Below are 143,348 nucleotides of genomic sequence, written 5' to 3' on the forward strand. Positions count from 1 at the left end.
AGTTCTACCTGTTGGAAGGTGTATTCCATATAGAGATGCTAAACCAATGTGATGTATATCTAACGAAGTGAGTGAGGATGCTGTTTATCATCCCACATCATACTTCCAACACTTTCAGTTTGTTAATAATTTGGGGTAGTGTATTGGAGTGGAAATTTACAACTAACCAGAGCTCTTATTCTCGAAGCGTTAAGTAGCTCTAGAATTCTTAACTTTGATGCGTAGCCAGTCACGTTGGAGAATGGAGCTTTAAGAAGTTTGCGTAGAGGCTCGGGAAGCGTTTCGAGAATAGCTAGCCAACTTCAGTGGCTGAAAGAGTAGTGATGTCATTTCATTTCTGGCACATCCATGGTAAAGTGATGATGTCACAGAGTGGTCATAAAAAGCATTTCACAATGCTGGGTACATAAGCTAGCAAAATCTCGCTTGGAGATATCTGCTCATATGTCCGTATCAAAGGCCAGGTTTAGATGATAAAAGTTCACAGACATCAATGACTAACAAAGGAAAACCATTACTAATTATAACTGGAAGTGATTGGGGTAGCGCTTGTGGTGCAAAGCTTTTGCTCATGCAAAGATCTGGATTTCATTCCTACATGGGTAGAATGTTGCAGAACATTTCTGTTATTCCTGCCACAATATTGCTGGAATATTGCTAAAAAGTGGCAAAATCATACCATACACTACTTACAATAACATGGACTAAAGCTCACAGACATATTGGTTACAGTGTCAGTCTCACCAGCTCCACGTCACAGGCCAGCTGTAGGATGGAGGGGAACAGCTTCTTATTACAGTCGGTCCATGGGCATCTTCTTCTGCTTGTCCCGGGAGGCTGGCACCCTCGCCCCAGTGTACAGCACCAGGGAGTGGAGGAGGCTCACAAGCTGCCACCTTGGTCTGCGGTCCCCGGACTTGGTGGCCAGCTCAACCACGTGAGGCAGGAACTGGTCTGGGGCAGATAACTTTGGTAAGAGGAGAGCTTGAACCAGGGTTGCTAATGTTAGTGAGTAAATTGAGATTGACACAGCATAGCTTCATTCACCACATGTATGCTATATGTGAAAAAAATGACACATGGTTCAATCTTGCTTCTGTTATTTTAAGTTCGGTAACTGTCTCTTCATTGGGCCAATTCTTCATAACTGTCATAAACAAACCTAAACTTGTATGAATTTTCAATTAGGCCAGACCAATTTTATTTCTTGTTTTTTGGGATCTGCCTGTCATATTTTCAAGAATTAGAAAAAATATATATATATATTTCCCTGCTCAAAAATAAAAATTTGAATATATTTATTTGCCAAAAATGTAAAAATGTGCAAGAAAGTGCTTTTAGATTGTTTTTTGCCACATATACACTTCATAAATTGCCAAAAGTAAAAGTACTTTTAGTATTTAAAAGGAATATTACTTTGACTGGTGATTTTATATTTTATGTTTTTTCCTTCCTGCCTTAGGTTTCTGAGGACAAAACCACGTAAAACAAAAAATGAAATTAGTCTGGTCTTATCTTGCCATTTTATACATTATTCTTCATAATAACTTTGATCTCTGCTAAAACAAATGCTTGTAGCATTCATTGATAATAAGAACTACAGTGAAAATATAAGGCAGGAGGTAAAATGGAGTGTGACTGTGCATAACATGTCTTACATTATAACAACTCATTCACTGACTCTGGACATTTTGGAGAATGAAGAAAGCTTACAAAGAGTATATAGTTGGTTTCATGTCAATGAAGGGCATGTCAAACTTGAGGTGCTGCTTTGTGTGTCCCAGGCTATGGCCTGCTTGCTGATCTCTTAAGTCAGCCACCGAGACAGGAGGAGCATGGTTGATGCCACCGCCAAGGGATCCCAGGTAGAGCATGACCCTCTGTTTGATGACAACAAGCTGAGACTCATAGCCCTGTAATACTATGGGGACATATTCTTCATAGGATCAAGTTCATACTGCTGAGACCTCAGTCATGGCTGTCACATTGTTTTATGTTCATGTCCAAGGCAGGGTCAGTCACCCAGATGTCACAGCCAGAGTTCATCCCAATATTCCATGAAGCATGAATAATAGTGAATAATCTTAGGACAGTACAAAAACCTCTGAGAAACAAACCTTATCATTACGCCATTTCTTGTCCTTCACCTTCTTCCACGGTGACCTTCCGTCCTAAACTTGGATTTAGAGGATTTCACTGTTACTGTACTGTCCACATTTACCTCTTCAGCACCTAAAAGGTAAGACAAGCAAAATTATGAAACATAATACTTAGCATACATATCATTAAAATATGCGTGATACCAGCATAAATATGATGAAATTACTGTATATTAAAAACTTAGCTAAACCTGTAGAGGTTTCCAATTCTTTGAAGAGAAGAATCCTTAGCAGGGTACATATATATGCATTTTCTGCTGAAAATGTCAGGCTGGAGTAAGAGTAGGAAGTTCGATAGGAGCTGTCACATGGAAAGCATGATCGATCTTTGGACAGTAAAGTATCGGGAGGCGAATACTGACCACGATTTGGATGGAACACAGTCAGTGCGGGTCTGCACGACATAGCATGTAAATTAGCCAACCCCTAGCCAGAGATGTTACCGCCACCAGAAATCTGACCTTCCATGTTAACAGCTGAATGGAAATAGCTGTTAGGCGGCGAGAGCGATGGGACCGGACAGCCAATCTGACAAATCCCAAGGTGGGCTGAATTGCGCTGACAGCAGGTCAAACCCGATCCACGCCAGCTTCAAGAAGGGCTTCAAGACGGGTGCTAGAGCACCATCGACAGGGAATGGAAAGTGGAAATAGCGGTGGAGTAGCCCGAGATGGTGAAGCCTTCTTCCAAGCGAGCTTGCAGAAACTTAACCAAACCTGAAGAGGTTTTAAAATTCTTCGAGAGAGAGAGTCGCTTGGGGTACATATTATGCATTTTCCAAGCTGAAAATGTCCTGTGACAGTTGTATCAATGTTTTTGAATAAAAAGATTGTACAATAAATAAACTTTTTATTTATTATCACGGCCCCACCTCGTGGAGTTACCTCCCCGTTCGCATGCTTTCCAACTGGGTAAGCTCCTAGACCCGTATCATCATTCCTTCTGCTGAATAAATCAGTGAACAGAATTCGGGGGGAAGAGGGGAGGCCCTACCCAGGGGCGACTCTCTTGAAGAATTGAAAACCTCTTCAGGTTTGGTTAATTCTTCTTCAAGAATCGATCTGGGAGAATTATATTATGCATAAACACAGACTCTCAAAGACCCGGAGGCCAGGAGGAGGAGGGAATTCTGTCCAAGCACATACACAAATAGCTATCGTCAATTGAATAATGTAACAGGCATGCCATAACACTCACCTGTCACATGTCCCAGTTTTGGCTTCGCGAGAGGCATTGTGGGAGAGAACTGACAGGGGAGGATTGCAGACTTAAAGAGCGACCTCAGAGGTTAGCATAGCAAAGTAGCGCATGGTGCGAGAAATGTAAACAAAAGCCCCACCCACCTTGGTATTGATTAGTGAGCACCGTGGGGATGATAATAAGCTCACAACCGACCTAAATACTCCGTGAAAGGATCGAGAAATGAGTTATTTGCTCCCATTAAGCGGACATGTCAATAAAACTCAGTATTGACCAGCAGCGTCAGCAAAACCAATAAACCAAGACTCACTTTCGGTCAGGGTGGCAGGACACTGTCACTGGAAGGAACAAGAACAACCAAAGCTTCATACGATTACAGGAATGTGTAGTCGAGCTGATAATGCCAAATAAGCGTGCTAGGCGGAAACCGAAAAGTGACAGAGCAGATCTCTTCAATGGGAGTGCTGATGCAAAGCTTTTGTCACGGCTACTGCCCTGACGAGAAATGAGCCTTCAACCCTCCTCAGGAGGCTTGCCCTTAGCCTGATAAGCGTGGCACAAATACATGAAACTAGCCAGCGAGACAAAGTCACGCTTGCTGCGCCCGCACCAACCTTCTTCCACTTCCCGTAACAACAGAACAGCTGGGTACCCGATGCAGTTCCCTGCGTTAGTTTGATATAGACTTTGAGGGTCTTCACGGACATCCAGCGGGTGAGTGCTTTCGTTGCAGAGGTCCCCGATGTGAAGAGCTGGGTAGAGGTGGAAGTTCGATAGGAGCTGTCACATGGAAAGCGTGATCGGACGCCTTGGTGATGCGTATCCGAGGGCGAATACGAAACCACGATCAGTGTGAAACACAGTCAGCGGGTGGGGACGACATAGCATGTAAATCGCCCGACCCTCTCGCCCAGATGTTACCGCCACCAGAAAAACGGCCTTCAAGTTAACAACTGAATGGAAATAGCCCGATGGGTGTAGAAAGTGGGGACGGACAGCTATTGAGCACAATTGACAAATCCCTGGACAGCCTGAAAGCAGGTCGAACCGTTCAGCGCCAGCGAAAGCGCTATGCGAGAGGTGCTGCCCCAGAAAGAGCACCATCGACAGAGGTGTGAAAAGTGGAAATAGCGGTGGAGTAGCCCGCGAATGGTCGAAGCATGCCAGGCCTTCTTCAAGCGAGCTTGCAAAAGCTCAATACTCGGACTCAATCCGCCAGAAGGGATCTGCAATCCCTATCTGAAAACCAGGCGCATGAAAGCGGGACCACCTATCTCCTCATACTGAGCGTTAGTGAATCCGCCTCGAAGCCAGGGTGTGTCTGCAGCTGCTGCAGGAATTCCGTGTGCCTCGAGGCTAGACCTGACAGAGAGCCAAGCCACCCATTGAATCCTTGGATTGGGGTGGAAGTGAAACCGTTCTGAGTGAGAATATCGAGTCGTAAAGGTAATAGAACAGGAGGCTGAGGCCAGAAACCTGAGAATTACCGGAACCAGCTCTGTGGCGGCCGGTGCCAGTAGCACAAGCGGCCGAGCTGGCTGGAGTGGACAGCTAATGAAAGGACCGCGGGGAATGAGTGGTAGCGGCGAAGAGAGCATGCGAACGCTTGCCCGTCCAATCCAGCAGGAAGGCGTGGCAGCCAGCGCCCTCGAGTCCGGTATTGAGAGCAGAACTGCGGGTGTCTGATTGATCGCCCGGGCGCAAACAGATCCACCTGGAGCGACCACGTTACAACTGGGAGAATAACTCTGAATATCTGCCTGTCGAGCATCCCACTCGTCTGCGGGGCCAGGATCGGCGAGAGAAGGCGTCTGCTCGCCGCGTTCTCCAACCCGGAGATAAGCAGGGGAGTACCTGACAATGGCTGCTGGTGGCACCAGAGGAAAGGTGTCCATGTCTCCCGGAGCAGCGCTCGGGACACCGATGCCATGCCTGACTTCAGGATGTGCGACATAGCCGTCTGGTTGTCAACTGAAGGCGAACCACCTGGCCCTGGACAGCATGCTCTCCGGGCTTCGAAAACCAACCGCACAGCTCTCAGTTCCAACGCACGTTGATGTGAAGGTGGGCTTGACTTCCGGACCAGAGTCGGACACCGACAGACTGCCCAGAACACCCCAGCCCGTGAGGGCGCGCCGGTCTGAACTGTAAGAGCTGGCGTCGGGATTTCAGGGGATCCCCTGGTGAGATTCCCGACATTGGTCCACCACTGAAGGTGAAGGTGTCAACACACGAGGGGGACTGTGAGACTCCGCTCCAGAGTCCTCGAGTGAGCCCACAGACTTCGCCAAAAGCTTGCTGTATAGGGGCGCATCCTCAACAGCGCCCGCCACACTACAGAAGATAAAATTTAGCCATATGGCCCCAGTGAGGCCAGAGGCCAAGTCCGTGCTGGTGCCTGGGGCTGGAGAGAGAGCGAACAGCATCTCCCGTGCTCTGGTGACCTGGTTGGGCGACAAAGAGACAAGAACATGTTGAGTTGTAAAGCGCCGCGTCGCGAGAAAAACCAAGTCCTGGGTGGGTACCAGGTGGTTCATGAGGGTTTATGAGGTTTTATGTAGACAGCCACAGCTAGCATCCCCATGACTGCGCATGTCGCGCCGTGGTAGCGGCAGACTGTAAAGTCTCGCTTCAGGTGGGCCTGAACTTTGGATAGTTGGCTGAGGAGAAGAACAACATGCGGGGGAAAGCGTCACCAGTGCTCCCTTCCACCCACAGAGCCGAGGCATCTGACCGAAGCCAAAGGCAAAGGATCGACAGGCAAGCCTGGCCAAAGGGATCGAGCGAGCTTCAGGCGACTCAGTCCCCGATCCCCTCAACAGACGCTTCGTGAGCGAGGGACTTCACTGAGTCCATATGCTGTTGAAACAATTGTGTGATAGCGGACATATCAAAACCACTGGATTGAGAATGAAGTGTGACTTATCACGAGAAGTAGACTTAGATTTAGCCTTTTGGCCTTGGACAGGGGAACCTCCCTGGGTCAAGTCCCCTCCCGCCTCACGTAATTCCTTGTAAATAAGGAAGTCAGCCGTCCGTCTCTTCTGGGCCCAGGGAAAAGACCATACACAATTCACAGATGTCAGGGTTATGCCCTGCCTTCTCCAGACAGCATAAGCATTTATCATGCTTATCTGGCGAGGATATTTTGCCCATAGGAAGTACACCCAGTAAATGCCTGAAAAGCAAAGCAGCGCAAGCAAACGTAATGCTTGGCGTAACACAACAGCATAAATATACGTGCAAAACATTGAAAAGTCGCAATGAATCACGACCTTAGCGACATGAAATACTTGGTTAAAAGCGTAATATTTCAACCGCGTGGCATGCTAAACTTCCACGCCATGGAATAGCAACCGCGTCGCGTAAACCATGAGGAAAGCTAAGTAAAAAGTTAATTCAAAGTCACATAAATGAAATAACTGACTGCAAAGTCCAGAAAGCGTTTCTCAGAGCGAATAACAACCATACATACACAGTAGTTGAAGCTTCAGTCAAGCTGTATGATGAATTCGAATTCATGGGTCAAAAGCTACACATGACTCCGCGAACTGTCAAGTCAACTGCCCGTAAAGAATGTACCATTAAGACACATATGAAATGGGATGTAGAGTCTCCTTCTTATTGAACAACATGAACACAGTAGCAACTTTAAACCTGCCTTTGTCAAGCAGTTCTACGATGTAGTTGTCCAGGAAGGCAGGATGTCCTTATAGTGAGGGTGTAATATTCTCTCCGGAAGGTGAGAACTCCAGTACTCAAGTGCATCAAGACCAATAGCTGCAGGGGGAGATAACTCAGGCCCAAAGGTCAATGTCACCTGAAGATGAATAATAATACATGCATGGGGGATGGTATTTTTTAAGAACAAGACCTAAAACAAGTTTACTCTCTTTGGCTATCAGTAACAAAGGACATATCAAGATAAATTAACATTACTGGACATTGGGAGCAACACACAAGGTTTCAAAATGACATGTTAAAACAAATGGATCTTTGGTTGCATTTTGCTCCATTTGGTTCCAACAAAATATTTGGCACTAATTGTGATCCATACTTTAATATAGACTTATGACAGTGGAAGTTGCGCTGAATTGTTTCATACAATGGCACCCTGAATGAACTTTATGTGAACATATTTGGCTAAAAAAGCGACAAAAAATAGCGACTTCTATATATCATGAACACTGGACAAAAATTTTATCATTAAATTTGCTGCTACCTGAATGGCTGGAACAATCTCCAGTCATTTGTTCTGCTATAATCTCCTTGGGCAGAGCAAGGATTAGGGTGAGGCAGGCAGCCAGGAGGTCATCCGCTTGGTACTGCTTCATCCTCACCAACACCTCAACACAACAGCATCACTGCGACAATATAGTATCCACGTGAACCATATCAACACATAGCAGCTTCACACTGACAATATAGTATCCATGTGAACCACATCAACTCATCGCAGCTTCACATGACAATATAGTGGTCATATAAAAACCTCAACATAACAGGATATTGCTAAAAGTACATCAAGACAGACAATATATCTGAGTGTTACAACATTTAAATGTACCCGATTTACTGCACTGAATGGCTGTTTGGGTCTACAAAACTAAAGTAGAACAGATTTGAATCTAACAGGTGTACAATGAATAAAACAGATGAATATTCAGGTTTTTAGAGATGCTTCCAAATGCTTACATCTGAAATGGGATTGTTCTTGTGGTGTTAATGTTTACAAAAGGACCAGGAATATGTCAATATATCCAACCAATGATGACATCAACAAAAAGAATTAATTTAATGAACAGATATGGAGCCAAAATTCAAAATGAAATACAAATTGTGTAAAATGCATCCAGTAAGAGTTTCTAGCTGTATCCCTTCATATAAAGTCCCGAGGGTCTTCAAGATTTTTAAAGACCCATTTAAATGGTTAACATGACTGCTCTCTGTAACCATCAAGTTCTAGTTTCCATCCCGGTTTGTTACCTCCTTAGAGAACTTCATCATGAGCTGGTAGCTGACATCCTTCTGCTGGGGTCCTCCCCAGGTGACCATCGTCGACATCCATGGCATCAGCAGACTTCACGGAGACACTGGAGCCACATTCTGGAGGGAAACCACACACTATCAATGTTGGTACATATGTTATAGAGACAAATATAGAACCACTTTTCATAGAATACTATTGACTAATAAACACCATACAGGTCTTATTGAGGAAGCCATGACAAAATAACACCCATGTTTGTTTATCTTTCTATTCTATTTGTCAGTCCCCTTCCATTCTCCATCTGGAGTAACAAAGAGCACACATAGTTCCTTTTTCCCTTTCCACAACATCAAAAAACATCAAACACTAGCACTTCTTCCTTTATTATCTGTCCCACCTTGAAATAGTCTAGTTTGTTCCCAATCTTCATTGCAGCGGCCAGCATCTTGTAGAAGCCAGACACAGAGGATTCCTGGAATAAGGGGAGACATTATGTGGATTTATGTAAAACTATGAAAAAGGAAACAGCTTTGAAAAAAAATCTTATATGCTGACATGATGAATGCAACCAACAATTTACACCATTTACAACTGTTACTTACATGTCTTCAAATTATTTGTAAAGCACAAAAAATCAATGGTGGTGGGTGAAACACTTCTGGATTCAATTTGGTGATTCGTCTGCATACCCTATGGGAACTTCCTGGTAGCACTTCAATTTACTGCTGGGCTCTGCTGCTGCTGTAACCCTTTACTTCCAGCTTTCTCTGATGGGGACCACAATTATTTAACTTTTTGGTCCTTTAGCTTCTATTAACATTTTTATGTGAAAGTTTTAGCAATCCATCTCTTGATGCAAGAATCAAGTGGAGAAGCGACCCTTCTTATGTCTTGATGCGTCCTTACAAGTACTGGGTCTTATCACTTATGCTAGTCTGTCTTAGGCGTGCATATGGACTCCAAAGCTGTAACTCAGAGTGTTGGCTTTTACCAGAATCATGATAAGGGCGGAAGACTTCTGTCTCAAGCGCCTCTGTGGAACTGTCAATTGTTGTGCTACAACAAGTGGGTCGAAATAGTGAATGTAGAGAGCGTCTTCGATGGCGATGTCTCTCAGGTAGTGGTTGGCAAACACCATGTCCGATTTCCAAAAACAGCCCTCCATTATCCATTGATAAAGAGCAGTTTCCATAATAGGCAGTGTTGATGTCAGAGCTCTAATTTCATGTGGATTGGAGGCTCTTGGAGGGATCAAGTCCTGCTGCTTTGTAGGTCCGTGAAAGACTTGATTCTCATCCATATTATTGATAAGTAGTCGCGAGATCTCAGTCTGTGTCTCTGCGATGTAGGGGATGAAAAAAGATGCTTGAATTTTAGTCTCCTGGTCTAGACCTTTGTATGGGTAGACTTTTAATGCTCTTACTGGGCACAAGGATATGTGTCTGTATTTGGAAGGACTGATGATAGTGCTGGGATGTGGAATTGTCTGTCCGGTTGACCACAGCCCAGTTGATTCTTTGCTATAAGTCCATCTCAGTCCCATGCACAATGTTTACGATTTTCATCAAATGCGTGTCCTTTCAAAGTCTAGAGCATGTATTTCCGACATCCTTGCTGCTGTTGCTAAGGCAATCAGGAACAGAGTTTTCTGTGTCAGAACTCCAAAAGATGTCCTATCTAATGGTTCCATAAAAGCGTCACTGGTGAATGCCGTGAGAGAACTATGTTGAGGTCCCAAGCGGAGCTCTAAATCTCTGTTGTTGGTCCTCCAGTTTAAAAAGAGCATAGTAAGGCCAGTAACTCTGGTACCTTAGTCAGTTTACACTCGTCCTCGCCAAGTGATAGCTGAGCTCAATGCAGCTAGGTATGTTGATCATTGACCCTTTTAACCGTTTTGCCGTTTGTCTGTTGACAAAGATAGTCCGCCCACTTGAGGGTGTGTAAACTTTCATGGCTGAAGCCTGTTTCCTCAACGTGGTCCTCAAAGCCCATGCCTTGTGCATTACAAGTTGGCGTGTTGACTTCGCGTAAAGCTAAGCGTGACATTGCTTCGCCTGGTGGAATATCCTCTCTTATTCAAGCATATATCACGGTCCATGCGTGTAGGCGAACACACCTTCAAGAAGTTGCCCGTGTGCTTTGCTTTGTGGATGTACTAACAAGTTAAGTCCCTCTGGTAGTTGAGTTGGTAGGTCCTAGTTCTTGTATGAGAATGAGAACCATATTCTAGCTGGCCAATAAGGGCGATCAAAATCAGTTGGGTTCCTAAGTCTGCATGATTTTCTACCCAACACTTCATTATTAGAGGCGGTAGGCGGAGCGATAGCGTTTAGTCCTTCAAAGAGATGCTTAGAGGCATCTGTTGCTTTATGCTGTGGATCTGGTATTGGAGAAGACAAATGTTACCAGTTGATTGTTGAATCTTGTGACAGAATCTATTAGTGAAGCTCTATCTCTGTTTGAAGATTTCCAAATTCTGTTCCAAGGGATGGCTGAGTTGACTGCGAGATATTAGTCTGCTATCACATTCTTGGCTCCCTAGGAATAGGGCATGCTTTTATATGGATATTCAAATGGTCTGTTATGCTGAACAGATGGCCTGGACAGAGTTCAGAAAGGTTCAGCCAAGCATGATGACCCTTGACTGTTTAATAATAGAAACGCCACTGTGGAGGTGTCATCCGTGTGTACTGTTTAGATGAGCATTTCATAGAATGCTGGTCCAGTGGAGATATGGCGTTTATCACTGCTTTCATTTCTAGCATGTTGATATGTACCTGGGAATCTTGTAACTTCCATTTCCCAGCAGACGCTTAGATTTGTCGGGGTACGCTCCCATCACTTGGGAGAGATCGTCCACATATAGATGCGTTTTGCACACTCGGCTCTACTAAGTAGGTGCCTCCCATAAAATTCGATCTCTAATTCCTACATGGCCGTCGCCGTTTTAGTGCATCCGAGAAGTCGAGAGAGTCCGGATGCCGATCCCGGATGTGCAGTGGGCGAGGCCTGTGGTGGGCGTGGTTGTAATCTCCCTCCTCTTGGCGTCATATCCTGTGCTGGCGTGAGGGAGACCCAACAGACTCTGCCACTGTCCGGATTGGCCACAGAAGAGTAGGAAGCTTAGAGCTGCCGTCTGTTATATCTTTGGCCAAGGGGTCTGTATAAAGGTAGACTGGCTGCCGTGAAATCAAAAGTCCGTCAAGCGGTATGTTGCTTGCGTTGGCGCTGATGAATGCGTCTTCAATGATGACGGGGAAGGTCTCTAACCCGTGAACAGACAATGGAATCCGCGTAGTTCCGTCTAACTGGACTGTAATTGAAGGCCTTCACTCCCTGCGTTGAAGGTTGGTTGTCGCTTGTAAACGGATTCCCTGACATGTGAACTTCGTCAGGCTTCTGCATGGGCGTTGTCTCTCATGGACCAGTAAAGATGGTGCAGTTCGCTGGCTTTTGCTCCAGCGATGTGGCGTCACTGGTGTAGCAGAAAAAAGGTCCTTGTAGAATCTTATTGCAGTGCGTTGATATCTTATCAACACTTTCGGTCTTCAATCCGTAGAGCTTCGGAGTTACTCACAGTGACCACCATGTATAGAAGGTAGCATGGTAGCCGGCGAAAGATTTGGCAGCGTAATACCGATAATAGGTAGGCTGTTTTTCCTGGCTGCTGTGACTGTTGCACTTCAGACCTGAAAGACAAAGTACAGTCATCCCTTTTATACAGATGATCAAAGCTGAAGTCTACACCTCCTCGGCGCTGCTACTTATGGAGCTACATTCGCCGAGTCTCAATGGAGGCGTCGTAAATTACCCTCTTTGTGTTAGAAATACACAAGTCCTTATGGAATTTGATACTCAACTTTATTATAAGTTCTACCAAAGGGATTAGTTGATGATTTTGTAGTTTATCAATCAATCTGGAACCTTATACAGGAGTCCCATGTAGTATGGCGAGAATTCCAGCCTTGAACGTTGAGGAATATGTTGACTTTTATAACCTCCTGCGCCTTAACAAGGCTGCTGCTGAACCAGCGTATGTAGATACCTGAAGATCTGTATGCGCTGAAGTGGCCCGATCTCTGCTATGGACATGAGTCCCGTTGGCGTATTATCTGATGTAGATATATCTATACTAAAATTTCTCAACGATGTGAATCCGTCCTGGATTCTGATCACAGAAGATCTGCGCAGGTGATAGAATTGAGGACCCAAAGGAAGTACCCCTCTTGTTCCAGCTTCAGCCGCGTGTTATAATCTTTCCGCCGGCGAAGATCTCTTCCTCCATGCTGGCGAGTTCCGCGCCCATTATAGGCTCACAACGAAAGATCAAAGGTCTGAGGTTGAAGTGCGGTCGTCCAATGGCGTCTATATTGGTGGTCGAAACTGCCCAGAGCATGATTGTCAAGTCGCGTGATCGCTTCACACATTTCTTCACATGCCGATTACCTCCCGCGGCTTCGTCGCTTTATGGGCTTTTTGTGTTGAACTTTGTGGGATGTTTGGAGCTGGAACTTGGTTGCCTTTCACAAGGCTGCGTCAAGATCTCTGAGTACGGAGTGGGGCGAGGTCAATTGAAGGTAGAGTATTAGTGTCCACATCGTAGGTCGCTTCATTGGAATGCGTAAATGCTTCATTCTCTTCCGTAGATGGTGGCAGCTGGGTCCAGTCATCCGTTATGCAATATTTTATCTCTGGAGTCCCGAGAATTATGATGCAGCCATGGGTCATCTGTATCATGTCCACTGGTATATGATGGATTTGAATATCATGGGTGCATGTGGAGATCTGCGTGGCGATCTACGTGGCGATCTACGTGGCGATCTGTGTGGAGATGGGTAAGTTGAACTACGTGTAGTTCTAGAAGCGTCTGTATGGGGACCTGCGTGGAGGTGGCGTCTTCTGGGGAAGTGAGTTGCTGGCTTCCTGGCAGTATATTTCCTGAAGTGGTGAATCCCATGACGACCTGTGAGGGTGTTGTTGGCGCCCATGAAGATGAATTCAGAGCGACCTTAGCGGGTGAGAGGAGGAGGGGTTTGTTGAGGGTCTGAGTCGAGGCGATCTCTCTAAACCAGCTGGGAGGTGTGGGTTTCTTTCTCTGTGAAGTGGGTGTCGTCTGATGACGATCTATTTTTGTTCTGAAGAGCGTGCCCTCCTTCGCTGCGGGTTTGCTGACAGCGTCATGCAGTGTAGGTCTGCTCTTAGTCCTAGAGCTGAATCCTCTGGTAGGACTCTCAGATGTATCATCGGTGTGGGGTCCTTAGGTGCAGGGCTGGATCCTCTCTAGAGGTTGATGACTTAGGGATGAGAGCCGCCCTGGCTGTCCATCATCGCGATGTTCTTTCCTGCATGAAAGCACTTCTCCATCATTTCCATCATTTTGTTGAGAGAATTGCTGCATAGAAGGCCCGAGGGTTGGATGTCTGTGGCGACTGTAGAGATATGGCAGCATCTGAGAGGGTAGCGATATGGTCCAGGGATACCAGCTGTACCTGCTTCGGTCCCTACTGCCAGTGTAGAAGAGTAACTAAGAGCTGTGCTGGCAGCGTTGCAGTGCTGGAAACCTTCGTCTGCGCTTCTTATGCGGTATCTCTGGGATGAGGGATGGCGGTTCTTCATTTACAAGCCTGTTTCTTCCCATCGAGCGATCACCGGCAGAGAAGGTCCTTGTAGTCTGAAGAGCTCCCAGTGAGATCGTTGAAGCCTTAGGGGTGTAAAGGCTTCTTCTGCAGCTGAAGATGGCCTCTTTTCTTCATATGGGTTGAGGAGTTGTCCGGCGTAGAAAGATCTTGCTCCGCCCGGACTTCATCCACGCCAGCATCTTCTGAAAGCACGCCTCCGGCAGAGTCACTGGATGAGGAAATCGATGCATTCGACAACGACGGAGCAACTCTTAAAGGGACTCAACCCGGTTTAGCGCTGACTTGCCAACAACCGCCTGGATTTATCCTTAGCATGTTTTAAAGATACAGAGAAATAATAATTAACTAAATTCCAATTTTTTTGTTAGTTGCTGTAATTTACAAGCGAGAGCTGGAAGTACATATTAGCGTGCAACTGGGGCACAATAAATCTTGGGGTCTGCAGCAGGGAACCTAAACCTACAAGCGAAAACAGGTTTTTCATGAAATGTAAAGCAAAGCTGAACCAATCACTTGAGAACACGTGCATAAACGGTCAAAATTGCTAATAAATTTCAGAAGCCATATTGTAGAGAAGGATACTCCTGAAACCTTATAAGGTAGAATTGTAGGGTAATAACTAAGTTAGCAAAGGGATGTAGTGCGGTGTTGGAGACACAGGTGCTCTCCCACTTAGATCCACTAGAGGCGAAGAAGGAGAGAGTGAAGAGTGTGAAAGGCAGATTGGCCCGTTCCGCCAAAACAGAGAGGGGAGACAGCTTCGTGGTGAGTAAAGTGATTACAAATCTGCTTTTTAGAGGAGCTTCAAAAGGAGATACAAGTGTTCCACTAGCGTTAGGAGGAAGGAAGGGAGACGAAATCAATAATACATGAAAAGGTCAGGATAAGGAAAATAATGGACTTGAAAATATATTGATCATCATATTAGGATCTCTTGAAGTCTGTCTTACTGACTGACTGAGTTTGGTTTTACGCCGCTTTTAGCAATATTCCAGCAATATCACGGCGGGGGACACCAGAAATGTCTGACTGACTGACTGAGTTTGGTTTTACGCCGCTTTTAGCAATATTCCAGCAATATCACGGCAGGGGACACCAGAAATGGGCTTCACTCATTGTACCCATGTGGGGATTCGAACCCGGGTCTTCAGCATGACGAGACAACGCTTTAACCACTAGACTACCCCACCGGCCCTTCACACATTGTACCCATGTAGGGAATCGAACCTGTTTCTTCGGCGTGACGAGAGGACGCTTTCACCATTAGGCTACCCAACCGCCCCTTCTAATTTTGTATTAAATTCAGTCATCACTTGACAAAGACATTAATTCTTTATAAGGCAAACTGGTTAAATGAACTCACTGAGTGGAGAGAAGTATGACAGAGTGGCAGAAGGTGAACAGCCATCTTTCAAACAGCTCGTAGTGGCACACAGGCAGCAGGTCTCTGAAACACAACGGTATTTTGCATCACAAGGGAAACTGAAACACGACTTACTGTGGTCTCGTATGTAAGAAAATCATGGAAGTTTGTGGTTTTCCAACTCTCAGAAGCAGTTGGACTGATCCGTAACCATTTTGTGTCTACACATCTAAACTTAACCAAACCTGCAGAGGTTTTCAATTCTTTGAAGAGAGTCGTCCTTGGGGTACATATTATGCATTTTCCGGCTGAAAAATGTCCTGTGACAGTTGTATCAATGTTTTTTGAATAAAAAGATTGTACAATAAATAAACTCTTTTATTTATTATACGGACCCTACCTCACGGAGTTACCTCCCTTAGCGCATGCGCACCAACTGGGTAGGCTCCTAGACCCATTATCATCATTCCTTCTGCTGAATTCTTATCCAGTGAACAGAATTGCAGCGAGGAGGTGGGAGGCCCTACCTAGGGAGCGACTCTCTTCAAAGAATTGCTCTGCAGGTTTGAATGTAGTCTTTCAGAGAGATCGTCCTTGGAATTTTTATATTATGCATAAACACGGGACTCCCAAGGCCGGAGGCCAGGGAGGAGGAGTTCTGTCCAAGCACACTCAAAATATAGCGATGGTATCATGGAAAAAAAATTGAACAGGTGACTGCCATAACACTCACCTGTCACTTTCGACCCAGTTTAAGCTTCAGCGAAGGCATTATGGGGAGGGAACTGACAGGGAGGATTTGTGCTCAAAGGCGACCTCTAGCATAATGAGACATTACTTGCGCGTGGTCGCGAATATCAAAAGCAATCCGACCCACCACTAAGTGGCTTCTTTCATGAAAGGCACCGTGGGGGAAAACAAAAATACCACTCACTAACGATACAGTAACTCCGTGAAAGTCGAAGGGGTACAGGTTCTCTGAGTGAGCTCACATTAGCTGAACATGTCAATAATGGAATCTTATTGTACAGTAAGCGTCAAAACAAACCAATAAACCAAGACTCTCACTTTCGGTCAGGGTGGCAGGACACTGTCCACTGGAAGAACAGTGCTGGCCGGGTTTGCGATTAAGGGAGTCGTGTCGAGCTGATAATGGCGTATAAGCGTGCTTGGCGGCTCCAAATAGCGGGAGCAGATCTCTTCAATGGAGTGCCAATGCAAAAGCTTTGATAGCGGCTACTGCCCTGACCGAGTGAGCCTTCAACCCCCCTCGGGGAGGCTTGCCCTTAACCTGATAAGCGGCACAAATACCGCGATACTAGCCAGCGAGACAAAGTCTGCTTGCTTGGCTGGCGAACCAGCCTTCCGCCACCGTAACAACAGAACAGCTGGGTACCCGATGCGGATTCCCTGCGTTCGTTTGAAAGAATGAACTTTGAAATCTTACGGACATCCAGCGGGTGAGTGCTGCGTGGAGGTGGTCCCCGATGTGGAAGGCTGGGTAAAGAGTAGGAAGTTCGATAGGGCTGTCACATGGAAGCGTGATGACCTTCCGATTCGGTGTACAGTATCTGGGGGCCGAATACTGACCACGATCGAAGTGTGAAACACAGTCAGAAAGCGCCGAGTCCGGACGACATAACATGTAAATCGCCGACCCTTGCCGGCCAGATGTTACGCCACCGGAAACAACTTTCCAGGTCAACAACTGAATGGAAATAGCCGATAGGGTGTGAGAAAGTGGGACGGACAGCCATGTCGAAGCCGCGATCGATAAATCCCAAAGGTGGACTGGTTAAGCACACGAGGCAGCAGGTCGAATCCGTTCAGCCAGCCCGGCGGCTAATGCGAGAGGTGCTGCCCCAGAAGAGCACCATCGACAGGGGTGTGAAAAGAGTGGAAATACGATTGGTGGAGTAGCGAATGAATGGTGAAGCAGCCAGGCCTTCTTCAAAAGCGAGCTTGCAAAAAACTCCAATACTTTCGGGACTAAATCCGCAGAAAAGGGATCTGCAATCCCCTTATCTGAACACCAGCGTATGGCGGGACCACCTATCCTGCGTGCTGAGCGTTTGTCGAATCCGCCTCGAAGCCAGAATTGTGTCTGCAACTGCTGCAGGAATTCGGCGTGCCTGAGGTTAGACCTGACGGAAATTCCAAGCCACCCACTGAATCCGTGGATTTGGGTGGAGCGCTCCGTTCACGAGTGAGAATGTCCGTCGCATAAGGTAATGGGAACCGGAGAGGCTGAGCCAGAAACCTGAAATTACCGGAAACCAGCCCTGTGGCAGATTAAGCGATTGCCAGTAGCACCGAAGTAGCGAGCTGGCTGGGTGGACAACTAATGAAAGGACCGCGGGGAATGAGTGGTAATGGGCGGGGGCATGAACGCCAACTTGCCCGTCCAATCGCCAGCGAGAGAGGCGTGCGGCAGCCAGCGCCCTGGATCGGTATCGCAAGAGCAGAGTGCGAGGTGTACTGATGCCGTAACGTCCCGCGAGGCATAAACAGATCCACCTCGAGCGACCCGATACAACTTGGGGAGATTACTGCTGAATATCTGCCTGTCGAGCACTCCACTTTCGTCTTGAGGCCAGGATCCGGCGAAGAGCGCATCTGCTTCGCCGCGTTCTCCAGCCGGAGATCCAAACAGGAGTACCTGACAATCGTATAAAGGTAGCTTCCAGAGGAAAATCCACGCTTCCGGAGGCCGCTGAAGAGACACCGTGCCTCCCTGCTTCAGGATGTATGCGACATGGCCGTCTGGTTGTCTAACTGAAAGGCGGACTACCTGGCCGGACATACTCTCCTGAAGCATTTCGAATACCAACGCACAGCTCTCAGTTCCAACTACGTTAGTGGCGAGGTGAGGCTTGACTTGGGACCAGAAGTCGGGAAGCCGACGAACTACCAGAAACGCCCCCAGCCAGGTGAGCGCATCTCTGTCTGAACTGTGAGAGCTGGCCGTGTCGGGGATTTCCAAGGAACCCCCTGGTGAGATTCCCGACATTTGTCCACCACACTGAAGGTGAGGTGTGTCAACCACTGGGGACTGTGAGGACTGCGGCTCCCGATCCTCCGTGTGAGTCCACAACCGAGCCAAAAGCTTCCGCTTGTGTATGGGGCAGCATCTCAACCCACAGCGCCCGCCACACTACGAAGATAAATTCGCCCGCCATATGGCTTTGGTAGACAAGCCCAGGCCAGTCGTGCTAATTGCCTGGGGCTGGAGAGGAATGAAGAGACCATCTCGAACTCTGGTGACCATTCGGGCGACAAGGAGAAAGCGAGATCGCCTTGTTGCGTTTGGAATCGCGTATCAAGAAAAAACCAAGTCCTGGGTGGGTACCAGGTGAAGATTTCAAAGGATGATCCACGATCCTGATGAGTTAGAATGTCTATCACTGTGTGAGTAGCATCTTGTTCGCTGGCTGTGCCAGATGCTCCGAGCAACCAATGCGTCTAGGTAGGGAGATAACAAGCGTAGCCTTCCGCACCTAGCGGCGAGCTACAGGGTAACTGGGACTAACATGAAGCCTGAGTATTGAACACCCTTAAGGGCGGTCGATGATGCGAAGAGGGAGCACCCTGAATTGATATACGTCCCAATAGGTAAGAAGGAGCGAAGGGTACTGCTTGAGCGATGGATAACATAGACTGCCACATCTGAATCGCAGCATCCTTTGAGTCGGTGGCGTGTGAATAATCGCCAGGCTACGAACAGAATGAGATCACCCGGCGCAGTGTCTCCATCTTGAAGGATGGTACTTGAGCATCTTGATTCAACCCCTTGAGGTTGAGAATGGGGCCGGAACCGCCGTCTTTCAGCCGGGGCGAGGAAGTGGGTAAGATCCAAAATCCGCCTGTTCTACTCCCGGTGCGAATTAAAAACTCGATTGGGACTTAATCCAGCAGAGCCTGAACTTGTTCAGCGCAATATGTCCGCCCTGGCGACATGGCGGCACCCGGTCGCGGCGTATGCCGGTAGTCGGCCGGACCTACGCTTCCACAGTGGGGAATGGCCTAGGCTGACCGTGGCCAACACCGCGTTATTGGTAACCTTCTCCCGATCCGGCCCAGGAATAGAAAGCGACGCCCACTGGATATGGGGTAAGGGCTGGCGTGTGTAGACCGATGGCCGGGCTGACTGGAAGCGTGACACCGCGGCTTGGCTGACAGCCTGATGAGTTAACGGGGAGGTTGGGGCAGACCTCGGCAGCCAGCGAGCTGCGGAGCTGGTGGGACTGCTCGCGCCTTGGCCGGACGTTTCTCGCCTACCTATAGCGGGCTTGACCAACCCGGCGAACTTCACGGTGTAGAAGCTGCACGGCGGAGAAGGTGGCAGGGGCGAACACATGAGTGCTCAACAAGACGCCAGAGTCGCCCGAAGGAGGTAGCTGCATGACAGCCTCCGCATTATGACCTGCTGGGCCCTGGAAGAAGGTCGGCTCCCAGGCGGAGGGAGGGGCCAGCAAGGTCTGCTGTGTTGCTGCCGAGAGTACCTAGACGTCGACAGCCACAGCGGCGCATACCATGACTGCGCTATCACATCACCGTCGGCGCAGCAGAGCCGCAAAAAGACCGGTCGCCGAGGTGAGTTACTACGCTTCTAGCTGGCGGAGCAGCGCGACATGCGGCGATACGATCGTATGCATGCCCTCCGCCTCCAGGGCCGACCTCTGAACGAGGTAGAGGTAGGCCTCGGCCGGACCACCACCCGCACCTGCTGCATAGCGTTCCGGTGGAACCTCACCGTCAGTACCGATGCGTGCCGCGAAGCGCCAGGGCAAAGGTGGAGTAAGGCGCCCTTGCCGACAGCGAATGCCCTCCGGGAGAGCCGGAGCCTCCCCAGAGGCGGCGGAAGTGAAAACATTAGTCAGCAATTGGTGGTGCCGAACAGGGAATCCTCCCCAAGCTGGTAAGCGCCGCCGCGAGTTCAGGTAAGTCAAACCTTACTGGGGCGCAGACAGAAGGGGGATCGAGCCCGCGTCGAGAGACCAACGATGGCGGGAATCTTGAGCTTCTCGTCTATGAGGTTGCCTTCGAGGGCCAACGCCTTCAGGCAGAAAGCGGACTCCAGTCGAGTCCCGCGCCAACCAGCAGGCACCGCTGCAGCTGGGGTGAGCCCTCAAGCATTCTCGCCGGACCTCCCACATGAGCTGGCGAGGCGAAAGCGGAGGCTTGAAGTCCCGTCAGGCTCCTCGACCTCCAAGCTCCATTGCACCGGTGTCGAGCCCGAGTCGAGATGGGCTGGGTCTCCTCGATAAGGACCTAACCCCGACCGGTGGACTGCCGCTAACGCTAGGAACCACAGGAAGGAAGAACAGACGAACTGCTCCGCGTCAGCGCCAGATGCGTGGACCCGGTCCCGAAGGCGCTGGGAGGCAGGCCAGGCGAGAACTGGTGCCTCCCGGCTCTCGCAGAGGCGGGGTGCGCAGAGACGAGGAGTGCCAGGGAGTCACTCAAAAGCGGCCCCACCGGCCTGAGCGAGGGAGAGGACTGGGGTACCTCCCACCTCTCGGGCAACCCGGCGTCCCGGATCGAAAGCCAGGAGCAGCGGATCTACAGAGCGCCTCAAGGCGAGGATCGAGCGAGCCCGGCTGATCCCACCCGGACGCTCTCCGCCCCGTCCGGAGTGGGTGAGAACTCCTGCGGAGGGCATCCAGCGACTCGCGAACGAAGGACTTCTGTCCAGTCCATCTGCCTTTCGCACAACTATAGACTCCACATCAGTGACATGTCAAAACCCTACTCCAGTGGCAGGAGAGGGGAAGAGGCCGCGAGGATTTTCAGCCCTTTTTTGACACACGTTTGGACTTAGGGCGGAGAACCTCGTCAGGTCCCCCCTCACGCCCTCCGCGCGGCCAGCGATAGGAACAAGGTGGCCGACAGCCCGCCCTGCTTCTGGGCCGGGGAAAGGCCAGACAAATAGGACGAGGTCAGCCTCATGGCCGCAATCATCTCCAGACAAGAACGGGCGCCTTCTGCGATATGGCTGTGACCCGGGGATACTCCCTCACGGGCCGAACAGCATGAAAGACGCTGAAACAAACCTTAGCGTGTTGATTAGCGGCGGCCAGCAGCAGATCAAACGCGTGAAAACATTGAAAACTACGTGAAGGTTGCCGCGAGGAAAGTAATGGTTGGTTTTAATACGCCCAATATTACGACCACATGTACGTAACTTCCCGCCATGGCAGAGCAACACGTCGCGTGGCACCGCAGAGGGAAAGATGCGGTATTTAGTATGAATACAAAGTCCACAATTATGAAACAACCAACTGTAGCAAAGCTTTACTGTTCTTTGTTTGCAGACAAATAAAAGACCATACATACAGGTGGTGTCTCAGACATAGTCTCTTTTAACAGCGCCCGTGCAGTATGGAATGGGTTATCCAAACTGCATCTGTTCCGCGGCGTGACAGCAGAAAGGAATGATGATCTGCGGTGCAGGCCTACCCGGTTGAATAGCATGCGTAGGAGGTAACGCTGTACAAGTGGTCTAAAACACACAAGTGGTATCAAGAGTCCCCTCCCTTTGTCCATTAGGATGAACTGGTCAAATGCTTGGAATAACTTAATTTCATCATCATCATCATCATCATCATCATCATCATCATCAACATCAACAGACCTGTAATGGACATACTATCATCATCATCATCATCATCATTTCATCATCATCATCATCATCATCAACAGACCTGTAATGACCTGTAATGGGGACATACTACTACCGACCTGCAGAAGTCCACCAGGTTGATGAGGACCTGGAAGTCCCGGGGTCTGTTGGCCTGGACTCCAGATGTTGGATCTGCAGATGTCTCTACTGCGTCTTCTGGTAATGACCCTTCCACCTGAAGTAACAGATCCACATGGTCAGTCTCTGGCTGTCTAGTACATACATACATACATGCATACAAACATTTGTATAGTGCCGATATCCAGTACAACTGCTCAAAGGCGCTTTGTTTTCCCTTGATCATTGGATATCCATCACAACGGCACATCATATTTTTCAATCTCAACTCCCTGGGGATCATACAACTCTTGCTGCCTACTAGGCACAGCTGGGTGGACTGGGATGCATAGTCACAGTACTTTGTCCAAGTTTACTGCACGTTGCTGTACCCGCAACTAGGTGTTTGCACATATACACATAAATTCAGTACTGCACTGCCATTCATTATGGACACATGTCTGAGGTTTTCTTTAAGATTGAGCTTCATATATGTGTGTGCATTTTTAAGAGTGAGTGAGAACTACTATATATTAATCTTTGTGGTAAATCACTTTCACTTGTCATGTCGAATGCCTACTCACTGTAGAAGATAAAACACGACAACAGATCTCCTATGTATATAATTGACTGATCTGAATTGAATTGAATCAGGATATTGTTCCCGAAAACATAACAGTGAGCTTGGTCATGAAAAGACAACTCATGAGACTGAAACATTTAGTTGGAGGTAATGCTACCTTCTCGGCAGCTGATGACAGGTCGAGTTTGTTGAGGATCTTTATTGTGGAGGTCATCAGTTCATCATACATGGCCTCAGTCAGCCGGTGACGGTCAGCAATGCTGATGTCCTCACTTGCAAAGGCCTTAGAGAGAAGAAACAAAAGACTACCAAGCATCTGACTTTTAAGACACAGGCAATAAAAACAATTAAACTATGACTTGTTTAACTGGTCTGCAGAATTCAATTTAACCTAAACATACAAAAATCCTAAAAGTGAACATTAGTGATTTGCCTTTAATTCCTCTTTGAAAAGCATTTACTACACAGGTGAAGGCCAAGCCACATGGCAGGTGGGTTCAGCAAGGCTCCCCCTTTAGGAAATAATACATGGATTCATATCCACTGGATATGGATCGTTATCAGGGCATCATCAAACCCTGGATTGGATCCCATGATTTTATTTATAGTCCACTACATTGATAAGGGAAACAACTCTGCAAACCATAAACCACTAGACACGAGTTGACTTACTACTTTGACAGGAATGGGATATTTATGATAACAATGACCATTCATCATACTGCATGAATCCACAGGGAAGCTGTGAACAAGTTGGAAACAGACCTCTTGGAAATGTGTTTTTATTTCAAATGACACAGCCTGGCTTTATAAATAGTTTTGCAATGTCACTGCCCCATGCACTGTATGACTTTGATTGCCCTGTGGACTTGAATCCATCATTCATCAACACTTGGGTGATTTCTGGCCTTCAAAACTATGACTGACTGACTGAGTTTGGTTTTATGCCGCTTTTAGCAATATTCCAGCAACATCACGGCCGGGGACACCAGAAATGGGTTTAACACAGTGTACCCATGTGGGGATTCGAACCCGGGTCTTCGGCGTGACGAGCCAACGCTTTGACCACTAGGCTACGCCACTGCCCCTCAAAACTATGAGCTGGCCTGTGCATTCATGTAGAGTTGATGCAAGAGAAAAGAAAGAGTTATACTCATATACACTGACAAGTTGCATTAGTACCAACACTATTTTCTATTTTAACGTTTGCTGTTTACCTCTGAACAGACATGAATATAGACCAAAGTGTTACCAACCTTGATTCTGGCACTGTTCAGCAGAGTCTGCCACAGCTCAATGTAGTCCTTGTATGACACTTTCTTCTCCGCTACATCTGGCGTTTGCTCCTCCGTCTGCTCAGTGTCCAAACTGACTGGATGGGAGCAGGTACGGATGAGGCCTTGATATACTGGAACATGGGAGAGAAACACCCATTATAGCAATGCTCCTCTGGAACTTTGAAGCCAGAGAACATCTCTCAGGAGCCTTGACTAATTATATACAGTTTTGTGTCCTCCTAAAGGGTGACATGGATGCCCCTACCACTTACATGAATGAACTGGTTCCTCCAACTTCAGCATGTTGCAAGACTCTATGGACTGACTGCACCCTATTGGTACAATCTGTCAGATGAAAAGGTTTGGTTTTAGTCATGAATCGAATCTTTATGACAAACTCCATTCACTCCACTTCCAAAAATATCCAATAACGACATTTTGACATGCGACGGTTTTCCCTATACACAGTCTATTCCATGTCTCAACTTGTATTAATGCTGAATGCCTGCAGTACTCACCCATGCCTGAAAGAACCTTCTGGAAAGTTGTTCCTTTCGCCATGAGAGCCAGTAAAACCTGCAGCATGGACTTCTGGCAGATGAAGCGAAGCTTAGGATGCACTTGTGGGAAGTTCTCCAGCAGTAGGACCAGCAGGTGTTCTAGGGTGGCAGCATAGGTGTCCGACACCTACAATATATACAGATTACAAACAGATGAAATGAAGCATTTGTGGACTTGTGAAATGTTCTCCAGCAGAAAATGAGTGAGCGAGTATGGTTTTATGCAGTTTTTAAGCAATATTCCAGCAATATCACTGACTGAGTTTGGTTTTATGCTGCTTTTAGCAATATTCCAGCAATATCACAGCAGGGTACACCAGAAATGGGCTTCACACATAATATTCATGAGGGAATCGAACCCGGGTCTTGGGCGTGACGAGCGAATGCTTAAACCACAAGGCTACCCCACCGCCCCTCCAGCAGAAAGACCAGCTGGTGTTTTAAGATGGCAGCACAGGTGCCCGACACCTACAGTATACACAGATACACAATATACAAACAGATGAAGATGATGAAATACAGAAAGTGTAATGGATGTCATCCTCCACAACCACTCACCTGGTCCACCTCCTTCACTATGTAAGCCAGGGCCTCCAGGTAGCTGGGAAGGGAGACAATCCTGTCCTCCAGATCCTCCACTTGTCTGTAACACACACACACACACCAAGGTTGTACTTTTTTAGCTCCATGCTCATACATTCTACATACTTTCCTCACAATGAGCCTGTGAGATGTATGGAAGACGATATGTCACTACTGTGGTTTCTTGTTGCATGTAACTGAATATAACAGTTGCTTCTTGTTTCAACACACCTATCATAAATGCCATTTAAAGTAACTAGGATTTACCCAAGGAACTGCTGTTCACACTTGCTGATCATCTCGCTGAACATGAACTGAACATCAGACGGAGACAGGAAGGAACGACATGGCTGAAGACACAAACAACTTAATTGCATATTATGAAACATTTGCATATTTAGTTTGTACAATGTTTAGCTCTGCACTCATCAGTGATCTTTCAATATGATGGTGGCCCTGTAATAACTCTATGAACAAGTCAGTGCATTGGTAGGTATTCTGATTAACGATCCACCCCATCAAAGTGTGTTAATGTGCTATCAACAAAGTCACTGAGCCTGACCACCTGATCCACCTTATGGCCAGCTTATGTTGCTACAGGCCAGTTCTAACCCAGAAGGTCACTCACATACTGAATCTCCTGAATAGAAAGAATTATTTAAGGCCACAAAGAGGGACACTACAGAGCATTAAAGTCTTCATTGAGCATTTATATTAAACTAGAATCATGTCTTTTTTCAGATCTTGTTAGGACAAGCTGTTTGTTTGTTTTCTTATATAAACTCCAGCTACATTAAAATGCCTTACTGCAACAAAGAAAACAACAAATCAACATAATGAGGCTTCAAAAGCAAGACAAGTGTCACTCACTGCAGCCAACAAGCCGTATCCCCTGATAGCCAGGGACACTTGCTTGGAGCTTGACTTGTTATCATTCATGATGTTACGGAACTGCTGGATGAAAAACTGAAAGTAAACAGGGTTATGTGATAACTCCTTCACAACATAAATTCCTTACACACACATTGAGACAAAGTTAGAATAGCTGTTTTGCTCCAGGTCCCCATTGCACAAAGTGATCTCAGGTCTTAAATCTATGTTAAGTACAGGATTTACAATCACCTAGCATAATATCACTCTGTGGAATGGGATCCTGGATATGCTGGAAGGGAGGCAACCACGATATAACAGAATCTGACAACACTCAAATAGATTGTTCATCATGTTCTGTGACATGAGCTACTGTGACCATGGTTCCATTGAGAATTCCTAAATACATTGTGACAACAAGAAATAGGATGAGAGACAAAGGAAGCTCCATGTGTTTAAGATTTGATGCCTTTTTCAAACAGATGAATTTTCACAAAACAAAGTAAAATAAAAGTAATATAATTAGACTGACTGACTGACTGAGTTTGGTTTCACGGCGCTTTTAGCAATATTCCAGCAACATCAATGCATGGGGACACCAGAAATGGGCTTCACACATTGTACCCGGTATGTGGGATTGAACCCGGTCTTCGGTGTGACGAGGATAATTACAACTTACCTTGAACACAGCTCCCTCTTTCTTCCCTTCCTGGGCACGGACAACTAACATCTCCCAAGAACCTGAACCAGTCAGTACACACAATCAGCTACAAAATCTTACAGTGTGACCCAAAACATGTTATTATAAGTTATGCCAATGACAATGTATTACACATAAAACTCTCAACGGAAAGACTGACTGACTGACGGTGTTTGGTTTTATGCCGCTTTTAGCAATATTCCAGCAACATCATGGCGGAGGACACCAGAAATGGGCTTCACACATTGTACCCATGTGGGGATTCGAACCCGGGTCTTCGGCGTGACGAGACAACGCTTTAACCACTAGGCTACCCCACCGCCCCTGCTACGGAAAGATCTGTAGGTGGTGACAATTATGTCAAAAGAGCTGAATGTTAATGTATACTGTGTTTCTGATGTTCTTGTCATGTTTTACTGGACAGACTGTACAGTATTCAGATAGAGACCTGTTTGAGGAAAGACTCCATGGCCATCATGCCGAGATGTGCCAGTTCTCGATTGTGGTGCCGGTTCCAGCTGAGAAACTTCTCATACATCCCCTGAAATATCAACATGACAGACATTAGATATTCAGCACTCAGTAAGTGGTTGGGTTAGAGTGCGTGAGGGTTTGAGTGAGTGAGAGAGTGGTTGAGTGAGTGAGTCAATTTTTATGCAGCGTTTTGGTAAAATTCATGGACCCCAGAATAATGATAAACCAAGAATCATGATCAGGGCGAATGGAACATGATTTCCTCACACCTAAACGACACAACATTTTGACAAATGTGTCAAATTCGTCTAAACTAATGGAATCAAAACTAAATAGAACCAGGTATATCACTGTCCCTCTGATCACTGACCCATGTTCCTAGCCTTACCTGGTAGTCGTCCATGATGAACTGGTTGAACTGCCCACAGTGTTTACCAAACAGTCGGAGACCACCTCGAGGTACATCATATCTGGAGAAACTGATCCCAGGGTCAATAGCCATCACGGGCATATTTGAAGATTGCATAGCTGTGTTTTGATCCTGCAAAGAGAGTATGATCATTAAAAATGTCAGGATGTGTTTATTTATTGAAAGAAAATCATTGCATGCGTAGTTTTGGGTGGTTGTAACAGTGTAAATGGCTACAGTAGCTGTTTGTAATGATCATATTTAAAATGGAATCTGGGATTCCTTCTAAGTCTTAATACCTTCCCTCTGCTGACTGTGTGAAGTTAACAAGATAGGCTGTCAGTCCTTCCAAACACCCAGCTATAACTGGTAATTCTGGTTTGCGGGTCTTTGACTCCATCTGCAATAAACACAATTAATTACTACTTGTGGAGGCAGTGGTGGTGGTGGTGGTAGTAGTAGTCTCAGTAGTAGTGGTGGTGGTGGTAGTAGAAGTAGTAGTCGTCTCAGAAGTAGGGGCTGCTGTTGTAGAAGTACATGGAGTAGCCACAGCACAATGCTAGCTGTGGTAGTAGAGGAAAGAGTGGGTGAGTGAGTGAGTGAGTGAGTGAGTGAGTTTAGTTTTATGCCACTTTTAGCAATATTCCAGCAATATCACAAAGGAGACACCAGAAATTAGTGCTGTAACGACACATCGAACTATCGATGGATTGCAATTGTTGAGTCTCTGATAACAATTAATCGATGGTAGAAACGAAAAACTATCGATGCATCGAGAATATGTGTGACTATCGATAGTTTAGCAATTGACTTCCGTTGATAAATGCGCAGCGCAAAATACAGGAAGTACTAGATTCGTTCACTTTGATTTAGAGTTATCCGCCCCTGTTAAACAAACATGGAGGCAAACACGGCATGCAACTCGAAGTTTGAAATTGTGAATAACAATACGTTATGTTTTAACTGTTTACTTGATCTGGGTTTCAAGTTTCTTGTCAGTTATTAAAAGATACTGAAACTACTTCAACATTGTTTTTATTTCATATAAACTATACATTCATTTGGGAAATGACTTCAAATGAGTCAATTCGAGGAAAAAAACCTGTTGCAATAGAATTACAATAGTATTGCAATAGTTGGTCGCAATACATTATCACTATCGCAATAGTATGTTGCAATAGACTATCGCTATCACAATAGTTGTTTACCCCTCAATAGACACCCCTACCAGAAATGAGCTTCACATATCATGACCACGCGGAGTGGTTGTGGTGGGTGTAGAAGCATTCACATATAGTCTGACTGACTGACTGAGTTTGGTTTTTATGCCGCTTTTAGCAATATTCTAGCAACATCATGGAGGGGGACACCAGAAATGGGCTTCACACATTGTACCCATGTGGGGATTTGAACCCGGGTCTTCGGCGTGACGAGCTAACGCTTTAACCATTAGGCTACCCCTTCACCCCTCACATATAGTCTAGATTGCCACAACGGACGAGGTACACACCTCAGCTTTTACGGCATCCACATACAGTCTGTCACTATCCACAATTTACATACCTCAGCTTTCAGGGCATTCACATACAGCCCGACCAGCCTCTCCGAGTAGTCTGCCATCAGTTCCGGATACACCTCAGATATTACTCCCAGCAGCTGGTAGACATTTGCCTTCACTGAAAATGTCACGAAAGGATTAGCAGCTAAAACAGTCATTTATTTGTGTACTTGCAGTTTAATGCCACATGAAACAATTTTCCAGCTATATGACGTAGTGGTGGTCCGATTAATTGAAAAAAATCGACGATTGGTCGCAGTGACTAAATGACCAAGCAATCCATCATGTTTTCTCATAATCGAACACAAACAATTCTGGAACACTTTTTGCATTAACAATATTTTTCACACTGTTGGTTTTGTCTGTGACATTTCATGAGCACTACATGCTCGTTCTAAGTCACAATTGAATTTATTTTATAGACGACAAGAAATTTATGTTCCTAACATACTAGTCATCATTTAAAGATGTGCAATGTGTGAAAAAACAACCCAGGAACAGCATGTTTTTTCTTTATTTTTTGTGCATTAACAAAAATAACCAGGAACATTTCATAAATGACGCTAACCAATTATTTTCGATGATTGATCAGTTGTAATGAACCAATCATCAATTATGAGATTTGAACCAATTCCCACCAGTAATATGACGGCAGTCTGTGAATATGACAATCCTGTGACTGACATCACGCATTGATCTACGCATCTGGGGGGACACAGTGACAGGCATCAGCCAAGTCAGCAGGCCTAACTGGCGAATCATGTGAGTCGCCTCTCAAGATAATCTTTGCCTCATGATCTTTGATATCAGCTGTTTGTGCCATATTCCCCATTTGATTATCATTATTCCTCATCATGTAGATTCATACAGTTATACAGCTTCTGCTTTTTGTCTTTTAACTGGAAAACTATTCAAAGCTTAAGTTTTGTGAATTATAGTATACTTCAGGCCCCATGTCACAAAGCCCCTGTAAGGCTAAGATCTCATAACCTTTCTCGTAGCACTCATACCTCCTATGCTGTAACAGAGGAAGTACAAATGCTACGAGAAAAGTTACGAAATATTAGGCTTATGAGAGCTTTGTGAAACAGGGCCCAGGTAGATTAATTCTAAAGCTCTTCCCTTACCTGATGCCTGTAGTTTACTGGCGCTCTTGGTTAGCTCCATGAAGAGCTTCTCAGTGAGCTTGTTGACCTTCAGCTGGTCCCCCATGGCTGACCCTGCACTAACCTCCAGGAGCTGGCAGGAAGGTCAAGGTCAAACTTTGCATTATCAAAAACCAACTTCTTAAACTAAAATTGGAAATTTTAAATATAAATTGTATATTTATATACTTATCCTATCTCACGGTATGCACTTCTCTCTCTTGATTCGACACTGAGTGGAACGATGTAAACTTTTTTCCCTTGGCCTCTCTTGTCCATCCATCCGCCCAAGCACTCCATGCTACCCTCATTATAAGACAGCTTCCTAGTTGTCATGCAAAGCATGCGGCAAGCTACCCACATGACTATCTCCGAATCATCATTCTCATTCTTGGAGCCACTGGAATATTAATCTTAGAGAATCTGCAGAGCGGGGAGGATGGCTGGGAATCCGTCGTGTGAGATAGGATAAGTATATAAATATACAATTTATATTTAAAATTTCCAAATTTTTAAAGTTATCCTATCTCACTGTATGCACTTATCCAACGGTTGGACAGCGGGACGCAGATACCCTGTGTTTTGTCAGTGCGAACAGTAGAACTGTGTAGACTGGAAACAACCGTAGATAGCCATGCACAAGGGAGGCCTGTTATGGCTAGCGCAACTCCTATGCTTGTGACGAGTTCCTCTGAACTCCTTGGCTTACTAAGCACAAAATCTCCCAGGGAGATGGGTGCTCCCGAGCAATGTGGTGTTCGGCCGCATCCTCCGAAGAAGGACGCAGCTCAGCGAGAAAGGATGTCACTTCGCCACGATTTTCAAGGTACCCCCGTAAATTAAAGTCATAGACAATAATCAGGCCAGCCCTGCTTCGAGAAGACCCCCACAGACACCGACCAGGGGCGGGTGAAAGAGAAGCACAACTCACGAAAACTCGCAGTTTTAATGTTAAGTTCCAGTCAACATCAAATTGACCCTCACTCCTAGTCAAAGGATGAGCCTAGCAATTTCGGAGTCGGAACACTGAATGAAATCCACTGGAATTCGGGAGTGACACACTTCACTGACGTAATTGCTTCGAAAAGTAGAGGTCAGGAAACGTGAAATGTCGAACCCTTCCACATCGTGATACAGAATCAGTGCTCCAGATTCGTCCAACCACCTAGGTGGTAGTATCTCCGTGTCTTAGTATAAAACTAAGTGAAGTAGTTCTAACCCATAGGCAATCAAAACTTAAGGCAGACATCAAGTTCAGACTTATATTCAGGAAAGTGCAGGGAAGCAGCAACCGCGTGGGACCGTACCCTATCTGCGTTGTTGGGCCGTAGACAGCTGTTGTGCGAGAACAAGGGGTCCAAACTGGTACAGGCCTTGGACATCCTTGACTGAGAGGTCCTGAAGGTAGTGGTAGGAGAAGATCGAGTCAGATCGCCAGAAGCATCCTTCCATAATGGCGTGGAGAGAGCAGTTACTATGCAGAGACGTAGACGCTAACGCCCGTGTCTCATGTGGATTGGAAGCTGTCGGGGCCGGTAACCCAGTGAAGGTGTAAGCCCATAGGATGGTGGCTCTCATCCAGAAGGATAATGTGGTGCGAGACACTTCCGCCCTGGATGTTGAGGACAACAGAATGAAGAGGGGCTTGTGGAGATGGCGGCGATCTTTAGAAGCAGCAAGAAAAATCTTCAAAGCCATAACAGGGCAAAGCTGCAGGTCTTCATTGTCATGTGGCCCAAGGATCGTAGACAACGGTGGGATGGTAAATGTACGATCAGGTTGTCCCGGCAACTGATTCTTCGCTACGAAATCCCAACGGAGACCGAGGAAGACTCCTTCCGTTCAAACTGGACTCTGTTAACGTCCAAAGCGTGGAGTTCAGAAATTCGAGCAGCTGTAGCCAAGGCCACAAGTAAGAAGGTCTTGAAGGAAATCTGAGCTAGGGGTTCATAGTCTGCCGAGGCCAAATGACGCAGCACCACAGATAAATCCCATGCAGGAGGTCTAAACTTCTTAGACTGATCGGCCAACTTGAAGGACGAGAGCAAATACTGAAGCTCAGGAACCGTCGAGACCTTAGAACCTGTGGTGGTAGCCAGGACTGAGTTGATCGCAGCAACGTAAGTGGCCAAAGTGGAACCCTTGAGCTTCCTAGACGACCACAAATGCTGAAGAAACTCAGCGACGATTTGAGGTGAAGTAGAAATGGGAAATGTAATTCCTATGGACGTGCAATATCCCTCAAAACACTTCCGCTTCTCATCATAAAGTGAGCGGGTGGAAGTCCGATGAGCAGAAGTGATGGCCATAGCCACTCTCTGAGAATACCTCTTGGGGATTAAGGACTTCTGCAGATGCGCCAAACGTGCAGAGACAGGGTGTGAAGGGATAAGTGGCGTTGATCAGAGTGAGGGGGTAACAGTAGGTCGTCCCGAACGGGAAGAGGAACTGGGTTTAGGACTGCGAGCTGTGCGAGGTCGACAAACCAACTCCTGACTGGCCAGTAAGCATGACCAAAAGCAGTAGAATCTGTCTGGTCACCCTGAGTTTCTGGATGACTCTGGGTAGAAGAGACGGAGGGGGGAAGGCGTAAGCGTTGAGCCCCTCCAACGAAATCGCCAGAGCATCGAGATCCCATGCTAGTTGGTCTGGTATCGGCGAGACAAACTTCGGGAGCTGATGGTTGAACCGTGTGGCGAATAGGTCGACTTAGGGCCTTGATAACGGAAAGACCAGTTCCCGAAAGATCTGTGGTTTCCACTGCCACTCCGTGGGAGACGGCCGATCGGGGCCGGACAGCGCATCTGCGATGACATTCCTGACTCCGGGAATGTGTCTGGCTCTAGCATCGATGGCGAGGGAGTCAATTAGATGGAAGAAACGAAACTCCAGCCGAAGAAGGTTTGCCGAACCTGTCGACCCGAGATGGTCAATGTACCAGACGACCGTGGAGTTGTCTGTCTGAATCAGCAGGGAGGACTCCCGAAGTTCCGCCGCCCAATGTCGAATGCCAAGAAGAACCGCCAAGAACTCGAGTCCGTTGATGTCCCCGTCCCATTCTGCGGACGCACCACAGCCTGGTCGTCTGATGATGAAGAAAGTGACCCCCAAACCTTTGAGCGGCGCGTCGACGAACAATGGTGCGTTGGAATGAACGGCATCAAACAGACTCCAGCGCAAACATTCTGTTCTACAAGCCACCATTTAAGAAAAGAATGTAAAGGTTCGGGAAGATGAATCAACTCCTTGAGATTCTCTGAGACGAGATACGGACGCAGGAAACGCTGCAACGGACGCAGTTGCAATTGTCCCCGCCGTGTCAATGCCTGTGCCGATGTCAAGAGGCCCAAAAGTTCTTGCCCCTGGCGTAAAGTCCTGGGCTGGGAGAGCGCCAACGGAACTAGCCGTTGAATTTTCAGCCAACTGTCTTGGGGAACGAAAATCAGGCCCTGGTGCATGTCGAAAGTTGCCCCGATGAATTGAAGGGTCTGGGTCGGTGTTAGTTTCGACTTCGAAGCGCTTAACAGCTAACCCAGTGGCAGGAGAAGCTTCATACTGAACTCCAGCTGACGTAGAAGAAGACTGGGTCTCTCTGTGCCTGAATGCAGTCGTCTATGTAACTTTCGAACACGACCCCATGGAGATGAAGAAACCTGGTGATCGGCTTGGTGATCCTGGTAAATAGCCACGGGGCCATGGAAATTCCAAAAGGCAGGACGGTCCATTGAAAATGGATCCCTTGGAACATGAATCGGAGGAATTTCAGCAAATCCGGATGCTTAGGCACATGAAGATATGCAACATCTTGAAGGTCTAGGCTGACAAGAAAATCGCCTTTCTTCAGGATTGTGCGAAGAAGGACGATCGATACCATCCGGAAGTGAGGTGGGCGCTGAAGATAGGGGGCACTGAAAAGATTCACGTTGAAAATGAGTCTTATTTTTGTGGAATTTTTCTTGAAGAAACTGGACCTGGTCCGCCGGGTAGCTGCGATGTACCGGATGCACTGTCAGCGGCAGGCGTCCGATGACTGGAAGTTGATAGCCTTTGGCGAGGAGGTTGGTCACGAAAGGATCGTCTAGTATGGTCCAGTTGGGAGAGTCGTAAATGGGGACGGCTGGAGGCGGGAGTTCCCAGTCATGCCCTTGTTTCGACAAGTCACTGCTTGGGGGCCCCACTCGTGAAGAAGTGCCACGGGAGGACTGCTACCTCTACCTCGGGACGAATGGCCACGAAAACCCTGACACAGTTCTGGATGAGATGGCACAAACCGTGGAGGCTTTCTCTGTATCATGGAAACTTGCAGATGGGATTTCTGGAGTTGCAATAAAAAATAATTCCACCGAAACTTGAAATTGAGTGTCCCGATCCACCTTCGCTGAAACTTCCCCAATCATGCCATTAAACAAGGACTCTGCAGACCACTGTTGACAGAAGAGTTCATCCTTGAACCTGTCATCACATGAAGACAAATTGAGCGTGCTGTGACGTCGAACTGCCAGGAGATAACCAAGGAAATGAGACAGCTGGTCAAGTACGATCTAATAATTGGTCCAGTATAAGGGACATACAGCCTCTGATGTAAGCATCCTGATCGGTGAAAGAGTGCTCCACCGATGCCGCAACCGCGCCCACCACCGAGATGATGCAATTGATTGAGGGTAAGAAGCGACAAATAGCTGTGTCCATGTGAGACAGTTCTCTGTCCTCAAATAGAAAGGCTGAACAAGTCCTCTTCCCACAAAGTGTTTGGACATCTTCATCCACCGAAGGGGCAGTAGACAACGACTGGAACCAATGGGAATGAGCCGCCGGTAGGGAGAATCTAGGCGAAGACAGGCCATCCTTAATCCTTTTAAGGCTTTTAAAGGCATGATCCAAGGATGTAGTTATATGAGCAATACAAGGCCGTGGTGGGAAGGTAATAGATGCCAAGTCTCGTCTCATGGAGAAGGAATGTATAAGTCCTCTGGGCTCTGTGACATAGGGAGGTGGAGTTTCTCCACTATCCAAGCTAAGATTTGAGGTTCGTCGACAAAGTCCAAACTTCCCTCTGGGGAATCTACAACCAAATGTGCCGGGGATGTAGGATCCTGTGGAACACCAGGACTAGGCACCGCAACAGTTGGTCTTAGGGGAGGAGCACTCCCTGTTGAATGAACAGCCTGTTGTTGATTCCAAGCAGTAGTAAGAGCACTCAACATCGCAGCCAGATCTGGGGGAGGAGTAGTATCCTGCGCAGGAGTCCTGGAATCTGGTACAATCCAAGTACAGAGACGCGAGGAGGCAGGACTCCCGTCAGAAATCGTAGCACGCTCAGATCGAAGATCGGAGCCCTGTTGAGTACATCGTCTATTCGTAGAACCATATCTATGTCTGGAGGGGGACGAACCGGGAGAAGATGCACAAATAGAGACCCGCTGAGGAGAACGGGAGTAAGGAGGGGAGATATCGCAACGAGAACGACGATCCCTGGATCTTGAACGATAGGCAGCAGTCGACCGTGTAGGAGATCTAGGTTGACGGGTCGAGTGCGCAGAACCGGAAGTCCCATGATGACAAGATGACAAAATCCGAGGGGGTGACTTGGAATGAAAAACTGATCTCAACGAAACAGAGGGAGGCGTGTGCTTTGTTGAATGTGAACGAGTCGAAGAGTGGTATCTCGGCGGTGAAGTAGACCTACCAGGTCTATCCGGTGAACAAATCCGAATAAAATAGGAGACCTATCCAGACGACTCGGTGACAGCCGCATCCGTGCTGAGGAGGCGTGACTGTAGGATCCAACAGAGTTCGGAGAAGTACTCAGATGATCCGTAGAAAGGCATTCCAATGAATACTGCTTGGAAGCAGGCCGTTTCGGCGAAAGTTGATTCACTCCATGCCGTTTTGATGAAATCTTCTGTTTCGATGAACGTTATTTCGACGAAGTTCGATTAGGTGAAATCTGTTTAGTAGACGATCAAACCGGAGAATGCTGAAGAGTAGACTGCTGTTTCAATGAAGACAGGTTCGGTGAGAGCTGTTTCGTAGAGAGCCGGTCTAAGTTTGGGGAAGGTGGACAGTCCGGCTAAAGTAGAGGTGGAGGGGAGCGGACAGGCGAAGCATGATCCGGCAAACTGTGATTCGAACTGGCAGGCTTCGGGAAAGCAGAAGAAAGAGGTAGCTGGCGCAAGAAACAGCATTTCTTTTCGCCGAATGGGAAGGAGACGGCGATGTAACAGCTGACAGGCATTGAGGTGAGGTAGACTGGTTCCTCTCACTACTGGACAAACGACGAGAGCGAGAACGGCTTCTGCGCAGTCAGGCGTAGAGATCAGCTGATTCTTGTCAGAAGCAGATAAGCAAGGTTGCCGAGATAACTGGTCTGGAGAACGAGAGACAGAGAGCGTAGTTCGAGGGTCCTGCTGTGTAGAGGTATCCTGAGGGGTGGTAGTAGTCTCGACAACCACTACCCCGGGACGTGGTCGAAGACGAAGGACTCGGGCTGGAATGTTGAGAGCCCAACAAATTCCGAAGGTCTTCCGATAACTAAGAGTCTGCCGATGCTCTCATGAAATCCTCTTCATTCCAGGGAGGGGACTGTGACCGCCGAGCAGACAAAGTAGGACGCTTAAACTTTCCTTTCTTGGTGGGACTGGGTCCGTCAAGTGAAGCGGCATAACGAGCTCTGTCAGCAACACGATGAGCTCAAGCCCGAGTGTAGTCACCAAACGCCTCGAAGGTAAGATCCTTACATTTATCGCAACGAGAGTCCCAGTTACACTGTCGCACACAATACGCATTTGGATCACTCGCGGAGAACACTTTATTACACCGGGAGCATTTCTTCTTCTTTTTTGGCTGGTCAATTTCCCGATGTTGTAGACTAACTTGAAAACATTTAGCAAATCAAAACACGTTCACACTCAAGTGCGACAAGAAAGAGAATGATGATTCGGAGATAGTCACATGGGTAGGTAGTGGTGCATGCCGCATGCTTTCATGACAACTAGGAAGCTGTCTTATAATGAGGGTAGCATGGAGTGCTTGGGCGGATGGACAAGAGAGGCCAAGGGAAAAGAGTTTACATCGTTCCACTCAGTGTCGAATCAAGAGAGAGAAGCACATACCGTGAGATAGGATAAGATTACAAATATGTCTTTAAAGAGATAAATAACAGTAGCATGCAACATTAACATGTTTGAAATCTAATATTACATCCAGCATTGGAAATATTCTCCAGCACATGACTTGTCACAACCCTCAGGTACATGAATGTAAAAGGTGCCTTCTTGAGGGCAAGATCAACAGCACTGAAACCAAATATACTTTTTGACTGAAATACATCTCCTAATAATTTAAGTATTTTGAATATGATTAGTCCCATAATTAGGTATGGAAGGCTTTGCTTACCTTGATAAGAACAGGTATTGCTGCATTCTTTAACTTTTATAAACCTGTCTCTCGCGATAAACAGCTTAGAAACTGATTTCCTGCAGAGAACCATATTACAAATCATAACGATATCAGAATGTGTAAAATCTACTGTGTTATAAATGTCAAGGTGTATTTGATACTTAATTGTTCAGTTACTAAAGTAAATAACAACATCAAAACAACACATCTTTCAACAGGTCAGATCCAGAAAGTAAGGACTGATTGGGATCATCTGTGTTCTTCACCTACAGTATTCATATCAACTGTAACTTTAATCTTTATTTCAAATTTGATTATTAATGATAATCATCAGTAAATTCATATTATTCACAAATGTGTCAATAATAATCGAAGTGATATATCTATGTATTCTTTAAATACATCTCAACATAATAAAACTAAAATTTTCATATATACTACCCATCAAAAGTTTAGACTCACTAGTGTAAATGTAGCCACTTACTTGTCCACTGTTCTAAACTAGCTTTTTGCAAAATATTCCATACTGTTTAAAGGTACTGTTTAGTTATGAACTGGTGTATTGTAAAACATATTCGTAACATTGAAAAGATTATTGTCATGAGTTCAGTAAATGATTAAAATCTGTGAAAATTGGCGAATTCTTAACAAAACTTTACACCAAAACGAATCTATTCACATGCACGACATTTGCTCATGCCTTTCGCAATTTGAAGCATCATCCTTGTGCAATTCATCTGCATAAGGTTTTCAGTTGGTTCCCCCAAGTTGGTGGAGAAATTCATCTTCGATGTAACCACATACATATACATAACATATAGTGAGTGCTTTCAGTGAGTCTAAACTTTTGATGGGTAGTATATCAGCATTTGCAAGATTGCATTGATCACAGAACCTCTTTGACGCCAGGGTGATTTACTAACCTTGATATCCACAGCATAATAAAGGATCTTCTTCCCTACTTTCTCTGTAAAGCCTGCCAGCAAGTCTAGTAGCTGTGCCTTGCATCCCTGAACTGAACACAAAGGTAGAACTTAATGACAAACAAGTGTAGAAGTGAGCACAGCTCACATACCCCCGCTTCCCACTTTGGGACATGGAAATGACTGATATTGATATATATATTGTGACAAGGATCAGCAGCTCACAAGACTTTCTCCTTGACTCTACTAAACTTTATATAAGTTAGATAATAGTTTTGCCATGTACTGATTACAGTAATAATTTATGGAAACATTATTTTTTTGTGTTTTCCGCGGAAACCTTTGACATACAACTGAACTTGTCTGTCTCATGTTGCACATACAATGAAGTGGACGTAGATGAAGAATGTTACTGACTCATGTTGCACACAATGAAGTGGACGTGAGATGAAGAATGTCACTGACTCATGTTGCACACAATGAAGTGGACGTAGATGAAGAATGTCACTGACTCATGTTGCACACAATGAAGTGGACGTAGATGAAGAATGTTACTGACTCATGTTGCACACAATGAAGTGGACGATGAAGAAGGTCACTGACTCATGTTGCACACAATGAAGTGGACGTGAGATGAAGAATGTTACTGACTCATGTTGCACACAATGAAGCGGACGGTAGATGAAGAAGGTCACTGACTCATGTTGCACACAATGAAGTGGGTGATGATGAAAATGTTACTGACTCATGTTGCACACAATGAAGTGGACGATGAAGAATGTTACTGACTCATGTTGCACACAATGAAGTGGGTGTCGATGAAGAATGTTACTGACATGTTGCACACCAAATGAAGTGGACGATGAAGAATGTTACTGACCCATGTTGCACACAATGAAGTGGACGTAGATGAAGAATGTCACTGACTCATGCTGTACACAATGAAGTGGGATCGATGAAGAATGTCACTGACTCATGTTGCACACAATGAAGTGGACGTAGATGAAGAATGTTACTGACTCATGTTGCACACAATGAAGTGGACGTAGATGAAGAATGTTACTGACTCATGTTGCACACAATGAAGTGGACGTAGATGAAGAATGTTACTGACTCATGTTGCACACAATGAAGTGGACGTAGATGAAGAATGTTACTGACTCATGTTGCACACAATGAAGTGGATGTTGGTGACTTTAATGTTACTGACTCATGTGCACACAATAAAGTGGACACAGATGAAGAAGGTCACTGACTCATGTTGCAACACAATGAAGTGGACATAGATGAAGAATGTTACTGACTCATGTGCACACAATTAAGTGGACACAGATGAAGAAGGTCACTGACTCATGCTGCAACACAATGAAGTGGACACAGATGAAGAATGTTACTGACCTCATGTGCACACAATAAAGTGGACACAGATGAAGAAGGTCACTGACTCATGTTGCACACAAATGAAGTGGACATAGATGAAGAATGTTACTGACTCCGCACACAATAAAGTGGACGCTTTTGGTGAAGAATGTTACTCACCTCATGTTGCACACATTTAAAATTTAAAATAGCAAAAGGCACATCAATGGGTAATGATTAACATGTGTGTGAAGTTTGGTGAACCTAGCATGTAAACTTTAAGAGATATGCTCTAACAAAACCATCAAATACATTTATACTAAGTTAAGTGGTTTCCATGGAAACAGCTTAAAAAAATTCTGAAAAACTTTAAAATAAAGCAAAGGCACATCAATGGGTAATGATTTACATGTGTGTGAAGTTTGGTGAACCTAGCATGTAAACTTTAAGAGATATGTCTGACAAAACCATCAAATACATTTGGCACTAAGTCGCGGTTTCCATGAAAACAGCAAAACACAAAATTCGAAAAACTTTAAAATAGCAAAAGGCACATCAATGGGTTATGATTAAACATGTGTGAAGTTTGGTGAACCTAGCATGTAAACTTTAAGAGATATGTCTCGACAAACCTTAAAAACACATTTGGCACTAAGTCGGTGTTTCCATGAAAACAGCAAAACACAAAAGTCGGAAAAAAATTAAAATAGCAAAAGGCACATCAATGGGTAATGATTAACATGTGTGTGAAGTTTTGGTGAACCTAGCATGTAAACTTTAAGAGATATAATTCGACAAAAGCCATCAAATACATTTGGCACTAAGTCGAGTGTTTCCATGGAAACAGCAAAAACAAACTTTATGAAAAAACTTTTAAAATAGCAAAGGCACATCAATGGGTTATGATTAACATGTGTGTGAAGTTTGGTGAACCTAGCATGTAAACTTTAAGAGATATGTCTCGGACAAAACCATCAAAACACATTTGGCACTAAGTCGCGGTTTCCATGAAAACAGCAAAACACAAAAGTCGAAAAAAAATTAAAATAGCAAAAGGCACATCAATGGGTAATGATTAACATGTGTGTGAAGTTTGGTGAACCTAGCATGTAAACTTTAAGAGATATGCTTCGGACAAAGTATCGGGACGGAAGGACGCACGGACGGACGGACAGAATGAACGCTATATACCCCCGTTACTTCGTAGCGGGGGTATAATAACAAATATGCAGAGTGAACTCAGGTTAGGTGAGGATAGGTGAGGGTTAGGTGGGGGGGAGATGAGGTGAGTTGTGGTAGGGGGGAGGTGAGATGAAATGGGGTTTAATGTCAAATTCAAGATAAAGTCACTTATATAGTGGCATGATGTAAGTGTGTGTGTGTGTAGGTGCATGCTCGCATTAGCCCAGGCTACTGATGGTTTCATAATGCTATCTGAGAGATACCACGATGCAGCTGGATAACCCGCTAAGACACAGTAAACTGACTGTTGTTGACCAGGCCTTGTTTTACCCTGTAATTCCAAGAGCCAGACAGGGTAACAACAAATATCATCTTTCTAACACCTTCAAGTATGATGTCATTTTTTAAACACCATTGCTAAGTCAAAAACAAACTTCATGTTAAAAGATAAACCAAAATTTTAAGGAGGAGAGGTTAAACAGACATGCCTTATCCAAAAGTCGAATAAACCAAAGAATGCATCTTATGTTTTTGCACATTCAAAAGGGCAAAGATGCAAACTTAGAATCTGAACAGAGTTCAATTAGCAATTTCATTATTTACCAGTGTTGAAATCATCCATTCAAAGCTTTCTGGTTTTCAAGATGTCAAAATGTAAATATTCAGATCAGCAAAACAGAAATTACAAACGAGGTTATTTACATAGGTCTATGTTGTGTTCTGATTCAACCAATGAGTGCCTCATACAGGTGTGTTATAAGAATTGTTCAAAGTAGTCAAATATACAGCCTACCTCTTCAGCAGTGATGACTTTCTGCAAAAACTTGACCACTCCAATTTCCTTGTCAAACAGCACAGAGCAGCAATAGTCTGAGGAGTGAAGATAAATGTATTAATAAACTTAAAGTTAAACTGTGAACTGACATTTTGAAAAGAATTTTTTTAACAGTTTATGATTTCACGACTCCGAAAATGGCACATCATCTGGACACAACCTGAAGTGCACCCCAACGAGACGAAAAAAGCACCTGATATTCCTGTGACTAGATTGATTCAAGGCTGTAAATGAACAATCAAAGCGACACACAATCATTTTAAGAAATAGAGATATTGCACATGAATGAAACGGCAAATCCCCAGTTGATGGTTACAGATGTTATTACCAAAATGACAACACAATCACGATTAAAGAGAACCTGTTGACGATCGAAAACAGGACAGTCTACACCGGCGACACTGAGAACCGTTCAAACATTGCTTGCATTTCCAACTGACACACATCTTACCGACATCCTTTTCAGATAATTCGTTTAAGCATATCTGTACGATGTCGCCAACAACAGTGTCAATTTGTTCTTTGGCACGGCCACCCGCGTCTTGATGAAGATTGTGAAGCGATCGCAAACTGTCTTCCAACAAATTCGCCGCCATTTTCCTAGTAACATGTCATGTGACCATTCAAAGGGACATAAGCAAAGTTGCGTTTTTCAATCGAAAAACAAATATAGCTTGGAGAAATATCCAACATAATATCTGTGTGTGATTTTTGTGTGTTTAATCGATTTTCAAACTGTAGTATACCAGTTTCAAATAACAGCTAGTTCTTTAATACACGATAAACACAAGATCAGAGCAGAGACTATATAATAGATTATTATATGGTCTCTGATCAGAGGGATGTCGGGTAGTAACAGAGGTTTCCTGGACTACAGAACAACAATACATTGAGTTACAATTAAAACATTTGTTGGTTTCAGCTGAATGTAACTGGTAGAAATGTGGACACGAGACCAGAGTGTATGAAAGAAAACTAATCTCTCAGCTGCGTGCCATCGGGCAAACTCCAGATGCGAAATCGGCATACCCTGAAGCGCTCGTACAATCTACAGTAGCGTCACATTTTTTAACTTGGCGTTAAAATGTATGACAAGTGTCAAGGGTCAATTTTTCTATTTTAAAAACCGATTATATATGTTCAGATAGCAGCCAACCGACGTATAGCAAACCAACGCCCAGCACTTTGCAGTCAATACGCTTGGAGGTAGTGTCGCGGTTTGGGGTGGAAAAAAGGACCCAAAATATGTTAGCAATAATGTTTACAATGCAGGACTGAGTGTTATGGGTATACAGGCACTTCTACACGAATAAACAGGCTGTGGGAAGAAAGCCCGTGGTCATGTGGTTGCAAGACGTATCCACTTAGATGCTGATATCCTATACAGATCCAATATCCGGATTGTAGACCCCTGAAACTAACGCAAATACAGATTAAAATGTACGAATGACCGGATTTGCGAATGTGTCCAGATACGAATGAACTTCCCATATTAAGCTTCACCTTTGAAACATACGACCATCGGTACCATTGTCATGCCCCCTATGGATTTTCAGAAATTTCCATGTATGAATTTCGATGTTGATAGCTTTTTGGTTGTACTTGGGTAAATTAAAGCTAAAAAAGCGACACTATACGATTGAGAGTACATTTGCCGATTATTTCCTAAATATTGTATAGGTTTGAAGTATTTCCTAGGGCGAAAAATCAACTGTAATTTGGGTCAGTTTCAGATGTTGGTATGTATTACAAAGCTATGTATAAATCAGCAGTTTAAAGGCATGCATCTGAATAGCTGTTATGCACAACCATATATTGTCTGTACTAAAGCATATACTTGTGAAGACCTGGGTTAGAATTGGTCTTCAGCAACCCATGCATGTCGTCAGATACGACGAACGGGATCGGGTGGTCAGGCCCGCTGGCTTGGTTGACACATGTCATCGGTTCCCAAATGCTTACCTGATGTATTCATGGCATTATGTATCACTGATGTACGAAGCTCATGATGTCAATTACTGCACTATGTTTACACATCTTTGTGCTTTAACACATTCCATTCGCCACTTCAGCGGTAGTCACATATATATCGATTTATACAACTATAAATAGCTATTATTTTCAAAGCAATGTGCATGCAAAACAAAAGGACGTAGTGTGTGCCATGCAGCTGGTTCTAACGCCATTGTGAACGGTATTTCAGACACTAACGTTACTCAGTTGTCTTCAAAATGAGGAATACCCAGGAACACGGAGCGAGTGAGTATCGTTTTACGCCACTTTTAACAATAGGCCGCAATATCACGACAGGGGACACGAGATATGGGCTTCATACACTGTACTCATATTTTGGGAATCGAACCCGTGTCTTCAGCGTGCCGTGCGGACGCTTTAACCATTCACCTACCCCCACCGCCCCACGAGCACGGATATGGTACTGACGATGAAAATGGCATAACCAGTGAACATATGAGGTTCAGCGCATCATCTTCAGTTGAGGTTTCATGCACATTGAATAGACTAATGCTTATATATAATTTTGATAACAACAAACAAACCCATTTAAATAGAAAAGGAGCCCCAGGGAGAACAGAGATTTAGAACCCGAGGAAATCTAGACTTGCTTCAATTAGGGCTTTATAATTAGCATTGCAGAAGTTCTAGCCAGTAGGGAAAATAATGTGGTTCAGGGACTGTGAGACAGACTAGTATATTGAAGTACGTATAATTCTGTTTGCTGTTCCAGTATACGTGATATGTACTCCCGCGAAATAACCCTAAAACAGTTCTGCGCAGTGCCACGTCAAAACGTGAAGTAATGTTTGTATTGATGACACGTGGAAAGAAAAACAATTTAACTGAAAAATAATCATATGAAGAATTAGTAAACTCAAGAATTTGAGATCAAATAACGAATCAGACTGGCCCAAACACACATCGGACCCGTGAAGATGCCGGTTAGAATTGGTCTTCAGTAACCCATGCTTGTTGTACAAGAATGACTAACTGGATCGGGTGGCCAGGCTCGCTGACTGGGTTGACACATGTCATCGTATCCCAATTGCGTATAGATCGATGTTGATCACTGGATTGTCTGGTCCAGACTTGATTATTTACATACCACAATCACATAGCTAGGGAATACTGCTGAGTGCGGGGTTTACACATGTCATCATCATCCCAAAAACAAACAACCAAATCATTGTTTTAAGGGGTTTTGATTTACATATGTATATAGGGTATATAAAAATATAATATAAAATATAATATGATATAAAATATATATCGTATTGTAATACATGTACATGAGAAGGCTGTTAGGAGGATTTTAATGAACATAATATACTCATACCAATAATGGTTGTCACCCCTACCCCAACCCCCACACACACACACACCTCACCCCCCCCCTCTCCATTTAAAAAAATTGAAGGGGATGACAACCATTATTGGCATGAGTATATATGCCAGAAGAACAACTCCATTACACATTCCGGTGGTATATGTATAAGGGAGACCATTTACGTGTGGCAGCTGCATGGCGAAGGCACAACAATTCTGAACACATTCGTAAATAGTAAAATAACATCAAAGTAATGAGATACTTATATTATACAAATGCATTAATCAATCTGCATCCATCTAGAATAAACATGCTTAACATGAAGTATTTATTCCGCTCATTTCAGGTATAATATGTAACAGACAACAAGTTACATTATATAGTTATAAGTTACATTTACAGTCTCTTTAAAAGCTTGGGATGAACACTGCTGTGCAGAAATAAATGCAGCATTGACAGTTTTGGAATATGTCGAGTTTCGCCCATATGAGGTGTCGTCAAAAGTACAATCATGATTGAAAATATTCACTATTTAACATTAATTTTTCAGAACAATCAGTTCCAATTTGTGAGAAATAAATGTGACATGCTAATGCATAATGCATAATTTGTATTGTTTAAAACGTATCAGAATATTGTATATAACATCAGAATATTGTATAATCTTCATCCAAAATGTAATATGCCTATCACAAGCCATGAAACGTGTACAATACAGTATGACAACAGGGTATTATAGAATGACAATAATTACACGAAAGATAAATGACTGTCCAGGAATCGGATATGTGACACGACACGAGAAATATACTGTCGTTGCACAAACGCATACATAATTGTGCAGATGTTTCAGATGGTTTCCCGGTGATGCTTTCTGGGATATGTCTAGTGTTTTCCCTTTCCCTTAGTGTCATGCCTTCCTGAGAGGGTACGTAAGTCCGAAAACTTTCCAAGTTAAATTTAAGCTTACCGGATTTTTAAACGTAGTATTTTTGTTCTTTTAAAATTCGGCTAAACTTTTCCTACAATCGCCTGCGGCTGAAGGGATGGCGTAAATCCAACTAGGGTCCATGCAGGTAGCAAAGGCACTGTAAGTCCCCATTATCCCAGGTATGGTGATCTACCTTCAGTTGTTGGCGATCTGTAGCCTGTTTTATATTGTATCGTCCTCTATGGTTAAAGTATTTTAGATTTAATTACTAGTTTTAAATATATCGATCTGTGATAGTCTAGATGGTATTAGTGTCCTTTGTTGGAAGTTATTTTAAAATGATTACCTTTTTTTCATCGCTATATGGCTGTAATATTGCCGATGCGATGTAAAATTTTAACTCACTCACTCACACAGTGTCATGCTCTTTTGTTGCTTGTAATAAATCTACCGATTAGTGCCAATGTCAGGTTGCTTTTTTATGAGCATTATTTTACGTGACAGTTGCATTGTTTCTTCTTACATACAGCAAATTTCCAGTAGACCTTGCTTCTCCTTTCTTTGAGTTTATTGAAGTCTTATCCTTCATTTAGTGACGTCGCTTTGTCGCTTCAAATTTCAAATGGGTGCAATGTGGGAAACCCATTTCTGGTGACCCCTGCGTTGATATCGCTGGAATATTGCTAAAAGCTGGGTAAAACCATACTGGCACTCGCATTCGCTTCAAAATTGTCGATAGAGTCTACCCGTGAAGTTCAGGGTTAGAATATTGATCTTCAGTAACCCATGCTTGTCGTAAGAGGCGACTAACGGGACACATGTCACCGGTTCCCAATTGCGTAGATCGATGCTCATGCTGTTGAACACTGGATTGTCTGGTCCAGACTCGATTATTTACAGACCGCGGCCATATAGCTGGAATATTGCTGAGTGTGGCGTAAAACTAAACTCACTCACTCAAAATTGTCGGTGCGACGTATAATATTAACTCACTCATACAGTGAAGGCTAAATTGTAGTGACACAAGAGCGTCAATAACGTTTAGTTTTCAACTTGGAGTGCGAAATAGCTGTGGTGTAAGCTTCAACGACCTACTTTAGATGGACAACATTACCCAGTGTCAACAGACAAACGAGGTCAGTTTTGCGTTGCTCAATGGAAACGGGGCTCTTTTAACCCATATCGCATAAGCTGACAACACTCGTGAGACAGGCGAGACGAGACGCTCAAAAGTAGAACACATTTCGGTTGCGGAATTCATCCTGTCTTACACGGCCAAGTAATGTTACATGTGATGTGTGTCGTATATTTATTTGTTCCTATTTTGTTCACATTCAGTCGAACAATACTTGGATGAAATGCCAACAGAAACTGTTTCCGTTTGCGCAGCAGGGCCGCTGTGCTCCCGTTTCGGTTCCAGCATAGGAGGTCAAACATTGGACCCGGTAGGAAAGAGACGATACTGTTACTTGGATGCTTAACTGTGGATTAATTAAGCAGTTATCCTTCGTGTTGTTGCTGTTCTAGTGACACAGATTTACTTAGGCAGAGGATGAGTAGATGTCAGATCCTGACGGGTTCGTTACGACCCGGAGAGCTGTCACATGGACTCATGAGCTGTGTAGAGCTGAACAGTGAATCGAACTCATTCAACTTTACCCCTTCGTGAATTCAATTCGCTATATCGATTATTTGGATCGAACATTCATGATTATATTCATGTGTTATTAATGAAAATAAGACAGATCCATGCAAATTGCATGACTTATGTTCAATTCAAGTCAGGCACATCAGTGAGTGAGTTTAGTTTTACGCCGAACTTGGCAATATTCCAGGTACAGCATATGGCGGCGCTTCACGCATATGAATTATTGAATATATATAATTTGTATATTTGATTCGGCAGTAATGTGATCACTGGTCTTAGAAGTAGATGGCAAAACATAGGCAAATAATACTGTGTTAATAACTTAACGTTTCACTGAATGTAATGAATAATATATCAAATGATGGCTTGATGTATTTGTGACTAAATATTCATAGCCCTATATTCGTGACATGTATTCTCTTCGCCTCATAGTGGATTCAGTGCAGCGCTAGCCTCTACACATGATCAGCTGATTATGGTGCCATCTGTCATGATTCCACCATGTGTTCACCACCATTATACAACATGGTGAAGTTTCTGACACACTGACATACCGTATTTCCTCTAATAAGCACCCCTGGCTACATTTTTCAACAGACCTCAAGACCAGGCGCTTATTAGAGGCCCGGCGCTTATTAAAATACCCTGTATTTTTAAAAGCGGGGATGAGTACATGAATTTATGATTTAAGGAACCATTCCTTAATATATTCATTTTTAGACCAAGGGAGAATACATTTGCGAAAAAATGCAAACGTCTATACCCGGTAATGCAAACGTCTATACCCGGCGCTAATAGAGGCCCACCGCTTATTTCTTAAAGCACTGCTTTATCCCTGGCGGTTATTAGAGGCCCGGCGCTTAATAGAGGAAATACGGTACTTCAGTTACTGACTTCAGTGTATGTTATTGTTTCAAATTAGCAGATAATCCAGTGTCTATGGAAGTTGTTGTTCTACCCTACTAAATCAAAATGATAATGTGTAGTAGTAGTAGTGGCAACAACCTCAGCAACAATATTATAATAATGGCAGAAAACAGTGAGTTAGGGCTCCAAGTGATACTTCTTTGTACTGGACAGGGTTTTACATGACTCATAATTCTTGTGTATTTGATTCAACAATATTGTAAAATTCCCCAAAATATTTTCATACGAGTCATAGCTGGGGCATTTTGTTTCAAATAAGTGTACATTGAATCCAATAACTCCACTAAATGCTATGAGCAGTTTCAGTTGTTTGACTGTAAACAACACAACATTATTGGTATAATGGCAGTGAATAATGCTTCTTTCAATATATTTACTCAGCATCTTGCATGCTGTATAACAAGACCTGAAAATTAATTATGGCTGCCAATGAAGTTACTTTTCTTTGAGAAATCAGTGCATGGAGTTATCCCTGGTTCAGATATAGATGGGCGCGGTGGGGTAGCCTAGTGGTTAAAGCGTTCGCTCGTCATGCCGAAGACCTGGGTTCGATTCCCCACATGGGTACAATGTGTGAAGCCCATTCCTGGTGTCCCCTGCCGTGATATTGCTGGAATATTGCTAAAAGCGGTGTAAAACGTAACTCACTCACTCACTCAGATATAGATGTGATGAGTGAGTATGGTTTTACGCCGCTTTTTTAGCAATATTCCGGCAATATCACGGCTGGGGACACCAGAAATGGGCTTCATACGTTGTACCTATGTAGGGAATCGAACCTGGGTCTTGGGCGTGACTAGCGAACGCTTTAACCAGTAGGCTACCCCACCGCCCCATAGATGTGATGATGATGATAGGGTTGTTAGCCATTCCGGCTTGTTGCCCTTATAATAACACCCCAAAAATGAGAAATGTTTAAATTATTGAATTATTTATTTGTCCAAGCATTGATTTTTCCTGGAAACAAATGATATAAGAGCATTATAATAATTTTATTAGTTTTCAACTTATACAAAAATATCTTTTGACATTTTTTGTGTCAAAGTCTTTGAACAGATGTGATACTGTGCCAAGCTATATATATATTATCACTAAACCTCTGTCATGTTTGAGAGATGAAAAGTAAATTAAATCCTTCTCTTATTGTATTAAGGAACACAATCACTTTCATAGTCGATTGTTCTTTTGTATATGGAACTAAGAACTCCAATGTGATTATGTTAAAATTATAATACTCCAGACATGGCAAGTCGACTAGTGCGACCAGCCCTTCAGCAATCGAGGCTTCAAGTGCGTTCTTACAATGGCTCCACTTCCTCCAAGCCAGCTAAAGATGGCTGCCACATTGTTGACATGCGTAGTGACACCGTTACAAAACCAACAGCAGCCATGCGACAAGCCATGGCCTCTGCCGAAGTTGGTGATGATGTCATGGGCGAAGACCCTACAGTAAATGGTAGGTTGAGGATGGAGTGATTGAGATTTAAGTCACATCATCAGAATCTGCTTCCCATGAAGCTCCAGGTTAGAATTGGTCTTAAGCAACCCATACTTGTCGTAAGAGACGACTAACAGGATCAGGTGGTCATTCTCGTTAACATGGTTGACACGTCATCGTATCCCAATTTGCGTCGATCGATGCTTATGATGTCAATCACTGGACTGTCTGGTCCAGACTTGATTATTTACAATTCGCCATATAGCTGCAGGGGTGGAAATAACCCATTGCCCGATGCCTGAGTCAAGTGTTTTTTTCTGTCGGGCAAGCAAATTTGTATATCACACTGTACCGGTGTCCAGTTGATATTCCAATGTTAATTATGTTGTTTATTTAAAAAATCAACAAGAAAACGGCCGGTATAGTGGAAAAATTATCAGGGCAAGTGATTTTACATGTGCCACTGTACCGGAGTAAACTAGCAATTTTCAAGTTATTTCCACCCCTGTAGCTGGAAAATTGCTCTAACAACAACCAAACATCAGAATCTGCTGAATGTGTCCTGCTGGTACATTATTACAATTCTTATCAATACTTTAAGAGTGTTTAAACTAAATATTTACAAATTTCACCTTAACAATTCTGACCTTCTGAAATGATGTTCATAGAATACTGTGAAAGTGTCTCTTAACTGATCTAATGGAGAGAGACTGTCTGGAAAGAGCAAGGTGCAAGAACATTGAATGTGATGTCAAAACCTATTTCACCTCATCAGTTCTGACCCTCTGAAATGATGTTCACGGAATACTGTGAAAGTGTCTCTAAACTGATCTAATGGAGAGAGACTGTCTGGAAAGAGCAAGGTGCAAGAACATTGAATGTGATGTCAAAACCTATTTCACCTCATCAATTCTGACCCTCTGAAATGATGTTGTTCACAAAACTGTTTGATATTCTGTTGCCAGAACTTCAAAGACGATGTTCAGCCTTGTTTGGAACGGAAGATTCTCTCCTTGTACCATCGGGTACTATGGGCAATCTAATTTCAGGTAATTTTTAGGTGGCCCTAATATTAATATGGTTTTCACAGTACAGTAATAATATATTCAAATTCTGTAAATTGAAACTTATCCACATTAGTTGGCTTCACGGTAAATAGTCTGGGCCCCGTTTCACAAAGCTCGTGGCTTCGACTATCGTGAAGTCAATGTTACAGTATAGGAATGCGATTGATCTGAGAAAAGTTACGAGATCTTAGGCTTACAAGACTTGAAGCGGGGCCCTGGACAAGTAGTATCTGATTTATTCATTTACAAGTGTTTACTGGAATACAAGGTCAAAGAATATTGTGAGTTGTTGTCTTTTGAGAATATCAAAAGACATTTTCTCTTTTTTTGATCCGGGTTAGAATTGGTCTTCAGTAACCCATGCTTGTCGTAAGAGATGATTAACGGAATTGTGGTCAGGCTCGCTGACTTGGTTGACATATGTCATCGCATCCCAATTGTGAGATCAATGCTCATGCTGTTGATCACTGGACTGTCTTGTCCAGATTTGATTATTTTCAGACTGCTGCTATAGCTGGAATATTTCTGACTGGCGTAAAACAAAACTCACTCAAACTTTTTGTTCCTCCTTGCAGTGATCAGCCATTGTCAGGGGAGATTCCAGGAAGCCATATTGGGTGATGTGTCACACATGTTTCTGTATGAAGTGGGCAGTATAGGACAGGTTCGTGTAATACATACTGACAGCTTGCACATTCAAAGATATCTGTGTAATTGTGATGTTATGGTAATCTGGAATGTTATACAGTCCTTGAAAAGGAAGACCATCCTAGGTGATTTTAATATACCGTAAACTACGTTAATAATAACTGATGGATAATATGAACTGCCATCTTGGTCCTGGACACGTTGCTATATAATATACTACATCTGAATTTGATGTCAAATGTTACAAAAATGTCATTTTTGGACTCTTCAAAACAGCAGTGACCAGATGTGTTATTGAATCATAACACCAAAGGTTAACATCACGTGTTTGGTTTCCATCCTTGTGAAATTCACGATGTGAGGAAATCTAGACTTGCTTTAGCATTGCAGGGAGGGCTAGGCAGTAGGGAAAATAATGTGTTTCAAGGACAGTGAGACACACTATCAGTTTGACTACCGACTGCTCTAGCCAGTGTGTACAGTATGTCCTAGAGCATCTCTCCGAGACATCATTACCAAAAGCTTGGTGTGTCATGTGATGAACATGGTCAGACTGACTATGGTTTACATCAGCTACCAAGGGTCCCCTTCCACACAGTGAAAATATTGTTACAGTTGTTGTAAGTGGCTCTTACAGAATGTGAGTTATGATGGCCTTAGTGCTTATATCGCATTGTGGAGCAGGTCCTGAACCGTTTCATTTGCCTTCATGTGACAGGCTGTCAGAGGTGTTTGTTTTGGAACAACATCATGAACTTCAGCATCAGTGATGTCAGAGATACAGTGTTGCAGTGAGGGAACATTAATGCAGTGTTGTTGAGCTGATTGGAGAGTCACGGACATTATCATAATTTTGCCACCCACTGAACGTGGAAGATCAACAGATTTGGGGTGGCTATGTGATGGCAGAACCTCCTATGTTGGTTGAACAAATCTGATGAAAGTGCACACAAGTTTTTGACTTGGGTACTTTCTGTGTTATGTCTTTATACTGGATGGGTGTAAATTATGTGTGGTGTCCAAACTGACGAGGTGCTCACATCTGCTGATTTCAGTTTTGGGATTCCAAAGTGTGTTCATAATGATGATTATGTATTCATGATGATAATTATGGTGAGTGAATGATGACAGATGTGTTTACAATGTGCAGATGTCTGTAGGATTGTACTTATTGATAAGAATACAGAACTACTTCTTGCAATATATATGTTATTTGCAGTGTTTGACACCGACTTTTAAAAATGGGAGTCATGGTGACTCACAATATAAATTTTTTGGGGAGTCATTTTAAATATTTGGGAGTCATGAAAATTTTAATATTTCTTTATGTTAATCATTCTCAGTATGTAACTGTGTATGTCACACCACCAAATGAACCTACAGCATTGTTCAATTCAAACAGCCAGGATTACTGTCTCCTCTGAGTTCTCTGGATTAATCTGACAGCTCTGTAAAAGTCAAAACTATCATCGAACAATATCATTTTTTGCTTATCAAATCAATTTTATTGATCTGAATTGTGAGGGCCACCCATAAAACTTGTATCAAGCTTGACTCGTATGATAATATTTTGAGAGTCGTTTACAAAATTGTTGTGTCAAATACGCAGGAATCACGCGTCATGTAAAACCCTGTATTTGTAATCAGTTTGCAGGGGTACAGTGTTCCCTGGCACCCAACCAGCCGGATGGTACGATCCTTGTAGAGGATATCCGCAAGCGTGTCCGGCCCACGGACGATGATCATCAGCCATGGACCAAGCTTATTTGTCTGGAAAATACCCACAACAAGTGTGGGGGCAAAGTATTGCCACTGAATTATATGGCAGAGGTAAGAAAATACAACAAATATGGGGCAAAGTAGCACCTCTGAATTACCGCTGAATTACCGGTAAGAACATACAACAGTTGGGTGGGGGGTGTCAAAGTATTACCACTGAATTACCTGGCAGATGTAAAAAATACAACCGGTATGGGGACCAAAGTATTACCATTGAATTACCCATTAGAGTTGAGGAAATACAACAGGTATGGGGGGCAAAGTATTACCTACTGAATTACCTGGCAGAGATCAGATAATACAACAGGTGTGGGGGCAAAGTATTACCACTGAATTACCTGGCAGAGATCAGATAATACAACCGGTATGGGGACCAAAGTATTACCATTGAATTACCCATTAGAGTTGAGGAAATACAACAGGTATGGGGGCAAAGTATTACCTCTGAATTACCTGGCAGAGATCAGATAATACAACAGGTGTGGGGGCAAAGTATTACCACTGAATTACCTGGCAGAGATCAGATAATACAACCGGTATGGGGGCAAAGTATTACCACTGAATTACCTGGCAGAGATCAGATAATACAACAGGTATGGGGGCAAAGTATTACCACTGAATTACCTGGCAGAGATCAGATAATACAACCGGTATGGGGACCAAAGTATTACCATTGAATTACCTGGCAGAGATCAGATAATACAACAGGTGTGGGGCAAAGTATTACCACTGAATTACCTGGCAGAGATCAGATAATACAACCGGTATGGGGACCAAAGTATTACCACTGAATTACCTGGCAGAGATCAGATAATACAACAGGTGTGGGGGCAAAGTATTACCACTGAATTACCTGGCAGAGATCAGATAATACAACCGGTATGGGGACCAAAGTATTACCATTGAATTACCCATTAGAGTTGAGGAAATACAACAGGTATGGGGGCAAAGTATTACCACTGAATTACCTGGCAGAGATCAGATAATACAACAGGTGTGGGGGGCAAAGCATTACCACTGAATTACGTGGGAGGGGTAAGATGATTCAACGAGTGTGAGAGCAAAGTGTTATCCCTGAATCACCAAACAAGGGTAAGAAAATACAAGTGTGGGGAACAAAGTGTTATTGACTCGATCACTGATTAATGGAGGGTGCGGTCAATGTAAACTTTGGTTGGAACTCCATGGTACTGAAGTGTCTCCTTATTGCAGGTGAAGAAGCTAGCGATGGAGTTTAACGTGAAGGTACACCTTGACGGAGCCAGGCTGTTCAATGCAGCCTCAGCGCTGGAGGTTCCCGTCTCTAACATTGTACAACATGTGGACTCAGTCAGTGTTTGTTTCTCAAAGGTAAGTAACAGATTGTTCTATCAAGCACCTGTTTACTGTTCCACTAGCAGAGATTCTAAATCTCATTTAAATCATATCGAAGTGCTTGCTGCTGTATACATAAATCTTGAAAAGAACTCATTACATGTCATGTAGGAGCGACCTCTCTTCTAAGCAGCCAGACAATTTCTTATGAGATGGCAAAAGTGAAGATCCCAATGTGCTTTTTCATCCTGCATGCTTGGAACAGTTGACATGGGTAATTTTGTATGACAGTTATGGTCTGAATTTCTGAATCAACCATGATGATGATCTGTCTCTTGATTTAATGGGATTAGCATCTGACATCCATTTGACCTTCATGGTAAGTACTGCCATACAATCTTGGCCATCTGTTAGATATTTCTTTGATCAGTTTTCAGATTTGTGATTGGCAGGAGTTTATTTGAGCCTTATTTAAAAGTAGCTTCCAAAAAAAGCTTAACTTTTCCTTATCCTGACTCATGATCTTTTGCTTATCTCCCTTTCCCCTTGCGAATGGTAGTGGAACACTTGAATCCCTTGTAGTTCCCGAAGTGGATGTAAAAATACACTCACCCACGAGTTACCTCCCTTTTCCTGTGCAAACAGTCATGTCTTACTTGTCACTCTCTTCCTTTTCGCCTAAGCGGATGGTTCGGCGAGCACTGGAGTCCCGTATACGGCAGATATCCTTTATATTTAGATCCTATTTATCAAAATTACGCTGTGTATGGTATTTGGCTATAACTATCATGTATTAGTTGTATAAATTTTGAAGAAATTTTTGTAATTTGTTACACTTTTTCATCGTAATGTAACTTGTTTACATTTCATGAAATCTTGCATTGCTTGCAGGCACCGGCTATCAGTGGCTGATCCTCACCCCCCAATGCCCATCGTGCATTAAACCATGTTCTTCCACCTCACGTTGTATTTAATCAATATTTGTCTTATATCTATAGACGTGCCATGGATCGGGTGAGGAAGTCATCACAAGTCACGGTTGATAAACCTGGAGATCAAGCCGGTAACCGTAGGTTGTTTGCTACTGCAGAAATACATAATTCTGGTGCTATGTTGAGTACGTTGCAGGGGCAGTCATCCGTTACGGGGTTGTAAAAGAGGTCTGCAACGACAGAGTTGACGCCCTCTCAGAACAAGAAAAAGACTACTGTTTCATCCACAATGCAGAAAAGGGCATCCATAACTAGGTCTACATCGAAATCAACACGACCTAGCAAGTCAACTCATCAGAGGTTGTTTAATGAGGAGATTATCCTACTGCTCGAGGCAGACGTGTTTGATGAACCACCGTTACTTCTGCCTGAAGTACCTACTAGATCGTTGATCCACGACTACTAGATTGTCTCCTGCAACTACAACAGCGGCCTAGCTGTTTGACGACCAACCACCAACTTCTCAACGCAGTGAAGTTGAAGCACACAACACATCAGCGTTAGCGAGCAGCTTCATCAACGCCAAATCAGTTCCAGTCAACACAGAACCCGACTTTATGAGGCAATTTACTACTCAAATGATGGCCATGATGGAACGACGTTTTGATGAGGAAGCGAAGGCACGACAGGAATGCTCATCAACTGACAATGTTCGCAAACCCTCAGACCCTCGCTTGAACCCAATACGCCTCACAGATCTACATCTGCAGACAATGTTAGCGAGCGTGAGCGTTGAGAAGGTCATCACAATCATCATAGAACAAGATGGAAGGTCGCGAAAGGCTACTAACTCGAGAGAACTTCGTCTGTAGACCCTCAACGTTCGAGAACACCTAGGAATCCATCTCCAAGAGCCAGCGTTCCAGATCTACATCCCACAGCTCTCACCGCGAAGAGAAGGTTAGCGAAGGCAAGGAGTTCGCAAAGGGCGTTCGCGAGAGACTAGTTAGCGAAGGGATTGATCAAGAGACAGAGGTTTGCGAAGGGAGGAATCCGCGAGACAGGCGTTAAGTGAAAGGATGACTCCACGACATTTCGCGAAAGGAAGGTTAGCACCGCGGAGGATTAGCGAAGGCATAGTTCTATGGAACAAGAACTATCTGATGAACATACCGACTTCGTCTTCTCAGATCACTGGAAGTTACAGCTTGGATAGCTAATGGATTGAACTTAGAGTCTCCCTCAAGGAATTGGATGAAGTTTACACATGTGCAAGGGCGACTTCGACTCAGTCACCATTCCGCCTATTGAGCCTATATCCAAGGTGCCTTCGGAGCTACGCACATCTTTTGACAAAGCTACTAGATTTCAGAATCAACATCTGCCAGCATTTAATGCGAGGAAATTCCCCTTACATCACATGGACCCCTTCATGAGAGCGCCGGACTTAGATGAAAATATAAAACTGGTCACGACTCTCGGAACAAGGTCTACAAGGTGGAGCATAAAAAGTTGGCTCAACTTGATACAGCAGCGAGGAGGTCCTTCGCCGGATTAAGCGAGGTCCAGAGCAATCAATGAGGCATTGATTAACAAGTTCCAGATCCCCAGTTAAGGAAGAAGATAGAATGATATTATCTGCTCTGCTCACACAGAAAAGGACCAATACTTCATATTGGATCATTTGGCCTCAAAGTCGGTGTGGTCTCACCTTATTACGAAGACAGGGTCTACTGGCATCGTGTTCCTGGAGTGACAGATTTACCCAACGCTACTCAGAGGCGCTGAAAGTGGGGTTGAACGACTGGATGCTTCCACCCCAGCCGTTCCTGTACAACCATTGACAGTGGGTGGGCGTCTACAAGGTACTGGGAAAATTGGGGAATACTGGAGGACTACTACGTCTCACAAGTACTCGCGAGAAGGGTACAGAGTGCAGCTCAAGGCCACACCACCGTTAACCCTCGGACCGATGGTCTTCAACTATGCAGGCGAGCAAGCAGACAAGCTACAAGAAGCCATCAACTCACTTCTAACCAAGAATGCGGTAGAAAAAAATAGATCAACATCATCTCACGCCAGGCTTCTACTCCTAATTTTCCTAGTACCCAAGAAGAATTCCAAAGAAATTCAGGTTGATTTACAACATCGCGGAAATTCAACCAAGACGATCTACTCAAACCGGAAGGTTCAGAATGATCCACCTACCTCAACTCAGACTACTAATTCGTCCAGCAGACTTTATGGCCAGCATAGACCTACAGGATGCATATCTACACATCCCATACATCCAGAATCAAGGAAATATCTATGATTCCTATTCAGAGAGTCAGCACTTCCAATGGAGCGTCCTACCGTTTGGAATATATGTCGGCTCTGTGATTATTCACACGAATAACCAAGCCCATAGTCACCTACCTACATCGCCGAGGGGGTCACGCGGTGCCTTTTACCTGGGCGGCGGCATACAGGTTCATCAAAGTGCCAATCAACTCAGACAGCAGCTGAACTTCACAATCAAGTTGCTCACGCGACTAGGATGGCTAGTGAACCTGATGAAGTCGGAGTTGGAACCAAAACAAGATCTACAATTCCTGGGGATAAGATTCATCACAACAGAGAATTGAATTGTGACCCCAGAAGATCGTTGGGTCAAGATACAAGCCATGATTCCTCAAACAGTCATCTCTCCGTTAACACTACAAACATGGCAATGTCTACTCGGTCTACTAACCTCAGCACAAGACTTGACTCGCACAGGAAAGTTACAACTACGGCCATTGCAACGATTGCTGGCAAAACATCTGGACAGCAGCAACCCTATCTCGGTACCAGAATATCTCAAAGTGTACCTACTTTGGTGGACTCACAGGTCGAATGTCTGCGGAGGGACCTATTTACGAGAGCCGGTCTTTGACACTCTACGCAGATGCATCGCTACAGGGATGGGGTGCACATTTCAACAACCAAGTTGCATCAGGGAAGTGGTCAAATGCAGAACAGCATCTTAACATCAGTCTGCTGGAAATGAAAGCTGTGATCAGCGCCCGTACAACCATGGTTGAGTTAAGCTGAGCAACAGAATGCTGATGATCCACACGGACAACTCTACAGTGGCATTCTCCATAAATTGGCAAGGATCAACAAGATCGCCAAGCTATTGCAGCTCACATTCCAGTTGTTCAACATCACAGAGAAGGCAAACATCTGGATAAAGTGTCACATACCGGAGCCAAGAGCGTACTAGCAGGCGCTCTTTCCTGACCACTTCATCCGTCACCCACAGAGCGGATGCTCCATCAAGCGTTCTGGCTCATTATAAGGGAAATAGGATCCCCATGCATAGACCTGTTTGCCACGAGGTTCAACAAACAACTACAGACGTTTGTTTCACCAGTACCAGACCCCCAAGCCTGGGCAACAGATGCACTGAGCATATCATGGGAAGGACTAAACGCTTACGCGTTTCCACTCCGATCTTACTACCGTAAGTACTGTTGAAGATCAAACAGACACAAAGCGCTACAACTGACTTTGAGTGGCCTATTGGCCAGCAAGAGTCTGGTTCCTAGACCCTAATAGAAGATTGAAAGGATGACTCATGAAGTCCAACCCTCAAACTACCAGAATGGCCAAACCTACTCAGACATCGCAGACACCAAGCAAGTTCACAGGAACCCAACACTGTTCCAGCTACACGTGTGGACCATATCAAAACCTGTCTGATGAAAAGAGATACTCCGCCAGAGCAGCGAAAGCAGTAACCCTAGTGTTAGGCAGATCTACTCGCAATTTGTATGACGACAAATGGCAGAAATTTTAGCAATATGCAAGGCGGAAGGGCTTTACAGCTATGAAAGCGTCTCATCCTCAAGTGGCGGAATATCTGTGTCACCTTAGATATACAAGACATCTGAAAGGTTCCACATCATCCACATATCTGGCAGCCATTAGTACAGTCATCACTATGAAGTCAGGCATCAAATTGACGAAAGTACCAGAATTACTAGATCTGCTGCGATATTTTAAACTGGAGGACCAGCAAAAGAAATTCAGAGCATCAGCCTGGGATCTGAATGTAATTCTTCTTCATCTCATGAGTGATGTCTACGAACCTCTAGAGCAGACTACCGCCGATCTACTCGCATGAAAACTCTGTTCCTGCTTGCCCTAGCCACGGCAGCTTGTATGTCTGAGATACATGCGCTGGACCTTGGGCCGAACTAGATTCGACCACGGGGCTCTGTGCTGCACTACATCTAGGACTTAGATGGGACTTTATTGCAAAGAATCAACTACCTGGTCAACCAGATAGACAGTTCCATGTGCCAAGCGCTATCTACGATCCTCGGACCAGAGGACACCCAGGACTTATCCTTGTGTCCTGTCAGAGCCTTGAAGATATATTTTCAAAGACTAAAACAAGGAGAAGAAAATTCAAGTGCCTATTCATCCCTTGTCGGTGAGGAGACAGCAGTGGAAGTCTCAAGAGCGACAATATCGTTTTGGATGAGAGCCGTTATACTAAGAGCCTACAAAGCAGCAGGATTAGAACCTCCAAGAGCTTCCAACCCACACAAAGTCAGAGCACTGCGTCAACACTGGCTCTGCATGGAAATTGCTCTATATCATCGATCATGGAGGGCTGCTTCTGGAAGTCAACCACGGTGTTTGCCAACCACTACCGAGACATAGCCATCTAACGTCTCCGGCATTTACCAGTTTGGGCCTCTTGTTGTAGCACAACAACTAACGGTTCCTCAAAGGCGCTGAGTTGAAATCTCACCCTTTATCACGTTGACTTGTTGATAACTTTTACTATGGAAAAGTTCTAGTCACAGAAGTCCATGCGCACAGTCTAGACTAGGCTAGCATGAGTGATTAAGACTCTGTACGGGTAAAGATCTTATCTGTACGTAAAGGGGTCGCAACTCATTTATGATAAAGATCTTATCATAATCTATGGGTTGTTATAGATAACTAGTAAAAGAAGATACTAGAATATCTTAAGCCACATGAATCTACAAGATTCACTTGTCTGAGAGAGAAGTAAGACAAGATGGTGGTCCCCCGAGTTACAACGGAAGTTGGAAGAATAGGATCTAGGAAATGCCGTTATGCAGTTCCCATGGGGGATACAGGACGTATCTATGGACAGCTGTTGAATCCAGGAAGTGGCTTGACCCACCACCAATCCGTAGGATTCTATAAGCAAAAGATCATGAGTCAGGATAAGGAAAAATATGTAATTTTTTAAGTAAAATTGATATTTTATACTTATCCTGACTCATGAAAGCCTTCCCAACCTCCCGCTGGAAACACTTCCAGGTTTCACAGTTAACTCAGGTGAATGGGCTAATTTCAGGAGGAGTGGCATGTATGGCGGGTCACATGACTGTTTCTTGTGGAAAAAGGGAGGCAACTCGTGGGTGAGTGAACTTTCACGTCAGCTTAAAGGGAACTACAAGGGATTCAAGTGTTCCACTACCGTTAAGCATAGAAGAAGGAGATAAGCAAAATATCATGAGTCAGGATAAGTATAAAATAACAATTTTACTCAAGAAATTACATTCTTATTGCCTGCTCAAAGTAAAAAACCCCTCAAAGTCATTTTATATGGTATTTTTACATTTGTAAAATGTTGTTCTAATGTGACCTAAGAACTCTATAACCTCTTTAATGAGATTTGCAGGGATCCTAAGAAGCTGTTCGAGTTATCTGAAAAAGGTGTCGATTGGTGAAGGTACAAATTTTGCATTACAGAGTGTGCAAAAGGTGATCGGGTTACAAAGGGGTGAGTGAGTATGGTTTTATGCCCTGTTAGCAATATTCCAGCAATATCCGGTGGGGGCACCGAAATGGGCTTCACACATTGTACCCATGCCGCCGAAGACCCAAGTTCAATTCCCCAAATCGAACCTTGGTCTTAGGCGTAGCGAGCGAACGTTTAACCACTAGGCTACCCCAACGCCCCGGTTAACAAAGGGGTGGAACGTGGAAGATGGTCACCATTGCATAACATGTGCTTGAGTGTGTACCCCCATGGCCCTGTTGTCGAAGTGTGAGTCATGTAGCAACTTGCTCTGCTTTGTACTCACTGTATGTGTCCTGTGATGGTTGTCCTGTGACTGCTGTAGCTTCCATCCTTTGCAGGGTCTTGCATGTCCAGTTGGATCAATCCTTGCAGGAACCAAAGACTTTATATACATGTAAGTATACAGCTTACAGTTTCTTGATACACAATACTGGTACGAACTGGTATTCCTGGTGCCAGGATCGAGCCCACCTGTGACCGGGTGTAAAAACCTTGGAGTCAACTTTGTGTGCAGACTCTTTCAGTGTTGTCACAACCCCTTGTGTACAGTACACAACCCTGTGCACTTAACCCACGAAACCGTTGGTATATGACCAGATGGTGGCCACAAACACCTAGTTGTGGGTACAGCAACGTGCAGTAAATTTGGACAAAGTACTGTTACTATGTGTCCCAGTCAACCTGTGAATGAGTACCTCGTAAGGATGGGAAAGCCAAAATAACTCAGTGCCTTGTGGCAGCACGAGTTGTATCCTTCCCAGGGGAGCTGAGATTGATAATATGATGTGCCATTGAGATTAACATCCAATGATCGAGGGAAAAATACCAGCGCCTTGAGCGTGATAACCTCTCAAGACAGATTTGCTTCATTATCCAAACCAATCCACTTGAAGCGTCATAAAATCCCCCTTGTTGATTAGAGTCAGGTGAATGTGTGTTCAGAGATTCCCTGTTTGCTGTTCTACCCAGCAGACCGCCTCCGTGGTGTAGTGGTTAGAGCGTCCGCCCGGAGAGCGGAGGGTTGCGGGTTCAATCCCTGACCGCGTCATACCAAAAGACGTTAAGATATGGTACTTGTTGGTCCCTGCCTGGCGCTCGGCATTAATGGGTACAACAAGGACTGGTCGGCTCGGAGTCAGTATAATGTGTCTGAGTGGGGAATTCATGCTTCACTGCGGCATGGTATCTCAGTGGGCTAGCACTATAAAACCAGCTTAAGTCTGGGCTAGTACAAGCAGCCGCACATACACATACACACGCATGCATGTCGTCATATGAGCGAAATATTCTCAAGCACGACGTTAAACCCAATTTCACCTCACCTCTACCCAGCAGTCTATCTATACGACAGCACCATGTAAATAGCATGGGCCACACAGGCCTGTGGTTGATGTTATAAACTACTATGAGAAAGCAAGCATAAGGTACCCGGGTCCCCGCAAGGAGATTCTCTGATAATACCTCACAATGGAATTTCCTTTCAGAGCAAGTCAGCATAATGACATCTTGATTAAATATATCTTTCAAAACAAACAATGATCTATAATAAAATTGACTGTGCCCTTTATACAGTTAGAAAAGACCTACACTATGGCCACTTTTAATATATAATTATGAATATACTAATCAAAGATATTTTCACATGGTATGACAGATTGTCTACAGCCTTGAAAAACTTAAGTTTTCTTTTACCTTTTTAACTGCCAGTAACATTTTATAGGTAACTAAGTCATGTATGTTAAAGTCTTCCAGCCTTTTAGTGTGACTTGATTATGTTTAATCATGGTCATTTTGGCATACTTCTCAGGGGCACGGAGAGCGAGAAAAGCTCTGGGAGGTGGTATGAGACAAGCAGGTATTCTCGCTGCAGCCATGCTAGCGTCCCTTGACACAATAGTGCCTGCGCCTCCATGAAGACCGCCAGGGGCAAAGAGGCTAGCTGCAGGTACAGTACAATGAAAACACAATGTCCTGTCAGGAATATGGTTAAACATGTGTAGGATTTGAACCCTCACTCTCAGCAGGAGGCACCAAATAGCCAGTACACTATGTCAGCTATCTAACCCACTCAGCCACCGAGGGTTTGAGAGTTAAACAACTGGTAATCATATCACATACTTTGTGTACCCCTCTCATGAATGTAAGCAGGCATTGCTGCTACTTCTGAAAGCTATGAATACACATGGCCTTTCAGAGACTGGTAAAGTGCACAGTGAGTGTAATAAATATCTAATATTCTCAGATTGGCATTCTGGTTTTACAATACTGATTTTGCCATGGCAAGTATGGGTTCCGGTAAGATGGTTTTTTTTGTTTAATGACATAGTTTAAAATAGGCTAAATGCATAGTCTAATTTCCGAAATATACATGAGGATTCAGAAATTGAAAATGGAATCTCTGGAACAAGGAAGGCATTTCTCAGTTATAATTGCATTTTTCTTTGGATGATGATGAAATGACATTAAACAAGTTAAGGATGGTTCAAAAGTATTTTTCATATTTTTCCTTATCCTGACTCATGCTTATTGCTTGTCTCCCTTTCCTTCCAAATGCTAGTGGAACACTTGAATCCCATTTTGAAGCTCCCTTAAAAAAAAAGGACGTAAAATCACTTACCAGGAGTCACCTCCCTTGCTAGGTTTTGGCTGGAAACGGTGCCACCTGTCTCCCATGCTCTTCTCTCTCTCATGATTTGCCCAAGTGGGCGGTTGTGAGAGTACCTGGTCCCCTATACGGCATTATATCCTTTTATTATTTAGGCTTTTCTTCTAAATTAGCTGTATAAGGCTTTAGTTAACATTTACCTACAATATTCTACGGAATTAATTCTCAAATTTCGGAGATTGCCGACATAGACAACGCTGGCTCGAGGAAGAGGTCATCTACATCTGAGACACCCTCTTCGCAGTCAAAGAAGACTAGGGCATCATCTTCCCAGAGGAAGAAGTCAGCTACAACTAGACTTCGTCGGAAGTCTCCACATGGGGCAACGCAGAAAACGAGGTCCTTTTCAGCTGAGATCGTCTGGAAGAAGTAGATCTCTACGATGAGCCGCCCATCCTCATCCCTGAGATCACATCTAAGAAGAAGATGAAGACATCTTCTACAGTGACCACGCAGGACAACCTTTCAACGCAGACGTTCGGCACGAAGGATCAACCCCCTTCGGAAGAAGCCTCATCCGTCTCAGATGCGTCGTCAGTACAACACACAACGCAGACCTTCAACCCAGGCACCTTTATGCAGCAGATGTTGGACCTGATGGAACAACGGTTCGCATGCGAGAGAGCTGCGACGAAGACGACGTCTGCGACGAACCCGAGTGAAGGTCAACTGAGCAGCACACCACGTCCGTTGGGAACCAACGTCCTGCAGAGCATACAGGAAGATTCCAGCTCGACTACAGCATCCGCACTAATACCTGGCAGCCATACCAATGTGGAATCCGCACCAACTACGTTCAGCGGAAGGACCAGACGTTCGCCGAACCCACACAGATCATCATCGACGTCAGATACGGACGTTCGTCACGAACCTGCATGCAACGGTTCGTTACCAAGGAGAAGAGAATCAACGTCCGCACGAAGGCATAGAGATTCGTCACAAGACTCCAACCCTCGACAAAGCCGTTCACCAACACGCAGGTTCGTGCGAAGGCATGCAAGGTCATCTCTATCTCCCACATTCACGAGCGTATGGTTCGCCACAAAGGTCACCATGCAGGTCACCCTACAGATCGCCATGCAGGTCACCACACAGATCGTCTCACAGATCACCTTACAGATCTCCTCGTTCAGACGACAAAAGAAGACATCCATCCTCAGAGCAGGAAGATGACGGCTGAATTATATTCTCCGACTCGGAAATCAAGTCATGGATGGCCAACGGTTTGGAACTTGCATCACCCTCTAAGGAGACCAACGAAGCACTATCATACTTGATGGTGAATGATGATATAGACTCACTCAAGATGCCACCTATCGACCCAGTCTTAGACGTTCCAGACAACCTCAGCACAGCCTTCAAGAAAGCAACTAAATACCAGACTCAGAGTATTCCGTCGTTCAACGCTAAGAAGTTCTCTCTACACCACATGGAACCCTTCATGAAGGCCCCAGAGATAGATGAGAATTATAAGATCATCAATGACACTCGGACTAAAGCTTACAAGATAGAAGATAAAAAGCTGGCACAGTTAGACACAGTAACCAGACGAACCTTCTTCGGCCTAGCCAGGTCAAGAGCTATCAACGAGACTCTTATCTCGAAGTTTAAGAATTCAACTTCAGAGGAAGATAGAATGGTTTATTCAGCTCTACTTACACAGAAAAAGGATCATCAGTTCATGTCTGAACACCTATCATCCATTTCTGCAGGCCTAACGTTATCAAGAAGGCAAGGACTGTTATCTTCATGAACTTGGAGCGAGAAGTTTACCAAGACACTCTACAGAGCCCCTTTGTCAGCACCATCCACTTTTGGAGGAGAAATTGATGAAGTAAGCCAAGGAAGTTAAGCTAAAGATTCGAAGTAATGATGATCAAGTCTATCGATACACTGGCCAGTGTAATCGTCAAACCTCCCAGCGTTATTCTGGCAAATCGAAGTTTGCAGGCATCCAGAGAGCAAGGGATAAGAAATGAGGCAACACTAAAGGAAATAAGGATTCTTTTAAATTAAGCCCATCCGCAGCTCGAAGAGGTGGCTTCGGAGGAAGAGGTCGGCCCTTCGGGCCAGAAGTTCCAGACGATGAAATACAGGTTCGGAGCGACTGGAGTCTTCCACCCCCAGCCGTTCCAGTACAACCCTCACAAGTGGGTGAACGTCTGCAACTCTACTGGAAGAATTGGGGAATTCTTCAAGACGACTTCGTATCTCAGATTCTACGCACAGGTTACAGGATACAACTACAAGCAGTTCCACCAGTAACAATCAACCCACTGGTTCACAACTACGCTGCAGACCAGAAGGGAAATCTACTAGAAGCCATCACATCTCTACTAGAGAAAGAGGCAATAGAAGAGATAAAACACTGCGTCACACCAGGTTTCTACTCCCCAATTTTTCTTGTACCAAAGAAAAATTCAAAAGAAAAGTTCCGACGTACGCCAAGGAATAGAGCTTATAGTCCATGTACACGTCTAGAACAGACTAGCATGAATATTGGACCCTGTACTTGTAAGGAATTACTGGTACATGGATAGGGTCACTACTCCACTTGATATGACCATCAAGAGTTGGAGTTATTTAAATCCCAATGTACGGTTACAGAAGAGTTTGATATATTGTGGTCCCCCCAAATTACCAAATTATTTCGACATATGGATCAACAGCAGCAGTGCCATTTAAAGTTCCCATGGGGGTATATAGGACGTAAATTCATCACTAAGGAATCCAGAGGTGGCTTGACCGACCACCTATACCGTCGGATTCTACAAGCAATAAGCATGAGTCAGGATAACGAAAAATATGTAATTTTCTGACTAAAATTGATATTTTATACTTATCCTGACTCATGAGGTAAGCCCTCCCAACCTCCCCTCAAGGCACTCTGGATTTCCCAGTAAATCAGTGTGTCGGGCTATAAAATACGGAGAGAGTGAAGAGCATGGGAGACAGATGGCGCGTTTCCCGTCAAAACCTAGCAAGGGAGGTGTCTCCTGGTAAGTGATTTTACGTCCGCTTTTTTTTAAGGGAGCTTCAAAGGGGATTCAAGTGTTCCACTAGCATTTGGAAGGAAAGGGAGACAAGCAATAAGCATGAGTCAGGATAAGTATAAAATATCAATTTTATTCAGAAAATTACATATTGGCACATTTTATGCCAAAAGGTCATGTAATTATCTGTGTCCAACATATGTTTCTGTCCCTGTTGTTTGCAGAAATGCATGTTAAACAATATACATGTATATCTTAAAAGGCACAATATCACACATTTTCTACAATATTTTGACCTATATTTTATATATTGGGGGCATATGCACTCTATATGCATAGGATGTCTATAAAGAGCACTCCAAGGGACATTACACGATGGGGTTCGCATGAAATAATGTTCGGTCTGTAGAGGGCGCAAGAGTCGTTTTAATGCAATGTTGTATTAATTCATTTGAATTTTTAAATTTAATATTGTAATCTAAATACAAAATTGTTTTTGGGAATAAATTATGTGGTAGCTTCCCTGAGGGCTGATAGTTAGTATTATTGAGAGAAATGCTTTATGTACTTTAAGAGATGTGTGGTGTGACACTGTGCCTTTAATGTAAAATCTGTAGCATGTCATGTGGTTTGTTTGCCTCATACATGCTTGACAGTTTGAATTCCCACATTCATATTGTATGTAAAGGTAGGAATGAGGAGGCTTCAATAATTAACAGGAAAATTAATGTATTGAATGACCTGGAAGATTTGTTACTTTCATACTTTTTAACTCCAGGTATCATGGCGTCCCCATCAAACAAAGTGGTTGTTGTTGACGTTCCTGGGGTACAGACCAACTTGTTTATGATGGAGATTACCAAGTCAGGACTAACTCCAGACGAACTGTGTCAGAGGATGAGTGAGGTAATTCATTGGAAAACATTATCTGCCCTCTGTGTGAAGGCCACTAAAGAGTGCATTTCTTAATTAATTCAGTATCAGTTTCATCAAGCAATCTGGTGCTGTGTCTATTATAAGGCCATGTAATTGTATGGGAGTTAACATTACATACTGTAGCGCTGTGTTTGTTCTGTGGAACAGGGCTCATGATCCAAGAGATGCTTCCCAAGGCCACAGGGTTCTGTTCATGCACACTGATGCTGTACCTGTCAGGTCATGAGGCAAACTAGTATGACTAGAACTGTCAGAGGTCATGAGGCATCCTAGTATGACTAGAACTGTCTGAGGTCATGAGGCACCCTAGTATGACTAGAACTGTCAGAGGTCATGAGGCACCCTAGTATGACTAGAACTGTCAGAGGTCAAGAGGCACACTAGTATGACTAGAACTGTCAGAGGTCATGAGGCATCCTAGTATGACTAGAACTGTCAGAGGTCATGAGGCACACTAGTATGACTAGAACTGTCAGAGGTCATGAGGCACACTAGTATGACTAGAACTGTCAGAGGTCATGAGGCACCCTAGTATGACTAGAACTATCAGAGATCACGAGGCACATTAGTATGACTAGAACTGTCAGAGGTCATGAGGCATCCTAGTATGACTAGAACTGTCAGAGGTCATGAGGCACACTAGTATGACTAGAACTGTCAGAGGTCATGAGGCACACTAGTATGACTAGAACTGTCAGAGGTCATGAGGCATCCTAGTATGACTAGAACTGTCACTCAGAGGTCATGAGGCATCCTAGTATGACTAGAACTGTCAGAGGTCACGAGGCACACTAGTATGACTAGAACTGTCAGAGGTCACGAGGCACACTAGTATGACTAGAACTATCAGAGGTCACGAGGCATCCTAGTATGACTAGAACTGTCAGAGGTCACGAGGCACACTAGTATGACTAGAACTGTCGCAGGTCAGAGGTCACTGAGGCACACTAGTATGACTAGAACTGTCGGAGGTCATGAGGCACACTAGTATGACTAGAACTGTCAGAGGTCATGAGGCATCCTAGTATGACTAGAACTGTCAGAGGTCAAGAGGCATCCTAGTATGACTAGAACTGTCAGAGGTCATGAGGCACACTAGTATGACTAGAACTGTCAGAGGTCATGAGGCACACTAGTATGACTAGAACTGTCAGAGGTCATGAGGCACCCTAGTATGACTAGAACTATCAGAGATCACGAGGCACATTAGTATGACTAGAACTGTCAGAGGTCATGAGGCATCCTAGTATGACTAGAACTGTCAGAGGTCACGAGGCACACTAGTATGACTAGAACTGTCAGAGGTCACTGAGGCACACTAGTATGACTAGAACTGTCAGAGGTCATGAGGCACCCTAGTATGACTAGAACTGTCAGAGGTCATGAGGCACCCTAGTATGACTAGAACTATCAGAGATCACGAGGCACATTAGTATGACTAGAACTGTCAGAGGTCATGAGGCATCCCTAGTATGACTACAGAACTGTCAGAGGTCACGAGGCACACTAGTATGACTAGAACTATCAGAGGTCATGAGGTCACACTAGTATGACTAGAACTATCAGAGATCACGAGGCACATTAGTATGACTAGAACTGTCAGAGGTCATGAGGCATCCTAGTATGACTAGAACTGTCAGAGGTCATGAGGCATCCTAGTATGACTAGAACTGTCAGAGGTCATGAGGCATCCTAGTATGACTAGAACTGTCAGAGGTCAAGAGGCACACTAGTATGACTAGAACTGTCAGAGGTCATGAGGCACACTAGTATGACTAGAACTGTCAGAGGTCATGAGGCACCCTAGTATGACTAGAACTATCAGAGATCACGAGGCACATTAGTATGACTAGAACTGTCAGAGGTCATGAGGCATCCTAGTATGACTAGAACTGTCAGAGGTCACGAGAGGCACACTAGTATGACTAGAACTGTCAGAGGTCACTGAGGCATCCCTAGTATGACTAGAACTGTCAGAGGTCAAGAGGCACACTAGTATGACTAGAACTGTCAGAGGTCATGAGGCACACTAGTATGACTAGAACTGTCAGAGGTCATGAGGCATCCTAGTATGACTAGAACTGTCAGAGGTCATGAGGCATCCTAGTATGACTAGAACTGTCAGAGGTCAAGAGGCACACTAGTATGACTAGAACTGTCAGAGGTCATGAGGCACCCTAGTATGACTAGAACTATCAGAGATCACGAGGCACATTAGTATGACTAGAACTGTCAGAGGTCATGAGGCATCCCTAGTATGACTAGAACTGTCAGAGGTCATGAGGCATCCTAGTATGACTAGAACTGTCAGAGGTCATGAGGCATCCTAGTATGACTAGAACTGTCAGAGGTCAAGAGGCACATTAGTATGACAAGAACTGTCAGAGGTCATGAGGCATCCTAGTATGACTAGAACTGTCAGAGGTCATGAGGCACACTAGTATGGTGTATGGTTTACCACATGTGCACATGTCAGTTAACGGGATGGTGTGATGAAGCTGATGGGACTCATACTCACAGCCCAGCAAGAACAGTTGTGATTTGGCCTCAGCTTTTTTGTTTGTTCACACGAAGCGATACGATGCCGTTTTCTTTCCTTTGAAAAGAAGTTTGACAAAAGTGTAACCCATAGATAAGCAGACCCCCTTCTACAGCAGACTGCTTTTTTTGGTCCTCAAAATTCGGCTTATCTACGGTAATATACAGTCATCAGTACATCACAATGTGGCTGAAATCCTGCCGACATGACGTAAATCAAACTCATTTTCACAGTGGTACTCAGGCTGTTGGGATGCCACATGGTGCTAGTGAACGCACATCATTGTCCAATCAGAAATCAGAGAGGGGAGTTGGAGGAAGGGGAGAAGTTGTTCACTCAAATCTCAAGGTCGGAACAGGATGGGGTGAAAATAGTTGTCCTGGTGGCTTAACAGAATTAAGTGAGTTGAAATAATGAGATCATTATCCTGTCTCTTTCCCCTTCACTTGGTGTGTATAGCCTCCCTAGTGACCTGGGCATCCTTTCACAAAGCACCAAGGTGATGTGAAGTCACTAAGGTAACCTTAGTGCAATGTTAAAGAATGGGAGTTCAGGTTAACCTTAGTAAATGTTGCTTCGTGAAAGGGCCCCTGATCCCAAACTTTGTTGATTTCTTCTAACTCTGATGGTGTAGATGATGGCATTATATCAATCACTGGATTGTCTTGTCCAGACTTCATCAGGCTGCTGCCTAAGTTAATCAACAAACAAAATATGAATATGGTGCTTCCAGATGAACAACATTTTCTTTATAATTGTCTTCATTCATTCACAATGAACCTAACCCATCAGTTTCAGATAGTGTATCCTTTCAATTGTACTTGTGATATTTTCTGCATGGAAGTTTGAAGTGTTATTCTGGGTGCATTTCCATTTGAATTTCATCTTCCAGGTTACTGATGCTGAGAGGGACAAACTGGGATACAGCGTATCAGCTCTAATGCTGCCATTTTCAGAAATGGGTATCCGTCTGGTCACCCACAATGACATCACTGACGAGGATGTGGACCGCACCATCAGCAAGTTTCAATACGTCCTTGCAGAACTGTCGCAGTGATAATGAAACATGATAGTTCAGAAACAGCAGTGCCGTATTTTATTTGAGGTATACAGTCAGAGATTCACCATGTAATACCTTCTTCATTCTTGTACATTTGTTTTGTTGACAGTATTCCACCTTATCACTCAGGGTTTTATTGTTTGTTGTTTAATGCTACACATAGTCCAGCTGAAGAGGGTCGTTGTGGGCGGTACTTCACGGATCATTACCCCAGGTGCGTTCTGTATACACATATGTACCTTAAACAAAGTCAAAATACAGAAAGCGTACCCGTTTACCCTAAAAGTGAGGGACGAAGTCCATATTCCGCAATTCAAAACCGGAAACCAGAAGTAGTTGTTCGGTTCAACTGTTTTCCGAGTGGTATCCATATGTATCACGAAATATCCGTTACTGTTCTCATTACTTACTTACATAGCATAAAATGTATCTAATACAACAGCATGGCGGTTCCGATCAAGAATTGACACAATGGGAATGGAATGGTCCTAAGTGCGTTTATATATTAGCATTATGGCCTGGGTACATATCTGTATAAATTACCTGGGGTACACATATCTGTAGTACCTGTGCCGACAACGTCCCCTTCAGCCATAGTCCTGGGATGTTACAAGGACTGTCAATACTCAATCTGGACCAGATAATACTGTTATTGCTATTATAATCAAAATCCGTCCTATAAAGCCAAAAAATAATAGAGTCCGTTTCTGGTTACCCAACTGATCCTATCCTAACCCCGACCCTAAATCTTTTTTAACCAAGTCAAAATCAGGAGTGCATTTCAACTCATCATTTTCATCCAAATCCGCATTATAATATTTTCATGTTTATCTGTGTGCACGTAGGGCTAAAATGGATTGCACTGAATTGGTATAATGGGTCCTCGCTGACAAAACCTGCAAATACATAATATGAATAATGATTTGATGTAGAAATCTTTCCATGTTTCATCACAAGGCATTGTAACAACATGATATGGTATCCTTGAAGACATTTTCAGGTGCCCACCTGGTGCTACTAAAAAGTTTTAAAAAAGTTTAAAAAGATAAAATCGACCCACCCACCCTATTTTTAAAAAGCATGTAATAGGAAATGGATATATATTTGGGGGTTGCTTAGGTTGTAATGAGGACATTTAGTTACCAAGCGTGACCACTTGATCAGTAAAGTTGAGTCATACAGCCAGCAGTTGCTAGTGGCCGGTTGCTTACCCTGATTTCACATTACATCTTGAGTAGCATTTAGTAGCTGGTATGATGAACAGGAGCGATTTTTATGGATAGACAACTCCTTTATTGCAATGAATGCGATGTTTGATTGAAGAAGATGCTAACATCCCTACGACTTACCATCCTCTAATCAGTGACAATCAAGATTAAGGGTCACTTACTCTTTGTCCATCAGGCTTCATAGCCAATAGGGGTGAGTGGGGGTAGCCTAGTGGTTAAAAGCGTTGGCTCGTGCACGCCCGATGACCGAGTTTGAATCCCACATGGGAGCAATCATTGAAGCCCATTTCTGGTGTCCCCTGCCGTGATGTTGCTGGAATATTGCTAAAGCGTAAAACCAAACTCAGATCAGTCAGTCAGTCATAGCCATTAGCTATGATCACAGCAACTATCAGTGATGTCATCACACTGTACATCAACCTTGTTGACTGGGCTCCAGATAAGGGCCGTATCGCGTATGTATGGATAAAAATTTACCGCGATACGGTAGGAAATAATTTATAAAGCGTAGCAGAATCGCACGGCAATGGTGAAAACGGTCTTTAGAATCATTTACAGGCGTATTTATCTGAAAAGTATTATTTTATTGTATATTGACCTGTTTACACAAGACTAGCAATGTTTTGTTCATATATGAAACAAAACACAAGATTACTGATACTCTATTAAATTCCATTCAGTACTCTAAATATAGGCTTAAGGTTTTCGAGTACTCCTTTATTGAAAATATAAGGAGTATTACTCTGGTGTTCAAAAAATTATCTGGAGCCCTGATGTTGTGTATCACTTGCTTGATAATGGCGTTAGCATCTACACTGACATGTTGCATCCATTGCAATAAAAGAGTTGTCCATCCATAAAAAATGTTCCTTCTGATTTAACATCGTATTATCCAGTAAGATGATGGTTTCTGTTAGTACTCACGGTTGAAAAGACCTGTGGTGTGACCCCAATACATATGAATGGCAAGGACCAAATGTCTGCAGGGTAGTGTGAGTGAGTGAGTATGGTTTTACACTGTTTTTAGCAATATTCCTGCAATATGGCGTGGGACACCAGAATGGGTTTCACAGATTGTACCCGTGTGGGGATTGAACCTGGTTTTAGAGTGATGAAACTAGGCTACCCCGACAGGGTAGAGAGGGGACCCATCACTTGTATGTATCTGTAACACATGTTATATTTGGGATTACACTTTCTTAGTAAAGTACACATTCTAGTACTTTTGTTGGGTTGAGTCCTATCCGGGATTTAAACCCACACCCTCAGAGTCAGGCAACTAATCGCCAGCACACAAAGTCGCCTCACCACTTTCTAAATGGCATTGTGTATTAATTGCATCTGTGTCTTGCGTGCAAAGGGAAAGTGCTGGTAAAACATATTTGGATATCTCCCCATCATCAACACGAAGAGTCTGGGTGAAGTAGACTTGCTTGTTTGAGGACCCACCGGGGCTGGGAGATATAGTCAAGTTTGAATTCTGATGTGCTATACTTGATTGGCTTAGCTAATTTTTATCTTTCACCACTACAACTCTGTAATCTTAATGCACTCACTCATTTTATGTTGAGCTCTAGTTCTGGGCCTGTTCTCCAGATTTATGATTGTTGTAAAATTATTATAAAGTAACAAAGGTTAGGAAAGTTATAGAGCTTAGGCTAATTTGTTAAACCAGGACTTGGGGCCTGATCCACTAAGTATTTGTAGCACTTCACTATCGTTAGTTCATGAAAAACTACATAGTTACGTTAGGTCGTAACATAATTGTATACACACTGTGATCATTTTCAGTTGACATCAAAAGAGAAATCTCAAATGAACAATATTTGAAGCTGTATGTTTTCAGGGTACCACCCTACCCCGAGTAGTTCCAACCCACAGGAAGCTCTGGTGTAGGGAATCATGGCAACAAAATGGACCAAGATCCTGACCCACAAAATGGTTATTTTATCAATGATACAGTTCATTGAAGCAGCATATTCACAAGGGTCATTTCCCCAGACAAGTTAGGTTTGTGAATGAGTTGTTGAAGATTTTAAGCATTATTATAATTTATATATGTTTTTGCCTCATGTCTTTAAAACACTTTTAAGTACAATCCTGTATAAAATGGAAACTACACATAATGTACTTGGCACAAAATCAGAAAACATTTTGTGTTTGTGATAATAAAACACCACTTTTAATACGGATAGTGTTTGTCATATCATATAGTGATAGGACATGGTTTATATATGTCAAGCAGATGTTTAAATATATCTGGCATATATGAATATCACTATCAAAATGAAAAATATGTCCAAGGACTTTGAGAGAGTCATCTAAAAATACGGCAAGCATTTTGGGAGTGTAATAATGTTTAGTTAATTAGTGCATCTCAAACCTCCTACCTACCCAGCCCTGAAATAAATAACTGGTCATTATATATACAGAGGATACTAAACGACCTTCCGTGTAATACTAATTTTATTAAACGAGTTAATGATTTGGTATCAAACAAGCTCGTTTGATACTAAATCTTTCAGGAGTTTAATAAATATGGTATTTCACGAAAGTGAGTTTAGTATTCTATTTATTACTCTCCAACATAAATTGATAGAAATTGCCTACAGTGTGATGACTCTCATATAAATTTTCTGGGAGTCAAGCAAGGGCTAATACCATTGCGACAGAGGCATTAGCATTGTGACGTCATAACTGTAACCATTATGACGTCATATGTCTAGCGGTATTACACTAGTGCAATATTGCCGTAAAAATATTACACTGCAGTATCTTCCACGGGGTAATAAATAGAGGAAACTAAAGCGACCTGTGTAATACCATTTTTATTAAGCGAGTTAATGATTTGGTATCAAACGAAGCGAAAGCGAGTTAGATACTATTCTTTCACGAGTTTAATAAAAATGCTATTTCAAGGAAGCTAGTTTAGTATTCTGTTTATTACTCTCAATATAAATTGATAGAAACTGCCTACAGTGTGATGACTCTCAGCTTTCCATGAGTCAAGCAAGGTATAATACCATTGTGACAGAGGCATTAGCATTGTGAGGTCATAACTGTAACCATTATGAAGTCATACGTCTAGCGGTATTACACTAGTGCAATATTGCCGTAAAATATTACACTGCAGTATCTTCCACCGGCGAGTAGAAATAGAGATTATTACACGAGCAAGTGTGTCATCTGACATAATAACATGTTTAACAATATCAGAAGCTACTATTCCACATATACACTCTCTGGATTCAATCTTTTTACAGCCAATGTGAATAATATGAGAGAGTTTGTAAAATTTAGGCTTTTTAATCAAGGCTAGTTCCACAGTCTACTTGGATTAAAAGGCTCTCGGATAAGGCAATATCTGGAGAGATCCTCTCTCACTGCTATCTGATGACACAACAGACTCCTCGTAAGCATCACAGATTCTGGATTTAACAATATCATTCCATTTTGCTTTAGTATATATAACCCCTGTTGTGATGTATGTATTAACAGCGTCAAACAAGCCATACTTGTTTACGAGCTTAACCATGTACAGGATAGGTGATGGGATTTACCAATGGTAGTCATACATCTGGATTCAAATAGACGATGAAGAAATAATTGTTTAACAACATAGGCATCATTTAGACGGCAGATTCTACCAAACATAAGCAAACAAGATTTTCTGTATACCCTTGAATTGGCAGTAGTCCCAGGGTATCTAGAACCACAGGAGAAGCAGTGCGTTTAGGCAGACCTTGTACCTTTCTACAGAAATACCTTTGTGTTAACTCCAACATGTCCAATTCTTTTGACGTTAAGCTGCTCCAGACAGTACAACCATACATGTCCAACTTTTTGTGCCATGGCCCAGTTGGCGCTTCATGCACACTCATGTGCAACCAACCGTGCAAACAAGGGCATGCTACTCGTCATGCCATAGGACTTGCGATTCCATCTTCTGAATATTTTAATGCCCTTCAATATAGATAACAACACATGTGGTTCGCCTTTGGACCAAAAGCCCTTGCTTGGCATCCCGCAGAGTCTCACCACAGGCGCTCATAGTTAGATTTAGTTCTTGACAACGCGTGCTTAATGGTGAAAGTAAGAATGTATCAGTTCTGAATATATCTCGTGTTGGCCATACATATGTAGTGTGTCATAGAAAATTAAAACATGTTCCATTACTCAACTAAAACAAATTACAACAGTGTCTACACACATACACACATATATATATATATATGAATTCTCTCTCTCTACATATATATATATATATATATATATATATATATATATATATATATACATGTATATATATATATATACATGTATATCATGCTATGATCTTTATATGCCATATGTCAATAATTAACACATTTACTTATGGCAACGGCGGTTTATGAGTTTCATTGTCTGTGGCATTCCGAGAGTAATTTAGCGGACATGTATGCAAAGTTTCATAACGATCAATTTCCACAGCTGGTAAGGGAACACATTGTAAACACAGAACAATGCTGTTTTCTCAACACAGTTAAGTTAATCAGGAAATGTTGATAATCGTCGAATCTGTCTCTACCCAGTTATGTGTGCCTATACTGATCCTTGATTGATATGAAAACATCACTAAGTCTATTAGATTTACACCTGTCTGATTCTAATTTCTATAACAACATTAGTTGTCCTGTACAGACATGTGAACCTCGTTATGACAGGTGGGACAATGAGAGCAATGAAAGGCCGTTTGTGTTGTGTTTTCACTGGATTGAAAGCATAAGCTCTAAAAGCTCACAGAATGCCATTGGTGTAATCAGTTCGACAAATGTTAAAAATGGAACTTCGGCCGCGAACAGTCACAAACTACAGACAACTCCACGAAGGACAATCCTTTGCCCTGAACAAATCTGTAAGCAACCGTGTCACAGTTGGAATCTATCCAGTACAGAGAGTCATTTGGAAGCGCAAGTCTCCTCAGGTATGTTCATATTGTTATATCTTGATAACACAAGAGACCATAGAAACATGTTTAAGGTGCTTTTCATGATGCATTTCCTTTCTTTTACATTCAACAAGTTCCGTGATATTTCTGTTTGACAAGACGCGAAACATCTCCGTGTAGGAAACTGACAGTCCACAATGAACAACCTAACAATTGATTGTGGACAATATAATCCATATATACTTTACGTAAAAAGTTTGTCTATCTAAAACCTTGTTTTAAAGGGTTTTTTCATCTGAAATGGTTGTGTCCATTTCGAATATGATGAAGACAAAAAGAAATGTCAAACGCTATATTTAGACATACTGCAGTATGTGTTAATGTATTGTATTTAGTTAATTATCTTCAAAATTATCATACGTACATACATTCTACTGACTTCCCTATGCCGGGTAGAGGTTTACCGTTTCGCTTCGAATATGTGTCTCAACCACTCATAAACATTATTCAGTTATATATAACAACATTCACATGTATCAAATGTAACTGAAACAACCAACAAGCCGACAGGGCTGGTAAGATATAGATATACCCACACGAGAGTCATTTAATAAAACAATTCATATTATAATGGGGGTTACATGAATGTTTTAATGCTTGTCATATGTTTGAGGGGGTATGTTAATCTTAATTACATTTTTTAATTAAAGGGCCTGCTTTACCTAGTGGAGTGGGCGGACTACCCTCTAGAAGAGGCTACCTGGGAACCCACATGCCACATTCCTGCCCATCTGCTAGAAGACTACAGTTGCCCTCCCGTGTCTAGTGAGCGCCTCAGACTTGCTTCAGCTACTGTTGAGAGGTCACTGAAGACAACAAGTAAAGTCACCGGGCGGTCTACATTCAGCGCACATGCAGCTGGACATATACAGATACGCATTTGGTCATCTACCGGGCCACGACAAGGAGCTTTTCTTACATAAGAACGATTTCAGTAGACTGTGTCTGTCTCAACACTGGTGGTATTCTCTGAATCATCATGGCGAAGGTCAGGAGATTAACTTTCCTGTGAGAGTTTCACCACGGCTTACCATGAAGAAGGTATGGATGACGACGGGGGGAGTCCTGACGTTGCGGACTGTGCCGGTGGAGAAGATCGTCATGTTTGTCACCAGTAAAGTGTGCACCTTGAGAACACTGAACTCTCAGTAATAGACTGTTAGTATGGTCTATATTTGGGTAATATACTTAGCTCTGGGTTTGTGGTTAGCAAATAATATAGACATGGCAAAAAACAGTGAAGTTTGTGGAAGTTCTAGTGGCGGTAGGATTGACATATCATTTGTCAGTGCACCACAAAGTTCACAATCAGCTGAAAAATCTCTAGGTTTAGAAATATCCCATGCATGTCTGAGAGAAATAGACCGTTATTCAACTACGCATAGGGATTTTACATTTTCAATGGACATTCTGAACGAAAATTTAAATGTTGTACAATTGCAACAATCTGCTAGAATAGATGAACGCGTACGCGTTACCATATCAAAAAAGTTAATTCAAAGTACAAAAGCTGACTGGGGTGAAAAGCAGGCCTATTTGAAGCAGACCTACAGATTGGGTTTATTGGAAAATGAACTTGTAAATACAAGGCAAATGAGCAGGACTGTTCGCGAGCCTGCTGAAACCCCGCCTCAAACATCACTCACTCACAGCAGACCAATTGAAAAGATGAGCAAACGCCAGACGTACAGAACCCTGAACAACGTTCAGGCATCAACGTTAAAAGCTTTAGACTTTGTACGCAATCTTGGACTTACACCATCTAGCCTCAAACTAAAGTCATCAAATGGTGATGAATTCACTTAATTGTTAGATATGACCAGACTAAATCAGAAGATGAGGAAAATTTGTCACAAATCCTGTTTGTACTTGATAAGTTTGGCGTAAGTGACTCAACTTATCATGAAATTGCCCAGGTCAACAAGGACCTGCCCAGAGTCGGCGCAGTTGCCGAACTCCGTGCTAAACTGTCACGTGAGTTCAAAATACACAGAGTACCTGGCAGTGTTCCTGGAGCAGTGATGAGCTTTAAGAACGAGCTTGAATCTAGCGTTGGGCAGTATTTAGAATCTCGGCCATATGTAGAAAACGTTAAGATTAAGTTCGGTGGGGACGGGACTCGGGTTAGCAGCCTCTCAAATTTTGTAGTTTTCTCATTTAACATCGTAGATGACACAGTCAAGCAAGCATCAAGAAACCAATGTACTTTAGCAATTGTCAGCTGCAAAGAGAACTACTACCACCTCAAAATGTCTCTGGTTCCATTATTTGAAGAAGTCAATTCTGTTGCAAAGGCCAAGTTTATTCAGATTGGGGACAAACGTATAGGGATCGAGATTTTCTTTGGGGCTGACATGAAAATGATTCAGTTAGTTCTAGGCTTAGGGGGTTCTACTGGAAACTATGCGTGTCCACTGTGTAAAGTGCACAAGGACGACCGACACAACATGACGCATGACTGGTTGTACTATTCCACGGAGCCCATGTGCAGGACAATTGACGAGATAAGATCTCACGCAGATAAGCTCCAGTTTGGTGTTCAACACACTCCACTGGTTGAAATAGGTATCGACAATTTTGTCCTGGACGAGCTACATCTCTTGATGAGAATCACGGACGTTCTGGAAAGAATGATTATTCAGGATGGGGAAACAGGGATAAAGAATTAACAAAATTAAGGCAAGGGAAACCTAGATATTTAGATGGAATAGTGGAAAGCATCAGAAGCTGTGGGGTGTCGTTCAATGTGTGGGAAGATAGGGACGGCAAGGGACTAAAATGGACAAGTCTTTCAGGGGACAGCAAGAAGAAAATTCTGAATCAACTGCCAGACAAACTTTACGATCGACTGACACCAGACACAGAGACGGACTTCATCAACATTTGGACAGGATTTAGGGACATCTATAAGTTGGTAGTTAGCGGGGAGAGCAACGATGCACGGCAATTGTACTACATGGCCAGGGAGTGGATACAGCTGATTCTGAGAGTAGGAGAGAAAAGGAAGGGGTGCTTGTCTAAGAACATCACGCCCTACATGCACTGTTTAGTGTACCATGTTCCTGTGTTCATTGGCACGGGAACATTGGTAGGTTTAGTGGACAGGCCCTGGAAAAATGAATGATGACATCAAAAGGATTCATCAGCAGAAAACCCAAAAGTGGGATGGTCCCATTGAGGCTATGACTGTCCGAAAGCGTGTGGAAAGTCAATCACATCTGGCTCGACCAAAACGACCCTACACTAAACGTAAGCTTGAGTACTGGGAATCTGAGATACATGAGGCTAGAAGCATAAAAGGGCTAGTATCCAAAATGACATCAGAAATGTCGCCCCTAGTACTCAACCACTTTTAGATGACCTGAGTGTGGCTGATTTGAGAGACAAACTTGTCTCACTTGGAGTACACACTAAAGTGTCCTCTCGGGAGAAACTGATGGACATGATCAGTTCAGTTACACATGATTAGTGTAATGCCATGATATGGATAGAATGCTTACCCAAACCTGTACATTGAGTTCAAAGTTCATTATTTAGTTACAACTTTTTTCTGAAATGTATTGTGTATAATGCAATGTCATGTGATTCTAATTTGTGAGTGCTTATGTTGTAAATACATCTCTTGGAATACAATGTTTATTTTTGTTCAAATTGTGACTCGCAATGAAATAACATACGGTGTTATTATAGAGGACGGATGCACACACTGTCCGGCTTAATTGCCTTCCCTGCTGAGAGACCTAGCCAGGATCTCTAGACCTGTACGTGCATCTGTGCCCTGAGTAAAGGGATATAACTCCTCACAACACATACGTCTTGTATCTACGGTTAATAAACATTAAAATTAACTATGAAGGTGTTTTATCACTACTGAAAATTTGCATATGCATTGAAAATATTTTGATTGTTGGGATATTGGTGAAACAGTTTTCCTGTCTACATTAATAAACGACTCGTCGATCACTGAAGTTCGGTGTTTTCACTGAAGATGGGGAATTACGTTTGTATCTAGAAACAATCGTGGGACACATTTTAAAAGTATTTGTGACTATCTTCCAAAACCTATTAACAGTTCCAACTTACATAACCATAAAGACATAATTTCCAAAAATATGAATCCAGGGGGACATATTCTGAATACTTGAACCTAACTGACTTAGACAAGTTTTAAACTTCATTTCCTCTTTATCTATCACCATTTCACGGTTGGGTGATTTCAATCTTGGCGTGATCCCCTTGGCACAGATTCTTGGGTATGTTTGCATTTTGACGATTTGTTTCCGGTAAGTCCATACCGAAAGGTATCAGAATCTGCAAAGTTGTGTTTTACGTTGCATGTGACCTTTAAGAGTAACAAGGGCTATACGATAAGTCATATAAAGATATAGAGTGGTGAAATATCTCATTCAACTGTCATACCTCTTGATTTATAGGTGAGTTAGATCAAAGACTGTTAACAGTTTTTAGAATATATACTAGCCACATAAAGAAACTGTGCTTTGTAAAAATATTATCCCAGTTGATAAGTACGATAACAAAGGTACACATAAACGTTAATGGAGGGATCATGAGACCATAACAAATCGGGAGAATTTCAATTGAAAAGTCAATCACAATGACGTCACGAGTCCACAAGCGGGACAGGGGTCAAACGACCATGCCACAAGCTCAATAACGGGTATGTCCACCATTGGCATTGAGAACAGAACATCGACGACGCGAAGAGCTTATCAAACGTGGAAGGCTTGTGAGATGTCACGCCAGATTCTCTCAACCTCTGTTGCAAGGTCAAGGACGTTATCTGGCGGATGAGGAAGACGGCGTGAGCGTCGATCCATCTCGTCCCAAAGATGCTCTATCGGGAATTATCCGGTGAATTTGCAGGCCAAGACAGTAACTCAACGTTGTGGTGTTGCAAGAAATCCATAGCAACCCTTGCCGTATGAGGGCGGGCATTGTCCTGCTGGAATGTTAACCCAGGGCCATGACGTTGCAGAAAAGGAATTGCCACAGGTCGAAGAATCTCATCCCTGTAGCCCACACCAGTTAAGTTGCCCTGAACAATCACCAAAAGAGTTCTTTGGCATGCTCCTATTCCACCCCAAATCATCACGGAACTACCACCAAAGCGATTCCTCTCAAGACACAGGCCTGTGCATAAGGTTCTTCCTTACGTCTGTAGGCAGGCGCGTTGGCGTCCATCACTATGGGAAATGTTGAACCTGGACTCATCTGTAAAAACAACATTTCTCCACCAAAACAAGGGTCTGCGGACATGATTTCGGCACCACATTCGGCGAGCTTGTCCCTGACGTTGTGTCAGGATAGGCCGTAGGGCGGGACGTCGTGGTCTGATCCCGTGATGACGTAAACGTTGTCGAACTGTGTTTGGGTGGATACGGCGAAGTCCTGGATTGTGGCGAAGATGGGTCACCCTTATCCATATGTCCTGTCTTGGCGTTGTTACACGTGGACGTCCAGAACGTGACCGATCGATGACGTCATTTGTGTTCTTGTAGCGTCTCACCAGTGCAGAAATGGCGTTCGGTGGCAGTGGAAAGCGTGCAGCCACTTGTCGTTGAGACATTCCCCACGGACCATCCGAGATGGCCTCATGACGTTGTGCAGACGTGAGCCTTGGCATGCTATGCGTTTCAATAGCTGTTTAATTTTTTGAACAATCGCAAGGGCAGGGGTTGAGCTTTCCAAAGTGACAGTATTGTGTGGCATTCATTTCCTGTTTCTCTTTCCGGAATGCACGTGCAACAATGTAGTGCACGTCTCAAGGACGAACCCACTGACGTCACGGAACGTGGACGTGCATGCATGTTGGATACATGTCACTTATTTCTGAGTTTGAATCCTTATGTGTCTACACAGGTTTGATAAGTTTAGATTTTAAATTTTTGTATGCACAGTTTCTTTATGTGCCTAGTATATTTGAATGAGTAATATTACAAACAGCTTGAAGAAAAGGCGGCTGCCCCTCATTAACGGTGTGGTAATATATACTGTATATATACACAGAGGGCCGACAGTGGCCAAATTTAAGGGCATGTGTACGTGTGCGTGTGAGTGTGCATGTGCATGAATGTGTTTTACAGACATTGATTTCAGTTCAAACTGCTTACACTGGTGCAGAAACAGATCAATATTGCCAATAATTTCGGTATTCCCTTAACTGTATTCATTTCTTGAATGGTATATGTTGTCTTTATTTTGCTTCTTCTAGGCATGGACGGTGTAATACAAACGTGAGTATTATAATCTACAGTAGTGATATGATTATGATATCACTGTGTAATTTCAGTAGTGTTACGATATTTCCTAAAGGCTTGTCCCATACAAATATTATCATACGATTCTAAGTTAATGGATGGTAACATGCGCATTTTCTTATATGAACACATAAACGCAAAAAGGCGACATTAACGTCACCGAGAATGCTTTACAGTCTCCTTGTTACAATGTTGATGTCAAACCTTCTATATTGCTCTACAGAATGAAAACATATGGCACACAAAGATCTGAAGACATGTGTGAGTTTATTGGTGAATGTTGACAGGAAGCTACCGATGTAAACTCTGTCGGAATCAAGCTCACGGCGTCACAATGTCAGGGAAGGTCATATACACAGGCATACACGAAATGCTGTCAAAATTGGTGGTATGTACAAGTTAATATTGTTGGGTTGTTTAAACTAGTAATGGTATCTCAGTATTCATTCGGTTCTAAAGGTATCTATAACATAACCTCAAAGCCACAATGCTGATATGTTTTTGACATAACTGTTGATACTCTAGTAATTTGTGTCTTTGCAGATGTTTGGGTGTTAAACTGTTTTTTGGAATGCATTCCAAAACAAGACAGGGGACATTACCACTGCCCATGTGGTAAAGTTTTCCGAAGAAAGTTCTCTCTTGTTCGACATAGGAACACCGTTTGCCCAATTGCTCAGGCAAAATCTGCAAATGTTCAAGAGAAAATGACTTCTTCCCAATCACAGAGCATCCAAAAAGTACAGCGAGACCAAGATCCGAAAGAGACATGTTTCATCTGTAATGCCCTGATCTCGAAAAAGAATATCAAAAGACATGCAAAGAAACACAATGCGCGGGATGACTTGATACACCATCGTGGGATTTGCGTTGATAAACAGCGCGGTCTGTTCATGATAAGCAAGTCAAGAACTGGTCCAGACTACCCACCGCATGTGCAAATGAACACTGTAACTCAACAGATGCAATGTGAACATGAACACTGCAATTTAGCTTTGGGTGTTGCAGCAAGAGGCAATGTAGGTACTTATCAGTGCCCCATTTGCAATCAGTTATGTTTGCAAGTGCATGTCCTTAAAGAAGTGCGTCTTCAGTCAGACTATGCAGAAAATCTTTGTCAACAGAAGGTAATAAATTCAGCGAGCATGGAAATTGCCAAGAAGCTCGTTAATACGGCCGAGAAACACAAAGCCCTGTTGTCGTTTTATGGGAGCAGAAACACTCTGTAAACTGCCTTTATTTCTCTGTTTATGATGAAACGAAGGAATATTAGGCAAAACTCGGTCGCGCTGTAGTAACATTCACAAAGGAAAGAGGACAGCTAAATTGTGTTTGTTGCAAAACCACCAGATCTTGCGTACACAAGAATCTTGTCAAATGGTATTTGGCACAAGAACACCCAGAGTTGCTGAGCAGTACTGCTGAGAACAACACGGATATGTGCAGCGTAGATGAAGAGGTATCAGTTGACCCTAACTCAAGCGAGGAACCAATACCATCATTAACCATGGAAACCCGACCCTTACGAGAATCGGGAAGCAGGTTGTGCGAGGCATATCCACCGTCTGGACATGGTGCACGCTTAATGGTAAATTACCTAACGTCTCAGAAGAAAATACCACCAGAATTCAAACTTCCGGAAAATACACAGTTAGGACCTGTAGAAAACTTGGCACCAATCGAAACACAATGTGCAATGTGTGGAAATGAAGACCTTGACCAGTATCTGGTAACCAGAAAAGGGAAAATATATGATAAAGATCATGTGTACACAGGTATGTATGCTGAGGGGTAATACTGAATTATGCAAACTATTAATATTACCTCCAAACCACAAATAACAATACAATTATAAGAAGCCAGTAATATTTCGACTGACGGTGTGGGTTGGGTGATGTGAGGCGATTTCACATTGTTTCAATTAAATTGTATAACGTTGCTTTCAAAACCTAATGTGTGTAACATAATTCTTTTTACATATTAATTATATAATTTGTTTACAACCTTTCATTGTCAGATGTAGCTGTGTACGTTAAGAAGTGTCAAACGTGCGGTCACTTCTACAGGTACCAAGAGCACAGGGATGGCATACATAATTTTGACGACCACATATTCCTTTCAATTCGCCTGTGTCACTGGTTCAGAGTTAACTTGAAGGTACAATATACCCTTACTATATTCCGTTTTTGGACAAATCTATCGAACAGAAAATGAAAGGTAGCCACCTTCCACGTTGTCCCTTTCGTACAATGTATACTTCTTAACTTTAAATTTGTTTCGACATAACTAACTGTCACGAATTTATGGTTTCAGAGAACCACACGGCAATTGGAAGGGCTGCCGATACATTAACCGAAGACACAGGATTACATTTTCCCCGGAGACAAAAAATGTTACAGGGTATCTGCATTTTGAGGCCATGTGCGATCCACAAGTACAGTTTCACCTGTGACATCTGCGGCCGATTTCCATGTTGCCTGGTGACAGATGCTAACAGAAATGTGCATTTCCATTAGCATGTAAGTCGTTCATTCTTTTCCCTAAGATGTCAACTGTTTCCGGTATCTTTCATTTAGTGAACCGTCCAACATTCATGTTTCATGATCTCTGCTTTATGCGTTTCTCACAGTAGACATTTGTTGACGTCAGTGTCACAGGTACCAGGGGCAGAAACAGCTTCAGATGAAATCAACATGGATGTGTTTTGGAACCAAACAGTGGAGGCGTCTTTGTTATACAGAGGTTTTGGAAAAGGTACACTTTATCGTCTTGAATTAGTAATGACCAATAGTTTGTTTGTGTGAGTGTCTAATATGCCAAGGCTAAATGAGGTGTTACTGTCTAATTTCAGTCTGATGTATGTTTGTAATGTCTGATGTATGTTTGTTAATATTCTTTAGAATGTTTTAAATGGTATTAGAAGCGACCAACGATGGGCGTGTTTCACCTTCATGCACGACAACTGGGCTCCTTTCGTTGGCTTAGCGAGGAAAGATGCAAAGGCATTCAACACTGAAGCTGAAAAATTAAGATCACTGACAAAGCATCTTCAGGATGGAGACTTTGATGCAGGGGATAGGGACCCTAACGGAAGATGTCCTGATGCAAATGCTGTGTGAAAAGAAGGTACATGTGACATATATGACATTACACTATTATCAGTTAGACAGACTCAGTGAATTGTGCAAACTGTGGTATGGTATGGCGTAGTGTGGCTGGGCGTGACGTATTACAAACAAGCTCTTTCAAATCCTACAACAATCCGGTTTAAAGGCGAACACAGATGTTTCCGGGATAGCTGACACTATTCCGTTAGAAAATGGGTTGAATTCCTTTGATTTAATCTGTAGAGGAACTAAATCCACAAATGAGATAATGGGTTCTTGAATCTGTACAGCATTAAGCAAGTATGTATCTTTGTAAGTGTATTGCCTAGATGCTCAAGTATTACATATCCTTGGTAAAAGAAATTATATCAGTGTCGCTTTGAAGTGTATCCGCGTATTAAGGCGCCACAACTGAAGTGGAAAGCTTGGTCACTCATGGTTTTTCATAGTTTCTATACTGAATCCTGCAGGTTCCTGAGGTACGGCATTGGTGTACAAAGATGGAAGTAGACGCCAAAGGGACAAAACTGGAAATGATAAACAGACTGAAGGAAAAACTGAAAAGCAAATCAACCTTCAACAAGTTATTCTCAGGCATATGGGGCCATTCTGGTAATTACTCAAGCTCGATGACATTGTAAAATGACCAGTGTGAGTTCTTATAATCTCCAACTGTTGGGGAGAGGATTTAAAAGTATAAATCTCGATCAGTGGTTTCAAAATGCCCTTCGATCTCAAATTGCAAGCTTTCTTATGACACTTCTTCTAAATACAATCCACACAATGAAAGAATAAATGTAACTTCACATCACTTGACAGTGGCTAGGCAATGGCTGGACAGGTTGAAAAACCGTATGTCTTCTAAGCCAACAACACACAATCCTATAACAGTCTCTTCTCTTGGAAACTTAAAAAACATTTCTTACTTCTTAAGTATCTTAAAGCTCTCTTACTCTTTCTCACGCTCTTTCCTTTCACATGTGTATCTTAAATTCGTTGTCGCACACTTATTGTTGTCGATCAGGTAAGAACCCACAAGTCCCCACAAAAGACAATTAGTCTATAAGTCTTAGTTACAGTGGTATATCACAGCTGTTACCAATCCTGGGAAAGTAGCCTCGGACATCTGCTGGCAGCAGGGGCTGGCAGATTCTTATGTCTCAACTAATATATATAAATAGTATAAGCACATGTAGGCTCTCTCTTTCACACACACACACACAAACCGTAACAAAGTTACAAATATGATATATTGTATGTACAACAAATGCCTAAAATTAGACTCCTGACAACCCGTATGACCTTCTATGAATAACGAACAAACAGTATAGAGTCTCCTTGGAAGTGTTCACCACGAGTGAGTCGTGAAAATCAGGCGGCAGGTAAAGTGATTGAACTTGCAATTTCTTGTGACCAACAAACAACAATCAGAATCAGTGTTAAACATTTACTGCCGCGAATGTTCTGTTATTACACTGAAAGACAAATGCTTCAAGTTATGGTAAAATACAAATCCATACAACATGGGGAGGGGCTGCATAGCACGTATGTTTAGTGGTGACAAATGGGGATCTCCTTTGCCAGAGTAACATTGTTCTAATTAAGATACTGATGTGCAAATCTAGCATATTGAGTTGAAGAAAAAACCCGGTAAAGCGTTCATCTGAATAAAACCGAGTCCCTGTACCTCACAGCATTTCAGTTCTGCTGTTGATGTCATCCTAATCTAGATCATACTGTCCTCACCTCCAAAACCAATCCCCTTCCAGAACACATGGTGTGGTGCTGGATATTTTTCTGGAATCGTGGTTATAGGATATTTTGTGTAAACTACAACCATTTTGGTTGCTTGTCTCTGACTTTTTAACACACTTTTATCATGTTCAGATGAAACAATCACTCATGAGGTTACCTTGAAAGATGACATGTAACAATAACGTTTGCCCCTGGGTATAGTTTCTGATAAAAGTCAGGCTAATTTTCCTCTATGAGTAATTATTTTTCATGTTCGTTCAAGGTGGATGGGTGTCAGCCTCCTGCCCCCACAGAATCGTGTATGCGTTTAAATCCATCCTGAGACCTGAAAGTGTGAGGGACCATGTGGATTTATTACTATCCTTGTCAAGACAACCGCCAGTAGTCATCAGTGATGTAGCTCCGATGATGTCACGTCATGGAAACAGGAGGCGGAAGAACATGTTCTATCAAATGAAGGACGTTTGGCTGAAGCAGCTGCTGAGAACATACAAAAGGCGAAGGACGGAAACTTTTCTAAGAGCATACCTTACATGAAGGAATGGCTGACAGTAGCTCCACTAAATGCTCTGGACTCCGATGCGCATTTCCTGCCATCAAATTGAAACATTCTGTTTGCTTGATCGATTTCATGAAAGGAACACGAAATCGGAACAAGAACTGCTCAGACGTATTTCGCTTGTTCCCGAAATGAAAGGCAGAATTAATTCTCAAGTAGAAGAGCAAATGCACAGGAAGATGAACCGGAATAACTACTTTCTCGATGTCATGTCGCCTGGGAATTATATGTTTGTCCTTCGACTGCTGTTGCATTTTACAATCAACAAACAAACAAAGAAAATGACAGCCGCAGTCGAAGGACAACTGAAGAATGACATTCTGTGTGGTGAAATTCGACCACGACACGTTTGGCCGCCTGCACCTTTCAGGTAAATGACCTGATTTGAGCTGACTATAGAAAATGTTTATTGAACTGAAATTCAGTGTCTGATCTATTGATATTGTAATAATCAGTGTTTCTTGTCGGACAATGCAACAGAAGGTAAATTGATACAGTTCTATTCTACCGTGTGTGTTCATATACTTAACATGCAGCGTAATTTAGCATGCATTGTAAGAAACTAGTATTTTCATTGTCATTGTTATCACCGAAGTAATATGCTAAGTCTAATAATCGAGGCTGATTGTCGATGTTTTTGTACAGGGGAAGCAGACCGTTCCGTGCATGAAGACAAACAAGAGCGCAGAAAGGCATCGCTCAAATGTAAGTAACATGGTTGTGTCTGTTATGTACATTGATAGATCGGGATACCCTCGCTATGACCCATTTTACTGCACCAGTTCAGACATGGACATAGAATGGATACCCCCCCTTCCACTGAGAGATATATTTCCTTGTTTTGACTGTACTTTGTACGACACAGATCACAAAGGTTACCTTGGAACAGCTCCGGGTAGCTCTGCAAGAAGCCAGTCAATTAAACGCATAGACGACATCGCCCAGGGGACGTCAGAGCGCTTACAGGCCTCGGTATTGCAACACGGACTGTGTTTCCGACGGAAGACTCCGGAGATGGCAACTGCTTCTTTCATGCAGTTGTAAGATCAGCTACTAGCGCTTGGATGGCAGATCAGCATTTGATCACCTCGAATTAAGAACTGCAGTTGCTAACAGCTTACGGAGGTATCCTTATGTAAGTGCTTGCAGTGATATATATCCGCACAAATATCTACTTCTGAACGTAACTTAGGTTTCAAATACGCGCGCGCACTCTCACTCGCTCACACACACACACACAGAGAGTATTTTTGTGTTATACTAGTTTTCTTATATATTGATTTATTTACCACAGGAAGGGGCACACACCTATCCCATTTTGTCGATGTACAACGGCACAAAACCTGGAACGTTTACTTGGAGTCGATTGCTAAATCGGGTGAATACGCTGATCACCTTGTGGTACAGAGAGACGTCGCAGCTTCTGAAAAAGACATTGCTGTTTTCACAAGTTCTGAAGATGGAACCGCGTCAGACAATAATGTTGTCATGATAAGCGGTGGACCAGGAGCAGCTATCATGTTAGGTCACTATCATGAAGCGCATTACCAGAGTCTCGATCTCCAGCGTGATGGAAAGTATTCCGTATTCAATATTGTCATTGATATAGATTTCTTATTCCAGAAAGTGATGTATTCAATACCAAATACTTGCTCAGATATGTAACACATTTTCTTTCTCGCACTGGGTGACAAATACCCATTACAGACCCGGTGGCCTGTAGTTGAAATCAGGGTGTTGATATCATAACAAAGTCCACATCATAGGCATTGCATTCGTGTCGATACGACAAACTGCGCTAATACTTTTCATACAATGTGGAATATTTTCTTGAACCAGCACCACTTGTTCGTCTTTAACACCTAATGGCACTGTGTTCTCGGATAGCCGTGGTCAGTTGTTGTCCGTTTATGCAGGAATTGCGGTGAAATACGCTGAATACGCTTTAAAGAGATATTGCAAATGTAAACAATTCACAGATTGCTCACTAACTCATACAGTGGTACTCAGCAGTTTGAAATAAGTAACATCGTTTTCAGCAATAATGCAGGTCGCGGAACATTACCCAGAACTCATACAATTGCCGTTAGTGTCCTGAATTGTGTTCGGTTCATGTTTCATACCAAAGGGGGCGTGGTGCACCAATTGCATCCCACGGAATGGATATACCTGTGTAAAATATACAAACGTTTGACGTATATGTCATTTTAGTAAGCAAGTACTCTAACAATTCGTCATATTGTCATTTTAGGGCAACTGGAGTGTATCCAAGAACAAGCAAATTCAGCAGAATCAACATCAACTAAACTTGATGTGGTGAGGGTGATTCAATGTATCGCATCGTAGACATGGTGTAATGTTTAATGTTTACAGTGTTGAACACTTGTGACTTAAAAATACATAATGTGAAGTACAGAATATATGTGGGACCCTAACACAGCCTGATGCAGCTATACCGTTGTTTTCATAAAAGCTTTGATGTAATTATTTTCAGTTTCAAGATATCTGCAATGATAACAGACAACTGGACGACATAGTGGTGTCCATAGGTCCCTATAGAGTTTCAAAACTGGATATCCTGACGATAGCACCAAGGCTTCCGAAAGAAACCGAAGACCAAATGAGAGACAAAATAGAGAAAGAGATGAGATGGACGGTTGGTTGGGTGAATGATCAGGTATGTGTAAATGACAGTATAAGCAGTTTGTTACACGCTGATAAAAGAAAAACCCAAGTAACAATAATAGTAAATACGTTTCTTTTTGCAGATAATAAATGCCTTCCTGTATGTGCTGTGTCAAGGACGCGAGGTGGGTGAAAGGATTTTTTAACCTACAAGACAATTTAGAAATAACAACAATACAAGATGTCGACTCGTTTGTTCAAAGAATATACAATATGACTGAATGTTGTAGTTATGTATACAATTACAGTAACCAATATTCGTCCTTGAATATATAACATGTTCTTTTTTCGTGTTATTTGCTTCAGTGTAAGGAAAGAAATGTAGCTTTATCTACTCAGGTTATTGAGGGATGGCGAAATTTCAAGTCGGGAAGGAGTCACAGAGTGGCGCTTCTACGAAAGGTGATGAATTGATATTGAGTACAGTACAGTACATACCTGTGAGGATAATATACACTGCAACAGTTGATAAACGTCGGCAATGACTAATTATGGAATTGAATTATTTCCTACTAAATATAACAAATTCATTGTTGATCGCATTATAATTTGTTTGTTCGTTTGTTGTGCAATGCCACAATATGGCAATTCGTTCACTGTGTACCTGCTATGTTGCAAATACTACTGCATTATGAAGATGCCACCTCAGAACGAATATTGTTCCAAATGTAACAGACAATATTCGTTATATTTCAGGAAAAACTCTCAGACCATGAGAAAAGTGTTTATACCGATTCATAGACAGGGCAGCCATTGGACATTGTTGGTAATTGGTATTTCCTGGGTATATAAGACAGTAAGAGTGGTGACTTATGAGCTATATGTGTCTGGGACGCTGCGTGTTGAATTTCAGCAGTGTATAGAAACTTTTTGTGATTTCCTGTCACCGAATCTGATCCAGATGTCATGACTAAATGTAACTTGTCGTAATCTGTGGTTATCGCCAATAGTGATGTGTTTCTGGCGTTTCAGCAGCCTTATATTGTATTTTTGGAGCAAATGTATTATTCAGTGGGAAAGGGACATGCCAGGTGTATTGACATATAATAGTATGACACTTATTCTTCAGGTTTTGGATGTACAAACCAAACAAATGCGTTTCTATGACCCCATGAACCGGACATTTGATGAAGAGGTGGTCAACATCACAAGGTATGATTGTTGACTTAGTACATGCCCTGTTCTGACACTCCACGAGGACATTATACTTGCACGCACGCACACATACAGAGGGTAACTACCTTCACGCCTCCTAGTCTATGTCTATTCATTGTTGAGTTATCTGTCGGGTTCTTACTCTCATTGCTTTGGTATGTTTCTATGAAGGGAGTACATGGAATACAGACTTCAGAATGTACCGGATGATGCCATTGACCCAACACACTTCAACGTAGAAGTCGGTCATGGGTACACAACACAGAAGGACACTATTAGCTGTGGGGTTTACGTGTGCATAGTGAGTACAGTGATGTGTTGAAAGGGTTTTGTAAACGTTTTACTGAATTAATGGCTGCATATTTCACTTTTACTTATTCAACAACTATTCAGAAAATATTAAATTTTTACATAAATGAAAGTATACTTACTAATGTAAGGGTCACACTGAGAATCGTTTACTTGTTTCAGTATGCTTGGAACGAATGTAGGAAGGACAAAAGGTATGACCTTTTTGACGCTTTGTGTTCTGTCTCTAATGGTGTGAACAAAAGAACAAACTTCACATGTGTTACTATATGTCCCAAACATACCCTAACAGAACAAAGTGTGATGTTAACGGATACATGTGGCTATTTTACGGACGTAATGAGCGCATTAATTTAAACAGGATTAGGCATTAAGGTGCGCCTGGGGCACAACAGGAAGGCAACATTGTGTCATCGACTGCCTAACACCCATGAACCTAGCTGTACCAACATGGCACCCAGCTGCTGAACATTCTGGGGTTGACTTCTCAAGACACGAAGATTTCTTTCAAGAGCTGATGGGACTAAGGTCAGCTGGTGTCGATGCATTATGCAGGACATTTCGTGGTCAGAACAGCTCTGTGTAGTGTTACATTGTGACATTGGAATTCAGTAGCTTCATCCGTGAACAGCCAACGCACACGAACAGGGTCACGTGTTCATAAAAGAGTACCGCAGTAAAAATTGGTGGATGCATCAGGTGTAGACGTGACAATTATGGTATTCGCCCATATCAACTACTAGTACTTTGTATTGCCCATTTCCATAGTTCAGTTATCTGTTTCTGTTCAATATACAGTGTATTTTACTTTTGACGGACAGACAGCAAACTGACATATATGTATGTCTAAAAAAAGCAATCATGACATTTTGCAGGTTGACCCGGCAGTTGCCGCTCTTTCATTGCTGAAGAAATTTTGAATGCAGGGAAGGATATGCAACCGGTTGCACGTCTATTTGGGTGTTCAGTAAGATTGTGACGTTGATAGAACATAGATAGATACACGCTCTGATAGAACAGGCATTTATTTACACATGCTTGCACGAAAAACGCTTTCCATTTCAGAAGACCACACATGACGTACCAAGAAGATAATGGACTCATGAGAGCAAGTTCCGCGGTAAGACATAATATGTGTCCTAGATTGAAATACATAGTTTTCCATTTCATGAAGGGTGGAAATACGTTTAGCAGAGTTGCATGTATTATATTCAGAATGAGAAACGTGGCTCTAATAACAAAGTGCTATATCGAAAGATTGACGATCCAGATTGATACAGGTGTATGTAACAGCGGAACTAAATATGGCCATTGAAAAAAACTGAAACGGTAACTAAACAGATACAGATATACCCAGTTATTAATATAGGCTCATTGACTATATGAATCAATGTCACACATCTACATGGTTCCACATGGCATGGTCTTTACACTAGAGCCAATATACCAACATGAGAAATATCTAGCTATTTCGAAGTCAATAGGCCACTTTATCTCCACAACTTTGCGATGATGATATTCCCAGGGGCGCAGCTACCACTAAAAAAACTCACTTACACATGATTTTTGGTAAAGATCCCCTTGAAAGTTGGGCAAGCCCTGAAAACTATCTACCTATAAAGCTGCGCGACCTATCGGGTTTACACGAAAAGAATTGACTTGATAATACTGATTCCGATGACTGTGTATGTTGTATTCATGTGCACATTTTCGGCTTCATAAGTGAATGTGAAACTGACGTAATTTAATTCCCTACCATAATGAGTTGTAAGTAATAATTGTGGTAATGATATACAGCCACACAAATATGTATGTTATGTTTCTATATCAGAAAAGATTTTCCGATTCATGGTGTGCAGACCAACCGCTGCCATTGAAACGGACAAGACGACCTGGATGGATATCGCCGCCAGCGAAGATCCATTCACGGGTACATGAATCTAATCAATGACATATCGGTAACTGTAAGAGGTTAGAGCATGGATGAGCATATAAAAAATATGGAATGTTTTGTAAAGAATACAGTGTTCTTTTGTTTGTGCATGAATAAAACACGTTTCTGTTTCATTTAGAAGCAGTCTCCTGAGGTTCAGCTGCAACGGTATGCTACCTTTCACTTGTGACAATTATAAACGAAAGCTGCCAAAGCATTTTCAAAGTGCCTGTTACTAACACTTAACCATTACGACTGTGTTTTAGGCATAATTTATAACCAATGAACTGTTATACCTCTGTGAGCTTGTGCAGCATTGGATGTAATGAGAAACTAATTTTAATTCACTACTATTTCAGCCAAGGATGTGTGGAAAAGGCTTACAGCGAGAAGAACAGCTTTAAGTGGGTATATCATTTCCCAGAAAAGGGTAAATTGAGGGAGAGAGGGAAGTGTGTGTGTGTGTGTGTTTTGAGAGAGCGAGAGAGTAATGGTGTGTCTATGTGTGTGGGGGTGGGGGTTAAGGTTTGAGAGATTCCATGGAGTTAGCATACTGTTTTAATGAATATGTTTCTTTAATACAATTAGCGGCCCCGTAGTGGACATGGCTGAGTTCGGGTGATCAGCAGGTGACTATACTTGCTGATGATCTGGAGGAGCTGAAGACTGTGGAGCGATCACAATTCGAACGTGGTATGAATATTGAAATATATTCACCTACTTCATCAGCTTAAATATATACTGGCATAACTGTAAGTTACTAATTAGGGGATGTACATAAATGGAATGATTGGATGTTGAATCTGATGTTGATCACCTTTTCTTCTTTATTATTGTACTAGTACTAGTATTTATGCACACTGGATAACCTTTGCAACAAGATTTTCTTTTCGAACCTTCAGGTGGAAAAGTAATTGAAGAAGATGTTCCACGGTTGTACAATTATCCGACAGAAACAACATCAGAAGTACCGAATGAGTATGAGCGGCATATACTCTTCTTTAAAGGAAAGAAACTTTGAGAGGAGCAGAGCAATGTCCCACCTCAACGCCGTTGTAAGTATAACTGTACTGTGACTTCATAACTTCTTGTCAGAAATGACTATGACTACTTTGCAACTCCCACAAATTACAGCCAGACCACAGGACTGGTGAGATGTAAAACTTGGCAGCCCTGACCAAAACTTACCTTCCCGCAAATAATACAAGCTGACGTAGTTTATCATCAATTTATTTTTACTGAGTGAATTAATACTGATATATGACGATTATCTTCATATACATGTCCAAATTTTAACCGACCGTGGGGCAGGTGAATTTGAGAATGTGAAGGTCCGTGTTCAAAATATCCGTCCGGGCGGTAGGGCAGGCAGGTATTTCGAACGCTGCTATTTGTGGGGCATTGTGTCGATATACATGTATCAAACACAGTTGTTACATTGTATGCCTCTACGCCTGTTCCAAAGTACAATTTGTCTCAGCCTAACTAATGCCGATATGTTCATATTGTTCAATATTGTGCGCGAATTTGTAAAGAGAACATGTAACAATGGTAGAATGATTTTCATTTCAGGGGTATGCCATACTTATGCAGGCGATGGAATCGAAATTAGTAATCAGGACAAGAGGTCCAAGGTAATGATAGGATACAGTGAAATTTAAAAACGAGTTGTTCATGATGATGGTTGGTGTCAGTAATAAGAAACAAGTGATTCTAAAGAATGAATGTTTCGTACATAATTACCAGCTAGAGATCCAGCATGCACTACCATGAAATATACACACTTCATGCATGGTCATACTATTTTCAGACTGTATGATATAACCAAAAGAAATTTGGTACTTCGGATGCTGTACTACAGAGTGGACGCCCAAGGTATGTGACTGAAGGTTATAAGGTAAATGTATTTAGAATAAAATTGTTCTATTGTTTGTACGTGGCTTGAGCTCTGATAAAGGTGCTATCTTTTTTTTTATTCATGTATATTTCAGGAACGACTATTTTGTGAAGGTGGTGGAAGACTACATTTTCTTTCATGTCAGGAAGCATTTCGAGCGATATAATTCTTGACTGGATGAGTGTGTACTACCGTGGGTATGTGTATGTTCGTTAGAGTGAATGAGTGAGTTTAAATTTACGCCGCGACTCAGCAATATGCCAGCTATATGGCGTGATTGTGTAAATAATCGAGTCTGTACCAGGCAATCCAGTGATCAACAGCATGAACATCGATCAACGCAATTGAGATACGATAATAACATGAATAAGTAAGCCGGAAGTCTGACCAACCGATCCAGTTAGTTGGCAAGCATGGGTTACTGAAGATCAACCCGAATATTCACGGGTTATCTGGGTTAGAAAAAGGAAAGGGAGAGCAAATGCCAGTTTGACTAAGCTCGACACCCTTAAACACACAGACACTTCATTAAGATACTATAAGCCTTGTGAATTTGTGGCTTATGTTGAAATCCAGATAATAAATTATATAGGGCATCCTTGAACCTTGGACTCAATTTTACTTGGATATACTATGTTCTGCCTTTTATGTCAAAGTAACATGGCTGAAAAGAAAGAATGCAAACTGAAGCAAATGTTGTACTCATCACGTCGCACTATCGCAATTCCTGAATGTTTCAGTATATGTTATTCTGTTTCAGATTCCAGACGGATAGTCAAATGCTCATTGTAATAAAAGCCAGTGTAGGAACTGAATAAACCACTCTCTCATACAACGCACTGTATAAGATCAATTTAACAAGGAATTCATTAACAGCCCCGTATTTTGCCTTAGTGCAAAATGGGTTTTTTATTTTAAGCAAATCTCTTGGAAAATGTTCTGAGTAGACTTTTCATTATGTCAAAACCAAATTGAAAGCATCCATTGATATAATGCCCTTTTCCCCGCTTAACGCCAAATGTGTTACTCCTGTTGTTACTTCTAATGATGGAGTCATCAACAGTCCAAGGTACCGATAGGTTAGCATTTAACTTCCATGTTCAACAGTAGATATGTAGAATATTAAGTTGCTTTGTAACCCACTTACTGGATCACACATAAAAGTAACATCATCAGAAGAAACAGTTGATGTAAATCAAGGGAGTAATGGTACTCCTCTACAACAAATATCAAAATCATCGGCAGCCAACTCATTGATGAAGTAGTAAATAGAATGAGGCTTAATACACATTCCTGTTTTAGTCCAATCGACAACCAAAAACGCCGTGACGCTAGTATGTCTGACAGTGTCTGAACCACATTATTGCCCCAACTGCTCAGCCCTCCCTGCAATGTTAAAGATGTACACCTATTAGACTAGTATATTTTAGTCTCTTTCATCTTATAATCCCCTATTTATGGTATAGTATGACCAGAAAATATTGAGAATTTTAGGAATATGTTTAATTGGATTTCTAGTATAAACAACCTTGACAGCTATCAAGCGCTTGGTTCATTCAAGAGAGACAACTCCGTTAATCCTTCTTCATTAGTTTGTGAAGAGTTATCACCCTGACCTCCACTTTCCATGGATAGAGCGAGTTGCACGCGATGCAAATCGCTGACATTAAGTAGCAGGTGGATTTCCATATTGACAATTTGAATAAAGATTGTGCCATGTGTAGCAGAATGTAGCGGACGTTAAAGAATGTAATAATGACATTTCAACGGCCTGATCTGTTTTTTCATACTGTTAAGACAGTTTGTAAAGCATTCAGTTGTATATATTTCAAAGAAATACGAAGCTTTTACAACTTTTGAGAAATAGCTTCACCAATAGCTTGACCCTTCATTAATGACGCTGAGTATATATTCAGAGACTAAGCCTTAGTCTAGATGTACGCTAGGTTACAGACTAAAAAATAAATCATATTCAACATTTTAACAGGTACAGGGATATGAGATAAAATATTTATTGTGCAAACGTTCCACACAGAAACAGTAACAATATTCTAAAACTACATAAAGAAGATCTATCATGAATCTATCTATCTATCTATCTATCTATCTATATATATATATATATATATATATATATATATATATATATATATATATATATATATATATATATATATATATATATATATGATGAGTAGCAAAACATATAATAATAGCACATTGTTTAGAACACGTATAAGTTCATTTCAACACATAGTCTACCTCTGGTTTGTTCTTATCTTGTTATTATTTTCTTATCCCTGTAGTTATAAGGATCATGTAGAGGATCATGTCTTGTGCATTATTATACTTTCACTCCAAGTGTGCAAGTACTCCCAAATATCCTTTTTACTTATGATATGTATCATAAACTTACATTTATGTATGCATAAATGTTTCTTTGTGTTATGAAATAAATGGTTTCGTTTGTTATACTGTACCTCATAGTTGTGTTCTCTGTGTGCACCGTGATGCGTTTGAATGGTTTTGTAGCTTTAAGTACTTCTGTGGCATGTATCATGTGGGGCGGGCAATAATACCTGAATGGGTTCCATAATGGCACTGACCCAATGTCACGCAGGAATAGAAGTGAGTGAATTTGGTTTTACGCTACAAGCAATATTCCAGCAATTTCCACGGTGGGCGAATGTTTCCAAAAAAAGAGTGATGAAAACATGACATGGAGATTCGATTACGCGACGATGCATACTGCATTAATCATGATACGGCGCTCCAGTGTACACGACGTCATGTAATAGTTCACTTATGATCAAACATACTGTAACACATCACCCAAGTGGGCGTTGATGCTCTCTGTATTCTGTAATGTATATAGTACATATAGCAGGTTGCTCTCACGCTACTACACGATGTATAGTTAAAGCCGTGACCAGGGTGAATTTGTGAAAAAAGGTATAATGGGTCTAATATGTAAGTTAAAAAAGGAATAAGTAATAATGACATTGTTTAATTATTTCGCAAACGTTCCTGCGCTTGATTAGACCACACAGTATGACCGAAGTTTTGTTGGGAGTGTCCCCATGTATAAACAGCACATTCTGGACTAAATAGAAATGATGTGGAGGGATATCAAGGTTCTCAGATTACATAAAATGTGGTTATATACGTGTTATCAACCTTAACCAAATAATACATTTCCCGCTTTGGAATACAATGACGGAGACTTGCCGCCAGTCCACGTAACCCAACCCTGCCCAGGTTTCGGTGACTGGTTTCTTCACAGTGACTCGGCACACGCACATGGGAGCCAACCCCTACTCCTGCTTTTAGCAATATTCCAGCAATTATCATGGTGGGGACACCAGAAATTGTTGTTTTGACATGTACATAAACGGCTATCTCCTTCCTAGGTTCCATTGACCTGATGAAGAAGTGAGTGAGTTTAGTTTTTACTCTTCTTTTAGCAATATTCCAGCAATTATCATGGTGGGAGACACCAGAAGTTGTTGTTTTGACATGTACATAAACGGCTATCTGCTTCCTAACTTTCATTCACCTGATGAGTAGTAAGATGTCGATAGCAGAATAGCATAATGACTTCCCCAAATAGAACTTGCAGTAACAATCCAGTGATCAACAGCATGAGCATCCATCTACGCAATTGGGATACAATGACATGTGTCAACCAAGTCAGCGAGTCTGACCACCCGATTCCGTAAGTCACCTCTTACAGCAAGCATGGGTTACTGAAGATCAATTCTAACCCAGATCTTCACGGGTATATCGACACAAAGGTGAATTTATGGATTTTTATCAGGTGAATATCTTTGGTACAAAACATTCACCTAATGAACGAGTAACAATATACTCCCAAACGTAGTATTCCTCATATTGCAGAAGTTGACATCAATAAATTTTCACCTTTAACAAGTGTCTTTATAGCATCTATCTAGTTTCAGTGGCAGATTAATGATGTCATACAATTGTGACATCATGGTAACCGATTATGTCACAATGGTCTACATTGCATTGTGAATATCTCAACCAGTATATCACCCTTGGAATCTGTAAGTTCCGTATGATAAGAATATTTGTCTTCCTCTAAGACAAAGCTGGAATATTGGGCCAGGGTGTTCAGTATTTAATCAGGTCTAGCCAACATGGTATTCATGGCATGAGCAAGATCTCACATTTTCACCATCGGATCCTCAAATGTCAGCTCGCACTACCACTATGTTGTCTGGGAACCTGGTACCTGTTCTGTCTTGCAGTCCCCACACAGAGACGAGCATGGAATGCTGGGTACCGATTCTGCCCTGTAATGGCCAATACTGCATGGCCAATACTAGGTACTGATTCTGCCCTGGAATGGCCAATACTGGGTACCGATTCTGCCCTGGAATGGCCAATACTGGGTACTAATTCTGCCCTGGAATGGCCAATAAGGGGGACCGATTCTGCCCTGTAATGGCCAATACTGCATGGCCAATACTAGGTACTGATTCTGCCCTGGAATGGCCAATACTGGGTACCGATTCTGCCCTGGAATGGCCAATACTGGGTACTAATTCTGCCCTGGAATGGCCAATACTGGGGACCAATTCTGTCCTGGAATGGCCAATACTGGGTACCAATTCTGTCCTGGAATGGCCAATACTGGGTACCAATTCTGTCCTGGAATGGCCAATACTTGGTACCCATTCTGTCCTGAAATGGCCAATACTTGGTACCCATTCTGTCCTGGAATGGCCAATACTTGGTACCGATTCTGTCCTGGAATGGCCAATACTTTGCCCTGAGGCAAATATGGGGCACTGGGCGACTGTTCTACAGTGAAATACCCAGAGTTTGTTTGTTGTTTAACGCCACACTCACCAATATTCCAGCTATATGGCGGCGGTCTGTATAATCGAGTCTGGAGTCACAATGTGAGAGTTTTTGTTTATTTGTTTGCTGTTTAACGCCGCACGTCAGGGGTCCATAAATACTTGAGTCTGGACCAGACAATCCAGTGATCAAAAGCATGAGCATCAATCACCCAATTGGGATCCGATGACATGTGTCCACCAAGTGGACAAAACTACTGATCCCATTAGTTGCCTCTTACAACAAGCATGGGTTGCTGAAGATCATTGTAACCCGGACCTTCACGGGTGTGAAATAACCAAAGATAAGCAAGGGTTACTCGGAACCTATCTGCAATGGAATCCCCACTGCGATACAAACATGGGGGTACTGGGGACTTATTCTGACCAAGAATCCCATGTTCGTCACACTAAAATGTACACAGTTTAAAGCTTACAACAAAGTCAACATCCAAATTCCACAGCCTGCTAACTCAGTTACCAGAGGATCTGCAAGAGCATCTCCCGCTGCTCAGACGAGGAGAATTCGGTGCAAACGGGTTCCAGCTTCGGAATAAACACATAAGCCAGTATCATCCCGATCTGGATGGGTCAGATGGCCTGCCACTTAAAACTCATTACAGTCTTTCAAACAGGATTGGCACCGGCTCACCATCAATCTGGAACTCTGTAGATAAACATGGTGAAAGCTACTGAGTAAATAACAATGACACAGAGCCACAGGCATAAAACAGAACTTTCTCACATCTCCTACCTCCCTGATGCAATATATTCAACATCCAGACTCAGATCTTTCTGTAAACATTAGTCTTTACTTCCTGGGGTATATGGCATCTTCTTTTTGTTACCATGGTTACATGATTATGTTTTGGTAATAGCCGCCAAAGTGTCAAGTTGTAGACTGTGTTTTTTCAAAATTGTGTTCAATTTGAGTGTGAATGATGATTAATTCTGCACTCAGCTCTCAGAACATTTCCATCAACCAAGGGCGGTGGGTTAGCCAATTGGTTAAAGCGTTCACTCCGGCCAAAGATCCGGGTTTGATTCCCCGCATGGGTACAATCCTTGAAGCCCATTTCTGATGTCCCCTGCCGTGATGTTGCTTGGATATTGTTAATATATCACTAACAATACTCACTCACTCACTTCACTTGGCCAGTCAAACCAGGGGTTGATAGCATGAGCAATGGGGAACAGAAATCACTGAATGTATCTTTTACTCCATTTTTCAATCTTGATCAAGGAAGTAAAATCTATTTTGTTTCTCATGAGGTAGCCATATGGGTAAAGTGTTCAATCCTTACCCAAAGGGCAGGGTTTGATTCCCTATCCTGGTACACTGTGTGAATCCCACTGCAGAAAGGTTGCCAAACTCACTCACTATTGTAACCACTGCATGTGAAAGCTGCTGTTTGACTGTTAACTCATTTACTGTACAATGACTTTAACATCTGCTACAGTTTAAAATATGTGAGCTTAATATACATAAGCTGTGAAAAAACACTCTTTTCAATAGTGTTCTAATTAAAATGGTTCTAACATCAGCATGATCGGCAGAGAGGACGTTCCACGGTGGTTGAACCAAAATGGTGCCAATATTACTTTACTACAGGTAGCGTCAAGTTGATAACACATTATTATTTCTTTATTATTTCTTTTTTTTTGTTGTTAAACAAACGCCACACTCAGCAATATTCCAGTCATATGATGGCAGTATGTAAACATTACAGTCTTGACCAGACAATCCAGTGATTGACATCATGAGCAACGATCCACACAATGTGGGACATGACGACAAGCATTAACCAGGCCCCGATTTCTCGAAACAAACTTAAGTCAGAGTTTTTACTCAAATTTGAGAAAACGCAGAAAATGCATTTTGCAGAATAAACTGAAATCATTATCAAACTCAAACTTAGTAGACAATTTGAGTTTGGTGGATAGATTACTTAAGTTGTTTGGGCTTTTTTTATTTAAAAGATGCAGTTGAGTTAAAAATTCAGCTGTTTCAAATAGTCAAACTCAGTTTGAAATTTGAGAAAAACTTACGTTTGTTTCGAGAAATCGGGGCCAGGTCAGTGACTCCACCTACCTAATCCCATTTTAGGTTTTGGTCATTTTTCTACCCCTGCTTGTATCCATCCCTGTTAGTTGGCTGTTAAGAACTGTTTCTAACCAGAATCTCATCATGTAGGATCACAGCATGACAAACATGAGAGACAGTTGTTTACTGTGACGGCTTCAGTTGCACCTATCACATCATCGCAATATAGCTGACTGTACATCATGCAAATTTCATTTTACAGTAACTCAAGTAAATTTGCTGCAGACACTAAATCCTCTTGTCAATTTCTGAATCGTTTTCCAACCATTTTGAAAATACTTATGTCAAATATATATCACTATTGTACCAGAAAATATGATCCTTTTAGGTGAGGTGAGGTGAAATTGGGTTTAACGTCGTACTTAAGAATATTTCGCTCATATGACGACGTGCATGCGTGTGTATGTGTATGTGTATGTGTGGCTGCTTGTACTAGCCCAGACTGAAGCTGGTTTTATAGTGCTAGCCCACTGAGATACCATGCCGCAGTGAAGCATGAATACCCCACTCAGACACATTATACTGACTCCAAGCCGACCAGTCCTTGTTGTACCCATTAATGCAGAGCGCCAGGCAGGGACCAACAAGTACCATATTTTAACATCTTTTGGTATGACGCGGTCGGGGATCGAACCCATGACCTTCTGCTCTCTGGGCGGACTCTCTAACCACTACACCACGGAGATGATCCTTTTAACCCATTATAAAACTGAAATTATTTTGGACACGTAGGACAGGTCATATATTTGGTACATGTATGATGTTCATATTAATCAAAATGTATCATGATCATTAGGGATGGGTACCGGAGGTTCAGAGTCACAATATATTGCAATACACATAAGGCCGCAAGATGATAACAAAATATATTATCCATTTTCTGTCAACTACACTTCATTTCGATGCCTGAGTAGACGCAATATGATTGTGAATTCTTTGAATAATGTGGACCAAAGTTATAATTATTGGTAACTGCCAGTTGTCTGTGGTCTGTGTTTGCCGCGATTTAAGGACCCCATCGCGGGGGATCGGCTTATGTACGAAATATATCATTTTAACACTGATTTAAGGGTCAAGTTTGGGGGTCGGCTTATCTATGGGGTCGGCTTATCTACGGTAATATATAGTACACATCACAATATTTGTATAATTCCAGAATGTTGAATTCAGAAGCAATCATATAAATCATTGCATGAATTGAAGTTCATAAATAGAACATAACAAGATGCTGGTGAGGTGAGGTGAGGTGAGGTGAGGTGAGGTGAGGTGAAATTGGGTTTAACGTCGTGCTTGAGAATATTTCGCTCATATGACGACGTGCATGCGTGTGTATGTGTATGTGCGGCTGCTTGTACTAGCCCAGACTTAAGCTGGTTTTAAAGTGCTAGCCCACTGAGATTCCATGCCGCAGTGAGGCACGAATACCCCACTCAGACACATTATACTGACTCCGAGCCGACCAGTCCTTGTTGTACCCATTAATGCCGAGCGCCAGGCAGGGACCAACAAGTACCATATTTTAACGTCTTTTGGTATGACGCGGTCGGGGATTGAACCCGTGACCTTCCGCTCTCCTGGCGGATGCTCAAACCACTACATCACGGAGGCGGTTGCTGGTGACAAAGACAGACCATGCCGCCATCTTTGAGACTCTAATGTTGTTGACAAAAGTGTGGGGATGCACATAAGGGAGGTAACTGAGAATATGTTCTTCATGGACTTGCATTTTGGAAAAATGGTAACATTTTGAAGATGTTAGGCAAATGCCTAACATGAAACACATAATAAAAGTCACTGTTTGAAATGTGCCAATATACCTAGCCTTCAAAATAATATTGTGACATGTATTGTGTGAAGAATGAACTTCAACAAACTGACTGACTGACTGACTGACTGAGTTTGGTTTTACGCCGCTTTTAGCAATATTCCAGCAACATCACGGCAGGGGACACCAGAAATGGGCTTCACACATTGTACCCATGTGGGGATTCGAACCCGGGTCTTCGGCGTGACGTTCAACAAACTGATGTCCAAATAAGACTGTGTACCTTTAATAAACACCTGTAAAAATGTTCCAATAATTGCATTTGTGCATATCAGCAATTCCCAATGCTGAAGTGAAAGAGCCACAGTGCTGCATTGTTGACAAAAATAGAACTGTGAGATAATTGTTCCATTCACTATTATGTAATGAGCTGATCATCAGCCATGCATATCTGTATAACAATCTTAAGCAGAATGGAGGTCATGGCCTTGCCAGGACCCCAATGATAGTGGTATACAGAGGACTCGCTGTATACAAAATAATCTACTCTTGACTCAGAATTAGAGATTTTCTGCCCTGTGAATGAATGCTGTGAGCAGAGGTAGGTCCCCATCAAAGACTCGGGAGTAATACTGTTCACTCACTCTGGGAGAGATAATCCATAATTCCTTGAAATGTGTAATTGGTCATCTCAAAAAACAAAACAGGTATTTCCACAACACAGCTAATAGAAAACATTAAAATCTAGAAATTGTTAAAATATCTGTACTAACTCAACATGTCCATACAGTTTCTGACAAAACTTTCTTTCTGTCTTCAAACTCAATTCCCATTAGGCATTCAAGGCAGAATACATCCCTCAGTACCAGCAGTCATAGAGGCTCAGTGAGGAGTGAGTGAGTGAGTGAGTGAGTGAGTGAGTGAGTGAGTGAGTGAGTGAGTGAGTGAGTGAGTGAGTGAGATGAGGTGAGGTGAGGTGAAATTGGGTTTAACGTCGTGCTTGAGAATATTTATCTCATGACGACGTGCATGCATGTGTATGTGTATGTGCGGCTGCTTGTACTAGCCCAGACTTAATCTGGTTTTATAGTGCTAGCCCACTGAGATACCATGCCGCAGTGAAGCATGAATACCCCACTCAGACACATTATACTGACTCCGAGCCGACCAGGCCCTTGTACCCATTAATGCCGAGCACCAGGCATGACCAACAAGTACCATACTTTAACGTCTTTTGGTATGACACGGTTGGGGATCGAACCCGTGACCGGGCGGACACTCTAACCACTACACTACGGAGGCGGTCAAGTGAGTGAGTGAGTGAGTGAGTGAGTGAGTGAGTGAGTGAGTGAGTGAGTGAGTGAGTGAGTGAGTGAGTGAGTGAGTGAGTGAGTGAGTGAGTGAGTGAGTGAGTGAGTGAGTGAGTGAGTGAGTGAGTGAGTGAGACTGCTGCTATACAGTTACATGAAATGGTTCCGCTGCATGCAAGGGGCAGTACAGGTAGCCTAGTAGGTAAAGCCTCAAATCATCACACCGAAGACCGAGTTTGATTCCCCATATGAGTACAATATATGAAGCCCATTTCCGGTGTCCCCCGCTGTGATATTGCTGTGATTAAATTAGTGTCATACAGTTAAAGTGGCATAAAACCATACTCACTCAATGCATGCCAAATATGGTTTCCCATATGTACGCTAATTAAACCCATCTTGACCTTCACAGTCTTCATGCTTGAACCTCTATCACAATAACAACATACTGTCTGAGCCTGAAAATACTGGAAATCACAATATGAGAGTATTTGTTTGTTTGTTGTTTAGTGGTGCACGGCAGGGTTCCGTAAATAATCAAGTCTTGATTAGATAATCCAGTGATCAACAGAATAAGCATCATCCCGTACAATTGGGATACAATGACATGTGCCAACCAAGTCAGCGAGCCTGACCACCCAATCCCGTTAGTCGCCTCCTACGACAAGCATGGGTTACTGAAGACCAATTCATACCCGGATCCTCACAGGTAATAATATAAAGTAAACCTTTCATCACCTATGTTAAAATATAATTAAGCTAATACTTCAACTTAGGCTCATTAAACATTCTAGCCAGGATCTTCACGTGTTCACAATGTGAGACAAGTTGGTGGGCAGTATATAAGTCAAGTGTTGCAAGTTGTAAGTAGGAAGAATTCAAGAATTAGCTTTCGGTCATAATGACCCTGGCTCACAGTGTACAGGAAATTCTGCTGTACAGCATTACCAAAAAAACCTATGTCCCATTCCACAATGTGAAATTAGCACTGTGTTGATCATAACATACTTCAATATAGGCTCACAGCGATCATGGCCCTTAAGGATCACTTTGTTGACAGGCCAGGACTTTATGATATGGTTTGTAGAATACATTTCATGGTTCTCAGAAACTGCTGTCTATTCTTTAAAATTTCATTTGTTTTAAAAATTACAATATGCCAAAGTACTTGTTTCCCTCAAAATTCAGTTTTGCAATGCATTCCAACTTTTTGTGTAACCATGTCAGTCACGCTGGGGTCACAATGACCAATGACGTCATAAATGAGTCAAAAGAGGTCCAGCAGTGCATTTCAAACATTTTTTCCCATAAATTTGCAGAATCAATTTAACAAAATTAAACAATAACATCCTTCTTCCCAGCCTCCTACACCCACTTTTTAAAAGTCATGAAATAAGGACATTTTTAACTGGCGTAATTGGCAACTGCGACTCTATTTCTCAACACTCTTAAGAAGGAAATACAGCTTATGTGTTTGAAGTGTGGTTGGATTCGAATCCTTTGTGTAAGGATGCTGCGAAGAATAGGGTTCACAGAGGTCGTACTGACTACCAAATGAAGTCAAGGAGTCAGCTACAACATGATACATATCATAACGATAAGTATAATGAGTCAAACTCCATTCACGAAATGAGTACTCGTGTCAATACGTTATTACCCCAGCAAATAGATAAATGTGCATACGATTTTTCTGTCTCTGCTCCCTGGGGAGTATACAACCTGGCTGCCTGTGAGAGGGAGTCTATGGTACATCAATACATATGTTAATAACTGATTGCTGTTTCATGCCAGTTACTTAGACAATAACTGACCAGTGACGAGGAATGACAGATTATCTTTCACGAGTAATATTAATTACGTAATTCTCCAGCCTTGGCTATTGTTTATATTACCCAAATCAGTTTTCGATCTAAAAAACGTTAAAATGAAAACAGCAGTTTCTCTATAAGGAAACTCGCGATATGGTAATCCCCATATCCCTCTAGATAAGTATAGAAAGTTTAGAATTACTATACATCCATTGGCTTAGCATTCAGTACAGCCTTGGAGCAAGGCTACTTTATAGTCTACCCAGAGTTTTGTAAATAGTTCATTGTAGGGCTGTGCAATATAACCGGTTTACCGGTATTTACCGGTTCAGACATGAAAACGATACGTATTGCGATACGCTGATCGAAAACCGGTATTTTGACATGCATTCGGAAAACTTCGTAACACTCGGAAATCTTCGAATATTTCCGATTTTTTAATTGTTCTTTTCCCTGTTTCATTAGTGCCAAACGTTAATTACATTTTTATTTTGTCATGAATTAAAAGTTTTTATAAACGGTTAATCAATCATAGTGATTTTGTTGTGTTTTTGCTTATAATCAAGCATTAACTCGATTATAAGTAGTTTTTGTTAAAAAAATAATCCTTGCAATATATTGCAATACATATCGCAATATATGCTTCCGCATCGCAATATATCGCAATGTGAAAATTCTCTGCAATACCCACCCCTAGTTCATTGTAATCAGTGAGACCTGAACAGCGGCTAAACCGACCAGGAACAGTTGTTATAAAAAAAGTAACTAGCATTTATATGATGCTGTTATTCTTGTTTGTGTTGCTCCCTGTCTACAATATATTTCAGAAGATCATAAGAAATTTGATATAATGCCGAGTCACATAATAAAAGTGCACTTGACATGTTATCATACTATGTGAGACAGTTATCCAATAAATCGCAAAGAACAATGAAGAACGATGCATACTTTATCACACAATAAACACTGTTCTGTCATGATGTTCTTGTGTTTCGAACGTATCCTCTCAACTTGATGGTGTGAATACCATTCATGAGTTTCATGAATATGGTATTACACGGGACATAGTTTAGTATTTTATGTATTACTCACCCAACATTAGCAAGATAATAACGAGCAAAGTACTTCTTTCCTAAGAATTCAACGAGTGTGATGACTCTCAGCTTTCCGCGAGTCAAGCAAGGTCTAATACTATTGTGACAGAGGTATTAGCATTGTGACGTCATAACTGTAAACCACTTTGGCGTCATATGTACGACATCACGTGATGTTATTACACAATGTGTAATAACATTGTAAAAATTTTAAACAGTGATATCTTCAATGGGTGAGTAATAGCTTACATTTTAAAAATGTTGTTAATGTTTAAGTCGAGGCATTTGAGCACAGTAACTGTTGACAGAGGTGATTCACATGAAACAAGAATGTTAGACAAGATTACATCAATGGTTTATAAATCAAGTAAAGAAACCATATATAACCTGCAGACATAGATTCCTTGGGTTGTGAGCTTGTGGTTAGATAAGGACAAACTTTATGCAGAGCTCCAGATAAGATTTAGCTCATGTGGGTACTGTACCCAATGCATTTTTTGGAGTGGGTATTATGAATGTTGAGTGGGTATTTCATTTTCCGTTACCCACTGCTTTCAAATATGTGCGTATTTCAGTCATTTTACTCACCTAAGTATTAAGTCATTGAGTAAGTTTACTAAGCAGGTATGTTCTGTCTTATGTCATACCTAATCAAAACCAACTTAAATATAATGGAATGATTTCATACAAAATCACTCATCCAGTACTGACAGTACAACACTTGTCCTATACTAACAGTACAACTTGATAGCAATCGATGTCTTTTTCATTACGCAAGCGATTTTTATAAATATATTCCGTACACATTTGTTTTAAACTTTTGGCGTATCTAACATTTTAAACGCGAAATTGGTTCGCAACAATTATTTTTCAGTGCGTAATTGGAAATTTTCTATGCGTATTTTACCCGGATACGCAGCTTAGGTCTGGGCCCCTGTTTATGGATGAACAATTTCTTTATTCAGGTGATGCAACATTTCGATACAGATTCTTGTATCGTTGTCAAGCAGGTATGAATAAAGAAGTTGTCCATCCATAAACTTTGTCCTTATCTGACTCTCAACTTCCAAAATTGCCACTCAAGGTCTGTGGGTTGTGTTTGCTTTATTGTTTAACACATCCGAGGCTATATCCCAGCTTGACCAGACAATCCAGTGATTGTCATCATGAGTGAGTGAGTGAGTGAGTTTGGTTTTACGCCGCTTTTAGCAATATTCCAGCAACATCACGGCGGGGAACACCAGAAATGAGCTTCACACAATGTGCCCATGTGGGGATTCGAACCCGGGTCTTCGGCGTGACGAGCGAACGCTTTAACCACTAGGCTACCCCACCGCCCAATTGCCATCATGAACGTGAGCACTGATGACATGCATTAACTAGGTCACCAACCCTGACGATCCATATACGTTCCTGTTCAGACAAGCATGACTTGATCACTACCAGCAAGGTTTTTCTCTGGGTTCATCATCCGTTGGTTGGTTGGGTTGGAATTGATATTCAGTAACCCATGCTTGTCATAAGAGGCGAATAACAGGATCGGGGGTTAGGCTCACTAACTTGCTTGACACATGTCATCATATGGTCATTGATGTTCATGATATTGATCACTGGATTGTCTGGTCCAGACTCGATTATTTACAGACTGACATCATATAGCTGGAATATTGCTGAGTGCAGCATTAAACAACAAGCCAACAACTTAAAATGTCATGCCTAACTTAATTGTCATATAATGACAAAAACATAAAGAATAGCAAAACACTTACAGCAAAAAGGCCGTTTTGAAGTCCAAACGGAATCGGCGTCATTCTTGCAAGAGCAATGACCTTGAACCCTTGGTCACTCTCGACAACTTTGATGACTGCTTCAACTTTGCCGTTATAAAACTTGCGATAAAAATAGCTTCGGCAACAGTTCCTCATGGTCAGATGGGACACAAACACACCAAGCAGGCCTCCACTTAAGATGACGAGGGGACCGTAAATATAACTGAATAAATATCCTGCTGAAACCATCAACAAAACATATCCCCAGGCAACGGGGAACGATACTACGATGTGTAGGGCCAAAAAGATGGCATAGCTTATGAAGAAGTCCACTTCTGTCAACCACATCAACAAGTCTTTTATATACTGATGCCCAAAAATTAATGCCGAGATTACAACTGCTATCATCACAAAGGAAGCAATGGACGCTTGGTAACATTTTGACGTTGATGCATTTTCAGTCGCCCCGGAAACAAGATTGTCCAAAAAGTTTGCTTGGGAGGTTAAGATGTTGTTTGACTGATCCTGTTTCTGCAACGGTTCCATCTCATCTCTGGAATCGGTGTTCATATTCAGAGGTAGGAACACCTCGTCCAGTTTTGAGGAACCACCCATGATAATGTCAGAATTCATGGAAAGTGAACCAAATTTCTCAGCTAGTGACATATCAGCGCCTCTTGGGTTTCACATAATCTTGGAATCACCAGCACTGCCGGAGTCTCATGCAGGAAGAGCATCATCAGTCAGATGCTATTGCATGTCGTTAAACAGTTCCCACCATCTTGTTCGAAACCATCCATGTCTGCCTGATCTTGTTACTGAAATAAAAATAAGACAGATATAAATATTGCATGTAGATAACACTTGATTGGAAGAGTTTGAAATAGATCTGTGTATCACTGGGAGCATATTGTAGCCTTCGAAACTGGCTGTGAAAGTTGCATGCTGTGCACTGACATGGTGAACTTCAGGATACTGATAACAGTAAAGTACCTGAACACTAGTCATGTCATATGTAGAACACATGAAATCAATAATCACTTCGAAATTGACATGTGTGTGTAAGGGTATGAGTAATAGATAAGGTGTTAGTACGGGTGAGTAAGTGGGCAGGTCACTCTGACAGTCAATAAGCCAGTGACTTATCCAGGATTTTCAACAGTCGGCAGATAACAGGAATTCCTAGATTTACTTGTAAGACTGACTGATTCCCTGAGTTTGGTTTTACATACGCTTTTAGCAATATTCCAGCAATATCACGGAGGGGACACCAGAAATGGGCTTCACTCATTGTACCCATGTGGGATTGAACCGGGTCTTCGGGCGGACGAGCCAACGCTTTAACCAGACTACCCCTAATCACTTTCTTGTAAGAAGTAGCATAGATTGTTCTATACAAGAGCGTCATGCTAATCTCCAAAATAGTTCCTGTATTTTTCTCATTCCTTGTTAAGAATACCTTGTATATGTTGTGTCAATATTAAGAAATATTAATATAATTATTAAGAAAGTAAGAAAAGCCATATCTGAGTTTTGTTCAGCTTATTTAATGTGCTTTAAATTTGAAAACAAACCTACAATATACTAATATCATTTTCTACAAACTTCAGCGGGGATTAAAGTAACCTTAGAAGCTAAAATATAATTAGTTAGTTTAATAAACAATCTTCAAAACAAAAATTTAACTAGTTCTTGTCAGCTGTTAGTCGTATATCAAATTAAACTATTGATTTGTTCATTTATCATGCCATTTTGCTATTTATAAGCTTGTCCTCGGGCATGTTACTTTGGTGCATGTTGTCCTGGTGCATGTTACCTTCAGTAACAGATTGCACCTGGTGCAGGTAACAATAAAATAAATCCTCAAACATCTTATAGCTGTCATCGTGTGTTTTAATTGTTACAGCATAAACATTTGTGTACTCATACATCAGTTACGTAGCAGTCATCATATTATGAAAAAAGGTAAGGCCAGACCAATTTTATTTCTTGTTTTACAGATTTTTGTCCTCAGAAAACCTAAAGGCAGGAGCGAAAAATAAAGAATAAAAAAATACAAAAAGTATTTTAATTTTGGCAATTTATGACATGTATATTGGGCAAAACACAAAATAAGAAAAAACTTTTCTTGTAAATTTACATTTTGACTGATAAAACATTAGGATTTATTTTTTGACCTCAGAAAATTAACTTTAATTTTTTCTTATTCTTGAAAATATATGACGGTGTATCCGTAAAACAAGAAATAAAATTGGTCTGGCCTAATGCAAAATTGAATCATTTAAAATATCACCAGTAAAATATTATCACAAGATGACATAAAATTAATCATTAGATATGATAATTCATGAGGTCATTACTTTATCCTTTAAAACGTACATATGCCTCCTATCTAAGACAAGAGATTGTTTTAAACAGTGCAGTGGGCTAATTTCTAATACATATGATAAATACATTTTATCAGAGGGTTTCAAATGAATAATTATCCTGTCTTCAAACTAACATCTGTTTATCACAAAGTAGAAGAGCAAAAACAGAATTAACATTTTTCATGAATTATTTATCAGATCAACATTACAATGAATAAGATGCTTCCCACTATGATCAAAACATTATTCAAATTTACCATGGACAATACCAGTAACCAGTACAAAGTGAAGTATTTATTTCACTTTAATCAGTAATTCAATTGTGGCACGAATTTATATCTGTTTTCCAAATAACAAGAACATCTTTGGGCAGCTGCAAACCAAAATTGAGAAAGTCTTTAAAGCTGAATCCCTCACAGCTAGTTTTTATCTTCGTGGAAGGTAGCTGTTGTAAACATAAATAAGGGCTGGGACGGATAGAAATATAGGACAAAGGTACCCAATGTAGCATTACACGACCCGACCCGGATACCCAACATTGTATTACACAACCCGACCCGGATACCCAACAATGTATTACACAACCCGACTTGGATACCCAATGTTGTATTACACAACCCAACCCGGATACCCAACGTTGTATTACACAACCCGACCCGGATACCCAACATTGTATTACACAACCCGACCCGGATACCCAACATTGTATAACACAACCCGACTTGGATACCCAATGTTGTATTACACAACACAACCCGGATACCCAAGCGTTGTATTACACAACCCGACTTGGATACCCAACGTTGTATTACACAACCCGACCGGATACCCAACATTGTATTACACAACCCAACCAAGATACCCAACGTAGCATTACATGACACTACCTGGATCAGGGGTGGAAATAACTTTAAAATTGCTAGTGTACTCAGGAACAGTGGCACATGTAAAATCACTTGCCCTGATAATTTTTCCACTATACCAACCGTTTTTCTTGTTGAATTTTTAAAATAAACAACATAATTAACATTGGAAAGTCAACTGGACACGGTATAGTGTGATATACAAATTTGCTTGCCCGACAGAAAAAACACTGGACTCGGATGTCGGGCAATGGGTTATTTCCACCCCTGCTGGATACCCAACATAGCATCACACGATACGACCGGATACCCAATGTAGTATTACATGACCCGGGAACCCGTTAAAGCTATATTTCAAGTTGTTTCCCTTACTTACGTGACAGTCATGGCGACCGACGCCTAAAAAGCAGTGTTTCGTCATATTTTTAAATAAAGTCACAACTGAGCTTTAAAGATGGCAGCACGTCATGTGTAAACACCTGCCTTACAAACATCTGTTGCTCAATAGAACAGCAAAGGAGGCCAATCCAGTGAACGGTTCTTGAGGTATCTCGCTGACAAGCTTAACATTAGGCTTAACATGCTGAAATCTTCAAAGTGTTGCCATAGTGTCGCCATTACCCTGAAAATTAGGTGAAGGTCAACAAAATTGACTGGGCCCTGCGCCTTCCCTAGATAAAGCTTGGTGTTGAATATGAAGGAAATCCAGTGAACGGTTCTTGACATACCTCGCTGACAAGGGTAGCTGAATGGGTTAGGCGGCTGACTTTGTGTGCTGGCGATTAGGTGCCTGACTCTGAGGGTGTGAGTTGAATCCCGGATGGGGCTCAACTCAAAAAGTACTAGAATTTGTACTTTACTAAGAAAGTGTAATCCCAAATATAACATATCTATATATTAGTTTAACTTCACTCATCTGCATTCTTCTTGTTCTATGTGTCAAAATTGATATTGACTGTTCTATTTACCGCTAGTATGGCGAGCATTTTCAAAAGTCAGTTTCAAGTGTATGTTTTAGTTGTTATCCACAAAAGCGCAAATATGTTTAATTTTTCCCCCTCTCAATGTTAGGTATGAATACAAATTCCATACACCTACGCTTATATGGACTATTTAACAGTGTACAGATATACTGACTGACTGAGTGTATTACATGCCATAAAAGTGAACCCGTGCCATGGCGTAATGGGGTATTCCCGTGAAGTAGGATTTTGTTATTACAGTATAATCTCGTTCATGTTGTCGGTGTTGTTATCACGGGATTAAGACACTGGGTGCTATAAACTTCTGTACTTGTTTTGAAATATGATCGAATTTACTGAGTTAATTTACTGAGTTTAGCTCACTGAGATTATAATGATACTGATTCATGTGTTCACACAACTATGGGGATGATACGTTCTAGTTCTGAAAGTTATTGATTAATCTACTAATCTACCAATATCTAACAAAGTGCTAGAGTTTTGGGTGACCTTCGTGAGGTCAGTAATAAGTTGAAATAGGTCATACATGATTTGAAAATTATGTATCTTATTATTACTTGGGGTGTTGGCATGGCAGATTTAAGAAGATCGTTGAAAAGGCCCTCCAAATGATAGTTGAGATATATTTCACATGATATGTTTCATCTTGTGATGATTAATTGTGGCAACACCAAATATATTATGTCATGAAAATGTCAAATATCAGTTTAGGCTTATTTCATTTCTTTACCCCATCAACTTTTCGTATCAACCTTGTGCCTGTTAAAACATTAACTGGCCTTTGTTTGAGATCACCAGGTCTTGGAGGTAATCACCCTATGTTTTTACAATTCTGCTTCATGGGAACTAACCATAATAGAATACATTCTCCAGTTAACACCTGTCACAAGGGAGAGGCCATTTGAGTTTGTGCAATTGGCGTATTCACGAAAATCTCATGAACTTGTCAATAGAAAATTGGTTGTGTTGTCCAAACATGTGCGGATTGAAGCAAATACACAAATGAATTCCCTTTTTACTGAATCATAAGTGTATCTAGATTAATTTGATCATTTACAAGAAGTACGTTACAGAATGTTTTAATAAAACATTCATTATAGATCAAGAGAAATCAGCCCACAAGCTCACAGATGATTCCAGAGACAAATATACATTTGAAAGATTCCAGTTTAGACAAGACAATTAATGTCATAATAAGCCAGCCAATAGACTTTATGTTAATATCCCAGTTACAGTTATTTTGAAGGGTCAAGTCTAGATGCTTGTTATTATTTATGTATTGAATTATCACACCGCTCATTGTAAGGTCAGGTTGGATGCTTCTGTTAAGTTTTCTACTAAACTGTAAAATAGGTTTGTCGCTGTGGTGACAATTATATACGTTTGAAAATGTTAAAACCTGCAATGAGAACACGACGCCATGCTAATAGCAACTCCATGCTTGTTTGATAGGTATTCTTGTCGATGCATAGAGGAGGGTTCCCATATTCATTCTTGTATCATTATCGAGATAAAGGGTAGGTTAGACATTTGGGTCAAGGTAAAAATCGTTTGATGTTTGATGTTTTGACAACGGTGTTGTTTTAAGGGATTCTACAAGATGAAAAAACGTGTTCACTCAAGGAAAGAAATAAGACATGTATACCAGACTACCAGTATGAGATTGAATCCATGTTAGTGAGTTCACACAGTCACTTTGATTTATAAATTAGTTCACTCAATTCATAAGTTGTGAGTTATTCATTTTCTTGCAGAAACTTGCTATAAGAATTTTGGAAATGACAGTTTTCACCATTATTTCCACAAATTCAGTTATGGTAAATGCACAGTTAGACTAGAAGTTTCTTCCTACTTTTCGTGGTTGAAGATATCTATGTGTAAATGGTTACCCGGTATATGTTCATTCTGAACAAGAGAGAAGGAGAGAATGGATCTCAAGGAGATGCAGTCAGAAAGACTGCAGAGCAACAGTCTCAACATTGAACGACATAATGTCTTAAATTCCTGGCCCGCGTTTCACAAAAGCCTCCTAAATTTAGGAGGTCGTAGACCCTACGACCTTGTTTACGACCTCCTTTACGACCGTTTCACAAAGACGTCATATCCATGTCGTACGACGCGGTCCTAAATCCATGTCGTACATTGTATAAGAGGTACTTTGTTGCATAGCAACGCATAAAGCGCGACCGAACGGGTACCTGCTTATCTTGTTATTCCCAAAGTATTTCAAAATAGAAATACAGTTTGAATAACAATGCAAATGTTATGTTTTCAATTCAATGTACAGGTTATCTTATGGTAAAAAAATATCAATAAATGAATTATTTTGGATTCTCTCACTAAATTTCATTGAAAATTACAAGATAAAATCAATGTATAAATCATTTCCATTAATATTATCAGTTTTACTTATAAGGTTTAAATTAAATAGCTGTCCATTAACTTGTTCATATGAAACTGCAATATTAGTCCCAATGTATTGAATATTGCACACTATGTTGCAGTTATGGCTACGCTTGATCTACTAACACTTGTGTAAAGGTTTAAAATATGGTGTGATACTCTAAATGTGTCAATTTCTTTTATAACTTTTATTCAAACAATCAAAACTTTCAAAGAATAAAACGTTATACCCTATATCCACGTATGATATGATATTGAACAAGTCTAAATGTAGGTAGAATCTACTGAAATTGGTTTCATGAAAAAAAATATCTGAATGATACGCAAAATATACATCATAGTACTGAAAGTGTAATCAGAAGGATAGGACGATTGTGTTTATTTTTTTTCATCATCCGACCTTCACCTCAAAGATATTGCCTAATATATGTAGTACTACAACAATGTTGACGTGTGACATCACAACCGATGACCGATTTCTTACAAAATGGCGGCTTCGGCTGACAAGGGTACACAGGATTTTGCGAGGACTCTTCCCTTGCTTCAGGGATCGTTTGTACATAAATATGAAATGTAAGTAATCAGAGTGACTCTGACTATCTGTGTATTGTTATATGTTTTCTTTGTAAGTAAGAGAAGAAGCCAGAAATGCTGATAATTACCGTTGTCGTTCTGCGTCTGTTATGGCGTCATGCTGCATGGAAACTTTGACAATTTCTTATGAAGTATCAAATCATTGCATTGTATCTATTTTTAATTTCCTCTTTCTTGCTATGATACTCTTTCCATACATATTCTAAAGGTATTGAGCCATTGCAAGCAATGAATAGCCGGCTGCTACGCAGTATAAATCAAATCTTTTCTTTGTTTACATTTCAAACTACAGTAGCGCAGTCTTCCGAGCACAGCATTTGTTTTCACACCCAATATCCAGTTGGTATTGGTAGCAAAGACCAACTGTGATTTGATTTTAAAATGTATGGGGAATTCAGTGATGCATTTGTCGCAGCTGACTTCGAAATATACGTGATGTAATAGGCGCCTCAATACCGCCTTTTATGAGACATGATTTTGTAAACACTATCCAATAAGGCTGAAAGCGCACTTCGGCGTTTGTGTAAGTATATTTTCGAAAACATCCAAACCGATTCTAGGTTCATTGGCAGCGTTTCAGATTATCATTAGTGATATCATGAAAAACTGATTTCAGTTAATCATTAATATGTTATTTTTGAAATTCAGTACTCCCAGGTAATTATCCGATTTTCACATTTGAAAACATACTGTCTACACTGTACAGCAAATAATGCTGTGAATCGTGATTTCAGATTGTGTATATAATGCTTACATTTACGATGAAGCCTATTTTGAAAGGTTATTTAAGCACTTTAGCTTTGTCTGAGATTTTAGTGGATGGTATCAAGAAACAGGGAATTTCCCGCAGAATACAAAACTGTGAAGTATATTTGTGTGCGTGATATATTTAGAATTTTATTGGACTTCAAAGTGAGGGTTGAAGAGGAAGGACATATGTCCCTGTCGCACCCAGGGTTTTTTAATCAAGTCCAGATACACGGCCAGAGCACTAGCGTGTCGCTGGAGTATTCTTAACACACTAGCTCGATACTCCATGGAGATCCCCCGATTTCACTGAGGAAAACCCCTTTGCCAAATACCTCTGTGTACACAACACTTGCAGGGAGGTGGGAATAGCATGTGAACGCTTTGTAGGTTTGTTCAGTTGAGGCTCTAACTTTCTGCACAGTTAGAAAACAACATGAGTGTCGAGCGCGCCTCGACCTGTCTCAAAATTTCTCAGGTCTTCTTTGCTTAGCGTTTTAATCACTTGCAGTGCCATAATCGTTGACGCCATCTTTGTAAAGCATTTACGACAGGTCAAAGCAGGGTCTTAAATTCAATCGGGGCTGTTTTACGGCACAGTGTAAATATACGAGGTCTTTGTGAAACAGGGTAAAAGTAAGAGGTGGTCTACGACCTGCTTTTACGAGGTCGCATCGGTAAGAGGGCTTTGTGAAACGGGGCCCTGGAGACCACAGCCACGGACCAGTACACAACGAAGTCAAGGAAAATCAAATCTCAAATAGATTGTAACAAAATGAGGAATATTTTTTAAAAAAGGTAAGAAGTATTCCTAACGTTATGTTAAAGGTCACATGCAACGTAAAACACAACTTTGCAGATTCTGATACCTTCGGTATGGACATACCGAAACAAATCATCAAAATGCAAATTCAACTTATAAAGTTGAAAAATAACGATGAAAAAACCGCGTGAAATCGGAGTTCAAACGATTCACTAATTTTCCCCAGCTTTGGGGAAAAGTGGTTTCAACAGCTGGGCTGCGCCATAGCACATGCGCCAGTGAAATAGGTTCGCGAGCCGGGTTGTCCGTGAATACCGGTGAAGGCTTTGGTGTGAGCTATTTTTTTTAATGTTTTTTGATATTTCAAAGGCACGAGCTTTTATATGTTATACCAGTAGATTACCGATTTGACTGTTTATATAATTTCATTTGTCTATTTCACCACACGCTCTTCTTACCGAGTCACTTTCTCAGTTCGATACATAAAAGCAATGTCATTATTTAGCGTTGACAGAATATCTAACTGTGACACAGATATGTCGTTGTCACAGACAAAAACTCAATGTCGGTTTTATTGACACCTATGTGTCTGCCTGCCTGTCTGCTAATGACAATATTCAATACACAACTTCGATCACTGACCACATGCAATTTGAACTTAACACCTATCAGGCTATACACCATAAACAAAACGCATTGATTTATGGCCCGAGTTCAGTCTCTGTCACATTATGTAATTACACAGACAGGCAGGTGTGATACTTGTACACATGACATGTTATGATGTCTGTTGATTGCAAATTGTTATACACAAGAAAATGAGCGTGTATTTACGGTTCATTGCCAGGAAGGCTAAAATCGTGACACTTCAATGAGCGTAGCCTTTGCGGTACTTGCAATGCAATGTTATGGTTAAATGAACACAGGGCGCCTCACTCAGAGGCTCTGACAAATTACAAAGAAAACAGGATTAACGTGGACGCTCTTTAATTTGGGCACATACAAAAATATTAATACAGCTAAACGTTTTCATTTTCAGTATACATTTCTTGAATTCGACATTAAATTGTCATTATCCATAGTAAATCACATTTCTGTCAATCTACGTCGAGCTTAAGACAATTAGAGAAGTTCAGACACATGGTCTGTGTAGGCGATGTCCCCGATGATGTTGTTCCCAAGGCCCTTCAGGATTAAGTTAACTCTAACCTGCGCACCTGCCATCACGATATGTGTACGATAGTTTGGTGTCAGTTTGCAACTTAAATATTATAGCAATGTTTTTCGAATTAAATACATCTGAAATAAAAACGCCACTTAAATACAAGGTCTAAACAAGCGAAGAAGATAAAGATACCTGCTACATATTAAAGTTGGAAGATAAAATAATGTACCTAGGGAAGAAATAATATGTGTCCATTGTTTATCTTTAAATCTTAATCGAATAGAAGACTGGTTCAAGTCTTAATAAATTCTATGTTCTATTCTGTTCTGATAAATACTCTATTATAACAATGTTTTGAAAAGAAATGTATCTACTCCGGGCATGGATTATGCTTCCCGCACCGTATCTTTAGCTTTGGCGGTACTCCCTAATTAGCTCTCCCGGAAATCCGAAATATACATTTTAGCCTTCCGGGACATCTAAAAATACATTTTAGCCTTAAAACAGGGTGTCAATATAACCTACTTACAATATTATTGTCACTTCCACGACAACCTCGTATTTACAAAACCTAACATCTCTATATATGATTCTTTAACACACACAATGAGCCGTTTCCACAACGAGGACTCACAAACATAACCCATTTAGCTAATACGGGTCCGGTGGAAAAATGAACCATCAGCCGCGATTGACGGCAACTTGAGTGCACAGTTTCCCATCCTTTAATGTTGGAATATGGGCTTAAAAGTAAATATAAAACAACATGACTGGGTTGTATTACCATTGAATCAGAGTACCTGCTTTATTGAATGTTCATTTTTGGGAAGTAAACCCAAGTACTACAAATAATCCATTGCACTTTTGACCGTTAACAATTTGCTAAGTTTATATTATTGACAAAAGAGGCTTTTAATTTTGTTTATATGCATTTTTCATAATCAGCAATGTATATTATATGTCATGACTAAGTGATAATTGTGTTTAAACTAAACGTGACAAAATTATGTTTGATTTTTGGTTGCATGTGACTAGTTTAAACAATCATTACTAAAACAACACCAAACATCAAAGACTACCGCCAGTCGCCTTAACGCCCCCATGAAACACTCATGCCGCCCCCATGCCACTATAGCAATTAGCCCATGCAGAACAATAATTTACCATCACCCACCAGTTATCTCCCCTTGCGGATATTTCCAAAATTGGAAATCTCATCATCTTTCCAAAATTGGAAAATGTCTTGGAAACATCATCTTTCCAAGACATTTCCAAGCTTGTAAATGTGGATTTTTTCCCCAGTGCAATGTGTGATTCAGCCCATTTCTGGTGTCCCCTGCTGTGATTTTGCTGCAATATTACTATAAGCGGCGTAAAAGCCAACTCACTCATAGATATATTACAATTGTTCAAATAATATTCGCTTCATTTCTTATGTTTTGTTGGTCAGCATGGTCAGCGAAACTATCATAGCCTTTGATTGGTTGAGGGACACCCCCACCTAAATACACCAATCATCAACATCGTAACACAAAGCCTTATGTAGAATGTGCATGCTGATATTTATGATAGCAGATCAAATATAGACTTTAAGTTTGGTTCAATATATCGGTTCTGTGAATTTACATAATGTATATGAGCTACATTAGCATTTTATGACAAACAGATTCAGGTAGTTTATTCAGGACCAGGGTAGTGAAAATAATATACTCGGGTAACCGTGGACTAACGCTTAGTCCCTAAACATATACAATTTTGATAGTAACAAATAAACCCATTTCAATTGAAAAGGTGAGGTGAGGTGATATGGGGTTTAACGTCGTGCTTGAGAATATTTCACTCATATGACGACGTGCTTGCGGGTGTATGTGTATGTGTGGCTGCTTGTACTAGCCCAGACTGAAGCTGGGTTTATAGTGCTAGCTCACTGAGATACCATGCCGCAGTGAAGAATGAATACCCCACTCAGACACATTATACTGACTCCGAGCTGACCAGTCCTTGTTGTACCCATTAATGCCAAGCGCCAGGCAGGGACCAACAAGTACCATATTTTAACGTCTTTTGGTATGACGCGATCGGGGATCGAACCCGCGACCTTCCGCTCTCCGGGCGGACGCTCTAACCACTACACCACGGAGGCGGTCCAATTGAAAAGGAGTCCAGTGAGTTGGGATTCATCTTCACTGATTGTATAAAGGTAAATTGTCCTATTCCTCACTGTTGTAGAAAGATATCTATATGATTGTGCAAAACAACATGAAATATGTCCAGTTGCTCAGTCGGCTCTGATTTAAAAATAGACAGCTGTATCTAAAAACATGACGAAGCTTTAACCTTCATATGTTTTTTGCAGTACAGTCTGTGACAATCCACATGTCCAAAGACAAACTCCAGAAAAATTTCTTTAGTTTTATCTGTGGCAATAAAACTCCACACATGATCCTCATATCAACTAAACATATTGTGAACAGCCAGGTTAGGACTTGTAAACTGGGATTGTGTTTTGGCCCACAATGACAGCTGTGTAATGCTATATATGATCAACGAGCTGTAGCGTATTAAAATCGGCTTTCGGCATGCCAGCTTAATGTGGGATGAATTGCCAAGATTATTCTCTTGGCATTGATCTTTATTACTTTGGCAAGTATTTCTGGGTTCCAATCCAGTTAACACTTTCAACCAATCAGATTGCAACACATACATTCAGTTTGATCTGAAAATTGAGGTTTGAAAGTGTACCATTTTCCCATTGTCAGAAATTAATCTAATGGTTTAATGGATTGAATAGCTTAATGGATAGAATAATTGAATCAGTTGAATAATTGGATGGATTGAATAACTAAATGGATTGAATAGTTTAACAGATGAATAATTGAATGGCTTGATTTTTTTCAATGGATTGAACAATTTAATGAATTGAATAGCTTAATAAATTGAATAGTTTAATGTATTGAATAGGTTAATGGATTAAACAATTTAATCGGTTCCCAATGATTTACCCAAGTCTGTCAATATTTCAAACTTTCAAATGAACAATTGATCCACATGTTGCAGCCTTCGTGACTTTTGAAAATAGATAATTAATTATGTATATCGATCTATGCCACTGAAACGCATAACCGGCTCACTCCACAATGGTGTCATGTATGCCATTATTCAAGTACATGTTACTACAACTTCAATGGACATCTCCTAGTTCTGAAAATATGGATTAATGATTATAGTTCAAAATTCAAAAGACGTGATGTGTGACAGCTGTATTCGATAGATATATTATTACAAAAAAAATTCTGTCTTCTTAGAATCCGAAACATTAAATGAGTGAGTGAGTAATACTCCAGCAACATCACGGCGGGGGACACCAAAAATGGGCTTCACATTGCACCCATGTGGGGAATCGAACCCGGGTCTTCGGCATGACGAGCGAACGCTTTAACCACTAGGCTAACCCACCGACCGGATCAGAAACAGACTTAATTACATTAACAGTGTAAATATAATAAAATATCAGTCATTTTTAAGATATAAAATTCAGATGTAAATGTATTCAAAATGGGATACCGATGTTGAATATAATGTATGCATTTTAATAAAGAAAATTCTTCAGCAATCTTTCCACTTAATTAGAAAAGCACTGCCTATTGTCACATTCAACTATCACACAACAAAATTGAAAAACAATCTTGGTAGGCATTATAAAAGTTACCTTGCTAAAAGTCTCCGGAATCTGTTTTGCTTTGTTTTTATATAATCTGCAGATTACCATGTCAACAGGCTGAGTGAAGTGATTATTTCAAGGATGTGGACAGGTGGATTATTGGACTCGAGGTTTATATGCTTTCACATGTACAGACAAAAATAATTTCAGCACTATCTTCTCTTTTACTCTCAGATAATTGGGATTGTTTTTTTTCAGGTGATGATGTTTTATGTTCACACAATGTAAGAAGAAATGCTAATCTATTAAATGTCCTCTCATGTTGACGTAACTGAGACACGAAAGCCACTGGGTCAGTGATTGAAAGAAAACAAATTGTAAACAAAAGTAATGACTGAAAATATGGATGGAGCAGCGAAAAATTATTGAAAATAATTTAAGGTTTGGGGAATTACAGATTAAAAGAATACATCTACTCCCATCCTTCATATAACGGGGGTTTGCATTTAGGTAAACCTAACTAAGTAACACTAACCCTTGGATCTTTTTCAATGGTTCTTGTAGATGAACGCTTAGTCTCTGAACATATATAACTGAGAAAGCAATAGTAATTCATATGTAGGAGACCTTATGTGATGGGAGATTCAGAACCTGAGGAAATCTTGACTAGGCTTCATTTTGGGCTTCAGGAATGCAGGAGTGAGTGAGTGAGTGAGTTTAGTTTTACACCGCACTCAGCAATATCCCAGCTATATGGCGGTGGTCTGTAAATAATCGAGTCTGGACCAGACAATCCAGTGACCAACAGCATGAGCATCGATCTGCGCAATTGGGAACCGATGACATGTGTCAACCAAGTCAGCGAAACCAACCACCCGATCCCGTTAGTCGCCTCTTACGACAAGCATACTCGCCTTTTGTGGCAAGCACATGGGTTGTTGAAGACCTATTCTACCCCGGATCTTCACGGGCCAGGATTGCAGGAAGGCTAGCCAGTAAGGAAAATAATGTGGTTCAGGGACTGTGAGACAGAAGTTTTTGCGATCTCAAATTATCTGCCCTTGATTTTCAGTAGTCAATTTCATTTGGTACGCTCATTAGCCTAATTAGAATGTGTGTAACAAATCAGCCTCAATGTGGCTGGTCATACAAAATATTTTTGAAGGGGTGAGTGAGTGAGTTTAGTTTTATGCCGCTTTTAGCAACATTCCAGCAATATCACAGAGAGGGACACCAGAAATGGGCTTCATACATTGTACCCATGTGGGGAATCGAACCCGGGTCTTCGGCGTGACGAACGGACGCTTTAACCACTAGGCTACCCCACCACCCCCTTAAAGAAAAGGATGTCCATCTTCCTTAGCTGTTTCCATTTTTTGGTACCTCAACTTTTGATTGGATAATAGAATAAGAAACACAACCTTATGGACAACAATCTAGTTGATTGTATTTAATGCCATTTTGATGTCGATTCTTACTCTGTTATCAAGCTGAAGTGGTTACAATCAAGTGATGAAAGGTATTGGAAAGCATAGAAGTCATCACAAACCAACAACAGAGAGTATTGGAGAACTAATCAACTGATGGACTACCTTCAACGATCATTATGTAACATACCGACATTGCGCATTCATGGCCATCCTAATGAGCATCCAATCAGCTCGCTACAATATTTGTGTGCGTTTTATGGTTCCTTCGCTACATGGTTCATCCAATTTTGTGCCAATTTTTCTTAATTACCTCTTGTTAAAGTTAATTGGCTGTTTGTCAAAACATAATCACTTATACATCTCATCATATATACAGTCAAATCTCGATGAGTCGAATGCCGGTGTCTCGAACATTATGCATAACTCGAAGTACCTGTCGGTCCCGACCATGCCCTGTTATAGTTGTCATCATTTGAATACCGGTTACACGAATTCGTCTCATAAATACACCCAATGACTCGAGAAGAAAATTTGGTCCCATGAGATTCAAACAACAGCAATCTTGTATACATAAGCCGAAGTCAGTCAATGAGAAGTTGATTGGGGTAGCAAACTGATCCAATTAACAAACCAGAGCGGCTCACACCTTTCCGCCATTGACGGGTGAGTTCAAAAGGCAGATTAGTGATTTTAGAAAAATCACTGTCTGTGCTAATCAGACTGGAACTGATAAGGTGCCCCTATTAGTGATAGGGAAATCATTAGGTAAACAGATGCTTAAGCGGAGCAATTAGGACTGGATCATCTTGTTTCTACTCTCATAGACATACCTATGTTTCGAATACATCGATAAGAAGAATTTATTACTTGGTCCCCAGAGATTCGACTCATCGGGATTTGACTGTATTCAGATAAATGGTTCACTCCTAAAAGACAGACCTCCCAAAAGACAGACCTCCCATAAGACAGACTCAATGAGTACAATAATTAGCTGAGCCATGCTGTCCACCCCTATTTAATTAATGAGCTGGCCTAAGAAGAGCAGAGAATGTCCCATCCCAGAAAGGTGCGCCCCAGGTACTTCTAGAGGTTGTAGGGAAAAAAAGTCATTGGAAAAAAGTCATTGATTTGGGGAGGAAAATAAGTCATAAACTAAAAAAAAAATCAATATTGATAATGTATTTATTCAACAAGTCATAACAGCATTATCATCAATTTCTCTCAACCACATTTGAACCTAACTTATAAAATGAAAGTATTTATTCAAGTATAATAGAAGTATAAATAACTGGAGAATAGGATGTTTTTATAACAGTTGTTGTTGAATTAGGTTTTGCAAATAACTGGAGAACACGATGTTTTTATTACTTGAGATTATTTGATGATGAAAGTGAAATAGTATTTTAAAATTCAGTATAAACAAAGTAAAAGGAGAATGGGATGTTTTATAATAGTTATTTTTCCCATGACTTTTGATGTTGTTGTTGAATTAGTTTTTGCAAATAACAGGAGAACAGTATGTTTTTATTACTTAAGATTATTTGATGGTGAAAGTGAAATAGTATTTATAAGATACAGTATAAACAAAGTAAAAGGAGAATGGGATGTTTTATAATAGTTATTTTTCCCATGACTTTTGATGCTGTTGTTGAATTAGTTTTTGCAAATAACTGGAGAACAGGATGTTTTTATTACTTATTATTTTTCCCATGATGGGATGTTTTTCTAGTGATTTTTCCCCTTCTAGATGGCTGTTTATGCCAAGAACAAGGTGAAAGGAGAAAAATGATGATGTTCAAGTGATTTTTCTAATAAGTGTTATCCTTATGTGCACTGACAAACATGTGTTGTAAAAAAATATGGTGCTTGGTCTCATAGAGAGTGAGTGAGTTAATATTTAGCGTCACATCGGCAATATTTTGGCCATATCGTGACGAGAACAAGTTAATTTATATCAATATAAATTGAAACTAGTACGCTATCATAAAATTAAATCAGTATAGACAGTACAAAATACAAACGGGCTATAGATCGGCAACAGCTGTCAAGGTAGAGCACCATACTAGAGACCATGGGGACTTACATTGCTTTTGCTACCTGCATAGACCCTAGCTGGATTTACACCATCCCTTCAGCCGCTGGCGATTATGCTGAGTTTTAGCCATTATTAAAAATAACAAATATACTACGATTAAAAGTTTGGTAGAGCTAAATTGACTTAGATTTTGGGACTTACGGCTTCTTACATGTTTGATAGGTACATGTACCAAAAAATTTTTTTTGATAATATTCACAAGTAAATGTGATCTAGCAAATATATGTTGATGTACATATATGTTGATGCAATAGGTCTTAATTTAAAAAAAATACAATTCATAACATGAATTAATAAAACTATAGTTAATACCTAATGTTGTATTTTTTTATCTGGGCACATACCATTATTATCAAGGGTACAGCTTAATTAAGCCTTATGCAACCAACCATAAAATGTGTTGTTTTAAGCGGTCTGTCTTTTGGGAGGTCTGTCTTATGGGAAGATACCAGATAAATAGATTCAATATAAAAATTGTTATAGTTTGTTATGTGCTAATAATATTTTGGTGCTAGAAATTGCAGCATCTAAAATGTAATTGAAAGGAACCAAGAGACTTTCTTCATTTTCTCCAAATATTGTGCCAGATTCAACCTTAATTTGAGTTTGGAATAATTTTGCTTGATAAACAAGTGGCATAAAACTGCAAAATTCAGACTAGTTGGGAAATCAAAATACAAAATAAAAGAAAAATTTAATAAAACCCTTCACACTCCTACCATTGTGTTTTGTTAAAAGTGAGTATAAAAAAAGTTGCTTTTTCTGACGAATATACTACTTAAACAACTCAACAGGAAGTCAAAAGTGACATTTTACAAATTGACAGATTTTTTCCCAACTGTGAAAGTTTCTCAGCCGAACATGTAGTCTGCCATACAGACCCCGAAACAAATTTATACAACAAAGCCCATGCAAGTCTAGAATATGTGGCATGTCTAGATTTCCACAGTTTCTGCCATACCGACCCCGAAACAAATTTATACAACAAAGCCCATGCAAGTCTAGAATATGTGGCATGTCTAAATTTCCACAGTTTCTGCCATACCGACCCCGAAACAAATTTATCCAACAAAGCCCATGCAGGTCTAGAATATGTGGCAAGTCTAGATTTCCACAGTTTCTGCCATACCGACCCCGAAACAAATTTATCCAACAAAGCCCAAGCAAGTCTAGAATATGTGGCAAGTCTAGATTTCCACTGTTTCTGAAAATGAAGAAAGTCTCTGATCTCCTTTTCATTATATTTTATGATAATAATTTAGGAACTTTTTTTTTCCCAGTAAAATATGTTCATTTCAGAAACTAGATGTTAGTCTAATGAACATGGCAACCAAGTAGCATATAAACCCACTGAATGTATTTTTAGACTCTTGAACTCCTTTACTTGACCCAGTATACCAATATGTAAGTTAATGAAGGGAACTTACGCTCAAACACAAACTGACTTAATATACGGTGAGAGGTTAGTGAAAGAAGTGTCTTCTTAAAGGTGAGATAAAGAGTGATACAGAACACGGACACATGGCTTCCGTACCAAACCAGTTCTTCATTATCCACATTCATTAATTATCCTTTGAAAATCTTACTACATCTTTAATGTCGTATCTTTTGATAAGAGAGTAGTGGACAAACTATAATAGTGAGAATTTATAAATGATACCCAGAACAAATTCTTTAAAGATCCATTTGTAGTTCAGAAATAAATATAAACTGTTGTCCTATTTTTCATCAGTTAGCTAGCAGACTTTTCCTCTCAAATTTTGAAGTCAGTGCCAAAAAATATTATTTTTTTTGGTCTTTTGTGTAAACATGTGGTTGCAAGGTATTAAAAAGTAAATAAATTTATTTAATGTCATGATGGCCAACATCATGAAAAAGTATTTAGACTTCTTGTTGTGGTGATTTTAATACCTTGTGTCATGACATACATAAAAACTATTTGTGGTATACTGTTTTCCAGACCTGGGTCCTTATTCTCAAAACATTCGTAGCCCTAAGAATTCTTAACTTTGATCGCAGCCAATGTGTTCAGAATGCGCTTAAGAAGTTCGTAGGGATACGAACGTTTCAAGAATAGCTAACAAGGCTGCACCAGTCATTTAAGTATGTACAATAACATGGCTGCACCAATCATTTAAGTATGTACAGTAACAAGGCTGCACCAATCATTAACGCATGTAGAACATGGGTGCACCAATTACTTACGAATGTAGAACAAGGCTGCCCCAATCATTAATAAATGTAGAACAATGCTGCACCAATCACTTACAAATGAAGAACAAGGCTGCACCAATCACTTAAGAATGTAGAACAAGGCTGCACCAATCACTTAAGAATGTTGAACAAGGCTGCACCAATCATTAACGAAAATAGAACAAGGCTGCACCAATCAAAATAGAACAAGGCTGCACCAATCGCTTACAAATGTAGAACAAGGCTGCACCAATCACTTAAGAATGTTAGGCAAATGAAAACAACAAGGCTGCACCATAAATCACTTAATGTACAAATGTGGGGAACAAGGTGCACCAATCATTAATGAATGTAGAACAAGGCTGCACCAATCACTTACAAGTGAAGAACAAGGCTGCACCAATCACTAAGAATGTAGAACAAGGCTGCACCAATCACTAAGAATGAAGAACAAGGCTGCACCAATCACTAAGAATGTAGAACTAGGCTGCACCAATCACTTACAAATGAAGAACAAGGCTGCACCAATCATTTACATATGTACAATAACAAGGCATCACTAATCAGCTGACCAATAACTTACGATTGTGGAATAACATAGCTGCACTATTTGATTTCTGTGAAAAAACAACATGACACTTGTACGTGCCTGAGAGGAAGGACCTGAGAGGAAGGACCGTGCCTGAGAGGAAGGACTGTCTAAGGAACATATGTGTTATGTATGTACAATTCTAAATGTCTAAACAAACTGACGCTGACTTTCACTGAGCACTTGTGTCCTGTACTTACACTGGGCAGTCAAAGTTCACTCAAGGTTCAACTGATCCGATCTGCAGTGGTGTCCTCTGGTCTTATACTCAGAATGATAGTATCGGGGAAAGATCTTATAGTAGTGATATTGCTTCAAGCAAGACTATGCTTGGACCATTTGGCAGTCCTTGCAAATTTGACTGAAGTCATTCAAACCAATTTTGTCTGTCTGCTAGATCAAAGTTTAGGATTGAAATAAGTGTAGCACTGGAATTACCACATGTACATATAGTATGTCACAACGAGCAAGAGACATTGTGGTCTTTCACAACAAGCATGAAGCACTATGGTACTTCACAACAAACATGAAGCACTATGTTATTTCACAACAAACACAAAGCACTATGGTCTTTCAACAACAAACATGAAGCACTATGGTCATCAACAATAAACATGAAGCACTATGGTCATCAACAACAAGCATGAAGCACTATGGTCCTCAACAACAAGCATTAACAAATGCAATCCTTCACAGAAAGTATGAAGAACTATGTTCCTTAACAACAAACACGAAGCACCATGGCCCTTCCAACAAGCATGAAGCACTATGGTCTTTCAACAACAAACATGATGCACTATGGTCTTTCAACAACAAACACGAAGCACTATGGTCTTTCAACAACAAGCATGAAGCACTATGGTCATCAACAACAAACATGAAGCACTATGGTCATCAACAACAAACATGAAGCACTATGGTCATCAACAACAAACACAAAGCACTATGGTCATCAACAACAAACATGAAGCACTATGGTCATCAACAACAAACATGAAGCACTATGGTCATCAACAACAAACACAAAGCACTATGGTCATCAACAACAAACATGAAGCACTATGGTCATCAACAACAAACATGAAGCACTATGGTCATCAACAACAAACACAAAGCACTATGGCCTTCCACAACAAACATGAAGCACTATGGTCATCAACAACAAACATGAAGCACTATGGTCATCAACAACAAACAAAAAGCACTATGGTCATCAACAACAAACATGAAGCACTATGGTCATCAACAACAAACATGAAGCACTATGGTCTTCCACAACAAACATGAAGCACTATGGTCATCAACAACAAACACAAAGCACTATGGTCATCCACAACAAATATGAAGCACTATGGCCTTTCACAACAAACACGATCACTATGGTCCTTCACAACAAACACAAAGCAAACTATGATCTTCCACAACAAGTATGAAGCACTATGGCCATTCACAACACACATCAAGAAATGCAGTCCTTCACAGAAAGTATGAAGAACTATGGGCCTTAACAATAAACACAAAGCACTATGGCCCTTCACAAACAAGCATTGAGAAATGCAATCCTTCACAACAAGCACAAAGCTCTATGGTCCTCCACAACAAGTATGAAGCACTATGGCCCTTCACAACAAGTATGAAGCATTAAGGTCCTTAACTAGTATGAGGTCCTTAACTAGCATGAACTGAAACTTGAAGCAGATAAGGCAGGTACAAGGGATAAACACAACACTGATAATCCAGACAAACACGTGAGACTTACCCAAGCCCTTGTACTGTTCATGACTCCACTGTGGAGTGTTGGGATAATATTGATCAATATAAGCTTAGCTGTATCAGCAGCTGCTCAGGCCAAACAGTCCGCACTCTGCAGTACGACAGCTTGAGTCAATTAAACGCATGTGTCATATGTTTACATAACTCGTCTCATTAGACTAATGTATTCAGGTACATGATATCTCTTGGGACGATGGGTAGCCTAGTGGTTAAAGCGTTCGCTCGTCACGCAAAAGACCCGGGTTCGATTCCCCATGTGGGTAAAATGTGTGAAGCTAATTTCTGGTGTCCCCCGCTGTGATATTGCTAGAATATTGCTAAAAGAAGCGAACACTAAACTCACTCACTCACATATTATCTCTGGCTGTGTCCCAACAAAGTATTTGTGTCCTGATGTTTACAAGACATGGTTTATACAGGAGATTGACACAAACTGTATTTTGAAGGGAGAACTAAGCCATCTGTTGATTTTATCTTGATGAGTGGAACCATGATTGAACACAACTGGCGTAACGATACTGTAATACAGCTTTGTATCACGATACAAGGCTCATGATACAATACATCTGTTTACAACTCCTGGTAGATATGGTGATACATATGAATCATTACAAGAGACACTGATGTAAGCATGTGAATAACGACAGTAACAGGTGAAGAACCAGTTTATGCAGATTTTCCTGTACTTCCTGTACTGGCGATATATAGCAGAACCTTCATAGAACCCCAAGGTTATGCTTCTTCCAAGTCTGTCTCACAGTCCCTGAACCACATTATTGTCCTTATTGCCTCGCCCTCCCTGCAATGCTAAAGCCCTAAATGAAGCAAGTCTAGATTTCCTCTGGTTCAGAATCTCCCATCTCTGGGGCTCCTTTTTAATTTAAACGGGTTCACTTGTTACTATCAAAATTCTAATTTATTTATTCAGAGACTAAGTGTTAGTCTAGTTTCTTCCGATGTTCGCTCTGAGGTTAAAAACAAATGATTCAGGACTCTGTGCGAAAAGGGAGAGATTATGAACTTATGAAATGAATGCACTGTATCAGGATTCAATATCGTATCGCACCCAGACTGTTGGGATACGTATCGTATCACAGGCTCTCTGTACAGTTAGACATTGTACTGAACACACGGTATCTAGATCTCCTTTCTACTTTGACAAACACTAAGCTGACTCCTTGGTCTTAGAGAAGATACTGAGAAGATGAGGCATGAGATGAGCCCAATGGTTTCAGTGGGTTCTGGATTTGAACAAGGAGCATAGCCATATAATAGAGTTTGGTGTGGTATATGCTCAAACATTGTTTTGTATCTGTATAGCCAATGAGAGTGTAACAGCCACTTTGAAAGCCAACATGACAAAAATAAATATGGTTTTATGTTTCTTAGTTTTGTGTGTTTGGTTGTTGTTTAATGCCGCACTCAGCAATATAGCTCCAGCGGCGGTCTGTAAATAATCATGTCTGTACCAGACAATCCAGTGATCAATATCATGACCATAGATACGATGACATGTGTCAACCAAGTCAGCGAGCCTGACCACCTGATCCCGTTAGTCGCTGCTTACAACAAGCATGGGTTGCTGAAGAACAATTCTAATTTCTAACATGGATCTTCACTGCTCTCTTCCAGCAATATCACAACAGAGTATGCTCAAACACAACATCCTGACTCATGGGCGGTGGGGTAGCCTAGTGGTCAAAGTGTCTGCTCGTCACATCAAAGGTCCGGGTTCGATTTCCCACATGAGTACAATGTGTGAAGCCCATTCCTGGTGTCCCCCGCCGTGATATTGCTGGAATATTGCTAAATGCAGAGTAAAACAAAGCTCACTCAGTCACTCACACCCTGACTCGGAGCAGACTATCTCCTTCATGTCTTTTGGAACTATGTCGTAGAGTTTGAACAGCAGACCTGTCTCTGAGATACTGTTTCCACTACACCACAAAGGTGACCAATAAGAGATGATGATGGGCAAACATTTTAAAGTTCACCGAGGTATGCACTGTGGCTAAAAATGAACTCATGAGCTAATTATGTCACAACAGCTTTTCCTTTTGTCTAAACTATCAATAAGAATTGATTCAGTGAATCTCCCAAAACAAATCATTCACGTGAGTAAACACGAAGGTAAGGAGTTTTTGTTCAACAGCGTCAATACCTGAGCAGGTGCTGAAATCAGTTCAATATCGCGCCAGTGTCGTGGCAGAGCTAGTCACAAGACCTTGTGTTAAATATCCACACAATATCTACTGTAACTGCTTCTGACTTTGTTGACAATAAACGTGGAATTGTCTCAAAGCAAATAGGAGTTAAGTGCTTTGACTGACAACATGTATTTTTAGGAGTGAAAAGACATAATAAGTATTTTCAGTAAAATATGTTTATTTCAGAGACTAGGTGTTAGTCTGAAAATACCATTTGCGATATTTAAGATTTCTGCTAGGTTCCAGTGGGTTTTGTTTGGAATACAGAATCGCTGGTAATAAGTTTGATCAAAGAAGTGATGAGGACTCGACCACAATACCTTAAGCTTCAGCTTTCTTTTGATATTATACATATAAAATTTAAAGATGTTTTTTAATTTTTTTTAGGGATGGTGGGTTAGCGGGCCGGTATAGTGGTTAAAGCGATTTTACATGTCTGTTCATTCCAAAGATTTCCGGTTCGATTCTCCACACTTTTTTTAAGGGTACAAGGTGTGAAGTCCATTTCTCGTGCCCCCGCCGCGATATTGCTGAAATATTGGTAATAGCAGCGTAAAACCATGGACTGTTGCTTGGGTCCAAAACTGATGCATGGTGTTGCTAGTGAAATACTGTTGATCCTCCATATCATTGTCTTCACACAGAGGTTACTTGTCATATCTTCCTGCGAACCTCTGTTCTAATATGACCTTTTCATGGTGCGAGTGTTCAGGATTCGTGATTGGTTGCAATCAGATATAGTTGTGCAATCAGCGACATTGTTTCAAAGTGATCATTCGCAAGGTCTCGGTAATTTCCACATGCTTCGGGATAACTAGAATCTCTTCCCCTGCGCGATGCGTAAACGTTTCTTCTATACAGAACTCAGTCATGTAATAGCGGATCAATGGCGTCTCCATCGCCCTCGTTGACAACGGACAAGCTAGCCATTAATCGCCTTGTGTGTAACATCAACACAAGTCCCCGGCACAGGAGGGGTATTTGTGGCCCACATTAGCTTGTAAATTAGTCAAGTTTGATCCAAGTCGATGTAACACGTGTTCTGATTCGATAGAAAGAAGGGAGATAATTTGTGTTGCGATTTACTGCCGCTAGGGGATTTTAAGAGAACCAGGAAATATTAGAACCGTAGCCGTATTAGAACAGAGGTTCGTAGGAAGATATGACAAGTAAGAGAATGTGGGAAGAAAATGTCTATATATATGATACAAACATATCACCAGATCTCACTGTTAACATTCCATTTCATGGTCAGGAAATGCTGGGGCTTCAGAAACAATACCGGGTAAATGTTCGGTGTGTTCATTGTAATTCCTGCATTCTGATTAGCTGAACTGGTCACATGTTATCACATTCATTTCTAAGTGAACGTAACAAATTGAGAAATGCCCAGCAACATGCACTAGATGCTTGATTGGCATTTTAGAAGATACGAATAAAAATAAAAATAAGAGTAAAAAAAAGATGTAACCCAGAAACTTCATTATGTTCATCACCCACTAGTTTCCCCACTATGTACTGTCAAAAATTAATGTCTCCAGGCTACAATTTTTAACTTAATTTTCCATGTCTTGATGATACTCTCTGTTGAATGGCTACTGATATTGTGGGCGTGTAAAGTTATGTGAATTAATCAAATCCAAGTTCATGCCACACAGTGTGTATTCCTTCACCTGGGAAGTTTATCAATCCCGTATTTTTGGTCTGTTAACATTTATATGATTATTTTTGGTTAATCGATTGTAGATGTCTCATATGTTCACTGCCAAATTCAATTATTAAGACTGAACCGAACAAAAAAACGTAGTCAATCCTTAAATGAATTACAGCAAATAGCATTTCAAGTTTACTACTAAAATAGCTGCAACAACCATGTGACTTTTCCCATGAAACCTGATAAAAAAATATCAATACAAGTTCATACAAGTTTAAAACTCTCAGGCTTGGCAAGAAATTTAACACTTTAATCAATGAGTTAAAGGTCACACGCTACGTAAAACACAACTTTGCAGATTCTGATACCTTTCGGTATGGACTTACCAAAACAAATCATCAAAAATGCAAATTCAACGTATAAAGTTAAAAAATAACGCGATGAAAAAAAACGCGCGAAATCGGAGTTCAAACGATTCACTAATTTTCCCCCGACTTTTCGGGGGAAAACTGGTTTCAACAGCTGGGCTGCGCTCATAGCATGTGCGCAGTGAAATAGGTTCGTGCAACTTGGAAGCGGGCTGTCCGGTGAATACTCGGTGAAGGCTTTGGTGTGAGCTATTTTCCTAATGTTTTGTTGAGTCTCACAGGCGCTAGCTTTTTATATGTTATGACAGTAAATAAACTGTTTATATAATTTCATTTGTCTATTTCACCACACGTTCTTCTTACCGAGTCACTTTCTCAGTTCGATACTTAAAAGCAATGTCATTATTTAGCGTTGACAGAATTTCTAACTGTGATATAGATATGTCGTTGTCACAGACAAAACTCAATGTCTTGTTTTATTGACACCTGTGTGTCTGCCTGCCTGTCTGCTAATGACAATATTCAATACACAACTGCGATCACTGACCACATGCAATTTGAACTTAACACCAATCAGGCTATACACCATAAACAAAACGCATTGATTTATGATCCGAGTTCGGTCTCTGTCACATTATGTAATTACACAGACAGGCAGGTGTGATACTTGAACACATGACATGTTATGATGTCTGTTGATTGCAAAATTTTATACACACAAAATGAGCATGTATTTACAAAACCCAACATCTCTATATATACACACACAATGAGCCGTGAGGCATCGGCAAATGAACCAGCCGTTACACTTGAGTGCACACCCACCCGCTCTGACTGGGTTCGGTATCCCGGCTGCTTCATTTCTTGGGAAGTAAACCCAAGTACACAATATTGCACTTTTGATTTGCGATTGTACGCTTATAATATTTTTTATATGTTTTTTCATAACCAGCAATGTATATTATATGTCATGAATAAGTGATAATTGTGTTTTAATTATGTATGATTTTTTGGTTGCATGTGACCTTTACGGCGACCCTAAAAAACAAATTACAAAAGTTGAAAGTAAGAAAACCTCTGTTAATGTCTCTTCCTTAGACTACAGTTGTAGCAATGTTGAAGGTTAGGGGTGGCTATTGAGGGGGAAACAACTATTGCGACCAACTATTGCAATAGTTTTTTTATCCTTTTTCCTTCTATTTTTTCCCAAATGAATGTATAGTTTATATGGAATAAATCAAGCTAAAGTAGTTTCTGTCTCTTCTTAATAATTGACAAGAAACTTGAAACCCAGATCAAGTTTGTTTAAGAGGTAACAGGGTGGATAACTAAATCAAAGTGAACGAATCTGGTACTTAATGTATTTTGCACTGTGCATTTATCAACGGAAGTCAATTACTAAACTATCGATAGTCACACATACTATCGATGCATCGATAGTTTTTCATTTCTACCATCAATTGATTGCTATTGTAGACTCAACAATTGCAATCTATCGATAGTTCAATGCATCGTTAAAGCCCTATTGAAGGTATATACGATATGTGAACTAGTCTCAAAATAATATTACTGAGTTGAGTTACCTAGCCAGTTTCACTGGTTTAAATATACGATGGTTGATATTTCCTGAAATGTAATTCATTGAAGGTATTAAACTGAAACTGGAAAGTGAGAGTAAAATATTATGAAGGGGTTAACTGACAGAATACATGAAACATTAACTCAGAGCCAGTAATCATGATTCATGACAGATATATATATTTGCTCTAAATGGGTCTCTGATTCACCCTTTGTATGAATCCTGAAAGAAACAATTCACATTCTTTCCAACAACCCAGAAATTCAAATCACTGGCACATACTGAAGAACCAGACGTGTAACACACATGATGGCTGTTTGTTGTTTAATGCAGCACTCAGAAATATTCCAGCTATATCGTGGTGGTCTGTAGATAATCAAGTCTGGACCAGACAATCCAGTGATCAACAGCATGACCATCGATCTACGCAATTGGGATATGATGACATGTGTCAACCAAGTCAGCGAGCCTGACCACCCGATCCCGTTAGTCGCCTCTTACCACAAGCATGGGTTGCTGAAGATCAATTCTAACCCGGATCTTCACGGGTCTGATGACATGGGTTGCTGAAGACCAATTCTAACCCAGATCTTCACGGGTCTGATGACATGGGTTGCTGAAGATCAATTCTAAACCAGATCTTCATGGGTCTGATGACATGGGTTGCTGAAGACCAATTCTAAACCGGATCTTCACAGGTATGATGACATGGGTTGCTGAAGATCAATTCTAACCCGGATCTTCACGGGTCTGATGACATGGGTTGCTGAAGATCAATATTCTAACATTCTCATGCAGATTGGGTCTGTGTATGCATTCATAATGATCTGCATTATCTATTAATCTATGGTGCTGACATACCTAAAAACATCATAAGATTATACAGGCTATTACCCTGCTCGGTGCTAGCATTAAGGATAATAGAAGGACCAGCCAGCTTAGTTGATCTTTACAAATGATACATATTGCAATATATTTTCCCAGAACCGATATATTGGGTGAAAAAATGAAACAGTTGTGTAATTAATCCGGAAGAAGACTGTTTATTGTCCTTTTTCAAAAGATATTTTATATTCTACCATGGCGACGTGAAATGCTCGAATTTGATTGGTCAATCAATAAAATTAGACGCTATCAATTTTGGATTGAAAATGCGTCTGATTTCATGGTACTTCACATCGCATGTATACATCACTGCCGCACTACTTCAGCTTGACCACCAACATGACTATTATTATTACCTTCTAGAAGGACAATAGACAGTCTTCTGATACTAACAGACTCACACCCAGTACTGCTTGAAGTACTGATTTCTAACACAAGTATTGTTAAATAATTCAGTTTAAAGTCTCTGAGAACAGATACCGGTGATTTAGTGTCCAACAAACTGCCTTGCATAGTCGAAGTCTCCCGTATATGAATCTCCTGAAAATTAATTTTAATTTTTTTTTCTTATATCTTATCATTAGGACGCATTAAATTATTTTCGAGGGTGTATATGTAGACACATACAAGCGGAGAAAATTTATTTTAATTTTTTTTTTCTTATTCTTGAAACTATTCAAAACCTATTTTTGCACCAAATCAAACCAGTTGGGCATAGCCGGTTTGAGCCAGTTCACATAACAGGAAATCCCTGGATAACATACCTTGTAGGTTAGTTTATTGGTTGAGGACAAATGAAACTGAACTATTCTTGCACTTCTTGACTATGTTCAGGAAATCCAGCTTTCATTTTTACATGTTTACATTAGGGATGTCATGATACATAATATTTCATATTTTATAATTGTCCATGAGAAGATAAACATTTTTTATTCTAAGAGATTAAAAAGTTCTAATTTTCCATCTTTGTGCATGAAAAATAATCATTTATCACTCTCATAACATCAAAAACATGATACAATTGCAAAATGTAAATGATACATAAACATAAACCGATACTTTCAAAAGTAAATATCGATACAGTTTTGAATGAATCGATAATTGTATCGTCTTAGACTTACTGACTGACTGAGTTTTGTTTTACGCCCTTTTAGCAATATTCGAGCAAGATCACGGCGGGGGGACACCAGAAATGGGCTTCACACATTGTACCCATGTGGGGATTCGAACCCGGGTCTTCGGCGTGACGAGCCAACGCTAACCACTAGGCTACCCCACCGCCCCTGTATCGTCTTAGAAAAACGTATCAATGTATTGTGGCATCCCTAGTATACATTTTGTTTAATAATAATAATAATAAGTCATCTTCTACAGCGCACAGTGTCCAAACACCAAGTGTTTGCTCGCGGCGCTTAATCAGAATCTATGGGCACACTTATTTTTAGGCACACCAAAATGATCTGTCTCGTGCCCAGTGGCACACTTTGATAGAATTTGAATTTCTTCCCTGACATTGTGGAATCGAAGATATACTATTACTAATTCAACAAAAAGACATGTCACAAACTGAAAATAACAGAAAAGAGGTTTTTAATGTTTCAAGAGCTCAGCAGTCCAGGTGTTCCGATTAACTGAAATAATCGAGGATTGGTCGCAGTGACCAAACAACCAAGCAATCGATCACATTTTCTCATAACCGAATAAGGGCGGTGGGGTAGCCTAGTGGTTAAAGCGTTGGCTCATCACGCCGAAAACCCGGGTTCGAATCCCCGCATGGGTACAATGTGTGAAGCCCATTTCTGGTGTCCCCCGCCGCCGTGATGTTGCTGGAATATTGCTAAAATCGGTGTAAAACCAAACTCAGCCAGTCAGTCAGTCAGTCATAATTGGATACAAACGATTTTGGAACTACTGTTTTAGTCTTTGCAACACTTGACTATGGAACGTATCTTACAAGTTGTCAGGGCCTGAAAATGTGTTTAATTCTTAGAAAACTCACTTCACTTACTAATATGCCATGACTGGATATTTCTTGAGGACTCTGGGAAGTTTATGTACATGATATATTAGTCATCACTTTAAAGTACCAAGTTGCTTCATTTTACAATGGATGTGAAATTTGCGCAGTTCCTAAATATAACAAAAAAACTTAATGTTTTTTCGGTATACTTATGTGCATTAACAATCTGAACAGGAAAATCTGCAAAATGATGCAAGCCAAATTTTTCGAGGAATGCTGGTTGGTAATGTACCAATCATCAGTTGTGAGAGTTCAACCAACTCCCAAAATTACTCGACCGTCTCCGTGGTGTAGTGGTTAGAGCATCCACCCGGAGAGCGGAAGGTCGCGGGTTCGATCCCAGACCGCGTCATACCAAAAAGAAGTTAAAATATGGTACTTGTTGGTCCCTGCCTGGCGTTCGGCATTAATGGGTACA

The 143,348-nt window shown here is 41.6% G+C and overlaps 3 protein-coding genes across 3 annotated transcripts; 2 read left to right on the top strand and 1 right to left on the bottom strand.

The window, feature by feature from the left end:
• Window positions 1-8,444: 8,444 nt before the first annotated feature.
• Window positions 8,445-42,541, bottom strand: LOC124266459 (DNA-dependent protein kinase catalytic subunit-like). The gene is given in 21 exon segments (XM_046701252.1): window positions 8,445-8,465; window positions 8,747-8,821; window positions 15,352-15,435; window positions 22,093-22,208; window positions 22,831-22,956; window positions 23,930-24,081; window positions 24,469-24,637; window positions 25,069-25,153; window positions 25,360-25,442; window positions 25,963-26,058; window positions 26,642-26,703; window positions 27,089-27,203; window positions 27,525-27,638; window positions 27,640-27,677; window positions 27,846-27,945; window positions 29,109-29,221; window positions 30,231-30,342; window positions 37,644-37,676; window positions 38,570-38,656; window positions 41,904-41,980; window positions 42,397-42,541. Coding segments are annotated over 20 exon segments (1,953 nt in total). The 3' UTR covers window positions 8,445-8,465; window positions 8,747-8,775.
• Window positions 42,542-44,113: 1,572 nt separating this feature from the next.
• On the top strand, window positions 44,114-72,111 carry LOC124266460 (probable low-specificity L-threonine aldolase 2). The gene is made up of 10 exons (XM_046701253.1): window positions 44,114-44,204; window positions 50,035-50,250; window positions 51,198-51,281; window positions 51,875-51,963; window positions 53,595-53,777; window positions 54,939-55,076; window positions 62,126-62,181; window positions 63,704-63,732; window positions 68,224-68,351; window positions 71,813-72,111. Exons 1-10 carry the CDS (start codon window positions 44,177-44,179, stop codon window positions 71,975-71,977), a joined length of 1,116 nt encoding a protein of 371 aa, XP_046557209.1. The 5' UTR covers window positions 44,114-44,176; the 3' UTR covers window positions 71,978-72,111.
• An 18,096-nt stretch (window positions 72,112-90,207) lies between these two features.
• On the top strand, window positions 90,208-92,994 carry LOC124266462. The gene is made up of 7 exons (XM_046701254.1): window positions 90,208-90,265; window positions 90,761-90,867; window positions 91,303-91,468; window positions 92,147-92,211; window positions 92,390-92,572; window positions 92,664-92,705; window positions 92,887-92,994. The coding sequence occupies exons 1-7, from the start codon at window positions 90,208-90,210 to the stop codon at window positions 92,992-92,994; spliced, it is 729 nt and encodes a 242-aa protein (XP_046557210.1).
• Window positions 92,995-143,348: the final 50,354 nt, after the last annotated feature.

Source organism: Haliotis rubra, unplaced genomic scaffold (assembly GCF_003918875.1).
Source record: "Haliotis rubra isolate DU_JTF1 unplaced genomic scaffold, ASM391887v1 Scf1259, whole genome shotgun sequence".
NCBI classification, from domain to species: Eukaryota; Metazoa; Mollusca; class Gastropoda; order Lepetellida; family Haliotidae; genus Haliotis; species Haliotis rubra.

Bases quoted from the DNA above. Each gene is read 5' to 3' on its own strand.
- LOC124266460 (XM_046701253.1), top strand. From the start codon at position 44,177: ATGAGGAATACCCAGGAACACGGAGCGA. The intron at 51,964-53,594 runs GTTCGTGTAATA...ATTTGTAATCAG, and splicing joins AAGTGGGCAGTATAGGACAG to TTTGCAGGGGTACAGTGTTC. The intron at 62,182-63,703 runs GTAAGTATACAG...GCCTCCATGAAG, and splicing joins ACCAAAGACTTTATATACAT to ACCGCCAGGGGCAAAGAGGC.
- LOC124266462 (XM_046701254.1), top strand. From the start codon at position 90,208: ATGACATTCTGTGTGGTGAAATTCGACCACGACACGTTTGGCCGCCTG. The intron at 90,266-90,760 runs GTAAATGACCTG...TGTACGACACAG, and splicing joins TGGCCGCCTGCACCTTTCAG to ATCACAAAGGTTACCTTGGA. The intron at 92,573-92,663 runs GTATGTGTAAAT...TTCTTTTTGCAG, and splicing joins TTGGTTGGGTGAATGATCAG to ATAATAAATGCCTTCCTGTA.